Source organism: Cyprinus carpio, chromosome B4 (genome assembly GCF_018340385.1).
Source record: "Cyprinus carpio isolate SPL01 chromosome B4, ASM1834038v1, whole genome shotgun sequence".
NCBI classification, from domain to species: domain Eukaryota; kingdom Metazoa; phylum Chordata; class Actinopteri; order Cypriniformes; family Cyprinidae; genus Cyprinus; species Cyprinus carpio.
In genome coordinates this window covers 21,124,072-21,268,250 of record NC_056600.1, presented here as the reverse complement: position 1 = coordinate 21,268,250, position 144,179 = coordinate 21,124,072, and the positions used below count along the sequence as shown (strand labels likewise).

Below are 144,179 nucleotides of genomic sequence, written 5' to 3'. Positions count from 1 at the left end.
TTTTTTTATAATTTGTTTTGCTGCTAAAAAGTGATATGAGCGTCCAAATACAAATTATAATTCAATAATTTCAAACACATATATCAAAAGCCAAAACTTTTCCTGCATTTATGATCGATTTTAAACCAACCCAGCTTTTTTCCACACCCACAATTCTGATAAATGCTTAGTCTGAGATTTTTCTGTAAGGCTCAAAGTCATCAGTTATAAGGTAGAATCAAAAGCCAAAACATGATTTTGTAAGAATACATGATTTTATTTTAATGGACACGAGTGGAGAATAGGGTTTTTATGTAACAGTGTAGCTACAGAGCTGGTCAACACTAAACATACAAAACCCAACAGAAAAAACACCCACTTTTTAAATCAATAAATATTAATAATCAAGACAAAAAGTCCAGCAGCAATCATTCCCATTTTTTAATGCACTTAATATTGGTTATCAAGACTGAGCATGCAAATGAGAATACACAAGAGCACTAAGTGTTTATCAGAGAGCGTAATATTTTTGAGAAGCTCAACATGAGATCCATAAACATAGCATAAGACATCATTCCATTATAACAATCTAATCAACCAACATTAAATCAACACCTGTAAACTGCAATCATCAATCATACACACCTATAAACATCACTCTCTAATACCAGCACGTTCAGCTTAAATCAAAGCTCTTCATTGTCTCACAGCCTCTGATTAAGTAAAGGCAAGACTATTCTATTGTTGCCTTAGATTTGCAGTCTTTGCATTACCTTTGTCAGCCAGTTTAATGAAGAAAAAAAAAATCATCACCTTTCTTCTGTCTATTATTTTTCTTTACATCTATCTTTTTACTTCACATCATCCTTGAAATCACATGCAGAGGTCGATAAGTGTCTGTTCAAGCAATGTTCTATTGTGGACTTTTAAATAACATGTTACAGTGATCTAATGTTCATCTATGCTGGTAAAACAAATTAGCTTGGCACTTGTAAAATATATTCACTATATTCACAATACAAAATTTTGAGTACACCACCTTAAATGTCTTCTTTATAACAGTTACAATGTTTGTAATCAAAGACACATTTTCATCTAAAAGTTAAGTAAATTATTCAGTAAGTGGAATCTTTCCATAAGTTTCCATAGTTTCTGAATTAAAATAACATTGCTATGCAACAGAAAAAAAAAAAAAGTTGCTTTAGGTGCACCATAGCTGTTACAATATTGTGGACTGCAGAACTGCTATTATTGTGGACTGCAGAACTGCTAGAATGCTAATTGACCTATCATCATTTAGGGCCTAGTTTTAGGTGAATTAAATTAACATTTTTACATAATAATGAAAAATGTAATAATGAAATTTTTTTTTGTTTTTTTACATTTTAGATTTTTAGAAATATGTTTTATAATTATACATTTATATTCTAAGTATATATATTAGAAATTATGAACTTCAAATCTGTATTTAATTAGTATGTATTCAATGTGAAACTGATGTGAATTAAATCATCAGCTATCATGTTCATCAGGCTGATTATTACACACAACAACAAGGCACACACACTTATTATGATATTATTAATTACATTAATTTAAGGTCAACTTTTTTATTATTATTATTATACATATTCAGTAGTCCATGTGCAGCATCTCATGGTTAACATTTCTGCAATATCACAAATACTGAAACATTTGGTCTCAGAAACTCAAAGTACTGTCATCTTGCAAGAGTTCATGACAAATTGCTTTAGATGGTCATCTGTGTTTTTATCTGTGCACACAGAGGCTTTCTGCCAACTGCAGAGCTACTGGTTAGTGGCTTTTGATGGCACGGGAAATGAAGACGCTTCTGGCTTTTAATTATGTGTGGAGGGGCTGATGGGAGAGTGAAAAACATCATGAAAGCCCATATAACCATGAACAAAGACAATGACACACATACACATAATTTTCATGTTGAAAATAAAAAGGAGAGAAACAGAAAATATACAAATAAAGAATACTCTCAAACCAACACAATAAGCCTTTCTTTTTAAACATATACTGCCTGTGGTTTATTAAGTGAGTTTTTTTTTTTTTTTTTTTTTTTTTGCATTTAAGATCTGTGTTGAGCACTTTTTCCCTGCTAAATAAATCAGCTGAATCCAGCCCATGGTAGTTAGCTGATTTCCCATCCTGGCTAGACTTATAAGCTGGACTCTTTTGTGGTTTTAGAAGTTTAAGAACATGTTAGACAGGTTGGGAGAGCAGAAATTAAAAAATCAGCTATTTAGAAAAATAAGAAATGATTAGTCTGAACCTAAAATTAAATTCTACCATGAAATCTACTCATGAAAAAGAGTCTAAATTTGTGTAAAACACCAAAAAAAAAAAACGTATCTGCACTGTACATAAATTTCACTGCAGTTTTCAGCAGAAATGAACACTTATGGTAGTAAAACACCAACAACTTTCACAAAACCAGTTCCATATATATGGCTTTTCTGTTGAAGTAAACTTGATCAGTAGCTCACCTGGTATAGTACTGTACTAGCAATACATTTGGGTCTTAGTTCTACCAGAAAGACTCAGGAGGTGAAGATAAAACTCAAAAAGTATTTATTTACAAAACCAATACAAAGAACAGAATTATTTTGGCGTAGGCCCCATCCATAGCTTGAATCTGAAGTTGTAGATTTCAGCTATTCCTGCTGAAGATGAAGACAGGGCGAACCCTACCCCCTCATGGCCAAGCTGGTGGTGGTGGTGGGGAGGATGGAGGGAAATGACAGCGGCAGTATCTGAAGGGTGAGTAGAGGGCTTTTATATTCGGCGGCACGACTGGTCTTCAATGAGCCCAAAAGAGCCCATGTTACACCTTTCTTTATCTCCTTGCACTGGCTACCAGTTGCAGCTCACATCAAGTTCAAGACATTGATGACATAACTGAATTCAATGATGAACTGCCTTTAACTGTCATTTTGCATTATTGACACACTGATTTCCTAATTAATGTTGTTTACTTGCTTTGACACAATCTGTTTTGTTTGAAGTGCTATATATATAAAGGTGACTTGACTTGACATTAATGCTTGAATATAGAACAGTCACAGGCTCAGCACCCGCCTACTTCCACTCACTATTACGAATCTACATCTCCTCCAGAAGTCTGAAATCCGGTAGTGAGCGACACCTCATGGTACCATCACAGAGAGGCTCAAAATCACTTTCCAGAACATTCTCCTTCACCATTCCTGGATGGTGGAATAATCCTCCCACTTCTGTCTGGAATGCTGAATCCCTGACAATTTTCAAGCGACAGCGAAGCTACTTTACTTCATGGTAAAAAAAATAAAATAAATAAATACCTATCTGCACTGTACATTTACATGATTGTTGTTTCATGTAGGCCTACCAAGATTGAGGTCAGTCTGATATTTTAAGGTATTACATGTGTTTTTGTTTCATGAATGTTGTCAATAGTGAAGGACAATGAACACTTTAAGCTCCATGACACCTAATAAAAAGGCATGAATTTTAGAGTTCATAAGGTATTTGTTATGCCAGAATTCAACTTTGATTTTCTAAGTTCAGACAAATCAATTCAATAAAGAGTTCGAAGTCATTTAAATAAAATGAAAGTATTTCAGCCAATTATAGCCATAGAGTTATAAAATAAAGAGAAATAAGTTAATGACTGCTTTCAGAAATATTTATTGTGCTACCATAGCAAAGGGTATTAAAAGTAGTAGAAAAAAAACAACAATAAAGAGAGAAACCTAATATTTGAAAGGGGGCAAAACAAACTATTTTTTCTCAGGATCTTTGCTTCTTCACACATCACTTTTTAGAGAAACCTGCCATCATGAACAATACATTACTGCATTGATAATCATTTTCAGATTTTTCTAAAAGTTTCCAGTGTTGAAGATGCATGCTCCCAATGAAGAATGAAACAAAATGACTTGTTTTAGATGTTCAGAGCATAAAGATATTTTTGAAAACTTTATACTGTATGTTCAACATGTTGATCAAAGAACAATGCAGTCTTCTACAGTATTATTAACAAACTTGGACATCTTCAATTCAGCACTTTCATGCTTATCTGCGATGTTACAAGTAACATTGGCTCAAAACAAAACATCTTATTTCTACAAGCTGTCAGAGAAGACTACATGTTATTGCGCAATTTCATATGAGTTCACATTATTAATGTTCAGTGTTTAATCTACTTTGAGAAAGTACATTTGTAAGCAGTCATAAATCCAATACAAGTATGATGTGATATAGTATAGCTTCACTCTAGGGATACATCAGTGTTCAGGGAAGTGACCAAAAATTCCCCTGAGATCCCACTAAAACAGCTCTCCACAGCACACTCGGGAGTTTGTGCATGAACAGTAGCACCACTGTGGTAACCAGTCATCAGGAAAAGTTAATATAAGTGGGTGTAACCTGTCAAACATGAGGCTTCATCTATCAGTAACTGTGCTGCACCTATATCATGTCTGCTGTAAAATGTGTTCTGAAGCTTAAATGGTAGAGCATGGTGCTAACAATGCTAGGATCATGGGTTTCTTTTACAGGGATAAAATGTCTGCCCAATGTAATGTGACTGAAACTCAGCTTCATCCAGCATGTTTGCACATAAGTGGTGAAGCACAACGTATATCTAATTCTTCAAATATTCAATTAATGCATTGTGTCATGTACAGTCATGGCCAAAAGTTTTGGCAGTGACATAAATTTTGTGTTTTGCAAAGTTTGCTGCTTCAGTATTAGTAGATTATTTTTCCACTTTTCTATGGTATACTGAAAAACAATGATAAGCATATCATAAGTTTTAAAGGCTTTTATTGGCAAAAAAAATATAATGAGTGCAATTCGCTTCTGGGCCAAATCCTGACTGATGGCGATCCATTCTTGCCTTATTAGTTCTCGGAGTTGATCACAATTTGTGGGCTTTCGCTTGTCCACTCGCCTTTTGAGGACTGACCACAGGTTCTCTATGGGATTGAGATCCAGGGAGTTTTAATATAAATCACAAATAAGAAACAATATAATGATCTTCAAGCCACTTCTTCATCACTCTTGCTTTGTGACATGGTGCTCCATCATGCTGGAAAATGCACGGACCACAAACTTTATGTCTATGTATTCCAAATCAGGAAGAAGAAGGAGAAGAAGAAGAAGAAAGAAAGAAAGAAAGAAAGAAAGAAAGAAAGAAAGAAAGAAAGAAAGAAAGAAAATTCCCTCCACCTTGAAGGAGAAACAATCTTTGAGTGTTAAATTTAGCATCTGCACCTTGTGCCCTGGATCTTTTCAAGTTGCTCTGCTCTTAGCAGTGAAAAGCACAAAAAGACTTGAGCTTAAAAGCATCTGTCACAATAAAGGTCATTTCATACAGGTGCTAACAAGATTAAAAATGTACAGCCAGCCACTGTGGCTCTTTTCATCCTCTAAAGAAGCACCGTTTCAGATTTGCCTTTGATTCTTACCGCCCCCTGACCTCGCAATATCATTCAATCCACATTCTACTCTACCTGCAGGGCTAGGAGTTTCAGCATGGGTACTAACAGCATCTTTTTGTAAATTGAACTCATCCTCAGCGTAATCATTTTTCGGTCTATCGTTGTAGAGGGATAACTGACACAAGGTAAGTAAAACCAGCATAATCAGCTTACCCTGAGTGCTGAGAACAGTTCATTATACACAATGATGACTTCATTCACAAAGAACGCGGCTAATGCTTGCCGTACAAATGTGTGTGTATTTTCCCTGTGTCTGAGAAAAGTAGAATTTAACTCTGAAATCCCTTTTATACCACAGAAGGGGAAGGCAGTGTATCACAAATGTTCAAAAAATTATTTTGTATTGCTATAAAATAACATATTATAACAAAGTTTGACAAATAGTGTTTACATTAAATAACCTTGTGCTAATAATGCATATTATTATATAATCCAGTGAATGAAATATGTGGCAATTAAAACAATCTATGAATATTAGCTAATTTTATTTGGAAATGATGTAAACTAAAACTAAAATATCTAATTAATCTTAATTTAACAAATGGCCTTGCATCATTGTAGGAAAAAAAAAAAAAAAACTTTATATGATGCAATACTTGAGTTTAAAACAAAATACTAGAAACAGCTGAATTCTGATTGAATGAGGCTGATTTAAAGCCTCATATATGCAAATATGTGATGGCACATCAACCCTGGCAACTGTAAACAAGACACAACTCAAAGCAGAGTTTAACAACTGTCTTCAATAATAAGTTCTTTATTTTCTTCAGTTTATTGAAACATGTCACATTCTGAATTGTATATTCATTACTCTATGTTTCTTCGACCCTCTGACAGGTAAATAACAATCGTGTAAGACAATCATGTCCACTGACAAGCTCGTGAATAGCAAAACATATTGCAAATTTTCTCAAGCACCATATATATGTACTGTCATGTTACCCCAACTTATTTGTGGCATCACTGGATTTTTGCTTCTGAATGGTTGACACTGATTAATACACTGTAACTGCATGGCTATCAACTGCAATTCTGTGCAGTATCACATTGTTACTTTTCAGAATTTTTACAAATATTCAAAATAAGTAAATTATGCTGTACAAATGAGAATGACATGATGATAAAAACTGATGAGTTGATTCTCAATGAAATGTTCTGAAAATGTACTGTGTATACATACACATGTATACATGCTTTTTTATGCATTGACTATTTCCAGTAAACTTTTGCTGACTGTTCTGAATCCAATGGTATCTAAAAAAGCCCAGTGTTATACACAATAGCATTCAAGACAATAGCAAGATGATACACAATAGCATTAACTTTTCAGGTTGGTGGAACTGGCCATTTCACTGACCCAATAATTAGGTTTTGAAGCATGACTTAATTGTTTTAGCTGTTTTTCTACAATTTTTGCATTGTAATGTCCCATAAAACACGACAACTGTGCTTAGTCAAGTCAAGTCGTTTGGGGGGTATGGTGCTTACAGTTAAGACCAATGTGAGTTGATAAAAACTGTAATGAACTCAAGTCATTATTTATTTATTTTTTTTTAAGTCGGACTTGACGTATGTAACCATGGTTCCCTGAGAAGGTAACAAGACACCGCGTCCTCTAGGGGTCACATTGGGGAATGCCTTCAGGGGCAATTTTTCATCCGCCTCCCATGCCGGAGACCCGGGTTCAAGACCCACTCAGAACAAGAATGAGGTATGACGGTGAGGACCCGGGAGAGAGGGGTAACATTGGTGCTGTGACCTGGATGGGAGTGAGGTTTGGGGGTGAGTGTAACGGAGGTCAGCGGGTATGTGCTGTGCAGGTAAACCTCACTCCTCTGATCTCACTAATGGCTGCAGTCATTTAGCCTCCTTGTTAGTGCATCTGCCGGAGACCCGGGTTTGAGACCCACTCGGAACAAGAACGAGGTGTGGCAGTGAGGACCCGGGAGAGAGAAGGGTAACATTGGTATAACTAGTATGCTGGAATCTGAGAATGGATTTTTCCAAGCCTTCTCAATCTCCACATGGAGATCGGGAAGGAATGGAAGGCTCACCTGAGCTGGAGGGCTATGGCTAGAAAGAAATCGCTCATCGAGGCGTCCTAGAGGTGTCAGTCAAGTCAAGCCTCGCCATGGCATCCATATCCTCAAGCAGCTCATCATATGTGGGGCAGGAGGATTGGGAGGACTCAGTCTTAACTTCTTTGTCCTCATCTAACATCTCCTGCTCATCCTGGCTTTGAGCCAGCAGAGCACTAGCTGCTGGATCAGACAATGTGAGAGAGATAGCATTGTCATCCAGCAGCTCAATTTTGTCCAAGACTGATGAGTGCGAAAGGGAAAGACCATTTTCAAACTCATCAGCCAGGTCCATCTTGCGATCCCCACGAGCTAATTTTCCTCTGTACCTCAGCAGCAGAGTGTGCTGAACCACGGGGAGCCGATGGCTGTCCCTCTTTCCTCGAAAAGAGAGACAAACGAGAGTGTAGCTTTTTCATAGAAAAAACCTCACAGTGCACACAAGCTGCCCCCTCGAAGACATTGCACGCATGCTCTTCCCCAGACATAAGAATTGTCCCAGACAAAGATTGTGTGTGTTATCAGGTGTCAAATAACGAGGACACTGATCCAAACACTTCTTAAATGCCTTACTAGTGCTTGACATGGTAAAGAAGAATAATCGTTCTTACCGGGAATGCATGCTTAAAAAAAAAACAGTCCTTGAAGACGAAGAAGAGGATGATGTGTTCTCCCGGCACCCTTTTATACTATGGCAGTGCCGGGTGATGATGCCAAAGGCTGTCACTGGCCAATGTTATTGTCGTGTTAAGATGTATACACCGGTCACACTGAAGGCATTCCCCAATGCGACCCCTAGAGGATGCAGTTTGAAGTCCCTCGGAAGGGAACTGTCCAGAGTGTTCTAAAACTTTTATCTCAGTGAAAATGTTCTCATTAAATACTTAATTCTTTAAAAGTATGGAAACCAGGTGATGTCCTTCAGTTGAAATATCAAGTAAAATTCATTTAAAATTGTGTCATTTCTATGGAGCCATAATTTTGGCAAATTGTGCAAAGCAGTGTACTAAAGGTGCCTCTATGTGAATAAATTAAGAAACAATTGCAGGTGACCGTTTTTAATTCCCCTGCTATTGACAGATAATTAGTTAGACAGAAAGTTAATTTTCAACTGTGGTATAAATGCAATAATTGACACCAAACCACTGAGTTATTGAAATCTTTCATGGAGAAAAATGGCATGATCAGTGTGTGTTAATTTTAGATAATTAAGCTGTCTGTCATCAGTTATACCTTAATTGTCTTTCTCTGTATTATTATCAGAAGTAATCCCAACATGGGTCTTTTTCTATTAATTTGGCACAATTTTCTTTCAGAAGTCTCGGCCAAACACTAAAATATCACTTGGTTTCTTAAAAACTGTTTTGTTTTACATGGGGAACTAAGTGTGTGCCATCTGGTGACCTAACTGTTACCAGATCTCTCCCGTTGAGGCAGTGTGCATGAATGCTTCACCAGGCATTTGTGGAGAAATCACCAGCCAAAGAATAATTGAATATAGTACAGTCAATTTCTCTTCTTCTTCTTGCCACACATTCAATGTATTCCAGCTCCAGTTGTGCAAATATTGCAAACATATTATGGCCTTACGCTGTCTTGACAGTTCACCTCCTCCCCAAGCGCTCACTGCAGGGCATTTTATTATCTTAATGGATACAGACAGCATTGGGCCGGAACCAATGCTGTAAACCAATTGCGATAGGAATCCGCAGGGATACGAATTCAAGTCCTCTCGGCTGTGACGGTGTGTGTGTAGTGCATTTTTGGCTTTCGTTTGTTAAAATGAATGATCTAAATACTGTCGTCTTGGGTGAAGACTGTATCAAGGCATCAAGAAATCAAAACAGTGAAACAACGGGTGTATCTAACAGAAAATAATATATAATGACTGTATATATAAGACATAACTGTATATATCGTTTTCATCAGAATATATATATCTGTGGATGTGTTTTAGTTTACAGTTAGTGAAACTGTAATGAGGTGGACTTCTAACTGATATGAACTCATCAAAATTACGTCAGTGTTTTTTTTTTTTTTTTTTTTTTTCTTTTTTTACAAAATGCATTGGAAAGTGTATGAGAAATAGTGATGGTTTTTGGTATTTCCCCTCATACATACAGTGGTGGCCAAAATTATTAAAACACTAGTATTTTCACCAACTAAAAAATGGCATTAAGTTATTTCTATATTTTGCTGTAGTGTGTCAGTAGAAAATATCAGTTTACATTTCCAAACATTCATTTTGCCATTAATTGTAATAATCCAGTGATATTTTTATTTAAACAAGGAGTCTGACAGCAGCCAGTGCTCTACACAGAGATCTGATCTCATCATCATCCAGTTTGTCTGGAATGACATGAAGAAACAGAACAAATTGAGACAGACTAAATCCAGAAAAACTGTGGAAATGGCTCCAAGATGCTTCAAGAAACCAACCTGAAAAACTATGTGCAAGTGCCCATAGAGCAAAAGCTGTTGTAAAAGAAAGGATGGGCACACCAAATGTTCATTTACTTTAGTTAATAGAAGTTAATTGATAAAGACAATATTTGACACTCTTTTTGACAGCATCCTCATTTTTCAGAATTTTTACACAAGTGCCAAAAACTTTTAATGGTACTGTAATTTTGTAGGTAGGTTTCTTGAAGCATTTTAGAGACATTGCCACAGTTCTTCTGGATTTAGTCTTTCTCAGTTTGTTCTGTTTCTTCATATCATTCCAGACAGACTGGATGATGATGAGATCAGATCTCTGTGTGGAGCAATGTTGTCAGACAAAAATCTTACTGGAATATTATAATTAATGGCAAAATGAATGTTGGGAAATGTAAACTGATATTTCCTACTGACACACTACAGCAAAAGAAAGAAATATCTGACTTAAAACCTTTTTTACCTGGTGAAAATTCTAGTGTTCTAATAATTTTGGCAACCACTGTAAGTAAAGAACATTTGTGCAATTTAATACTAAATGCATTAAAAATAAAATTGACCAAATTATTAAAAAATAACCAAACACTTAACAACATGTCAGTGAGCCGGAAGAACCACATATACTATATGAACACTTAATGCATCAACAAAAAAATTCAAATGAGCGCAACAAACCCGGTAAAATGTAAACATCAACTCTCAAGAAGTGGGTCTTCTAAAGACAGGAAGTCTCATAGGGGCGCTGCATCCCTGGTGAGATGTCAGCATCATCTCTCCCACTGCTAGAGTTTGAAGAATAAAAGCTTGTGTGGTAAAGCATTTGTCAGATGGTCTACAATCTTGTGATTTCCTGGTGGAGTTGTGGGGTGGCTCCATACGCTTGATAGACTGACTGAAATATAGATGCGCATAAAGCTTGTTAAATATAAGACTGAGTTAAAAACAAAATAAAACAAAATAGGAAATGCAGCAATACTGGATGCTAACATTACTAAACTTGACAAACCACACACTAATTGTAAAGTTGCAAAAATTTATCTTTTTTACACTTGATCTAAATGTAGTTACCTTTGTTGGTGTAACATTTTTTTCAGGTTAATGTTTGTCTGGTTGATTTACTTAGAATATATATATATTTTAATTTCGGTTAAACTTTATGTTTATTGTCCACTTTAGACATTCAACGAACTATAAGTAACTTTGCAACTACATGTACTCTAATGACTGCTAGTTGACATGTCGTTGCAAAGTTGCTTACTGATAGTAGAATGTCTAAAGCGGACTATCAAAATAAAGTGTTACCTAATTTTCTATTTGGAAAAAAATAAAATAAAATAAAATAAAACAAATTAAAATAAAATAAAAGCACACATGCTAACAACATTATCGTAATGTAATAGAGAAAACAAATGCACACGTGGTAACATTATTGTAACATAACCATCATTGCATGCAACTTTTGTATGTTTTGAAGTTTAAAAAAAAAATAACAGTCTGCTAACAAACAATATAACTCTTTAAGTGTTAGACTATTATTTGAAAAAGAAGAAGAAGAAAAAACATCACACTCTCGTTGCAGTTCATGACTATTTACAGTTTTGGTGAATTGGTAGATTTGTATGAATACATAAAACTTTTAATTATTTTTTTTTTTTATGTACTGTACAATTTTTTTTATTTATTATTATTTATTTAACTGTACAATTTCCATACAAATCACATTGTACAAATTCATACAAAATCACAAAATCACATTGTACAAATTCATACAAAATCACAAACTCATAAAATATGTGTTTTCTCATGCAAGACAGACATTTACAAGCTGTAGCATTGTAATACTGTGCCTGTTCTTTTTATTTACTTATTTATTTATTTAGAAAAAGCTTCAAGGTCTGTCCCTAGTGGTAGTCAAAAGATAAAAGTGTGAGTAGGCATGGCTACTTTGGCTACTAACATAGCCTCTTTAAGGAAAACAAACCATATAACACCTGAAGGTTATTGATGCCATAATTAATACGCATTTTATTAAAAAACCATCCAGATAACAAAACACGACACTATTCGACATAATGAATTCGTATGGGATTTAACACTCTTCTGGGGAATATCACACTGACTTACATTACATAAAGCTCAGACTGTCAGCGCTGAACTAGAGCTCTATTAACGCTGTGTAAGCTGTGTGTGTAAGAAGGATATTGTGTAGAATCATATCTGACACGGTGCAGTTGTATGAGAAGTCTAAAAGAGGAGCAGCTTCACATTTTCAGATCGAGGCACTTTACAGTCATACTGAATTTCCAGCCATTTCTCCAGTTAAATTGTGGCTGTGGGCTACGCTCAGCCAAGAATCTTCATTCTGTTCGCTAGATGAAAGGCTAATTTCTCAGCGGGTTTCCTTATTGCCTCATCCTCGTTTATTAAAGTTACTCTAATTTCATTTATTAGACAGAACGCAATCACACACTTCCAACTTCGCTTTCTATTTTCTTCCTTTTCTCTCGCCCCACCAACCACTCAACTAGGAGAAAGTGAAGCAGTTTCAGGACTTTTTTCTTTACCAAAACTGACCATTTTACATAGACTAGTGCTAAATTTTAAAATTTTCTGCTTTAGTCATAAGTTGAATATGACATTAATGAAACACAAGCAAAAATAATTTCTGTGTGAATGAGTAGTAAAACCACTGTATAATGTGTCATAATCCAAGAGTTTACTTAAACAGTTTAGTTAAAAAAAAAGGTTACTGTGAATTTACAAATATTTATTCAGACCCTCTTCATAAGTAGAAGAGGCTTCATCTGATTATATTTATATGTATTTGCTTGGAAGTCACTAGAAGCATTTACAATGCCGTCAAAGTGTACATTTTATCAGTACAATGTGTGATTCAAGCCCTTCACCTTGCTAGAGCAAGGCTGTAAACCTGGGCTAGTAGAGAAAAAGAATAATATATTGGGAACATGATTGCCTCCAAATGAATGCATGAAATAACAAATACATAAATATCCCAGATGCCCTTGCCCCTGCACCATTAAATGCAACATTTGGCCAGAAGAATATGGACAAAGCCCTAGAGACATTGTGAGCAACTGCATAAAGAGGAAAACATTATGGATATAGATAGCCTGTAGGTTCTTGGCAGCATTTCTTAGGATTTACAGAAGTGTGCATTTGTCAAAAGAGATCAAGTCTATATATGTCTGACCTTCCTCTAACCTCCTGAATCATTGTGGTATAATATGGTGATCTAAAGAGAGATCAGAATCATGTAACTGCCATTTTGCTTGTATGTATACAGATGCACACATTCACAGTGAGATACAGACATCCAGGCAGACCATGCACTTAAGATCTGGTATTACAGCTCACTGCAGAGAGGACAATAATGGCCCCATCCATCAAACACAGTCACCAGGCATGGCGCACCCTTCCTTAAAGCAGAGAGAGAGAGACAGGCCATCATAGCTCTGTTCCAAAACCCAGTGAGCTGTCTACTGCCTGCATGGGCAGCTGCCTTCTAAGCAGCTTCCTAACTCAAACAAAAAAAGTTGTTACGATATTTCACAATGTTACTGAGATATTAAAAAAAAAAAAAATTCTCACTATGTTTCAAAAAATTAAAAAAAAAGTTTTTTTAAGGTATACGATATATTTAAAAAAAGCTACTTTTGGGAAGTTTTCCAATTTCCAAAAAACAAGAGATATTAAAAAAAAAAAAAATTCTCACTATGTTTCCATTCTTCTTAGTCAGATTTTCAGAAATGCTTTTGGGAAGTTTTCCAATGTCCACAAAACAAAATGTGGTTTGTGGCTTTATGTGCAGTTTTGGGCAAGTTACTCTGAAAATGTAAACAAATTACTGATTACTGATTACTCCTTTTAAAAGTAATCACGTTACTGTTCTAATTACTTTATTTTAAAATTAATAAGTAATTAGTTACATTACTAGTTTTGTTACTTTTTTCTCCATGTAATTTATGAAATCCCAGCATACACGCTCCCAATAAATATTTGTTATTAAACCATCAACATTCACTGAAAGGTTTTTTTTTATTTTATTTTTTTAACTAAACCAAGCGGCTGCTGCGTGCACAGAATGCCAGCAAAGAGCGCTGCATTTACAATCTCTAAAAGACATCTCAGTTCATCGCAATCTCACAAATCTCTTTCACAACACAATGAATTTCTGCATAATGAATCTTTCATAATGTCTACAATTCATGTGTTATAATGAGAGGATTCGTGAGCATGCAAATTTCAGCACTGCATTGCTCAACGCTGCAAACACGTGTTATAGCCTAAATAGAAACTCTGCATATGCTTGCACCGTTTATATAGTTTATATTTCGTCCATGTTGCTTCTGTGCAATAGATGAATGACAATTTATTTGTTTTAGATATTCTATGTTTAGATTTTTCTATTTTGCGGGAGTCCCGTGAATCATTTTATTCTCCCGCATCCCCCACACACACGAGTGTCTACCCACCCGCAGCAGCATCTTGTCCCATGCTGCACTCTGTTGCGTTGGGTCTCGCGGGAGCAGGTCTCTCAGTGCGTGAGCTACATCCTTTTTACAATCTATAGATTAAAGAACTCTGCATTCTGTCAACAATGTAACGCGGCAGTAAAGTATAGATACCTCGGCTTGTAACTATACTCTAATTACTATTTTGAAAATTATAACGCGTTAAATTACTCCGTTACTAAAAAAGTAATCAAATAACAGTAACACGTTACTAAGAAATGCGTTACTGCCCAACACTGTTTATGTGTATGTCAGATTGTGACTTCCAGTTTGTGGCAGGATAATCTACAATGTGGACCAGACTTTATGCCAAAAATCAAAAGACACTGAGCTACAGATATGGAAGTAATAAAAAAAAATTCAACCTTTCTCAATATTCCTGATGACCGACCTTTCAGTCTCTCTCCTTCTGTCTTTTTCCCCTTATTTTTCCCCACCAGCAGAGATATCACATGCTAGATGACATACAAATAAATTGTGAGATTAGCAGGCCTTTGGCGGATGGGAGCAGATGTCTTTCGCAGATGTCATTGGCGGGTGTTTGGCAGTGCTACTTTTTCCTACACTCCTGACTTGATGTGGCACAGACGCAGACTGAGCACCTGATTGGCAGCTAAAAATGCTCTGAAGAAACAGAGGAACGCCCGGAATCACTCTGGAGACCCACTGAGAGTCTGTGATGGGACAGGCTCACATCATCTCTGCCAGAACCACTAAACACGTTGACCTGTTTTCCTGAACAAAGAGACACCGTTTCTGGCCCATTGCCTTGTTCTCCTTTGCTTAAATGACTACAGTTTGTGTTGACAAATTCCCTTCTGAATAAATGTAGACAGAGACCAAAAGAAATACTGCAACTTTATTTAAGTAAACAAGAACTTTAGTAGTGCTTGACTGTGTAAAACCTGTCACCACAAAGCTAGAGGACTATGGGTAATTGGCAGGGGATTGCCATCACTTAAGTGTTTTCCTATGCGGTTATATAAAAAGACAAATAATAACCCTAACAACAAAAAATATAAACATTTAAATACACCATATAAAACAACAAAAAAATGATACTCTCTCTATAAAAAACAACACAAAAAAATAAAACAACAAAACAATAAAATAAAAAACATCATTTAAAAATATATTCCACAAACCAACTGGACTTTGTTCTAAAAAGTTCCTCATATGCCAATATTTGAGTTGTTAGAATAACATATTATGTGTACATAAAACTATAGTTCAAAATAATTTATTTCAGGGATTAATTAATTAAGTCAGCAACATGGAAAGAAAAAAAAAATAAAATAAACACACAAAAAACTTCTTATAAAAAAAAAAAGGATGCCCTTAACTGTCAAGCAAATCAATTATTATTATATTATTGTTATATTATTGTCATAAATAATACATGATTTAATGAAGAGCTATGTATTCTGATAAATACAACTTAATGTAATGTTGTTGTTAATGTTTTGATTATCAATACATATCAAAGAACTCAACTCTGGATGCAAAATCCCATTAATGTATAGAGCTGACAAATATTTACAAACTGCACAGAGTATAACGTCCTATCCAGAATAAATATATGTCTGTCTGTCTTTCTTTCTGTGGGTGTTAGAACAGCTGCACACTCCACTCTCTCTCTCTGATTGACAGTGATGGAAGGGAGAGACAGAAGAAATAGCAAGTGAAGAAGAGTTCTGGAGTTGCACAGAGATGATAGATTTTACTTTGTAGTGCTGACAAGACTCAAAACTTTAATGGCTGGATCACTAACAGGCAGGGCAGTGTAGAGCCAGAAACATTTTAGATAGCAGCAAAAAAGTTACAACAATAAAAGGCAAAGTTTGTAATGATTTTGTATCAAACTGTATAAAACCTAAAAAAAAAAAGGCTGTCAAATTAAATGTTTTTTTTTTTCTTGTTTTTTTTTTTTTTTTCTGTTCTTCACGCTGTTGATGCTAATATCTAATTTGACATGAAAACGGATTCAGTCTGCTCTGTGTGAATTTCATAAACTGACTGGAACATTCAGAGCTGATTGAAACTGATCAGGATCAGCTTTCCTGAAGCAAGTAGAACATTAGTCAGATGTGAGTAGTACTTAATCTCTATGGCACGTTTCTCAAAATCATTGCTATTTGAATAGCTTGTAAAAGCATTTGTAAATTAATGAGAGCCTCTGAGCATTCCTAAGACCATTACATGCAACTTAAATAGATCTTTTCTTGAATCTTCCATAGTTTATTACAGGCAAATAAACACTTCATGAATAATATTAATGCATTTTGAGCATTGTTAAGCCATTGTGCATTATTTCAGGGAATTAAAAATAAATAAATAAATAAAACACCTTAAAACAAAACCAACACAAAACCTAAAACCATCACCTAATTTATTTATTTTTTTATTTTTTTTTTATATATTTTTTTAATCATTCAGGTCCAGGTCCTAGTTTAAATAAGGAAAGTTAAAAAAAAAATATTAATAACCTGAAATACCTGCAATATCTTTCACTGAAACATTGTTTTAGATAACTGGAAATTCTGCCATGGTATGCTTACTCTCATGTTATTGAATTTCTTTCTTCTGTTGGAACAGAGCAGTCAAATTGTAAAAGTAGTACATATTATTCATTCACTACTGAGTCTTTTGAAGTGTATGAGAACAGACCACAATTCCCCTCTGCTGTAGCTTTTAATTTAAATATGATGCAAACTTAGATCAGCGCTTTCAAACGGACATGGTATTTTTCTACTCAACACAAACTTTGTAGTCCATTTCAAAGTTTTGGGAGAGGGTTTTCAGTGAATAATGACACATTTCTTAAAGCTTTATCATTAAAAGGATCATTCTTAGGATCAAAAGGATCACAATTAGGTTCAGGCAAAGAGAGTCAGCTTGAGGATCTCTGTCAACAGTGTTTATTCAATGAAAAACAAAGCAAAACACTCTGCAACTCAGGAATACAGGAAACACAATCAAACCAGGGAAACATAAATGCATTGGCCGAGGGAGAAAACAAGGCATAGGCGCAACTAATCAGCAAATGAATGAGTAACTACATCGAATCCATCTGAAATCGAATCATCGAATACATCTGAACTATACAGTATGTGAAAAACAGTATGCCAAATGAGTAGTATGCCCGAATTCATTGTATTCTAAAAAGGATGGACTTATTTTACATTACATTTTGCTTGTTTTGTTATTAATTCCCCTTCACAAATTCTTCTTTTGTGTTCCACAGAAGCAATAAAGTCATAGGTTTGGAACATAATTACACTGATTTACGAATAGAATAATTCATGAAGATGTGTAAATGATTACAGAAAAATCTTTTTTGAGTAAATTATTCTTTTAAGCTGTACTGGCACCATCTCTGTGATGTTGCTGATTACTTCAGAAAACAATATTGTCTTGCACCTGAGTTTTTGAAAACAAACTGCAATTATGTTAACAGTAATGCACTTATAATGAAGATTTGTGGGGCAAGGCACTGAAGAGAATTTAAAAACAGAAATGTACAGGCTAACTTCTAAAATATTATAACATTTATACAAGTAAACCATTTGTTTCAAGTACAATCAATACCGTTGTAAAGACACATGTGCAAAGAAAGCTAACATTTATGTCAGAAGAGCTTCTTTTTATCAAATGTATAGTAAATATTCAGTCACATCCACGGAGCAGTTTGTAAGACATTAGGTGTAAATAAACTCTGCACATGTGCACAAGGTATTTTTGAATGTAAATTGAGAAAAAGTCTGATTTGAGCATTTACCTGATATTTTGGAACTTTATGCACTAGCTTCCCACAATCAATTCAAGAAGTGACCATGAACAACATTCTAATAACAGTTGGGAGGAAGTACAGTCCCCAGCTGTCATCAGACAACCACTTCATAGTCATAGATCACTGGTGAAATTGAGGTCATCTGGAAGATTTCCACTTTGATGGACTGGGGTCTCACGCAGGAGTCATGACATTGGACTTTTGTGGCAGTCCTGGAACACAGCCTTTCTGACCAGTTAATATCTGAACAGAATATGACAGCCAGCTAATGTAATGTATCACATTCTATTCTGTCACCTCTAAATAAAAAACAACATCAACTCAGCAGTGGTGGTTGGTGGTAGTCAATAGAATCAATACATTTGAAGGAACCAGAAAAACAGGAAGTGCTTTGTTGGGTTAAAAACTTCACAGGTTTTTATTTATTTATTTATTTATTTTTATTTAAGCAACCTGAAAGTGTTGGAGCAACCTAAAAATGAAGAATAATATATAATCATAATTAAAAACTACATGTGATATATAAACTATATGACATGACACAGTATGCTAGACTGTTGACTGTTTGAATGATGTAGAATTGTCAAGTCAAGTCAAGTCATCTTTATTTATATAGCACTTTAAACAAAAAAGACTGCATCAAAGCAACTGAACAACAATAATTAGGAAAACAGTGTCAATATTGCAAAATGACAGTTAAAGGCAGTTCATCATTGAATTCAGTGAAGTCATCATGCAGCTCAGTTCAGTTTAAATAGTATCTGTGCAATAATTTGCAATCAAGTCAACGATATCGCTGTAAATGAAGTGTCCCCAACTAAGCAAGCCAGAGGCGACAGCGGCAAGGAACCAAAACTCCATAAGTGACAGAATGGAGAAAAAACCTTAAGAGAAAACCAGGCTCAGTTGGGGGGCCAGTTCTCCTCTGACCAGACGAAACCAGCAGTTCAATCCCAGGCTGCAGCAAAGTCAAATTGTGCAGAAGAATCATCTGTTTCCTGTGGTCTTGTCCCGGTGGTCGTCTGAGACAAGGTCTTTACAGGGGATCTGTCTCTGGGGCTCTAGTCCTGGTCTCCGCTGTCTTTCAGGGCTGTAGAGGTCCTTTCTAGGTGCTGATCCACCATCAACGCTGACCTCGGAATAAGGATCCGGGTGACTGCAGTGACCCTCTGACTTGGATACAGACTGGATCTGGTGGCTACGGTGACCTCGGAATAAGAGAGAAACAGACTAATATTAGCATAGATGCCATTCTTCTAGCAATGTAGCAAGTACATCGGGTGTTATGGGAAGTGTTCCCGGTTCTGGTTTACCTAATTAATGCAGCCTAAAAATCCTTTAACGGATTTGGATATTAGAAGTGTATTAGTATGTTATGTGTAAACCAGGTTAAAGAGATGGGTCTTTAATCTAGATTTAAACTGCAAGAGTGTGTCTGCCTCCCGGACAATGTTAGGTAGGTTATTCCAGAGTTTGGGCGCTAAATAGGAGAAGGATCTGCCGCCCGCAGTTGACTTTGATATTCTAGGTATTATCAAATTGCCAGAGTTTTGAGAACGGAGCGGACGTGGAGGACTATAATGTAACAAGAGCTTGTTCAAATACTGAGGTGCTAAACCATTCAGGGCTTTATAAATGATAAGCAAGATTTTAAAATCTAGACGATGTTTGACAGGGAGCCAGTGCAGTGTTGACAGGACCGGGCTAATATGATCATACTTCCTGGTTCCAGTAAGAACTCTAGCTGCTGCATTTTGGACTAGTTGGAGTTTGTTTACTAAGCATGCAGAACAACCACCCAATAGAGCATTACAATAGTCTAACCTTGAGGTCATAAACGCATGGATTAACATTTCTGCATTTGACATTGAGAGCATAGACCGTAATTTAGATATATTTTTGAGATGGAAAAATGCAGTTTTAAAAATGCTAGAAACTTGGCTTTCTAAGGAAAGGTTGCTATCAAATAGAACACCTAGGTTCCTAACTGATGACGAAGAATTGACAGAGCAGCCATCAAGTCTTAGAAAGCGTTCTAGGTTATTACATGCAGAGCTTTTAGGTCCTATAATTAACACCTCTGTTTTTTTCAGAATTTATCAGTAAGAAATTACTCGTCATCCAGTTTTTTATATCGACTATGCATTCCGTTAGTTTTTCAAATTGGTATGTTTCGCCGGGCCGCGAAGAAATATAGAGCTGAGTATCATTAGCATAACAGTGAAAGCTAACACTGTGTTTCCTGATGATATTTCCCAAGGGTAACATGTAGAGAGAGAGAGAGAAAGAGAGAGAGAGAGACTTGCGAAGATATTCATACCCCTTCATTTTTTACATTTTATGTTGCTGCCTTATCTTTTTTTTTCACATCAATCTACACACCATACACCATGACAAAGCAAAAAAAAAAAAAAAAAGCACATTAAAAAAAGAAAACCTCAAATAAACACTTTGCATAAATATCCATACCCTTAAATCAGCACTTACTGTAGTTAAGGCACCTTCACAGCTTAAAGATTTTTTTTGGAGTATGATGCAATTTACACATCTTATTTCTTCTCCTCACCTCTACACCTCATAACTTCTGTCAGATTGGATAGGGGCTGACAGACATTTTCAGGATTCTCCAGAAATATTTTACTGGGTTAAATCCTAGGATCTAGCTGGGCCACTCAAGGACATTCACAGAGTTGTCTATAAGCCACTCTTGCTGTGTGATTAGGGTCATTGTCTTGTTGGAAGGTAAACTTTCTGCCCAGTCTGAGGTTCTGGATGCCCTTGACTAGGTTTTCATTAATGCTGTCTCTACTGTATATTTTGCTGCACTGAGCGTTCCTTCTACTCTGACAAGGCCCCCAGTTCCTGCTGGTGAAAAACAGCCCAACAGCATGAGGCTGCTACCAGCACACTTTACTTTTGGGATGATACTCTGCAGGTGATGAGCAGTGTCTGCTTTCCTCCATACATGATGCTAAGACCTAAGGTTCATCAGACCAGAAAATCCTTTAGGGTTTCTTTTTGAAATTCAAGTGGGTTTTCATGTATCTTTACTGAGGAGTGGATTAAGTCTTGCCACACCGCCATAAAGCCCGGATCAGTGGAGTGTTGCAGTGATGTTTGTCCTTCTGTAAGTTACCCTCATCTCTATATATGATCATGGAGCTCAACTAGAGTGACCATCAGCTTCTTGGTCACAATTCTAACCAAGACTGTTCCCCATCATTTGCTCAGTTTGGCCAGGCGGCCAGCTCTAGGAAAACTCCTGGTTGTTCCAAACTTTTTCAGTTAAGGATAATGGAGGCTAAATGCTTCTGTGAACCAATTCAACAGAAGTCTTTCTTTTTCTTTCTCTTTCTTTCTTTCTTTCTTTCTTTCTTTCTTTCTTCCCCAGATCTCTGTCTTGACACTTGTCTCAGATGGCCACCGGGACAAGACCACAGGAACCAGTTGAGTCCTCTGCACAATGTGACTTTGCTGCAGCCTGGAACTGACCTGCTGGTTTCATCTGGCCAGATGAGAACTGGCCCCCCAACTGAGCCTGGATTCTCCCAAGGTTTTTTCTCCATTCTGTCACCGATGGAGTATTGGTTGCCTGCTGCTGTCGCCTCTGGCTTGCTTAGTTGGGGACACTTCATTTCCAGTGATATCATCGACTTGATTGCACAGATACTATTTAAACTGAACTGAGCTGGATGATGACATCACTGTAGAATGATGAACTGCCTTTAACTGAAAAAATAGTGTTTCCTATTGTCATTTTGCATTATTGACACACTATTTTCCTAATTAATGCTGTACAGTTGCTTTGACACAATTTGGATTGTAAAAAATGCTATAAACTGTAAATAAAGGTGACTTGACTTGAACTGACACAATCCTGTCTCTGAGCTCTTTATGCAGTTGTTTGGACCTCAGGGCTTGGTTTTTGCTTTGATATGCATTTTTAGCTGTTAGACCTTTTATTGAGAGGTGTGCTCTTTTCCAAATATTTATATATTTATGATATAATTAATCTTTTTTTTTTCTTACTTTAGATTTCTACAGATATCAATAAATCATTACATTTCAGCATCTATCCATACATGTACTGCACGTTTCGTAAGTGTTACATATTGTACAGATACCGATGTAGAGAATAACAGTGAGATCAGGCTGGTTTGTTATAGTTCTTGAAGCACTTGTGTTGTACTTGTAGGGCAATACAATTAACGTTTTACACACATATCCACTTATACATGAAGGAGGTTGTAATCACTGCAAACCCATGAACGTCCTGCTCATAATTTCCCAGCCAGAGCAGAAACACATCCAGGGACTATTTCAGATCCCAATGAAATATATTCATTACCATGCAAATTGGTTTGGGAATCAGTTGACTAAAAGCATTCGACATACTTCATTTGAAAGTACGTAAATGCAATTAATGGGACCATATTCAGAAGAAAGCGAATTTGCCTGCAGATAATTGTTATTGTCTGGATCCCATTAAAAGTTTTTTTTTTTCTTCTTAATTCCAAAAGAAAAACATTCTTGCGAGGGAAGCCTCTTAGTCACGTCATTGTTGACAGACTTCATTATGCGATAATAATCCACTTTTCATGTGGAGTGAATAATGCGATATTAACAATAGTGTTCATAGAAATGATTTCTATCGCAATTTCCTGTTCATTTACTGGCCACAGTACAATCAATGCAAACATCTGAAACAAATGATTCTAAGGCCATTTGCACGCATGTATACCTACCAGCTTGTGAAATGAAGCACTACAAAATGATTTTTAACTGGTATCAGAAAGTGATGCTTGGTTGCACATTTGCAAATATTGGCTTGCTTGCAACATCCAAACCCTCACTGGCTATGGCAAATCTCATTTTGTTTTGCTTTTGGCAGGATGTTTCTAGCAATAATTTAGGCTTTCAGAATGGAGCTGTTGCTGAAATTACTGTCTGAATTCCACCCAAGTAAACAAGTCAATAATCATTGCATTTCCAAGTCATGTAAAGGCTGCAGGCAAGATTCAATAATAAATGGATGTTATAGTATAATAGTGAATCCACAAAACTAATGATCAGCAGTCCAACTTGCTTGTTAGTCCAGTGTGAGAATGTTTCAATTGTAGTATCATTTAGAGATATTTATTTCCCGCCCCTTTCAGCCTGCCACTTGTAACAAGTGAAGAAGAGCTAATATGCTATGAACTACGTACCCTAAATCATGTTTGCTAGATTGCAAGACAGCCTATTAATCTTGGATTATAAAGAGTCATTTCAACCCAAATCTCAGAGAACATGCTCCCATGTTGATAACGTGCTTCCATTAAATCTGGAAATAACAATGCTATTTCATACCACAGGCAGAGGTTCCCTATTTCCACAACTCACACTATGGCCTTTGGAACAAGCCGCATTGTTTCTGAGAAGAAATTACTACAGAGGGAAATTACCATCACCACTATCAAAAAAAAAAAAAAAAAAAAAAAAAAGTAGAGAAAAGGCCAGTCTGGATATTTTCTGATAATGTGAATGAGAACAAACAAATCTTGGTTTGACTGTTGATTACTCTTGGACCTGACATGATCAGACTAGGGTAACTTGTGGTCATTCTCCAGGGTCAAAACAGCTAGGTTAGGATTACCTCTTCATGTAAACGGATTTCACATTTTTACACAAAGCATCTATCTATCTGTCTCTATAGTTCAAATTATTAAAGTTTCCAACCCATGCTATTTTTAAGGGAAACAGGATTTCCAACAGGAAAAAAAGCATTAAAAAAAAAAAAAAAACATAAATTAAGAATAAAGACACTGTAAAATATGGTAATCTGCAATCTTTACCTTAAAGAGCTGATTCTACCTGATTTGACCCATAAAATATATTTTTGTTATCTTGTTATCAAAAAAGAAAATTATTAAAAGTATCACAATATTTTCTTGCTTTTTATGAAAAATGCCAGTGTGAAAATTCTTTTAAACATCTCATGTTGCAGGTAACAATGAAAAGTATACAAGTTTGGAAATAACATGGTGATTAAATCATGACAGAGTTCCCATTTTTATAGTAAACTGTAACTTTAATTGCCCACTGATAAAAAGATCTCCAAAAGGCCTTACTGCAGCCTCAGCTTTGCTAACAGTATGGCTTTGTGTCTTTGTGATTTGGAAAATTAGAGTAAATAAAAGAGAAAAGACAGGGAAGGAAAGACTCAATGCTGAAAATCAAAGAAAAATCAAAATAATAATTAAGTAAAAGTTCAAGTGGAAAAACAAAAAAAAAAAAAAAGTCGTTCCTCAATGCTCAGTCGATCACAAGTGACTACATAAAGAGGCGTTCCTGCTAAGTAGTGCACTGCACAACCACAGAGAGACAGAGCAGTGCAGACTCCTGAAAGGGATATAAGGGAATGGAAACTCACTGTTTGAAGAGACAGGGGAAGGGTGAAACACCTCAAAGCACCTGCAAAGTCATGTGGCATTTCTAAATCCAGTTCATGTCTCCACTAATAAATTATACTTATACAGTACATCTCTTTGAGAGATTTTCAGTGGGTACTCTTACAATTATGTATAAGCTAAATACAAAGCAAAATAAATAGTTTCATTTAAACTTCAGGTTTTGTTAATATTGACTTCAAGTCATATTTAGGGTCCCAGAGACCCCAATGTTGTGTGTAAAATTTGTAATTCTAATATTGAAACAGACATCTTATTTCCTCATTCAAGTTCTTTAAAATCTAAAGTTTGTCATTAAATATCAGCACTAATCAGGGGTGCGTTTCCCAAAACCATAGTTGCTAGCCTGTTAGCAACTTAGTTGGTTGGCAATGGGAAATTGCATTGCAACCAACAAAGTTGCTAACTTAGTTAGCAACTATGGTTTTGGGAAATGCACCCCAGAATAGTTAGGAAAGGATATGTGAGTTGGAATAACAGAAAAATATGATGACACACACAACACACACACACACAAATGCTTATCCACCTTTTTCTGTAATGCGGAAGTAAGCCTATGGGAGAGATTTCTGGTTCATTAGCTGCTATAGTTAAATAACAACGTGTTATTAAAGAAGAATAACAATGTATAGTAAATGGTAAAACTATTTGCACTATAAACCAGTGTGTTCATAATTACAGGGGTCATATGATGTTGCTAAAAAGAACATTATGTTGTGTATTTGGTCTAATGAAATTTGTTAATGCGTTTTAAGGATCAAAAAACACATTATTTTCCACATAATGTACATTATTGTTTCTCCTCTATGCCCCGGCTTTCTGAAACGCGTCGATTTTTACAAAGCTCATCGGTCTGAAAAGCGATGTGTGCTGTGATTGGCCAGGTATCCAATGTGTTGTGATTGGCCAAATGCCTCAAGCATGTGTTGGAAATGTTATGCCCCTCGCCATACATGAACTGTTCTGGAACAGTGTTGTAAATAAAACTTAACCATTGATTTCTAATTGTGTCCTCTTTTGGAAGGCCAAACTAAGTAGTTTAGCCTTCACAACGAAACACTGTGTCACACATGGCGGGCTAGAGTGAGCAGCGGCAACCACATGTGACCAGCACGGATTAGCTCTAGGCATGACAAAGCGGATATGGTCCTTTTCAGGAAGGTCAAACAAAGTAGTTTCGCTTTCACAATGAAACACACAGCATCTCCACAACATGGCAGCCCGGCAACAACAATACTACAGCGAGAATAAAAGTTACGCCTTCTTTCTTTGCGTGAACATTTGGGTGGCATTATGCAAATCTTCCCACAACATGACGTAGACATCTGCGTGTTAGAATAAGCCGATTTAGGTATGCATGGTTGATTCTTAACTTTTATAAAGAATATCTCTTTGGATTTGAGACTTTAGTCTTTGCAACTTTACAGATCTTTTTTATGCACCAAGAGCTTGTACCACTCCAAAGACAAACGAAAAATTTAAATCGCATCATATGACCCCTTTAAGATAATACATTAAAATAACATGGTAAGACACACCAATTTTCAATATCAAGCAGCAAAACAAACTGTTTTGTACAGCTAAAAATAGCTGGATGCTGATGAGACCGGAAGCTAGATCTATAGAATTTATAAATGGTTAGAGAGTTTGACTCCTAACCCTAAGGTTGTGGGTTCGAGTCTTGGGCCGGCAATACCACAACTGAGGTGCCCTTAAGAAAGGCACCAAACCCCCAACTGCTCCCCAGGCGCTGCAGCATAAACTGCTCCGGGTGTGTGTTCACAGTGTGTGTGTGTGTTCACTGCTGTGTTTGTGCAGTTTGGATGGGTTAAATGCAGAGCACGAATTCTGAGTATGGGTCACCATACTTGGCTGTATGTCAACTCACATTATCAGAAACTGTATGCAGAGAACAGGTTTCAGCACCACACAATGTGAACAGCTCCCACTATTGTAATTCTACACTCATTAGAAATTGGCTATATTAAGAATATATTTGTCTTATCTGACACCTGTTGAATATTTTAATTGGTTTGACACCAAGGTTTTCTTAGTTTCCCACCAAGAATTAATGAAGTATTGTCATATCAAAGAAAAGAAATTGGGTTATCACTTTTATGGTGTACATCTATCTATCTATCTATCTATCTATCTATCTATCTATCTATCTATCTATCTATCTATCTATCTATCTATCTATCTATCTATCTATCTGTAATTTAAAATACTGTCAAACTTGCTATTACTCGAAGTCTGAATAAACACTGTAAAATATTTTGTGTGGTACCATCAATGACAGAATTAACCTCTGATATAGATTTTTTTTTTTTTTTTTTTTTTTTTTTTTTTAATCCCTAGAGGGGAATTGAGAAAACAAAGTACTTAATTTGTGTTATACCAATTACAACTATCTTTATTTATTATTATTAACTAGTTTTAAATGTCAGATCTCTCTCTCTTTCTCTCTCTCTCTCTCCTCTATATCTCTATATCTCTATATCTCTATATCTCTATAATATATCCTATATATATATATATATATATATATATATATATATATCCAGTCATTGCAAGTGACTAAGATTCCTAACATAGCCACTTTGTAAAGACTTTAAATAGTGTGGGTGGGAGCTGTCCAGATCCTTTGGTGCTGAAAAGTTCCACAAATACATCCTCTGCTCTGAGTTTTTGCAGACATGTTTTTTTTTTTTTTTTAAGTTTTATTTAAACACACGCGGGCACGCATGCACACGCACCCGAGTGTAGAACCTATTAACCATACGTCACGAATAATTGCAGCATACGAGACTGATGGATTAAATAAAAGATAAAGGAAAAAAAAAACAACATTCTTAATAAAAAAAAACCTATGCACCAAAATAAAAAACGGCGTCTACATGTCTGCTCTCCAGCTTGACGCATCAAAAGGAGAACCTTCCAGTTGTAATCAAGGAAGACGTATGCAATGAAGAGATTAAACAGGTTCCTTAATTATAACGGGAGTGTGTTGGATTTTTTTCGCGTCGTCGCTCGAATGCAGTGTAAGTAAAAGTTGAGGCTGCACGAAGTTTCATTTCATGTATCGGTCTGCGCTACTTCAGAGCTCTCTAGATTTTTCCATTTCATCTGCTCACAGGTCTTAATGTTCTTCATCGTCTCTTGATCGGGACTTCGATCCCTTCTTAGCGAATATTTGCCAAATCCAGACGCTTTGCGATGGGATCCTTTCTCTGGGAGTCTGAGAGAAATCAAACACGTCCTCACAGACCAACTGAGCAGCTCTTTAACTAGTTCTCACGGCTTTGCGACATAAATAATTTAATCTTTACCGAGTATATTTTCCCTTCTCTATACAGAGGTTTGACGTGGCGGAAACTGTGCAGTCGTCAGTTTAATATTTATGACAAAATCTGAATTCACGCGCCTTTTTTGGATTATACGTTTCCCAGGATACTGAACACTCAATCGATCAAACGTCAACTAGATACTTTATTTCGATTTACTGGACTTTAAACTACTGAGGGGCTTTGGAAATGAGCGGTCCGTTTTCAAAATGTCTTTTTTAAGAATCACTCGTGGAGAGAGACGTTTCCTCAGAGGACGGGAGGGTTTGTAACGCTGAATTTATCTCCGATTTCACGACACACGTTTCCATGGCTCCGGCGGTCAGATCGATTAAGCGTAAGGATGCGATTAACTGGCCGAGGATGTCGACAACTTTCTGGGCTGTGCTGCTGTTGACGGCGCTTCTCATCGTATACTGCGGTGAGTTTGCGGTGTGTGCGATGCGCCTTCTACGTGTGTAAAGGATGTGTAACACTTCACTGATGTGACCTTAAGGATAATGTATAGTGTCTGTCGTGTCACTCACACACACACACACACACACCTACAAACAAAATCATGAATCCTCCAGGAGAGATGAGCTCATGAAAACGGAATTGCCAAAGCATATCCTAGACCACACATATATCTTTAACTTGCTACTCAAGGGCAGGGAACGTGTATTTATTATCTAGAAATATACCTGCTGGGTCGTATTATACTATGGTGCAGTATTGAACTTAACAGAAATTACTAAAATAAAAAAAAAATAAAAATAAAAAAATAAAGGATTGCTTCACCTGATTGCAAGGTTAAGATTTAATAAATAAATAAATCCACAAGCAGTCATAAATGCATTATTCAAACACAGAGACATGCAAAGGCAAACTCACACAACCCCTCTCATTAACACACAAACACGATTGATATCTTGAAACCTCCCAGAGAAATCAGGTCTGTCCATGGTGCTTATACATAGAGAATATTTTAAACTGAACACACAAGGGCAAGGAAAGTTGTGTATACACTTCACTATTACAATCTATAACAAGATATTTATAATTGTATAATTGTTTTATAAATTTAACAGACCTTATATTATAAAGTAAAAAAATACCTTTCCTCTGAAACCACTTTACTACTACACCTAGTTGCAAAATAGTATGTAGGCCTATCCAGAGCATTTTGACATTAGTATTAAAAAATATGTAATCTGAAACCACTTTGGTTTATCTACATATACATTCTGAGCCCATTAAAAGCTCAGTTGATTTATTACTTTAGCTGAGATGGTGACTGATAGTCTTTTTACTGTGTGAATAAAACTTTGACTCTCTTAAAACAGATATATATATATATATATATATAGTATATATATATATATATATATATATATATATATATATATATATATATATATATTCAATAATTTGATAGAAGACCACATGGCTGCACCAGAAGACACACACACATACAGGTTAAAAAATAGAAATAAAATAATAATAATTAAATGCACAAGCAGACAGTCACCCATCTGAATCACACATCTGAATTGTATGTCTAGAAATGTAGCATTGTTTTTCTATCCCAGGCCTGGCTGGGTGAACTATATCTGAGAGGATGTTTAACCTGTGCCACTGTACCTGCAGTTCTCATCTGAGCTAATATGAATTCAAACATGTGCATAGATATTTTTGCATTCACTCAGTTGATCTCCTGCGATAGCATGATTTATTCTCTGCTTAGCTACAGTCAATGTTTTGGATGTTTGTTGTGGTTAGCAGTCTATTCTTTTTTTATTTGGGTGTTTGTTTCTCTGTGTCTATCTGAGCAAATCAGCTTCTGCAGCTCTGCCCCGACCTGCTTGTTGTCTGTGATATTAATCTTCATCTAGATGGGCTGCCCACCACATGACATCTATGTCTGAATTACTGTCAAGACCCCAGACTGGCACCTCACAGCTCGAGCTGGTATTACTTGCAGAGGAGATTGAAAACCTAAACGCAGGGACACAAACCAAGTTCTGATAGTTGATTTGTTTATTTATATTGAGCCTTGTGTGATGAATGCACAAACACAACCAAAATTAGGTCTGCATTCCCACTAGTGAGTCACGCAGTCGCTGCCTCTCTATATTAGCATCTCACAGCAAAATACCGTCAAAGTATCAGCTACAAATGTCATCCTTGTACAGAAGATTGTGTTTGTTTCAGAGAGCAACAGAGAGGGGAAATATATGTATAACAAAGGTAATCGATATCAAAATCATACTCACAAATTACTGCAGCTATACAAATTAATATCAAGCACTATATGATGACAAAGACTGTTTTTTAATGACTGTTTAATGAATGATATGGGGAGGGCTTTGTTCTGTCCGCTGGCTCCCTCCTCTGGATGCTACTTGACATACGTTTGTTCTTTGTTAGAGCCACAGATGCATTGTTTAAACTTGTGTTTCAAAAGGTGTAGAGAGTAAAAAAAAAAAAGAAAAATGAATAATTTAATTATTTTAGAAGACTCTTACTTAATACCTAGTTTAACATGTATTAAAAATGAATTAATATAAAATGTATTATTTATAATTCAATAGAATTTCTAATACAAATATCACTATTAATATGTCAAACTAAAATTGAGAGTTTACCCAAGTATTAACCTTTTTTTCATACCATTTGTTTTAAGGGGAAGAATAAAACATAGTAATGCTAGTTGTTAATGAGAGGTGTACTTTTCTAAGCAGTTAGATTATAATTTTAGAATGTTATAATTTTCACCTGGCAAATGATACCCCATGTGAAAAAATAAAACAAAATAAAATGAAATGAAATAAATAAATAAAAAATCACAAAGAGTTACACATAAGTAGGGCCCTGAGCAATAACTAGAGACCAAGATATTATTGCGACCCGCGCTTTTGACCTGGTCTAGTAAGCACCCGCCTTGCAAAACCCTAATAACTTCCCAGAATACTCTAGCAACCACATAGCCACACACCAAAGGCCACCCAGATTACGTTTTCATTATTACAGTGAATTCTGCACAGGGAAACATCATTATTTTTTCTGCAAATATAAAACATATATAATTAGTTATTCTTACTTATGAAACTATATTTTTGATATTTTGCATACTACTACTACTAATAATAACAATCGCCATATTCTAAGTACAGTATGTAACTACAGTATATAATATTTATATTGGGTGCTATTTATACTGCTATTTGTATAATATTACATCACGTGCACTCTATATTTGTTTTCTAACTGCTTGTTTATCTTAAAAAATAGCTTTAACTAACACTAGCTTTCTATATTCTTTTTTTCTGTTCTATCTGCTTGTGTGTTTGTATGTGTGTGTGTGTGTGTGTGTGTGTGTGTGTATATATATATATATATATATATAATCCAAAAATAATCAGTTTTTATAATAAATATTTGAAAATCAAAATCTTGATTTGAGTTTTCAATGTTACAATCTATTTCCACTTTCTTGATTATGAAAACACATTTTTACTCAAATTAATCAAAATGGATTTATATATATATCTTTGCTACATGTACTGCGTTGGGCTAACCGATACTTGTCATAGCACTTGCATATCATTGCTCTTTTGTTGGTTTTATTGCTTTTATTGTCCTCATTTGTAAGTCGCTTTGGATAAAATTGTCTGCTAAATGACTAAATGTACATGTAATATTTATACAATATTTGATATACACATTATGTGTATATCAAATATTGTATTCATATTAGTTATATAGTTAATGTATTATTGAGAGTAATAATCATAACTATAACCCTTTTCATGACATCCAGTATATTTTTATATATAGTGATAATTATGTTGGTAAGATGTCGTGTTTTTTATAATTGTGTATTTCTGCAAAACCTTAGACAGCCTGACCATCATAACAGATGGTGCCAAAAGCATATGGTGCTTTGTGTTTATGAGTGTGTGAGTGTGTGTGCTAATATTCACTGGCTACTCTATGTTCCTGTGAACAAATAAAAATAATTAAAAAAAAAGAAGACAAAGAAGAAGAAATACTAAATATTCCCTGACACAGGGAAACAGAAAACAAAAATGGAAAAGAAGAGCAGAAAAAAGGAGATGAGCCCACCATAGTCTCCTCCTCCATCACACCTCCCACAAGGTCAATTATGTGCCCTGATGAATCATACCTGCTACAGGCCCGACCCGCATTACCATAGCCCCACCCACTGAAAGCATCCCACAATGCACTGCAGCACATTCACACATCCCCCATGAAAACAGCTCATGTAGTCTGACACATTGCTCTAACATTCACAAATGCACAAATTCCTACACACTCTCAGTCTGTGGTCATTATCAAAACCATTTAAGGGTGTAAACAGAAGCCATTTTTGGTAATTAAAGATTTGTTTGATCATAAATACTGCTGGAGGTTTTGGTTAGCAAAAAAAAAAAAAAAAAATGGAAAGAAAGAAAGAGCAAGAAATTGTGTATTATATGGTACAATAAGCATTTAGTCATTATAATATTCTTGGCTAATATAAAGATTCCTGATGGCCCTTTCCACTGCATAAGCAATTTAACCACTGTCCGCATCAAAGGGTAAAGACGTGGGCTTGTGGAATTGTCAAGTTTTCTTTCTGGCCTAGCAAGCACATCACGAAGCTCTTACAGAAACGAAGGCATCTTTATGGATGAATATTTTATCAGCTCCAAGGACTTAGAGGGTTTTTTGTCCATAGTCGTTACTTTTGTGCAGGGATCTTTGCAAAGTTAAAATGCATGTAACACATTATGAAACTTTAAAATTTTGATAAACATTGTTGAACGACGGGAACTATATCATACTGAAGCTGTATCATACTCCTGAGTATGGTTTCATGAAATTAATCTATTTGTTTTTACATGTAGTGTGTGGGATACTATACAGTAGTTAGTTCCAGACTGCTTATTTGAATGGATAACAGAGAATGTTTCATTGTCTGTGTTCACTTCAAAATAACATAACATAACATTCCATACAAAACAAATTAAATTAATAATTAAATTAAAATCAAAATAACAAAATTACTTTAATCTAATCTTCTTAACAAAATGAACAAAATAAAAAGTGGAAAAACAAAGATTTGATGGCTAGCAGAAAACTTTCCAGATGTGATGGTAAATTGAGCCTGTGTTAAGAAAAGAGCAGATTAGCATCTAGTTTGGCTAACAACTGTCCTTTTTGCTCAGTACTGGTTCATGAGAATGAATGAATGAATGAATGAATGAATGAATGAATGAATGAATGCGTAGTGTTTATTAATGACTTGCCCCGGTTGCCTGACATCTCCTCCAGGCTCTCATAAATTTGATCACTAATTGCTGTTTAAATCTGCGTCTTACACCATAAATTAATTTAAATTTGGTATTATTTTTAATAGGCACAGTAGCATGCATAAAACATCACTTTTGACATTTCAGACAATTCTCCACTTAATTTAACATGACATCCGCTAACAAAACAACTCCATCTCCATTTTTTCTTATCGTAACGATGAGGGTGTGAATTTTAATGATCAGTTGTAACCTCAAACACACACACACTGCTTTAGGTGCGTAGAAAGACAGGAAAGAGTATTAACATACTAGCGGCGGGCTGATAAAATGACTCCACTTCTTTATTATTGAGGAAACCAATTGCTTGAAAGAAAATGCCACCCTGGCGTTTTGAATTCCTGGAGGGCTCCGTCAACGCGTGGTCGCTCACGGGCTGTGACAGAAAATGTCTGGGGTGGAAACACTGTTGAGAAGTGGATGAAAGATAAAAAAGAAGGAAGAGAGAGAAGCAAAAATTAACACCCAACTATTAGAAAAAATTGTAATAACATGCAAAGATCAAACATGGGAATAACATGTTACACTAATTGAACTTTCCACAAATAGGGTACACTCTAGTGTCCCTAGTGTAATTTTTTAAAATCTGTAGAGGCAACCTATTGACCTTCTTTAACATATCCAAAAAATAAATAATACAACATTATAATTTTAATGTCATTTAAGGTAAAAAAACAAAACAAAAAAACAATTAGTCATTGCCACAACCCTGTTTAAGTAAGACAAGCCCTACCACATGATTTCAGGAAATAATAAAAATAATATTAATATTAATATTAATAATAATAATAATAATAATAATAATAATAATAATTAGTGTTCGTAAGTTTATCTACTCAAGTCTTTTACCAAAATTATTTTAGATTTTTATGTGAAAAAATATATATATATGGGGGGGGGGCGGGGAATTTGAAAAAAAGTTTACTTTTTACCATTTGCAAATCAGAGTTAAAATTAAAATTAAATTAATGCATTTAGCAGACGCTTTTATCCAAAGCAACTTACAGTGCATTCAGGCTATCAGTTTTTACCTATCACTTGTTCCCGGGGATCGAACCCCCAACATTGCGCTTCGAGCTAAAGGAGCACTATTGTTTACATGCAAACAAAAAAATTTTATATCCTAAATCAAACAACATAATAATAACACTGACATCCTGAGGCAAACAACATCCTGATGACACTGACCATATATGTTGGACAAAAAAAAAAAAAAAAAAAAAGAAAAAAAACCTTCCTATTACAGTCAGAAAAGACTTGACAAAATGGAGAAAAAAACGCAAATGTTATAAAAAGGCAGGTGCATTTATCTTGAAGTCATATAGTTACTTACGTGTCTGAAGGAAAGAGAGGGTTACTCAACACATACATGTTTGTAAAGAGGTAATTGTGTGGAAGTCAACTGCATTCAATCAAATTTGTCTTTTGCCTAAACCTTAATAGGCTGCCAGACTGTGATGCATGGTTGAGCCTGACAAAAAAAATTATAAACATCAATAAAAAGCTATCCAGTAACAACACATCAAAAATGCTACTGTATATGAATGGGATGTAGTAAGATCACAGGAACAGTATCTTGACATATCTGACATTCAATTTAAGAAAATCTTTGAAAATAAGATGCAAGCACATGCACTTAACAACACTGGGAAATACAGTAAGAATGACAGATGGCAATATTGCATTGATGTCTAATAATATACAGACACTTGTGATCTCATTGCAATTTTGTATTGTTGTTCAAGGCTGCAGCATTCTTGGCAGTTGTAAACAACCTACAGTTAAGCTTGGCTTTATTGCTTTGCAGAAGGATTGTGCATGATGATGATGATACTATACAATGATAAAATACACATTTAATATTATTAATATAGTACTGATCAGATCAAGTAAATTTGTACAGTAGCTAAATAAAAAAAAAATAATAATATCTTAATTTTCCCTGATTTTTCTTTTTTAAAATCTGATAAAATTCTAAAATTCTAAATTTGATTGCAAGCAGCAGTTGTGCATGGATTTCCATATTCTAGATCAGCGTGCAGCACGTCTCAGTGGAAAATTGTGTTCATTGATCATTACTTGATGTATTCAGTGATTACTAATTAGCAACATTTACATACTACAAACAACATGATTACACATTCAAAGCCCATCTTCATCGGAGTTACAGGGTTTGTTACTTTCATGCTACTTTTTATAAAACCCTATCACAACAAACAACAGCCTACTGTACAGTATGTTGACTAAGAATCAACTGCATCTGTTCAACAGTCCATCTAGCAGGTGTTGACTCAAATAATCCTGCCACTATGTCCATTTTCATACTCTGAAGACTTTGTTTCTTTATGCACACACACACACACACACACACACACATATATATATATATATATATATATTTGGCAAAGGATGGTTGCGGCAGGATTCACGCAAAGCGCAGTTTTCATGAACGGAGCTGATGATTGACGTCTCCATTCACAGTCAGTAAATACTGCATGTGCTGTGAGTTTCACCTGCTTATTTTATGACTCCTCCGTATTCTGTTTAAGTTGCATACATTTTGTTCTTGCATTTGTGTTACGTTTGTAGCAATATACTAATATAACTAAAATAACTATTTAACTATACAGTATTTTATTATTGTGTGTATCAAAATCAAATGATTGCGACACTTTTTGTCATTTAAATGGCTTGTAAAAGTTTCCCAATCAACCTGAATTCACCCTACTTTTTGAAATCATAATTGCATTACAGTATGTTGTTTTAAACCCCAAATACTTTACTTATAACTTCATTATATTTTACTTATAACGTCATTATAATTCTTTATCAATAATTATTTAGTTGTTCATAATGTTCATTGAAAAAATAAAAGAATAATAATAAAAAAATGAAAGTAGTTTCAGAGTAGCTTCCCCAACACTGTAGATAGATAGATAGATAGATAGATAGATAGATTAAACATTTGCTGTAAGTACTGTAATTTTAATTAACTACATGAACTTACAATATGCTTAGGGTTAGGATTAGGGTTTGGCTTAGGGTTACTTGCATGTAACTATGCATAATTTATTAGAATTGGAATAGAAAGTACATGTAACATGCGTAATAAGGACACCTTAAAATAAAATGTTACCTATAGGATAATATTTGGGTTTGTTTAAAAAAAAATACTGATTGACTTTACATCTTCCCACTTATTAAACCACTACCAATTAATAACAAAATATTTACATAATTTAACATAATTAAATATTATAATATGGCCTAGCAACAAAAGGACTGTTATATTAATCAACAACACTGTAAAATAAATAAATAAAAATAAATAAATAAATAAAAATCACCTGTTTCAAACTAAAAACCTAAGTTCAGTTGCTGCTTTCAAAATCCAAGTTAAAACAAGTTCAACACACTTTATTGTAGTAACTTTACTTAACTTAAAATTTTACCTCATTTCAACTCACTTTATTGTTGTCACTTTATTTAACTTAACATTTTAAGAAAGCAGTTTTTAAGTTGAAACAGGTGATTTGTTTATTTATTTATTTATTTATTACAGTGAATATGTAGGCTACTAACTACACTGTTAAGATATTGTTTAGGGTAGCTGCTTGTAATTATGTATAATTTACTGTTATTATTTCATTAAGTACATGTAACAAGGCCACTGTGAAATAAATGTGTAGGTAACACTTTATAGTAAAGTTAAATTTGGCATAAGGTGAGCTAACACAATTTTACAATATTTAATAATGAAGTCATTGTTAATTTATAAATATAAAGATAATTTATTTAATACTACATTTTTTATATTACTATATTTTTCTCACCATAATACTGCAGTCTTCATGAGGTATTTATGCTACAGTGACATTATGGTACCATCTGTTCTAACTTGTGTTGGTAAAAATGCCTCGAACAAGGCCCAATCCCAAATGGCACACTTGATATGAATTCATGGTCTGGTGGTCCACAAGATCCTAAGGTGTCCAATTTGTCATTTTAGGCTTCAGTGGCATACTCAAGAGTGCCTCTATTGTAGCTGCCATGCACCCTTGATGAACCCTTTTCCCAAAGCTTTCACTGAAGACTTCACAGCAGACTAATAACCAATCTAGCAGTCGATGTGGCGAAGTGTAAACTCAGAGGAGGACCAGGATGACTGAGGTTGCGTAAGTGACAGGGACTGACACTTAGACACATAGTTGTTATCAATAGAATTTGACAGTAACATGTTTCTAATGACATAGCACATGCGATTATTGGGCATTTTCATTTAGAATTAAATGATGGCTTAAAACACTGCCTAAGTACAGTATAAACCCCACTAGGGTTTGAAAAACAACTATAATAAAAAGAAATAAAAAATCAAATAATCAACATCAAAAGAGCTAGAATATCCAGTAAGGATCAGGCACACGATCAATGTCAAAAGCAGGGTGATGGAAGTGTGTGTGTGATGCTGATGCAAGACACTCAAACTGGACTGTGATGGATGCCATCAGCCAGACCAAATCAAACTACAGTCACCAACATAGACACAAGATAGACCCGATCAGACCATGGGCAGAGAAAACATGTCAGGAAGTGTATTGGCGACAGAGTGAAGATGGGAGAGAGTGTACTAATACTATGTGAAGAACTTAACGTTATAGCTGCAGCAAGGGTTTTTGGCTCAGTGGCATATTCTATCTGTTATAGAAATAAAGAAATGTTAATGTGATCTAACACACTCGTATTCAGTTACACTAAATGACACTACAGAATTGTGACTATACATAAATATTTAAAGATGGACACACTATAGTTCAGCTTTAAAGTTATTTGTGTGTTAGTCTTTTTAATTAAAATACCAAACAATGAAGCGTGAAAATGGACATCAGCAAATTGTACAAGAAACTGACTCAAAGTGGACTGAATAAAGGCATGTTTAGACCAACATGAATGTTTGGCAAGTGTTTTGTATGTTCAGACCAATGAAGAAAAAAAATTAATAAAAAAAAAAAAAAAGCAGACAAGCAGAATGTAGTCTCAGCCTCAGACACCACGCACACTCCGAATGTGGCAAAAGCCAAAATTCTAAATCTGGTTGGCTTACCTCTACAGGTTTTTTCCCCCCGTGAGCCTAGTGTGTGGTAATCTCTCCAGAGCGGTCCTTGGCCAAATTCAGCGGCAAATATCTGTCTTGGAGTAAACAGGCCTGAATAGTGGCTGCCTTGCCTTCATCTTCCTTAATCCTGCTGTCAAAAGTCACCATTTAAATAGCCAATGTTAGGTGTCTAGATTTCAGAGCCATTGTACAACATTTGCTTTTCGTACTAATTGGTCATTTTTACAGTTCATGAATCTAATTCAAAAGCAATTAAATAAAGTGGCATCCACAGTATGTAAAACGCAAAAACAGGGACAAGCAGACCACAGTTCTGTTTTCTTAAATATGGGACTCTCTATTATACGAGGGCTGGCAATCCCTAGCAACAGCGGAAATGAACCCCAGAGATATTTGTTCAACTGAAGCTGTGTAATTCCAGCATACATTCACGCTCACGAGACATGACTTTGTTAAGCCTCATTTCTAGCTTCCCGAGGCTAAGACTGTCTCTTTCCACCCTCCTCTGAACACTGCTGTGTAAAAGATTCTATTGTATTACTGTCATGCATGTGAATTATACGAGGGGCACTTGGGGGTTGCAGTAGTCATTACATTATAACAACCGATCTTGTTAAAACATGTTATATGAGCTGGTAGGAAAATTAATGCGCTCTTTAATATATTCTGTTTCAAGCCTTTCTATTGTGCTGCAACTTTTAAAATCACAAAACTTTAAATAGCTGTTAAAAGCATTGTTAGTGTTTTCATATCCATCTGCCAAGGTAAAATCATCAGTCCAGCTACTTAGAGAAGTTGCATACTTCTTCTCAACACAAAATTTGAGCTATTATTCAAGTCTGTAGGACAAACTGAATTTACTCTGCTCTAAACGACCTCATATTGATTTATCTCATACACTTTTTATAACTCTTCGGTAGGTTGTGCTATATGAAACTAATCTTCTTTCCACTGTAAACAATGTGTGTATTTTTCTTTATAGAAGTGTTTCCAACAGCTTGACAGCCAATGTGCATTGAAATCTTCTGTTATCTTAATTTAAATATGCATATGGTGTGACCATGATTTGTCAGTTCAGAAGCAATCTAATATCTCAACTAGCCTGCTCCAGAGTTTGTTCATTCATTGACAGCATTCAAAGGCACAAAGATTGCATAAATGTAATTACTTAATTAGTCAGTTGTCAGACACTGGTTGGATTTCATAGAGCTCTAGCACAAAAATGGAGGCCATGCTTTCCATGTGATTTCTTATTTAAATTTTCTTCAACCTTATAATATTTCAGTGCTTAGTAATGTAACATTGTAGCACTATTTGGGAATAGTCCCCCTTATTGAGATTATACTGTTTTTGAGAACTAAAATGCAATTCTGGTCATAGGTTTACATACCCCTTGCAGAATAAGCTAAATGTTTATAATATTAACAAGAGAGGTCATATTTTTATTTTTTAGGACTGTTCCGAATAAGGTATTTCACATAACAGATGTTCACATATACCCCAAAAGACAAAATAACTGAATTTATAAAAATAACATACTTTATTTTTGTTTATGTTTTATGATAGTTGTTCATGAATCCCTTTATTGTACTGAACAGTTCAATTGCCCACTGTTCTTCAGACAAATCCTTCAATTTCCAGCATGGGGCAGGGGGGCTGGGGGTTGTAATGCACCCTATATCATGCACCCTATATTATAGTTTTGCATCCATATGCTAGCCCTCCTATAGTTTTAAGATATATAGTTTACAAATACAGGGATAAAGGAAAATATATATGTTGACAAAATAATATCCATTATTCATCAAGATCATCTAAAAAAAAAAAAAAAAAAAAATCCAACAAAGAATACAAAAATATCTTTAAGAATGCTTGTATTTGTCACAATTTGCAACTGATAGTTGACATACTGTAAAATAAAGTTGACCTGCTCTGACCTGTAACATTCTACAATTAAATCATTTAAGCATATGTATAATGTATGTACATTTATTAAGCATGCAGTTTTTATGAGCTCACAGTAATTGAGACAAGAAATACAGTATTTTTACTTTTAACTAATACTTGTGACATTGCAAGACTAGAAAAGTCATGAATTAGAAAAGTCAAAAATGACAATGAAATATATGTAAGATTTATGTTTATATTTTCATATAAATTTTAACAATGTGGATTGACATGTACAACATGTACATGTTAAAGCATAAACTACTCAACTATACTGTTAAGTTTGAGCTGGTGTTCATTAATATTAACCCTCTGGAGTCGATTAACGCGTATACGCGTTTTGGGGTATTTTCTCCTGATAACCCCGAAAAGAACTTAAATTACACTTTCAGTTTTGATCGTACAGATAAGTGCAATACATCAATCGAATCTGTAAAGGGTCTACTTTTTTTTGTATACAGACATAATAACAACAAAACTTTGTGCACTTATAAAATAAAGATAACAAACAAGGAGTGCTGTCTGCAGCCTTTGTCTGCGCTGATCTTCAGATACAAATGCGTCATTAAAATGAACTGTAACTCAGTGAATACTCAACGAAGAGACATGAGAGAGATATCTATAGAAAGCATGACATGTCTACTTTTAAACTAAACAAGTGCTGCTGAAAACAAATATTCTGTGATAAAGTAATCCATATGAAAACAACGCGATGTCCGTTTTTCACGTCTCCCTTCATTATCTTGTAATGCGACCACGCCCCCCCGCGCCGAGCGCGCTTTTGAGATTCAAATGTTTCACTGAAGCGCGCGGCTTTTGAATACGCCCACACAACAGAAGACAACGCAGCGAGACTGTTCTTCAAGTTTTTATTATTTTACTGTTTGCTTCGCGATGAGAGGAATAAGACATAATTCACCCCAAAAAGATGTGATGTGGTTGAGATTTGAGATTTGGATTTCCTCAGAAAAAAGAATGAAGCACTTTATTCAGCAGAGATCATAAACATGAGTAAGTCTCTTTTTATTGATTTATATACTTGTACTAGTTTTCACATAACGTGTAAACATTTTACTAGTTAGACTTTTTCCAAAGAGTTTTTCCAAACTATAATTCCTGACTAAATGTATAATCAAGTGAAATATTATGAAGTTTCAATAACAATATACACTACTATACCATTCAAAAAGCTTGATGTAAATAATATAAATGTACCAATAAATGTAACTGTAACAAATGTAACAATCATTGCTGTTCTTTCAATTTATCCCCCCTAAAAAAACCTAAAAAAAAAATTCTCAGCTCTTTTCAACATTAATAATAATAATAATAATAATAATAATAATAATGATGATGATGATAATAATAACAATAAATGTTTTTTTGTAGAAAATCAGATTGTTAAAAGGATTTCTGAAGGATTGTGTCACTGGAGTAATGATGCAAAAAAATTCAGTTTGAAAGTCGCTTTGATTTTTCCTAATAAACTGTTTAACTGCACTCACAAGTGAATATTAAATTATGTTGTGGGAATAATTAAATATATTCTAAATAAACTACAAACATAAAATTATATAGATTTATTTTGTCCTCACATTCTTTCTTGTAACTCATCCCTCTCAGTGACACAGCTGACTGAATGGCTCATTATGCAGCTCATTATGCAGGTCTTTGTCTTCTCAGGTGTGAATTCATGATAGTTGACGCCTACTCGCATATGACTTTTACCACAAAAAGTGTCTTAGAAAATTTAAATCAATATATTGTTTTCTGTAAGTGAGTAAACAAGATGATTTTCACATCATTTAGAAAAAAAAAAAATTCTAGGCTACAAGCTCCAGTTCTCAAAATATCTGGGAACCAATTTTCTGTATGTGTTTTATTGCCTTATTCAAGTGATTTAACATTTTTAGTTTTTCACTAACCACGCATAACATTTTTTTTCTCAAAAACACAATCATGTACATACATGCTGCTCACATATTATTATAGCCTAGTTTGTGCTGATTACAGTGAGATTAGACTTTAGCCATTTAGATATTTATAAGAAACTGAAAAAAAGGACAAACATCATCCAAAAACTGATATGATTCTTTAGGGTCTTAAATAAAAGTAAATAACATAGATATCATAATATGGCTGTTATTTGTCATAATCTGTGTAAATCAGGGGGAGATCAGAATATGGCTGTTATTCCTTGTTAATCCTTACAACACAGAAGACAGATGTCGAAGTGGTACTTAACAAATCCATCGGCACTGTTTTAGAAATTTATGAGCAGGACGGTGAAGCATTTTGCGACCGTGGCCCAGCGTGATATGTTAAGTAACTGTTGCAAAATAATGAGTGTTGAAAGAAAATGTGAAATGGAATTTCAGGGGTTAATAACTGCCACAGAATGACTTCAGTCTCCCGTTTGTAATTACCATAATGCGATGAAGCATGCCTACCATACATTTGCTAACAAAGCCCTTTGCAGGAGCACAAATGCCAAAAAAAAGTGCAGTTATGCTTGAAGGAAGCAGAGATAAGAGCGTTGTCCACTCTTGACCTACAAGACAATGTCATTTGTCATGCATTGTCATGCACCATTAAAAAACCTTATTCAGACTTAAACTAGAAAGCAGTGCAAACCCTCACTTGTGCAGTGCCAGGGTGCATTCCACATGCAGATATTCATGTGTGCTGTGCATCGAATGCATTACCTTATGCAGAAGAAATGAAATAAACAATTGGTCAGGAGCTCAGCGGGGGCATAAAGATGGTGTCCACTGGGAGAGGTGGACCTTATAATTGTAAAGCATTTCCTCTCACACACAGCGCTGGGCCGGTAATCTAATGCACACATTATTCAGCCTGCATCTATTAAAAGACAGCTGCACGAGATTTATCGCCCAGGTTTAACTGTATTGTAAAATAGCGCATTAGGCAGATGATATCACAGTGTATGAAATGATTATGCATGCTTGCAGAAAAGAGGAAGAGGCCAGCTTAATTAAATGCAAGGTCTTGGTTATACATCACTGGCTCTCTGCTCAGCCCTTTTAACCAAAATGGCTGTTATTTTTAAAAGCAAAAAGCTCAGAGGAAGCTTTTCCACTTTGCCTGTTCTACATACCCTTCTGTTTTGTAAAATGTGTAAAGGGTGTAAAGAGGACAGGGGGTGTGGTGGGCCAAAATTTTGCTTCCATTTTTCTGATCTACTGCACACACGCATGCCAAGCAAGGCAATTATATTTCAGTCAGTATAAGTCTAAGTTTTGCAGATCTGTCGATCTGTCTAAATGGACAAATGGGAATTGTAATTGCATCACCTTGGGAAAATACCCTACGCGTTTTACTCAAAAAATGGAACAAAGTAAGTGGTTTGACAGTTGAAAAGCTAGTTTATTTTCCTCGGTCTAAAGAAATTGTTCATCCAACTAATGGAATATTTGTCATCATTTACTCATTCTTCCAAACTTTGAAAATTTAGGAATGGAGCAGCCTCATATACTGAGTAAAATGTCATTTGTCCATCTGTGCCTGTAAATATTGCATTCTTATTTGTTTATTTATAAAAAATTTTGAATAAACTCAAGTTTGTGTTGACAGAAGAAGCAAAGGCCTGTGTAGATTCGATCTGCTGTGGATTTATACTGAGTATCTCTGCTAGTGCTAGCCACTTCATTTCAGCCTGCAGTCATAGAAGCACGCAGTGCAGCTAGTCTATTGTGTCCCACTCTCTCTTAGCCTGGCATAATTGAGTTAAATTTTGAGGCATGCCAAAGTGGAGTCTTGCATCCTCTGAATAATGTAACGAAACTGCTCCTTTGGCATGTAGAAGAAATCTGGCAGTGTTTGAACAAATACAAAGACTGCAGACCCCCAATCCTCCCTCACTCCTTATGTAATCTCAAACAAGTAAAGATGGTGAGTTTGCATACTATTCTAATCCCATTAAACTCACAGTAAACTTGGGAGCATGGGAGTCCTGACCCTTTTGAAAACTTCTTTCATTTATTTAAGGATGCAGTAGATAGGTTTTTCCAAGCAATTTGCATTCTGGGATTACCTGCCTGCCTGAGCTTCGCTAGCAGCTTCAAACCCAATTTAGGCAGAACAAAGACTGCAAACGTCAGGCTATGTGAATGCACTTTGCTAACATGGGGCTTGTATTTAAACTAATATTCTTCTTTTAATGCAGATATGTCAGGGTTTTATTCTAGAATGTATAATGCAGGGTCATCTCTTGGCTCCCAACAGAAAGGGAGCAGGCTTGAATTCTAAGAAAATGTATGCAATTTCAAACTAATGTGCAGAGACAACTACAGTATAAGTGAGCCCAATGGAAGATCAATGAAAGATAGGGGGCGGGATGGAAGGAGTGTTATGTGAGTGTTAGAAAAAACCTTGGAAAGCCATTATTCATAGAAATGGGTCATGGTAGATCAGGGCTGGGTGGTAAGATGGTATACTGTATAGGCTACATGTGGTGGTGTTAATGTGTCATAATTTGTTAATATTCTAATGTGTTAATCCACTGTGCATTCATTTATAATTTTGCCAATATTTAGTTTACTGTTTGGGTAAAGGTTTAATTTACCCTCAATTTTAAGCACCATCCTCTTGGGGGAAAAAAAGTGAATCACTAAAGCCAAGACACTGATTACAGCTATTGCTTTAATTTTAACAGTGTGAGAAACCAGAGCAAAAATCACTGCTCAGCATGGCCTAATTCTACTGCAGATGCCTTTAGTCAAAGGTATTAACAAAGGGATTCTATTAAGAAAGTGGCAGTGCCAGCTGGGCAACCTACTCCTCTTGGCACCACATGCAATCCACTCCTCGACATTTCAATCTCTTCATAATGATTTATCAGCCACCACAAACAGTTCACATTTCAATGTAGCAAACAAGCCTGGGTCTAAAAATCTTAGTTCAGTAGCTTAAATGGTCACGATAATTGCAATCACAGAAATCACCTGCTGTAGAAAGACAGGAATACTGAGTGCAGTAGAAAGGAAAATGGCCGCCAAGGCCCAATTATTATCTTCCCTTTCATTTACAGACCCAGCGGCAGACTTCTGTCTCCACTGAGATGGTTTCCTACTCTGGCGGTGTCACTTGTGCCTCTATTTTATGGCTTGCCTTGAGAACAGACTCATGTGCTTTGCATATTGATGAAAACGAGACAGGTTTGGTTGAGTCAGAGAAGAGAATGTGCACATTTGATCCTTCAGGCGATAAAGTCCTTTTTTGTGCAGTTCTTCCAACTTCATGTGGCACTTTACACTGTTGATTGTTCCAGAAACTGTTGCTGTTCTGTGTTTTCTTTTATTGAGTTGCATTTTCCTCACAGTTGAAGCGAGTGAGCCTCAAAACATATCAATAAAAAATCAAATAAAAATTACAAACCAAAATCAAAATTATTTGAATTATTATAATTTAAAAAAACAAATAAATAAAATTAAAATTAAACACATTAACCACAATAAAGTTATGTAATTGTATATTGTGTGTGAAGAATTGAATTATCCACAATACAAATTTACCCCAAATGTACTTATTTATTCTCATTGATGATTGTCATTAAATTACCATTATTGCAACTGTTTTTACTGTATTACAGTAAAAATACAAGTGATCCTAGTGTTTTTATTTTTGTATTATTATTATTATTATTATAAATGAAACACAGTGCAAATACAACATTATGTATTGCAAATACTATACAGTTTAAATAAAATACAATGTTTAAACTAGTTAAAAGTGTATAAATGCTTCTTTTACCAAAATCTTGATCTTGATGTTACCTGGACTAATTTTTGTCTTTGATAATTTTATCAGTACAGTTTCAGTATAGGTTATAGCTCTAGGTTCCTGCTAGCAAAAGAGCACTAATGAATACTTTTTTACCACTGACAACAATATCATTATAGTCATGCTACATTTTCAGTATATGACTGTGCTTTAACCACAAGCCATGCTGGAATAGATTTGGGCCATTAGAGTTTTTCTCTTGACAAGATTTCATATTTCCAGCCCAGTACCTCTGGCTACACAAACCTTTGAAGTGGCAGACTGCAGCGTCCCTACAGACGCCTCTGCCTAGGTCCCTTCACTGGGGCACCTCTGATCCTTCAGCTTTGGTTGCCACCTACCTGGCTGTGATAAAGGCTTGGCTTGAATCTCCCAGGATGCACCTGGCCTTGTGTTGATAATGGCCCAAGCAGGATTTCCCAGCATGCAACATGATCACAGCCAGAAAAGGGGAGCGGGCAGAGCTGAGTAAACACATCTGGTCTGTCTGGCCAGGACACAGCCTTGATGTGTCCCATCAACTCTGACCCCTTCTTTAAAGGATGGGTCTCTGCTAACCCCCCACGTGTGGCTCCAAAATTAGATCAGGATGATTGATTACACGCTCTTTTGAGTCCAACCAGGAAGAGAGAGGCAAGACTTATCAAATCCTTCAAGCCCATCCTTCGGACTGTCATGGATGTTTCATCAAAGTCATTCGCTGGACCCCTTGATCTGTTTCATCAACTTAGCACTCCAATGCTGCTGCAGAAACAATATTGCAGGAGTTACCTCTCATCGATTCCCTTTCAAAGTCCCCAACCAGTCTTTATTCTCCAATAGTGCTGTGACTTTAATGACCTCATGTAGATCTGGTTAGTGAGAATGCTCCATAGATTTTAAATGGGCCACCACTATCCAGCGTTCACTGAGTTTATCATGTTTACTGTGTTAAAAAAGAGAAATTATCTTAAATGTGAAACTATTAATGAGTAGATGGTACACTGTGCTTTTCAAGAGTGGTGAAGCATGGGTGTCACACATCAACAACAAAATATAGTCACTAAATGTTGCATCTAAAAGCTGCCTCTTAAATTGCCATTACACTGTGAAATTACAAAAATAATTAGCAAAATGCATTTCTACACTGTTTATAAATGTCAATACCCAACAAACAAGATTTTTTTTTTTTTTATGTTAAACTAAATGCTTTTAAATAGGCCACATTAATTGTATGCATCTCCAAGCACTCTGTGTGTTGTTTTGAAATTACAAACATGGTTAGTCATGTATCATTGTTTCAATTATTAGCTGTTTGTTACAAAGTCCCACTTGAAGTTTGCGTAGATGTCATATGAAGTTATATAAAGGCCTGGATTTCTTGAAAATACGACTAACAGTTCTAACAACAAAAAAACTCTTGTGGATTTGTGCCTGCGCTGCTTCAAAAGTTTATCGGAAACTGGCCCAAATTGGTTCAATGAAAACTTGTATGTTACCCTGAATTGATTCTCAGTTGGTTTTACTAAGCTCATGACTCATCTACTCTTTCACCCTGGGAGGATGTAGCCTATTTTATACCGTGCTGGCATCCCATTGCACTTTGTGGCATTAGGAGAGTGTAGTTAGAGTGTGGATAGAGAACACACTTTAACTTCCACTGTTTCCCCAAACAAAATGAACACCCATGATGTCCTTGACCCACTGAGAAATCAGAAAAAGCATTACAGGCATTGAGGGGTAAATATGACATGTTTAGATGTTAAATACCGCTGCAATTAAATGACCATTTTGGATAATTTCCTGTTCTTGAATGTGTAAGCTATGTCCAGTAAACCTGAGTAAATCCAATGGTAATCTACTTTGCTGGTGAGGTGCTCGGAGTGCTTCAGATTCTCCATGGCACAAATAAGAACTGGTATTTTGTCTCCTGCACACCTCAAAGAAAAAAATACAGCAAATGTCCTGATGCTTTTGGCCATGAGTAATGGCAGTTTGGTCTCATTATTCAAATTATAATTCAAAAACAATCTCAAAACAACCTCAAAAGCAATCCACCCATATGCAAAATTCCCTCTTGGAATGTGTTTGTGTGTGTATGAATGAATTTTGTTCACCAGGGCCCATAGGGCCTCATGTCTGGGAGAGGATGTCTTATCAGAGGCACTCCAGCGAGGGCCTGACAACTTAAACTGAGGGCCACATGTTTATTGAGTAATTGAAACTGAGCAATGCGGGTATGAATTCAGCGTGCCTGTCAATCAATCGGCTCAGGGGATGGAGTCGCTGACAGCCTGTGGCCTGACTAATGTCATACCAAAATTACAAAATCAACAGCATGTTATCCACTGCATATAAACAACATGGCGTGCACTTCTTTGCAATAAAGCAGCCAGCATTCTTTTCTTGTTTCTCTTTGACTCCATTATCATCCTACTCACATTCTGTAAAGGTTCAAGGGCAGTTTTACCTCATTTTTCAGTCTTTTTGTAGCTTGAAATTTTTATGCACTTTAATACACATTTATAGGTAAATTCAGTCCAATGTGGAATCTGTTTCTGTAGAACTTCACCGAAACCTCTGTAGATTTCCACAAAATTGGAATGCCAGTCATTCACAATTTTACACATCCTTGTCCCTCACATGTTTATTTATTAACATAGTCCAAAATAAACTTGCAGCCTAAGTCTGATACAGCATTTTATTTATGTTCAGGGAAATCAAAGTACAAATGGCTTACCTACAGTATCTCTGCTGGGAAAGAAAACATGCATAGTTTCTAAAACTATGGTAAAAGTGTTTACAGGTCATAACATAGAAATGTTATATAAACCAAGCCTATAAATTGAGAAGAAATAAGAGGTTGGGGTTTGTTACAACCACTAGTTGTAATTTCAGCTGGATACTGCAGTGAATATGTATAGATATGTTTTTATAGTGTTGCAAAAATGTAGATACAAACAATTTTTACTTAAACCGAAGTCGGAACTGCAACTAATAATAATAAAATAATATCAACACCATCAATCTAAATGACATTTTAAAGTCACTCTGCAGTCAGTAATTCATTAATACTTGTATTTTACAATCAAAATGACAAATCTAAAAATGTTTATCTGTGAAAATAACTTATTGATACCTTAAAATGGCTTGAATATATCTTTGCATCCTTACCTCATTTAGTATACAAACATGCAAATTAGTCCCCGCCTCCACTCAATCATACATGCTCAGACTACCTGCTCCACTTTCACTTGATTAACTGAAGTAGTTAATGTTATAAAAGGACAAAGTGGCAATATTAGAATAAATCGGCAGAAAATTATTCTGAAGAAGAGGAAGAGCGAATTATGAAAGGTTGTCTACATGTCAGTGTATCAGAATGGTAATGCATTTTATGTATTGCTTTCTACAATGTTGCACACATAACCTTTGGCTTGACTATGTTATCAGACAGCTAATAATGTGTTGCTAATGTTACATAAATCATGTACCCATTCACCATTTCAGACCATACCTTTGAATGAACATCCTAATAAAAATTGCTAATAAAATAAAAAGCCCCACCCTGCAAATTCATGGGATTGGTTACATGTTTGGTAGCACTTTAATTTAGTGACTGATTCTCACTATTAACTAACTATTAGCTATGACTTTTGCCTAAATAAGCATATAATTTGCTGCTCATTAATAGTAAGTGAGGTAATTGTTATTGTAAATTTAGGTATGGGGTCTGATTAAGGAATCTAAAACAGTCATGCAGAAGAAGGCATTGATATGTGCTGTATATGTACTAACAAACAGTCAATATGCTAGTCATATGTGTGCTAATAAGCAACTAGTTTTTAGTGAGAATTGGTCCCTTAACTAGTGTGTTACCACGTTTTTGATGGTAGAAAATGGACAGGGTGCATTTTTGATACGGTCTTTGACACACTGCAGTTTTGAGGAGAAAATGCTTATTAAGGGTAGTGTTAGCTGATGTATTTGCAAATAGTTTGTCTTTAAACGTGTGTATGTATATATATATATATATATATATCCTTAATATATATGTGTATTTATATATAAATATCAAGCAGCATATAAATGCAAACTGCAAATGTAAATATATTTAATTGTAATATAGCAGTTGTTTTACCAGTACACAAATTGTATTTGACCCCCTCTAGAGTGATTATTCACAAGACATTTAGACATCGTTCTCTACCCCTCTAGAGTGATTATTCACAAGACATTTATAGCCTAGATGATCATCTCAGAAAAACCCTGTAGGTGGAACTGAATCACATTCTGGCATGTCCTATGCCAGTCAAGCCACTGACAATTAAAGATCAGTTGGAATGGCAACATATTTATTTCCTAGTATTATCAGCTTTGGATTAATCTTATACCGCCATTAATCAAACATGAATTTTGATGTATTTGTGCTCATATTTATCCTCTTGCTGTATGTTGCTGTATTCGTGCCTTTCTTGAGGTTAACAATATTTTCACTCATGCAGAGACAAAAGCATCATCTGTAGAGGAGATAAGAGCATCTTATAATGCCAATCAAGGCATTTTCTTGTTTTTCTGCATTCAGAAACTCTGATTTAGTCTGCATGGTGATATTGTATCTCCCTTTACTCAATAAATTCTCAACAATATAAATTTACCATTAATCTCTTCATATTTAACAACATAAAATTATTATAGATTTCCTCTTATTTGCCTGCCTCAGTGTTTTTGTCCAGGGTTGTTGACATGCACTGGATTTCAGTCCTGGATTGGCCTTGATAACACAAGCATGATAACACAACCTTTGCTTTTGGGACATTGTACAGTACATGTATTACAAACACCAACTACTCAAATAATATAACTTATAAGCATGCCAAAAATAATATTATTAAATCAAAATAAATAAAAGGATACTATTCTAGTCCAAACTTTGTATTTAATATAATTTTTTAAAAACATGAAATAAAAAAAAGAAGAAGAATGAACATGAACATCACTGTCTGCAGCTTTTTATTTATTTATTAATACATTTTTACTATTATTTATTTATTTATATTTTTATTTTTCGTCTTGAATAGTGTACTGTAAAGGAGTGGAGTGAAATGACAGAGATTTCCCTTCCTCACTCTCAGCATTCTGTAACTCAATTTCAACTTTACTCCAAAAAACCACTACATGTATGAAAGAAAACATATACGATCTGACTTCAAAAAAATTTTGCAAGGCAAAATCACATAGCTCCATTCCACATTGTATAGAGCACTGTAAACACAGAAAAGTGGGGTGTTACAAAGAGTGAACTTTCCAAGGAATGTTATAATGAATAATCACTTTTGAACCAGGAGCTGAACTAATTTGTTGTAATATTAATTGCACATATATTAGTTAGATTTCCGAGTGTGTATCTAAAATGTATATTTTTAGTGGGTAATTAAATTATGAAAAGGGAAATTTGTAAACATATGACAAATTCACCGGCGTGCCATTAGCAATTAATTGTAATTTGAATCCATCTACTTTGGGTTAAAATTTTAAAACCAATAAATATTCTGGGACTCTGCTAGTGAGAGAAGAGAGCAAGCAGAACCGGGTGTTTTTTTTTTTTTTTTTCCTTTAATTAGACACACAGAGCTCACTGCATTGCTAATGAATGCTGCTTTAGTATAGGTGAAATAGGGACATTCCGTATCTGAAGTTAAGTTATGAACTAATTCCCAGACTGTAAAAATGCAAATCTAAGAGTATTTGCACTTACATTGTGCAATTCATTGAATTAAATGCTTTAAAACTGAAAAATGGCACAACAATAAGGCCACAAAAAAAAAAAAAAAAAAAAAAAGTGTAATGTGTGTCATAGGTAACCTTAATGTGTTATAATGAATTTGTTAGTTCTGATGTAGTCTATTATAATTGCGTTAACATGTTTTCTACAGTTTTCTCTCACCACAAAATATCTTGTTTTGTTTTTTTTCTCTCAGATGACTATGGTAGAAAAATCATACATGGCTTTCTGTCATTTTTGTGTTTGCTTTGCTTTTTTCTCTAATTTAGAAGAAATGATAAACAGCTCTTCTCTAACTAATTTCTTATTGCTCAAAGCACAAACCAATTTGAAATAATCTGAGTATACACACACACACACACACACACACACACAAACACACACAAAAACAATGTTTATTAAATAATAGCAGAACTGAATTTCTGTTCATTTTAAGGACTCAAATTTATTTGGGGTTGTTTTGATAATGATGATATTGTCAAAAGTTGTCTGGCACTGTCCCAGGTGCAACTTCCGCATGAATGTTCCTTATTAAAAAATGAAATATGATTCTTAAATGCAAGGGCACAGTTTTGGTTTGAACATTGGGGATAGATGTATTTATTTGTTTGTTTGCTTATATATTTATTTTTTTGTGAAATGGTCTTTTATGCTATTATCTATGCAAAGTTGGTGCAATAATACTTTATATATATATATATATATATATATATATATATATATATATATATATATATATATATATATATATATATATATATATATATTGCACCAACTTCGCATAGATAATAGCATAAAAGACCATATATGGGGGTTGTACTTGCTAGTTTTGGTTATTGGGGGGGTTAGGCCTATATCCCCCCATCACAACCTCCCCCCACACACACAAACTACACACCTGCTTGAATGGACTGTGATGTTAAGTGTTTGATGCAGATTTGAAGAGTTTGTCTTTCATCAGAGCTGATTGAACGACGTCAGTCTTTGTCTATTTTTGAGCCAAGCAATTCGGTCTTTATACAGAAGTTATTTGAGCAGTTAATGAGCTGTCGACAGACTGAGCGTTTAAGAGGCTAATGAATATTCATCAGGCAGTGTGCAGAAGCGTGGAACACAAACACTGATTCACTCATGTATGACACCATAAAAACTGGTGACAAATGGGATGAGAACAGGTGAGATCTTTGTCTCTCCGGTGAAATGGAAATGATGGATGCGACCAGAGAGGTGTGCCGTAAAAATACTTGGGGGGTTTGTTCTATTGGGAGTTATGTGCCACACAAGACTCTTAACCTGCTAAATGGTTTAGCAGACTGCAAGATTTTCAGTGAGATTTAATAAGAAATAATTATTTATTTTTTTCGTTGTTGCTTTTCCTTTCTTCTCCTAATTAGGAAACTAATTACATTCGCAGTATTGAGTCCTTAGGTGTTGTTAGGTATAAAATATAACTTATTAATTATTCATAAAAAAAAAAAAATGTATACATAATTCAAATTATAAAAAACAACATAATACGTATTGTGCATTTGTATATAAAAGCAACTATATGCTTAATTTGTATTATCATGGGGTGAAAACCACTGGAATGGCACCTGCAAACCACTTAAGAACTTCTTTAAAAAATATTCAAAACTGAGTTGGATAATTGAACTGTATAAACATATGGGAATAAATCTGCAGAAAGTGTACATATACAAAAAAAGCTTACAAAGCAGCTAGCTGTTTTCATTCAAGTCAGAGCTATTCCCTTATTTTCATAGCTAAGCTTAGATTGGGAACTGAGTGGTTTTATAGAGTATTCTGTTGTCTTGGTGGTGTGCTGGCGGACCCAGTGATTACCTTCCCTTGTAGTATGTCACAGGCACACACTGTTGAAAAATATTGCTGAAGTTGTTAGGGTGCTCTCATTGATCAGAACTGAGTGATAATCATCTTCTAGACTCCATGATTTTTCAGCTTAACCGATCACATAAGCCTATTTTAGGACTTCAGCATCACTCTCATGTCATCACTGCTGTGATAATTTTAAAAGTGTCAAGGCACAATGAAAAACGTTAAAAAAAAAAAAAAAAAACAGCATGGTGGAACATCAGACAAACAACAAACCTGATACAGCTGTGAGATAGAGAAATGCATACCAAGAAAAAAAAAGTTCCTTGTGGAAGGTTTTTTTTTTTTTTTTTTTTTTTTTTAACCACACAACATAAAGAATTTATTTTTGCAGTTGTCAAATTTTCAGTATGGTTAGAGTATGAGTCAATACACTCTTAAAAATGAAGGTGCTTCACGATGGCATAGAAAAAAACTTTTTTGTCTAAATTGTTCCATAAAGAACCCTTAACATCTGAAGAAGGTTCTTTGTGGTGAAAGAAGGTTCTTCAGATTATAAAAAGTTGAGAAAGAGATGGTTCTTAAAAGAACCTTTGACTGAATGGTTCTTTGTGGAACCAAAAATGGTTCTTCTCTGGCATCGCAAGACTTTTCTCCGAAAAACAAATCTTAATGCTACACTAAACCATGGCATTCTATTAAACTTTCTTGCTTTTATGGAACATTTCATTTTAAAATACAGCAAAAGCCATTAGACCCTCCCTTTGCTGTTAAAACAGCATTTGGGAAGGCCTTCCACTAGACGAAGCAACATGGATGAAGGGATTTGCTCCCATTCAGACACAGTCACTTCAAGGTTATGCACTAGAAACTGCTAGACACCAGAATCCAACAGAACTGGCAACACCCTTATTTTTTTCTATATACGTATTAAGTAAAAACTAAATATGTGTGCATTTATAAATAACAATGCAAAATAATAATAAACATAAAAACATGATAAACACTTTATCCATATCCAGTTCCACTGCCATACAATGTTGCTCCTAGGCAACAAACACATTTATGCAGTTGCTTATAACATACACTAGATATAAATTATATTTACTCGTATAGACTCTAAATGTTTTAAAATTTATGTTGCAGAAGTTTACTCACTAACAAACGTGAATCATATTTGTGATGGATGAAAAATCAATAAAACATGCTTTTCTGAGGGCAGTTCTCCAAAGCAAAAATGTGCGTCCAGCCCACAGTGCCCCATGCCAGAAAAGGATTTTTTAAAAGTGCCAGCTTTGTGAATAAACAACATCTTAAATTCAGCTCTGATCTTTGTGGTCATCTCAGACCCTCACACCAAACTAAATCAAAAACCAAAACCACTCCTGAAACAAAACAACCATATCAAGTCAAAATAACTCACAGATTAACTTTGAGTAACGTGACCAAGGACTGTTCATTGGCAATGTGTATGTCATCATCATATTTAAGGTGACGCACCTGCTCTGCTTGCCTCATGCAGTCACTCCTGGACAACTCTCATTTAATTGCCATCCAACTGATTGATGGATCACAATAAGAGTGTGTTACAGGCACTGCAGAGAAATTAAAAATGGACGCCCCCATTGTAAACACTGGCGGATGCTGATAACTGGCTCTGAATTAGCTGCGTAGACAGCAGCATTGACAACACTGCGATTTTGATGCATCAGTCTTGTTAAAAAAATGACCCATAATGCAACACTACCAACTCACTAAAGTTTTTCTTCCTTTTCACTGTATATTTCGCAAATGTCCTAGGCTGGGTTTTTCACTGATGTGGCAAATCACACCCTAAAGATCATAACAAAAGGATATTCTGCATTCCAATTATATTGTGCCCTAAAAGTACGCACTCTTTTTTGTGAAGAAAACTTGTATACTTTTGAGTGTGTAGCAGAAGTGTAGGCATGTTTTGGGACATACTGCCACATCATAATTGTTTTTAACAGACCACACTAACTCAATATAACTCATCACAGTTACAATAATATCCTTAAATACATACCACACTCCACATTTCAGTTAATTTAATTTGCACTACAATACTTGATAGCATACTGGAGAGAACAGAAGTAGCATGTTGAACCCTCCTCGTGCTTTTTTTTTCCAGATGCAATAAATGTTTTGGGACACACTAATTCTAATTTTGAATACTATTAAGGGTGGATACTATTCAAATTTAGACGCAGTAATAGCCTGTTATTTTCATCATTCACATTCACATAACCTGCATGTCTTTCGGAAGAAAGTAAATGTAACTGTATATACCTTTATTCTTTTCATTAGGAATCAGTGTAAAAAATATTATATATTTGAATTAGCTACATAAAACATCTGTGTAGTTTAAAATACTTAATACAATATTGAATGATAATAATGCAAAATGTGAATAAATACGGTATCCTGCTAAATATATCAGCAAGCCTTGATGGCACACAGCGCACGAACGGCGCTTTTCCAATAACCACTAACATACGGATGCCCTTAAATGAGCCTAAAGCCACGAAACTTCAAGTTAGATTTCATGGTATCTTTAGATCCTGCGGTGCACAACATTTCTGAAAGGTTCAGCACACAAATGGCACAAAGAAAGAACTCAAGACTTAAACTCTGACGTCAGACTAAGGGAACATGCGCTGTGACGCATACACCGGCGAGCGCTTCTCAAACGCGACTATTCAGGCAAGTGGAGGCAATGAATGCGTCAGAGCGGAGAGAAAGTGCGCTCGTTAAGAGAATCAAACCCCTCTAACTGCAAAGACGGAGGAGGAGATACAGACTCAACATTTCACCAACACCACATGCGTCGCGTTTGGGACAGTTTTTTACACGATCATTCGAATTAATGCGGGAATTACGGCTGTTTGTAAGCTGACTTGTTTCTTGTGGTACACAACAAGGACCAATCGAAAATACAGAGAAGAGTGACAGTTCTAGCAATCAGCGCAGTTCTCTAAGTGCGTAAACCAGAGATTTTGGAGATGATGATTGCTCAGCACTCGCCTTAGATCCACGCAACAGCCACAGACTAACTGGAAATTTCTACATTTTTGCAATGGGCGGTGAAATCTCTAAAACATAAAACATATTGTTACCCTAAAGTTGGCATCTCTTGAAAAAGAACGGATTCCTTACTTCCGAATCTGTGAAAGAAAAGCGGAGCAAATGTGTTGGTTGTTGTATGGCAATAGAATGGAGATGTGGTGTGGATGCTGAAGGCAGTCAGGATGCTGATGCTGAGAGTTGCGTGGGCTCTAGCGGGAGCGGCGATCTGCTGTTTTCTCATCATTCTCATCCACTCTCGCTTCCTACGAGAAGGTAAATGTGTGTGTTAATTAATAACATGGCGCATGTTTTATTTGCCTATACTTGGAAATCGCACTTGTAGATCACTTTAGTCTTTTGCTTGATGATTTGATGGAGGAATATTGCAGATTTATCATTATTATTATTATTATTTTACAGTGCGCAATCATGTCAGTATTTCCCTTTAATATAGAGAATGCGGGTTAGAGGAGAAATATGATCATAATCAGCAAAAACACCCCTCTGTTCTGTTTTGTACCCGTACAGAATAAGATTTACCAGATAATATTCGTGCACAATTGACATCTTGAATTTTATTTGATTGATGGGTTTATATGAAATCATCTTCAGAAGAGGTAGGATGTGATACATATCGCATAATATGGAGCTGTTTTGTGAGTTAGTGATTTATAGTTATGTTTTTTTCAATAGATGGCACTACAGTCTATCTAAAGGGTAAAACTGAGGTCAAAAAGTGTTTATTGTCTCCCATAAGTTAATCTAAAATTAACTTTCAGCTAGTATATAAAGTGCATAAAGTATTCATAATTCCACAGTGTAATACATAATATGATGTCATAACTGTAACCAAAGTTGCATTATAATGCAGTGTATATTCATAATTACATCTCTAAAAAGAAGAGTACATTTAAACATTAAATATAGTGTTTACCATATATGTGGTAATGCATTATATACAGTTTAAAAGGTAACTACACTGTAAAATGTTTTGTCAGGGAATCTAAAATTGTACTCCATGTGGTAATAATTCAGTTCACATAATATATATATATATATATATATATATATATATATATATATATATATATATATATATATATAATTGTAACATTATTTAATTCACCTTGCAAAAGCTTAAACCAACAAACTTAACAATAATGATAACAAGCTTCTTAAAGTAATAACTGCATAGTTTCCCTTTTCATAGTGTATGCCTAAGAATATACAGCTAAGAATATATTATATATATATATATGTATGTATATAAATGCATTATATTATACAGTATTATAGAATTACTCACAAGAACAGTCTATGATATGTTAAATGCAGCATTATGAAAGCATCATAATGCTTTAAGAGTATATTTATACAGGTTTAAAGTGTTGTCTATGATATGGTTATGAAAGTAAGAGTATATGTATACAGGTATAAAGTGTGAATATTCTCTTATCATTAATCTACTGATATTCAAACCTTTTAAAACAAAAAAGTATTTATCTTGTGTTATTGCATTTTTTTATATCAATAAAGCGATACAAAGCCAATGTTAAAATAAATGCAGTAATGTACTGATTTGCAAACCACTTGAAGTGGAAACGTGTCAACATGAATGCTGAAAGGTGAGAAATGGGAGTCACACAGACAAGTCAGCTAGATACTGCTGCTTCACCTTTCCACACTGACACAATAGATATAGGATGTCCTTTTCAAGAGACATCTATCCTGGCTTCTGCATGTTCCTTAAGGGAAGACAAGAGCAGTTTGTTTATAGATGAGACAGAAGGTCAGCTGGTTTCTCTGCTTACTGTAGCTGTGGGGATTGGAGCATGTTTTCAACCCGCCCCTGTGCTCCCAATGTAAATATAAAGATCAGTCTAAAAGAAAAACAAAAAACCTTCAAGGTGAAGCAGAAGTTAACAGACATTGTGGGGGGGGGGGGGGTAATCGAGAAATGGCTTCAAAAAGAAGGGTAGAAATACACTGAATGTGTAAACTATGAATAATTAATTAATTCTAAAAAGTTTACATGAGATTTGAAATCGATTTTGATATCGTTTTGACTGTTTTGTGTATGTGCACACTGCCGTAATCCCAGTAAAGCTGTTTATATGTTAGGAGAAATCAGGGTAATAATGTGAAGACTGTTTTGTGTATGTTATGACCTTGCAGTGTGTGTGTGAGTGTGAGCGTGCGTGCATGCGTGTGTCTCTCTCTGAGTGTGTGTGTGTGTTATGACCTTGCAAACTGTAAGGTTATTGAGCATAATTAGTATAAGACTGTGTGTCAACACACATTTATTGACCTGATTCCATTACTTATGACAACAAACTGCTCTTTCAAAGAATTGCTGGTCTTTTGTGAAAAGAAAGGACATGATAATCGTGTATTCTTTAAGGAATAGTTCTGTCGCATTCCAGCAAGAACCAATGTTATTTTGGTGAAAATTACATCAAACCTGGCTTGGTGCAATTTAAGATTTCAGAGCTTTGATGGAGAGTGAGATTATCAGTATATAATGATTTAAATTCAGGTGTATTCTTCACCCGAAGTTTAGAAGGCTTAGAATATAGCATTTGAGTATATGATGTTAACAGGAGTGGTTATTAAGAAGCTGCATAAAAGTTGCCACTCAAGACAAGCATTGAGACCTTCTGGTTTTGAGATGCCTGGTTCATTTCTCTTCAATCAACAGAAAATTTAATAGATAAAAAAGTCACGACCCATGACTGGGCTCTGTACATCTTTATCTCATTTTGGGTCTACAATATGCCAGAATGTGTCTGATTAACATTTTGTATTTGAACATTCTTATTCATTCATTGCAGGAGCTTATTTAAAATAATAATAATAATAATAATAATAATAATAATAATAATAATAATAATAATAATAATAAGCGATGTGCTTATTGAAACCTCTGCTGAAGTAAATGAGGCACAGAGGTGAGAGCGAATTTGCTTTGGCTGAAGGTCGTTACTTAGACTAGGAGACAAGATAATTTATACAGGCACCGAATAAACTCCACTGACCACAGGAATAATGCAGAAGAGCTCAGGAAATCATTTATTGTAAAGACCTTTGATATAAAGTTGAAGTGTACATCCTTTTTTAATTTGTGGAGAAAATCTTTGAAATGAGAGTCAGCAGCATTCGTTTCAGTGCTCTACTGTGTGTCACAGTGGGCCATGTTAATTGTTGGTATGTCTTATATACCATGATAATTCTGGACGTACAATTTACAACTCTTCTCAGTTTGGTAACGCACTCTGACATTTAGTTAATCAACTTTACTTTTTCTATACAATATGATAATTGCAGCTGTGCTGAAAAATAACAGCATAAAGTTAATTACCTTTGTGCTGTTATTAAGTGTAATTGTTAGTGTTTGCTTAATTATTACACAGCTATTTGGAATACTTTATTCTAATAGGTCAATCACAGCATTCAGAAGATAATTCATATGATTGCAACATTGTATGAGGCCACCTGTTGGGTAACTAAAACCAGCACTACCATTTTTATGTCTATGTTATCACACTTTAGACTTGTGTCTCTTGCGTTTATTATCTTCTTTAGTTAAAATGACCTCAAAAGGACTTAAATATTACTCTTACTGTAATAAGATTTCAGCCTTTTGCTTTGCAGATTGTTTTGTAGGTTGTAAAAGACTATGTTTTTGTTGTTGCTGTTGTTTTTAGTGAAGAATTAAGATGATATACTGGTACAGTTATGAAATAATTTCTACTTAAATCAATATTTCATGTCCACATATTTATGTATTCGGTAAGTAGTCGGGTAATAAGCAGAATAATGCACAGTCGGCCAATAATTATCGCACAATAAAATCCAACAGGATAATCTGAATGTTACAGATTTAAGTCCCACAAGGAACCATAAGCTATCACCACTGCCCTTGAATAAGCACTTAGCGCTAGTGTGACTGTTCTTTTTACAAGTTATTCATAGTGATGTGTTTTAAATAAAAATGTCTGGTAAATTATTTTTGCTTGCAATCATTATATTTAACTACAACTTTCATTTACAAAGATGCCAGTGACTTTCAGCTCTTTTGAACAGCATATAATTTAAAATATATTTCATAGAATATACTTCATTTTATTCATGATATATTGTAAAAGCTTAGGAAAAATAGTTAAAAATGGCAAAGCCAGAACTCTGTAAAACATTTCCGGTTTTCAAACCAACCCTGGCAGCACGATCTTTAAAAGCAACAGTTTGGAGGATTTGGTGATCTGAAATCCCCAGTCCTATTTCTTTCCTGAGAATATCAACTTAATTCATAAATTTACCTAACATACTGGTGAACAGTACTGCAATTAGCAAGTGTTGGTTGTCTGGCTGGCAGATGGCAGACTTATTCATCTATAGCGGCCTTTTCCGAAGGTGCTTAAACTGATAGTGTGGAAAGATTTGGCAATTGTTCCCTGGAGTGGCACGTCGGTCTGAAGTGGCTCTTCAGTACTAATCTACACTTAACACACTGGTAATACACTGCAGTGAGAACTTCTGAATAGTGCAGTCGTCATTAGGGCTTGAAATTCACCTTTTTTTGTCAAACTCCAAACAAGCTGAAAGGCAGGATCTCTTTCTCAAGAACTGCCAGAACATAGCTCAGAAGTAGTGCCATAGAAATGTGTCAAACAAGAGAGATTAACAAATTAACAAAGGGGACAACCCGGTTGATTCAGTGTCCAATGCCTGGCTAGAATTAATTAAAATATACCCTGTAAAAAATCAATCAACACTCTCTCACACATTTTTCTTTTTAAGCCCATTGCTATACACCTTAATTCCATAATTTGCATTAGTAGGCTTGTCAACAAGCACTCTATTCTAGTCATGTCAAAATTATTAAGAAATTGGTACTCTTAAATGCCACCACAATGGCCTAATTACAGTATTAATTGTGCAGCTTAGTTTGTACATTTTGTGTACTGTTAATAAAAACCATACTGTTAAGAATAAACCATAAAATATTACTCATTCAGCCAGTTTATTATGTCATAAGCATGCATCAAAACTAGATTTCCCATCATGTTCTGAGCCAGAATGAAAAATAAGAAATAAACATGTCCATCAGTTGACAAAAATCACTTGAACACACATCACATCGTAATTACAATTCCTGAACTCACACATAGGATTTTCCCAGGAGGACTGGTAGGCAGCAGAGCCCCAGCTTCGTTCTACTGACTGGTGCGGTCCCTTCACGGCTGGTTCTGTAGGGGTGCTTGAGTGTGCTAAGCACCCTCACACAAAGTAAGAGCGCCCTCAGTTGAAACTGTAATAGCTGTTATTGACAGAGCAGATTTTTCTGACTGTATCCCAGCCAACAGACATGCACAAAATCCCTCATCAACACTAGTAATTGAGCATGATCTTGCAAATCAGTCTATTAATTTACATGAATTATGAGTATTCTACTTTCATGCATGCAACATAAGCATGATAGCATTTGATTTATGACCTCAGCTCATTCATGGAGAATGTGTGGCGGAATTATCAGTCTATACCTGATTGTGGCACTGGGATAAATCAGGCTGTAAATGCTGGTCTAGGATCAGTTTACTTTAGCTAAACCTTAGTAGTCAAATGGGTAACACTATAGACAACGCATATTCACTATTAAGAGTTTTGCCTAAATAAACTCTTAATTTGCTGCTCATTGATAGTAAGGTAGCTGGAAGTTGTCGTAGTTATGTTCAGGTGTAGTGTAGGGTTAAGGGATCTTGAATTTGACAAATCCACAATAAGTACTTTTCAACTAAATAAAAAAACCCTAATCTAAAGTAATATGCATAAACGATAGTGAATATGGCTCTACTAATCAAATACAATACTATGGAATGCTAAGAAGCTGTGTACAACTTTTTTAATACAATGCTTGTTTTGCATGAACAGACAAAACATTAATTTATGAATAGATTGTATGTTTTTCTAACATCCTACATTTTTATTAAGTTACATCTAACAGAGGTTACAAGAGTTCTTTCTGAGTGGAAATTGTATGCCATTTATTTGTTGGTGTGGGTTTTCCCTACAACCTAAAGACATGTAACGTAGGTGAATTGAAGGCATTAAATAATGTGGATAATGCAAATTCTGATAAATCTCTCTCAGCATTTTTCCTGCTTGTAAAATAGGGGCCAGTCTTCCTGTTTAAACAAAATACATTCTTGAAAAGGTTTGTTCATGCTTTACTACCCAGTTTGCTTGTTGAAGCCATTGCTTCCCTTGAGGTTAAAAAAAATCTATAAGTTCATGCCCCAAGTGCTGGGTTAACATATTTGTTACACATAAAGTTGTTTGTGTAAGCGGTATCTGATAAGACACTTCCTATTGATTCATTGATTGATGGATGGATGCATTTCAGATTGATATTGTTTTAAGTGTCACACACTGAAAATACCTTATTCTCATCAATGTTAATTTTATGTTAGATGTTATGTTAGTTTATATAACATATACAGTCATTTTCACTATGGGAATGCATTAAATACATTACCTGTAATGCTTAAATGCTTTAAAGAAGAAGAAGAATAAAATATGCTCTATTCACAAAAATCACTTTTAAACAAAAATTGTCATTTTGATGCTTACTTGAGATTTGCCATACACTGTGAGTGCCATAAAGCTTTTTCTTCTTCCTCCTCCTCTTCTTCTTCTTCTTCTTCTTCTTCTCAGTATAATAATAGAGACATTATTCATTGTAACTTTGACTGTCTTAGTCATTGTCATTGTGGGCATTTTGTATCGAAAGCAATCATGAAGTGATTACTATCACCTTACTCATAGCAAAACAACACCCACTTTGTCTTCCATCGCACCATGATTGGTATTCTTATTTCCAATTGAAAATGGAATTAAAGGCATTGCCATTTAATGAAACCCTTATAATGCAGGATGTCACATTCCTTTAGCCTTGCATCCTCGAATAAATTGCATGCAACTAACAATTTTCTCTTGAAGCAGCAGAATTTATTCCCCCTTTTTATGAGCCATGAATAAAAAGGAGGGAAAGCAATAAGACTTTCTCTGAAGAAAGTTTTCATTTACCCTCTTATTTCAATGCAATTAATGATGGTCTTGGATGCTGTTGTCCTACAAATGTTAGTCATACAGGACGGCAGTAAACCATCATTGCATACTCAAACACTTGTATTAGACTGTAATCAGTATCCTTTGAACATAAAAGCAAACTCAAATGAGATTCTGCCGGTGTTTCACTGTGCAATAATATATGCATTATTATTATTATTATTATTATTATTATTATTATTATTATTATTATTATTATTATAAAAAAGGTGTCAATGCACAGGTGGGATATCACACTTTTTTTTATTGCAAATTCATCCTTCAAATATATGTCAAGCTTATTAACGGATGATAAACATAAAACTATCCCTTAACTAAATGTCATTCAGAAAGTAAATAGGTGATCCCTCCATAAAACTATCTTGCTGCTGGCAAGTGTTCAGTGACTTGACAGCAGCTACATCCTCACTGGAATTACCTGAACTAAAATAAGAACAGAACATAATATCACACAACACAAATCAAACTAATCTTTTTCTCAAACAGTTTTCATTTATAGGAACAATTCATAATTCCCTTTATAATCAGTATACATATAATTTTATGATACTGTTTAATACTATAAATGGCAGACAAATCCATGAAATCTTTATATAAATAATCTAGAATTTACGAAAAATCTGAGAATATTTATTAAATGTTAGGGGGCACTATTTAAATACACACACACAGAGCACACCTATTATATAGTAGTGCTATTACAATGTTAGCTTATTTTTAGATTTTATGGTTTTGGAATGAATTTATGTATACTTTTTTAATATATAGAAGTAAATGAAACAAGTCATTGTAACAATATGTATTTCAATATGTATTTCTGGCTTTATTTCGTCTAACCAAATAACGGTTTGTGTAGAAAATACTACTATTTATAAACAGAAGACAAAATGTTTGCATTCTTTGCACAATACACACACACACACACACACACACACACACACAGTAATGCATAAACATATACACGATGCAGAAACAGAATTGTAGTATGGTTATATGTATGTTCTGAATATACTGAGCTATATAAAATATTCTGAACTATATAAAACTGGCAGCTGGTTTCCTTGTTTTACACTTAGAACAAGATGAACAATGTAGATGGCAAGAAGTTTGGCTTTCTAAGGCCCACCTGCTTTTTTTGTGAAATATTGAGTGTTCATTTATTTTGCATGGGCCTACATTAAAAAGTTCTTAAAATAACATTATATTTAATTTTATTCAGTCCCCTAGTCGACTTATTCGCAGTACATAGATTTTTAATGATAATTAAATGATTTTTCACACACTATCACAACTGGGATATGAATCATAGAAATATGTTATAGCACAGGCAAAAAGAGAAAGAGGGAAAATTTTAATAATGATATTTATTCAGCAAATGAAATTGCCAGGCTTGCAAAATTTGCCTGCTGAACAGACAATAAATTATACCTTTGGTGGCTCCATAAGCCCAAGGATAATATCACAACCAATGAGATATGAGGAAATGCTAGAGTTGGCTCATGTTCACATCAGAATGGGCACTGGGGAGGAGAGACACATGGAGGTCCTGTCAGAGAACTTTGATTTAAACATACATTACACCACACACACTCACAGCAAACACCTGTATCTCAGCATTCCTTTGTATAAGCTTTAGTTTCCACATCTTACATTCATAGATGGATAGATACTGCAGTGACCACAAGAAAAAAACCACAAAAACCCCTGTTCTATACTCCAAAAAATTCATTCACTCAAACAAAAAAAAATTTGTTATAACAAACCAACAACACAGGGGTCTGTCAAGCAATGTGAGATATTATATCACCCCATATTTAAAGATTACATAATTAAAGGCATTACTGACAGTATTTTGATATTTATAATATAAAAGGTTTAATATTGCTATGCATAATATAAGAGGTGGAGCAAGTAAGAAAATTATTATTACTATAGATCATCATATCTCCCTTATGAACGAATGATGTAACAAGGGGGTGATTACATTTGTTGACTTGTGAAAAAAAAAACAAAAAAAACATCTGTGATACTCTCTCAACAACTAACTCTCTCTCTCTCTCTCTCTCTCTCAAATCTCTCTCTCTCTCTCTCTCTCTCTCTCTCTCTCTCTCTCTCTCTCTCTCTCTCTCTCTCTCTCTTTGCATTATAGATGAAAATATAATGGAGATGCTTAATTGTCATGAAAATAATGTAAATGCAATGCAATGCAATGAAATGAAATGCAATAAATAAATAAATAAATAAATAAATAACTATAATAAGACTTGATTTGGGGTTGACATTTGACTCAGGCATCTCCTTTTTGAGATGGAGAAACCACAAGCTTGTATCAGGCACATTAACTGTGTTGACTAATTGATGAAACAAAAACCCATCACTGTTTGCTGCAGCGTGCAAAACTGCGAGGGCTGTGGCTGGTGACGAGCTGTGCAGACAGTAATGAAATAATTGGCAACACTGGTCACACGCGGCTTGAATATATTGAGAAGCTTCACTTGCTCATCAGTACTGTAACTGCTAGCTGAACAGACTGATGTAAAACTGATGTAAAAAGGAACATGAGACTAAGTATGTGCGTAGTGGAGTTCTGGTGCAAGTAAGGTAACAAGAAGATTTGGATATATCTTCAACTGTGGCACCTTGTAGAAAATGCACTCCCTTCCATCAGTGTACAGTATATACATGAATCACTGGAGAATTGTTTTTTTTTATCCATTTTTTTTTTTGTAATCAACAAATGTCATTTCCACCACATCAAAATATGTATATTCATGCTTGATATCATCCTATGATGAAAATCACAGTAGTGAAAATAAAAGACCTGCTTTTGACTTTGTCTGAGGCAAATGCAAAAGCTAATATTTTTGGTAACACTTTAGTAAAGGGACCAATTCTCACTATTAATAGTTGCTTATTAGCATACCTATTATTAACATATTTGCTGTTTATTAGCACTTATGAAGCACATATTCTCCATGACCATATTCTACGTCCCTAATCTAAAATTAACAACCACCCTATTAACTATTAATAAGCAGCAAATTAGGAGCTCATTGAGGCAAAAGTCATAGTTAATGGTTTGTTGATAGTGAAAACTGAACCATAAAATAAAGTGTGACCATGTTTTTTAATGTGAAAAACACAATTAAATAATATTAAACTATAAATTTCTTTTCAGAATTTACTGTCACGGTTAAAAATCATTCTTTAAATATCTATATAAATCACTTAATAATTATTAAAATGGTTAATGTATATTTCATTTCTGTATTTATGATTAGTTTTAATTAACCCCTTGACGTATAAGTGCCTGTTTTTGAAGTAATCCTCTTTTGCAGATTTTTTTCTAATTATTTTTTTATAATTTTTTATTTATTTATTTTTCCTCCCTTTTGCTTTTTAAAAGATGGATATTGCTGCTGTTTCTTTTTGGGAAGTTGCCATGGAGACAGTAACCCATGAAAAGGTAATTGAAGGAGAGCATGGGTTGTGCTCTACTCTGTGTGAAAAGGGCAACAGAAAGAGAGAGAGATACAGTAACAGAGAGAGAGAGAGGGAGGGAAAGATTTAAGACTAGACAAAGGAAAATGAAAAAGAGAAAGTGAGATTTTCTCACAGGTTTCTTCGTCGCTCTCAGAGGGAATGTTGGTTACTTTCATGTGAAAACAGTCTTTAATTACTGACCACACAGTGTCATTACAAACAGCGGGGGACCAGTAGCCAGTTATTTGTGAATGTGAGTTTCGAAATAATTAACTGTCTTCCTGTTTACTAAGCGGCATTGCTAGTCAAACAGACAAGCTTCTGGGAGTGTGCCACAATGGAGAGACTGTTAATTATGAAGCAGACATGATCTGGGTGTTGCAGACCAGTGTGAGTTTGAATACTGCAAAAACCTGACAAGACATCCTTAGTGGGATGTACCTGTAAAGCAAAGGTTAATGAAGGGCCAACATAATGAAAAAAAGAAGGGACTGATAATTATTAGTGTTCCTTGCTAAGGTCTTTGGTCATAGATGTGTAATGATTTGAACAAAACCCATAACCATTTATTTACCTTCTGCATGTACTGTAGCTTGTGTTACTGACATGAATGATACATCAAAATGAACTCTGCAGCTCACAGCTTTTTTTTCCTCAGGATTTGAGTATATATATATGTATATTAAGGCAAGTAGATTAGAATGTTGTGATGAGTCAGTTGAAACATGGAGAGGAATGAGATGAGAAGGATTGATGTACTTAGTTTCTTTATTGATTACTTTATAAATACAGACAAATGTTTCCGTTGTTTGACTCACAATAGCATCTGCATTATATGGCACCATACTGATCTAGCTGAGTCATTTAAACTTCCTGTCTTGAACAAATATATATATATATACATTATTATTATTATTTTACTATCATTATTATTACATTATTATTATTATTTTATTATTATTATTATTATTATTATTATTATTATTATTATAGCATATAAAATATTATTATATTATATAATCTAGAACCTAGATTAATAAATTCTGAAGAAAAAATGTTAGGGTCTCTTAACTAGTTGCTTATTAGCATGCATATTACTAGAATATTAGCCATTTTTAGTACATATTAAGCACATATTAATGCCTTATTCTACATCCCTAATTCTACCCAATACCTTAATTTAACAACTACCATACTAACTATTAATAAGCATCAAATTATTAATTTATTGAAGGAAAATTCGTAGTTAATAGTTCATGATACTAACTAATGTTAACTCATTATTGCAATAAGGAAAGGAAGGAAGGTGAGCTGAAGGAAGCTGAACCTTATAATAAAGTGTTAACAGTTAGTTTATTTACCAAAGGGACAGCAGTGTCAGGGAAGAGCATTCTTGAGATCAAGGCTGAATCTGAAATCTACGACAGCTGCCTTACCGCATCTCTGCCAAGTCAGTCAGTGACATAGCGTTTTTGCATGCAGGTACCTCCTAAGGACTTACAAGGCTACATAACATCATGTCTGATCACCTAGAACAGTTTCAAGATTTAGTTTATAACCAAGCAATATTTACATTTACATCTAGTCATTTAGCAGACGCTTTTATCCAAAGTGACTTACAAATGAGGACAATGGAAGCAATCAAAAACAACAAAAGAGCAATGATATATAGGTGCTATAACAAGTCTCAGTTAGCCTAAACACAGTATACGTTGCAAGGGCTTTTAAATAATATAATAAATAAAAAGAAAACAGATAGAATAGAAAAAGAATAGAGCAAGCTAGTGTTAGAGGTCTTTTTTATAATTGTATAATAAATGAAAAGAAAATAGATAGAATACAAAAAGATTAGAAAGTTAGTAATTTTTTTTTATTTATTTTTTTTAATAGAATTAGAATAGTGAGTGAAAAAGTTAGAGGGTCAAATAAAGATGGAAGAGATGTGTTTTAAGCCGATTCTTGAAGATGGCTAAGGACTGCTCGGATTGAGTTGGGCAGGTCATTCCACCAGGAGGGAACATTTAATTTAAAAGTCCGTAAAAGTGACTTTGTGCTTCTAATTAAATTCATTCAAATATTTAATGACTGCAATGCTTAATTGCTAGATAAATTATATATAAATGAACAAACAACCATTTGTCTGTTAATTTACACTTTTCAATCATGGCATATGTATTTATTTATTTTTTTTTTCTTTCCGATAAAACCAAACTGCATACGCAGAATTGTGGAATCATAGGCAGCGAAGGATGTATATATTGCCTTCACATTTCAGAATCAAGGAATTCCAATAGACAGGATGTAGGATAACCTACATTTCCACATGCCCCGGGCCCAAAAGTGCCCATAGTTAAAAACCCAGCTATGACAAAGAGAAGTTTTGAAAACTAACCTAATTCACAATATCTATTTTTATATCTTCTTTTCTCACCTGCACTATCAACACAGAGGAGTACACAACAATCAGTGTCTAAATGTTAGTTTCAGTCATCCTTGTCTCACACATACTGAAGAAAACAGGTGATAAAGGGCTGAAGCAGGGTTTCAAATGTCTATTTGCCACATTTTAGTGAGAGAATAGATGGGGGAAAAACAACTCTCAAGCTGTCAAACTCCACAAAGAGTGAGGGAGAAAAAAGTAAAGGGGAGAAAGTTAAAGTGCTAGTGTTGTAATCGACTGAAGGAGAAAAACAATGTCAGGCACTATGTGTATTTGAGGTAGTGTGACAGGCCTCGACCAACCTTGGAGTACAAAGGAGTTGCATTGAAATCACAAGCATGTGCTTGAAGCTTGATAGGTTTAAAAAATATTGATCTTATGTTTTTATTTTTCTATTTTATCATGTTTACTGCTCAGAAAGACATTTTAATCATAATGACCAGCTAGTAAAAGCCAACTTCTTTAATTCCATGTTGTGAATATAAGATCACTATCCAAGTGTACTGAGCTTTGCATCATAATGCCTGGTTATTATACTTTAAAACATGATGATGATAATAATAATAATAATAATAATAATAATAATAATAATAATAATAATAATAATAATAAAATAAGTTTTATACTTTGCTTATTTCACAAATGTTGTTTTTAGATTTTCTCAAGAAAATGTAAGTGCTACTTGCCTATGCAGAAGTCACTGTGGGTGGTTGCCAGTGGACTGAGGCGCTCTGAGTGCTTTTTAGAGCATTGCTATGTGGATGCTATGGGGTTTGTTAAGTGGTTCTTTGCTGCCACAAGTCAAAAGAGACCATCCCTAAGTATCCCGCAAGTAAAAGTACACCTTTCCTCAACAAGCCGCATGATTGATGCATCATGTCTGCAGCCCTAACAGTGTGGGACAAGCTACTTACCAAAGTTTAATATCTAGAAGGTAATTCAATAAACATATATTGAAATATATATATGATGTTTGAGTGCACTTTCTAGTGATCATTGCAGCAGTAATTGTAGCCAGGCAACAACATCTCCAGTTACCATATTTGAGAGAAAGAATTTTTCAAATAATAATTTAATTAGTTCAGTTGAAAGAGACATACATTATTTACATTTCCTTACTAAAGTACACTGTAAAAAGTGGTAACCTGCGATTGTTATCTTAAAGGAGATATTTCTTCCTGATTTAACCCATAAACAAATAGTTTTGTTGATATAAAATAAGATATATGAGTTGGATCAGTGATGTTAAATACTCTTTTTACTCAAATAAAACCAGTTAATTTATATGTTAATGTATATGCCACCCCCACCCCTCCAGTTTAGGCAAAAAACATTATGTGAAAAGGATAGTATGTCTGAATGAAAGGTATTCATTAAAAAGTAGTTAAAGAGACAACCAAGATAACTTCTACCTTTTACCTTGATAATGCAATGGTATTTTTGTAGTACAAAGTCAATGCACTGTATGTGGTATTAGCATTAGTCCATGTCACATGTTAAGATGCTGTTGTTTTCTTTCATAGGGACATTATGCATTATAAGTCTATGTTCAGTTACTCAGTTTAGAGATAAATAAATTAACTGACACAATTAATCACCATAACCCATCATTTGCTAGCATGCCTTTTAGGAACTTGTTTCAAAGTAGACAACACACTCCACCTGAAATCTGAAACACTGTGTGTAGCTTGTTTTCATAGTTCTGGCAGCTTGTATTCCACCTTTTAATTATGTCCCATGCACAACTATAAATCTGCATCAACAGAGCCACTTCACTATCAATGCATATTCATGATAAGGACTAAATATTCATGAGCAAATGGCTGTCTGAACTTGTGCATAACCATAATTATGAAATACAATCACATGCCAAATTAATATAGATATATGGCGCTGAATGAATTATATGACTCCACCCCACTGCTGACTCACCATATGCATAAATGCATTCACTGTAGAATGAGCTGTCCTCCAGTACTGTGGCTGTATGCATTTACATTTATTTATTTAGCATATAGTGTTTATTTTCAAAGTGACTTACATATATATAATAGCTTCTATTTGGTGTGCATATCCATGTAGTATTGACTTATTATCTGAGATCCTTAATATTATTCTTATATTAATAGTATTAATAATATAATTATATTGATATTAATTAATTCTTATATTCTTATATATTATCATAAATGTTTGAGATGAACATGTAGTATTATTATTGATATTTAACAATGCAAGTTAACTGAAAATCCACCATTAAACAACCCTAATTAATCTGTGGAGTCTTGATGAATTTAGACGAGATTGCCAATGGATTGTCAATGGTCTGATATCATGACCAGACAAGTTTGTGTCATTTGTAGCAATGGATCCATCATGTCTACTGGGAACTTTCTGGCCAGTACTGTTACAGTTATTTTGAGAATTGTTGAAATTTATGACTAGTTCTAACTCCGTCTTTATGGACTACCAACACCATAGTTCACTTAAGGTGGTGTTGAATCAGGCCTGTGAACCCCCACCTCCTTGGAGAAACCTGAAACACAGTCCTTTTGACTTTCGAAGGACTATGTAGATTAAACTTCAACTAAAAATTAGTTATAAATTGGAAAAATCGGCTAGTGGGATGGCAACCTCAGGAAGCAGCAAACTACTCAGCAGAACAATGATGACTGAGAGACACTGGTATTCATCATAGTTCATAACTCAGATGTTGTAATTTGCCTATGTAGCAGGCAGTAAAACAGTCAGTTCAAACTAAAGTTCCACCACTGATATACAAAAGCAATATTGTAAATGCCGCAGCAAGCTTCTGGCATATCATACAGTATACTCCATGACACACAGTGCATTCATGCTTATTATTCCCATGAATTAGCTTGACAAGCACTGTTTTCCTTAATGTGATGATGGCATATTCATTCATTTTAGTTGAAAGTGTTTCATCAGTTTTTATCTAAATACATAGAAATCACACTGTACAGGTGTAGGTGTTATTAATAAATGATGGTGTATTTATTTATATTTAATTGTACACCAATTTGTACACCATGTCACTGAGTCCAGCACTAACATCCATAAAGCCGAAATGTTAGCCTTTAGTTTATCCATGTGTAAAAAGTCTCTGACAGTCAAAACACGCCACTGGAGAAATTAAAATCATATTGAGATAATTATTGTTCCCCTTCAGGAACTCGAGCTGCGTCAGAAAACGCTATGAGAACACCATCAGCGTGACCGGCTATGAATAACATGTGTAATCAGTCCAATGAAAGGGCGAGACGTCATAGGCGGGTGACGTAGCGACCAGGAAGCTTTAAAAGCATGTGAGGTGGAATGAGCATCAGCTTTTCTGTCATTCAGTGAAGCTCTGTGTGTGTGTCAGTCATACCATTCGTGTCTGTGAGTCTTATTTACTGTTGTCTGTCAGTTACACAATCACAGCATGTCAAAGAAGGCTGAGAAAAAGACAAAACACATGGGCGAAAGCAGATCATGTTACAGATTGTGTGTTCTTTGGCCAGCGTTCCTCATGGTGTTGGCCCCGCTTCCGCCGAGGTAGAGTGGCAGCTGCACTCGTTGGGGTTCGCAGTTGGATCTGGTAGAGGGAATGGAGACAGGCGAGTCCCTATCTTCTTCCTCATCTGCCAGATCCAGCATCTGCTCTCTGGGATCAGAAGCGTGCTCCGGCGCTACTTCCCCCAGGAAGCGGGCGCGAAACTCCACCTATCTGCCTCCGAGGAGGTGGATGTGGACAGCGTAGATGATTCGCCCCTTCAGTCACACCAGTATGTGGAGTTGTTGGAGGTGGTAACTCATGCGGTAGCCAAGTTTAACATCGATTGGCCCGCTGAGAAACAAGCCGAACTGCAGAAGAGTAAACTAGATGAGTGGTTTTTATGATCTTGGCCACCACCTCAATGCGAGAGCCTGCCTGTTTTCCCCGATCTCCACACCGAGGTGTCGAGATCGTGGCCGAAACCATTCTTGGCCCGCTTATTCATCCCCGCCTCTGATTATTACGATAATGCTGTGGGGCTGGGTGAACGCGATTACAGATCAATGCCCCAGGTAGAACAGACGCCCGCGAGCTATCTGTCTCCCGACGTGGCATGATCTTTAAAGGCTCCGATCTTGCCCTCCAAGCCACTGTGAACCACTTCAGCACTGGTGAGCAAGAGGTATGTGGCAGCAGGTCAGGCTGGTGCATGTTTGCATACGATGGCTTTGTTGCAGGCATACCAAGCTGACTTGCTCAAAGAGCTGGATAAACGCGAGGAAATTAAAGAAGACAGTGTGTCAGAATTAAGGAAAACCGCTAATTTAGCTCTCCGTGCCACCAAGGAGACCAACCGTGCAATTGGGCGGTCCATGGCAGCTTTGGTGGCAGCGGAGAGACATTTATGGTTGACCCTGTCAGATTTAAAAGAGAAAGACAGGGTCTTCCTCATGGATGCCCCACTTGTGCCTTCTGGTCTGTTCTGCGATGCTGTCAATTCCGTCTTCGACAGATACCAGGAGGCTTGTAAACAGGCGGCTGTGTTCCAGCAGTTTCTTCCTCACCGTTCTCTAGCTCTAGGGGCTGCTGGGCGGGAGTGTACCACCTCCTCATATAGGGAAGTTCAAAAGCTGAGCGTATATAAAACATGGCCTTGTCTCAGATCAGTTCCGAGGACTGGTTTGTCACGATAGATCTAAAAGATGCTTACTTTCATGTCTCCATCCTTCCCACTCACAGGAAGTTCCTAAGGTTTGCTTTCAGGGGTGAAGCTTACCAGTATCGAGCTCTTCCTTTTGTCCTAGCACTCTCACCCCGAACTTTCACGAAGTGTGTGGATACTGCTCTGGCTCCACTACGACTCGTATATCGACGATTGGTTGATTCTTGCTCAATTAGCGCAGATGGTGGTTCGACATCGAGATGTCATTCTCGCCTATATGAGAAAGTTGGGGTTAAGATTAAATGCCAAGAAAAGTGTGCTTTCTCCATTACAGAGGACCACTTATCTGGGCGTGGTGTGGGATTCGACCACGATGCAGGCACGATTGTCCCCTGCTTGGATCGAGTTGATCCTCACTACAAAGGCCGGTCACTCACTGTCAAGCAGTGACCTATTCAGAAACTATTGGGGTTAATGGCAGCTGCGTCCAGCGTGATACCTCTTGGCCTGCTGTACATGAGACCCCTACAGTGGTGGTTCAAGACCAAGGGGTTCTCCCCGAGGGGAAACCCACTTCGCATGATCAAGGTCACGCGACGATGCCTACGTGCCTTGGACATGTGGAGGAAGCCTTGGTTCTTGTCTCAGGGCCCGGTCCTGGGAGCTCCATAACGCTAGCAACGGACGCGTCCCTCACCGGTTGGGGTGCGGTCATGAGTGGCCACCCTGCCCGCGGTCTGTGGAGTGGTCGCCATCTCACGTGGCCCTTTAACTGCCTGGAGATGCTAGCCATATTTTGAGCATTGAATCATTTTCTCCCAGACCTAAAAGAGCGTCATGTGTTGGTGTGCACCGACAACACACCGGTGGTCTCTTATATCAACCACCAAGGGGATCTGCACTCACTCCGTTTGTACAAACTAGCATACCAGATCCTTGTGTGGTCCCAGGGCAAACTTCTTTTGCTGAGAGCAATACATATTCCTGGGCATGTGAATATGGGAGCAGACATCCTGTCTGGGCAGGGGCTGAGGCCCGGGGAATGGAGGCTTCACCTCAAGGTGGTGAAGCAGATATGGAGAATATTTGGTCAGGCTCAGGTGGATCTGTTTGCGACTCAGATGACATCACACTGTCCCCTTTGGTTCTCTCTGACTCATCTTGCTCCACTGGGGCTGGATGCCATGGTGCAGACTTTGCCGAGGCTTCGTATGTACGCTTTTCCCCCGATCGCTCTGCTCCCGGTTCTGGCGAAAGTACACCAGGATGAGGTCTGTCTTCTATTAGTAGCCCTGTGCTGGCCGGGCCGAGTATGCTACAGGCCTTCAGTCCTCCTCCCTTCAGGGAGCCAGACCAGCAAAAGCTTAACTATATGTGTCCAGTGCGAGCATGCTTACGCATACTTACACAGAGCTGCCCTGTGGAGAAAGGCGGACCAACTGCTTGTGTGCTATGGTCCCCCTAAGAGAGGTCTTCCAGCTACAAAACAGACCCTCAGTAGGTGTATAGTGGATGCGATTACTATTGCTTATGAGTCCTCTGATCTCCCCTCACCATTGGTGGTCAAGGCTCACTCGACCCGAAGTATGGTGGCCTCAAGGCCTTCTTGGCAGGTGTGTCTATGCAGGACATCTGCAACGCAGCAGGATGGTCCACGACCCTCACGTTTGTCAGATTTTATGTTCTAGATCTGTGAGCCACTCCGGGCTCTTCTGTTCTCTTGCCTTAGCGGCATGGGCATTCTCGTTCCCATAGAGTTTTCTGATGCACTAATTCACTTTACACCCTCATTATTGCTTAATGATTTTGGAGGTTTATGAATTATAAAATCAAATGGGATGGGCATTTGAGTGACAGATGTGGTCACACTAAACATACTTTAAGGGTTAAGGGAGTAGGGGTTTAACATCAGTTATGCAAACATCTGATGTTGCATTTCAGCAACCTACATTAGTTGTGCAAACAGTTATGAGATATCTGCTTTTCAAAATCCATGGCTGCTGAACTATGAGAATTAGGTCTTCAGTGGCTGGCTCACATGGTAATTAAGCCATAAAAGAGAATTTTAAAATAGCTTCCTTCTCACTGTTTTGAAAAAGTACTGGAAGGCCATTTTTTGTTTGTCTGAGCTCTGAATAAGCAGATTGGGGGGAACAAAAATGGGACAGCACAGATGGGAAGAGTTTGCAGATATTTCTGAAGTGGTAAGGAACAATCAAGCAGTATGAGATGACTTGTGTCTTCAGCTCATTGTGCAGCTCATTGTTATTTCAGTCAGTATTGTTGATGAGGGCTGCTTTGAAAAACTGATTGTAGTAGCAAAGAAGGACTGAGGTCAGTTAAGGAAATATAAAGTGACTGTTATAAAGTAGAAAACTTACTTTTTATTAAAGTAATAGTTCACAGCCAAAATGAAAATTCTGTCATCATTTACTCACCCTCATGTCATCCCAAACCTATTATCTATTTCCGTGAAACACATACTGTTACACTTAAAGATGTTAAGATGCAGAATATCCAGGCTTTTATACAATGAAAAGCATATAGTGACCGGGGACTAAATTTCCAAGATACAGTACATGACTAGTGTGATATATTTTAAGTTGTATGATAGCTAAAGGAACATATCAAAATTTTAGTTTTCATTCACTCTAAATATTGTCCTATACTGTAGTTCTCAAATCTCATTCTCAATCGGTTATAATACATACAAAAACAACAATGCAAATGCAGAGGGTCTCTTTCCCACATTTGAACATTCATAATTTAACTATTTCCTTTTGTATTTAATTCTATTTTAATCATAAGAATCCCCTTATGGAAAGTTAATGTGTGGAAGGATCAGCTTTGTTAGCATCTGTTACAGTATATCTTTGTTGGCCAAATGCATGAATGTTAATGTAAATCTGATACCTTTGGTCATTTTTATTTTCTGGAAAAATTACTCAAGCTGCATCAAGTTGGATGGGAACCATTTGTGGATCCCCATTTTAAGTCATTCTGCAGATGTTCAATTGGATTAAGGTCTGGCTGTAAATCGACCACTTTAGGAAATGTACTTTGTTGGTTTTAAGCCACCGTATTGAGGGTTTTGCTGTATATTTCAGGTCACTGTTGAAGATAAATCTCATTCAACTGACTTCCAAGTCCCAGTGCTCTTGTGAATTCCAGCATACCATCAAAAACTCCTCCATTATTTTTACATCCTTACATTTGTTCCTTTTATACTTTTTCAAAATTAACAAAAATTCACAGCTTACTCTTCTTCTTCCATCTCTCTTTTTTTCTTTCACACAGTACAGTTTTTCCTACATAAATATTGCCTATGCATATTGCTGATCTAAACCTGCAATTATTAAGGTACAAGTCTCTTCTTAGCATGAGGGTTAAATGAACAGTTTTTTTTGTTCACATTCAGTGGAGTCAGTCAGTTGTTGTAATCAATACATTTCTGAAAGTTAAGTGCCCTTCAAACTACAAGAAGCACTTTTTTCACTTGAAATTTTATCACTTTGTGTAAGAACTCATCACTGTACTGTTAATTTACCTCCTGGTCGACAGGTGGCACCTCTCTCCAGGTTCCTGCTGAACACTACCATTCATTAAGCATGATGTACAGATGACCTGATGTGATCTATGATACACTGTTTTGCGCCAGTTAGGGCTTAGAAATAATAGTGAAAAAAAAAAAATCCACATAGACTAATCTATTTATATGAATATAATGTGTATTTCATAATGATTGTATAACATATAATAACATAACTGTGTAATAAATGTATTGGCTTGAAATGAACGAGGCTATCAAATGTGTGTAAATCAAGTCTTTGCTCATAATAGACAGGAGTGGCAATATTATTAGTCTAAAACTGGAAAGCGACTGAGTTTAACATGGCAGAGGACTGTGAATTTACAAGATTTGAACCGCTTCCTGAACTAGTCAAGCCAAGCAAGGTTTCAGATGTCATCAATGACGTCATAGCTCTAAAGCGATTCAAGCCTCGATATGCGCTTCACTAAAAGCTGCTAGGATTTCTCGACACACGCTCTGAAGCCTCAGCACAGAACGTAACATCACTAGTGAATGGCCACTGAACAAAAAGAAGTAGAAGAAGCTTTATTGTTCAGACTTGAGCCTATGTTACCAGTTGCCTGCTGAAAGTTAAGTCTTTATTAGTTGATATTCTTGGACTCTAGCTTCTGCTTTGCTTTTCACTTTTTTTTTTTTTTTTTTTTTTGAAGCTCTGCTTCCTTTGTTTTGTTGCACTTTTCTTCTGTAAAGATTGCCTTTTGCTGGAGATCAGTGACTCTGACTTTGTTTTTTATTATCTGTACTCTTGGATTCTTTAACTGGGGACTTGGCTCAATCAGTAAACTCAGTGACTTTCAATGTCAGAGACCTGGTTTTGATCCCCACCTAGAATGAACCTGTTTCACTTTGGGTGTAAATAGCAAAACATTATCTTTTTTAAATCTTAATTTTCTTGGTTGTACTGGTTTGTAATTTGCACTGCAAGTCACATTTTCTTTTTTTATTATTATTACCATAATATTCTGTCATGTGAGCTTTTGATTCTGTAAGCTGTTCCTGAGCTACATGCCTAATCAGATATTTCCAAGGTGAGATCTGTACAGTTGGACAAAGCATTCAAGATATCGCTGTCCCTACTGCTGATCTGGTTAAGGTCACATAGGGTAATATGATAACAGACTCTAAGTAAGGATTAAGGCTCAGTTACATGATGTAACGAATTAGGAGCACACAAACTAGTGATGCATTTATAGCGGTTTCTATGACCCTTGCATTCCAGGAGTGTGAGGGGTGTTGCCCTTCAGTTGAAATCATGTTCCTTTGGGTGGTTCCCCCTTGGTTAAAACCATGTTACAGGCCTGCTGAAGAGGCATAAATCTGATCCCATAAAAAGAACCTTTGTAGATCCATTCACTGTATTTTGTTTTGCTAGGTCTCAAAAAATCTACAGTATTATACAAGCCTATAGCAGAATGTTTCTTACCCCAAACCCAACAAATTCTCACACACTCCTTAGTCGAAAATACCAATCACATTAAGATCATGAGGGATTTAAACACACCAAGAGTTAGTGCGATGAGAATGAAGAGGTAGTGAGATAGAAGGAAGTCTAGAGAGGACCTGGAGGAAGTAGCGGATGAGAGGATGTGTTGTGTCTTTATCCTGCATCAGACCCCACCAGCTGAGATTAAAGACAGACCATCTCAAGGCGGCATTCACGCTCTGAAGGCGAAATGTCCTCTTCACTGAATGCTGATGAAGCACAATGAATGGCCTCATGGACCCCGAATCTGCTCACAGATTACAGGCCTTGTGATCCCACACAAACTCATGCAAACCCCTCAAATGGCCCCAAGGGTTAAGACCAGGTTCCACATTATGAATGGTTGTGTGATTGTTCTTTAAATGTAAACGCACCACAAAAATCACCATAATTCACCATAATTTATATACCTTCAACAGTTTATGGCATTTTATTGTTTATTCAGTTTATGTCTGCATACTTCAGTGATAATTATGAATGTGCACATTCAAACAGGAGAAATGTAAGATGTGTTTCGAAGTTTTTGATCACTGATTTGATTTGAATTCATTATATGAATCATTTATAAAGCCTTTTTGTGATTAGAGAGATGAGATCATTTGTGATTCAAGAGCATGAACTATCCAAGTAAATTAAATATTACAGATGATAATATATGAAAAAAGGGGTTAAAATTTTCTGAGAAAGACAGGGCAATTTTCTTTATGGGAATATGATTAGATTGGCTTTTTAAAAAGCTTAAATGAAATGTAAATGGTACACTTGTTCACAGTGTATGCAAATAGAAACTTGTCTAGTATCATAACTGAGTAATGAACTTCCAGAACAAATCTCTCTCTCTCTCTCTCTCTCTCTCTCTCTCTCTCTCTCTCTGTCTCTCTCTCTCTCTCTCTCTCTCTCTCTCTCTCTCTCTCTCTCCCCCTCTCATCCATTCTCTATCTCTCTCTTCTTCGTACTGTTAAATTCAATTCAATTCAATTCAATTCAATTCAATTCAAACTGAAACTGACTCAGACTGACCAAATCCAGAAGAACTGTGGCAACGATGCCACAGTTGATGCTTCAAGAGACCTACCTGCAAAGCTACAGTACTGTTAAAAGTTTTAGGCATTTGTGTAAAAAATGCTGTAAAATGAGAATTATGTTCAAAATAATGTCATAAATACATTTTCTTTATCAATTAACTTCTATTAACTAAATTAAATCAACATTTGGTGTGACCATCCTTTGTGTTTAAAGCAGCTTTTGCCCTAGGTGTATTTTAGGTAGCCCTAGGAGTTTTTCAGGTAGCTTTGCAGGGAGGTTTCTTGAAGCATCTTGGAGCCATTTCCACAGTTCTTTTGGATTTAGTCTGTCTCAGTTTGTTCTGTTTCTTCATGTCATTCCAGACAAACTGGATGATGATGAGATCAGATATCTGTATGGAGCACTGGCTGTTGTAAGACTCCTTGTGCAAACAAAAATCTCACTGGATTATTACAATTAATGGCAAAATGAATGTTTGGAAATGTAAACTGGTAATAGTAATCACCTCCTACTAAGATTTCACACGTCTTTAGCAAAAATATGAAAAATAAACAATCACTGATCATTAATACAAACAGTACTATTTAACATACTTTTTTTTTTTTTAAACAGAATATTTAGTGGCATTTGTTATTGAAATACTGTATGCTTTCTGCAGCAGATGCAACGGTTCCTACAGCAAACTCCCCAACAGTGAAACTGAAGCAGGCAAGAGGGTTGGCAGCATAGTATAACAATTACATGTTAAATAGTAGAGAGGTGAATGGGAGTTGCTTCACTGCTATGCAGAACACATTCGGGATTGATTCTGCTTCAGATGCGATGTTGCCACATCCATTTTGACAACCTCTGTACTGTATATGTCTTTTCAACAAATGTGCATCAAGTGTAGCTCTTTAATATTGGCTGGGACTCACGAATATAATGTCAGCAAACCTGCTGTGTGAACAGAATCGTAACTGGACAACTAGTTTTCTGTAACACCATACAATGTAAGAAAGCCACTATGTGTTGCCCATTCTTGCATGTATTGCAGGTTTTCATGTGAGATTCCTGTAACTTACAGAGATGCAAATATGAGCTGTGAGTAGTCAAAAATACACTCTTAAGAAAAAAAGAAAGAAGAAGAAAAAAAATATGGTTCTAACCTGAACTAAATTAGTATTCATCAGCTTTTAACAATAGTGGAACCATATTTATAAAACTTTATATAATATAGTTTTGCTTTATCAATGGCCTGGAGTGCTGTGTTGAAATGCTGTGGGAACGCCTCTGCATGAAAGCACGTGTGAAATTAGTCCAATGGAATGTAGATACATTTTAAGAAAGAAATCATTTACCTGTTGATAGTGTTGACAGTTACAGATATGAAAAACAAAAAGGTGGGAATAAAGAAACCTAAACTCTAACACAAACAAAACACTTAACAAAAATGGGTTTTGATTGAGTGGGCAAAACAGACACTGAGCATATCCAACCACTGCCCATGCCTAGATCCAGCTAGTATACTAATTTAAATACATACTTGCCAGCCATGAGATTTTAAAATGTAACATCCTTGCCTTTCTTTCATTTCTCTCTGCTCCCTTTTTATAGTAAATGGATAAATAAAAGGGTGGGTTTTTTTGTTTGTTTGTTTGTTTGTTTTTTAACGTCTGAGCAATTATAGAAGCATCCACATAATTCAACATTTCCTTTTTTAAAACACTAAAGCACTCAAGATATAAATAGAGCTCAGGTTCAGCCAATGTCTGCCATTAACACAATTTTTTTTAAATGTTTCAGTATCACAAAGACTGAAGGAACTATGTAAATACATTGACACTGACACCAGTACACACACTAATCTACAAGAGCCTCAGGCTTTGCAAAAACACCAAATCAATTACAGTTTTACTTCAGCTGTTTATACTGCTGTTGAACATTTATCTAATGACCTTAATGCATGAGAAAGTGATCTAATAAGTTTGGAGAAAGAGATGGAGCTTAAAGAAATGCGAGATGTCATGTTTATGGAACGGTATTATGTTTTTTTGTTTGTTTGTTTGTTTTTTATGCATTGTTCAAAACTGAAGTCATATTGTCAAAATCCTTTTGATAGTCGGTGAAATGCATTCAATGACTACTTCTTCCAGAATTCCAATGAAATCTTTTGTCATTCATACGCAAAACCTTTAAAACATTATGTGTCAATATTTACAATAAATAATAAATGCCCCCAAAGAGATTTAAAATAATTTTGTTTGGAAACATGGTTCAAGGAAGATGAAGAAGGGAAAAGAAGAACAATACAATATACTAAAAAAGTAATCATAAAACGTTACCCTCACATTACTGTACATACAGTACAAGTCATTATACTAAACATGTTTTTAATGTTGTTGCTTTAATACAACAAATTATTTTTAACAAATAAATTAATATTAGCATTTATGATTAATTCTTGTTACATATCGCCTGCTTTTAGTAAAGTCAATAAAGTAAAAAGATTGCATTCATATTTTATAATGACATACACATTTATGTGAATCATTAATGTCCAAAAAGTCCATTCTAATGATATATATATATATATATATATATATATATATCTATATATATATGTTTGTTTTCAGCAGGATTTCATGTGATGTCTATAAGTCTAACCCTGAAACAAATACTAATTTCAAACCAGAGAATTTGCCTGCAGAGAAAGAAAGAAAGAAAGAAAGAAAGAAAGAAAGAAAGAAAGAAAGAAAGAAAGAAAGAAAGAAAAAAAAACAATCCATGGAGAAATATCAAACAGAACTATTTGTCTTATTTGTATGTGCATTGCTGTAAAGACAGCAAAAAATACATGTACATCATCATTATTAAATGACATGTTCACTGCATGGAGAAATATCAAACAAATTACAGAAAGCTGAGGAGAAGGGAATATGGTTGTGTGTGTAATATTAACCATCCCTGTGTTCAAGGACACACAGCAATAAAAGTCACAGTTTAAGGAACACAGTTAAAGGAAATGTATACAAAGTATTGGTTTATAAATTATATATATATATATATATATATATATATATATATATATATATATATATATATATATATATATATATATATATATATTTTTTTTTTTTTTTTTTGTAAATACTAATTTACATTTTCCCTGAATATATAAATATATTTTATGTATGTACATTATGTATGTATATAAAATCATTAGGTCTTAAAAACTTATATCTAAATCTGTAGATCTGTAAATGTATATGGTGAGATTTGTTGCAGGAACATGAATAAGGATACCTTATAAACCTGATGTTTGCTCCAATAAAAGGTCTCTTGCATTAATAATGGCATTATGAAGTTCTGCAGGTTTTGCAGAACTTTTTTTTTTCATAGTACATCATGTTCTTTGCGCAAAAGATCAAGGACATTTTGAAAATTTTAAAGATGCATGGAATAGCGCCTCTATTATAATATTACACTAATATTATATTTTAATACCAGTGCAGAACAGGATAACAAAATGTAGCCTACACTGGGACACAAAGCAGAAGAATGTTATTCAATGCATGAATGCTGATAAAGGAATTGCTGACAAAAAGAAGATTTCAAAGTGCTTCATCTCATCTCTTAGTGTCTTACTATGCTTATAGCAATGTAAGGGGGATTTTTTTTTTTGCAGTTTCTTTGGGGGATTTTCAGATCAGGCAGACAAATGCAATCTCTGCAGAAATGAGTGTTAAAGAGAAAGATGGATTTCCCGCTGCTAAGCACATATGACATATCATTATCCAACATCATCCAGAAGCATGGAGGAGGGGTGGAATATAAATGAAAAGAAAGTTGATGAAATCTAGAAGGAGATGAAGAACATTTGCCTGGTCTTTCTAACATGGGTCACATTTACTCTAGAGTTCCATGCTTTTTTAATGGTTTGAGAGAAACAAAAAAAATAAAAAAAAAACAACTAACACAACCAAAATTTCACACAAAAGACTTATAAATATCCACATGAAATAAATAAATAACATTGACGTTTGTTCAAAGTTCACATTTCAGACTTTTAATTGGCTCTGTTTATTTTAATTACTGTACCATGTGTACTGACAAATTACTAAACCCATCTTGATTTGTAAAGCATACTGAGAGGGGGGAAAAGGGTTTTACATAATCACAATCAGAATATAAGGGGGTTTACACAGCAGTGCAAATTCTTCAGGCTAAACCTGTAGAGCTACACGTTCATTAAGGTTGTATAAATTTCGTCAAAACACAAAAATATACACAACAAAACCCAAAATACACCAATACACACACACACACAAAAACAGTGTGGCAGTGTACCTCTGTATTTTACACACACACACACACAAGCTCGGTGTGGTAGTATGGCTGTGTATCTTAAGATTCTCCATTAGCCTGAATGTGACCTGTGTGTTAGTTAATTAACCCTGGTCTACCTCTGCCCTGACTCTAGGTCAGTTTAAAGCACCGTTTTGACTCGCAGCCAATCAGAATTGTAAGAACCAAATCACCTGTAAACCAAATTCACACAAACACAACATACAGAAAGGTTAATCTGATAACCTTACATAGAAAAAGAATAAATTTGATTTCTAAATAATTTATGGAGTGTTTACAATTTTTATGTGTTCAGGTTTGTTTGAAATTGCTTAAATATTAAAAAGTGAAAGTGAAAGTTTGACATTTGAAATATGCTTAAATACTCGAAAATGCTTGCTCTGCATTTAACTCTGTAGTGCCACACACACATATAGTGAGGTGTGAACACACACCCGGAGCAGTGGGCAGCTATATCCAGGTTTTGAAGTCAACTGGGGGTCAGTATGCCTTTTCAAGAGCACTTCATTGGGTAATGAGGGTGGAAGAGAGCAATGTTCATTCATCAACACCCACCTACAATGCATGCAAGCACATGTAAATTGCACCTAAGGCCGTGGCCAGGGGTGGATGTGGCCACTATTCACCTAAGTCACCCCTTTTTGCCATCCTGCTCACAATAACTTTAAAATCACTTAATCAGACACATATCTTTCACCCTTCTCACAAACACTAGAAAACAAATGAACTTCACTAAATTATTTAGCCACACTTCCAAACACAACACAAATAACATTCACAAGACACACAATCCAACAAATCCTAAATGCCACAAACAAGACACAGAATTACATTCAATGCAATGCATTTTTTCCATATTTGCCTCACCACCAGGCACAAATATATGCAAGCATGTACATAGTTAATAAAACATGATTAAATAGGAGGAATTGAAAGCACCATCAAAATTTTGCATGCATGTCACAGTTAAAAAATAAAAGATAAAAAAAATTGATTAAAATGTAAGGAGTAAATTAAAGCACAATCAAAACAAAGCATACATACTAAAATATACTGCCATGTGAAATCACAATATAAGACACAAATTATGTATGTGTTTATGTAAGTAGATATACGAGATCAACTTATAAACAGTGAAATACAAAATTCAAAGAGTCATTGAAATGCCAAAGTCAAAGAGGCTTCAAAAAGACAAACAGTGAATTAATAAAAATAAACATACAATAACATTAGAAAACAGGAATTGTTGTTTAGTAGGTACGAAGTCAAAGTTAACACAACACTTAATACAACATGCATATTAGTAACTATATTTTTACATTCTTTAAGTGCATCTATTTAGGTTGACTTATCTTTGAACTATGCAGTTATCCATTTTTATTGATTTAATATTATATTTTTATTTTTAATGATTACATTTACTAATCTTATAACTAATCATTAAACTATGCAGTTATCCCCATGTCTAAACATAAAAATTCCCCAAATCCAATTCAAATATAAATATAAAACACAAATCCACCAAAACTCCCTTCGCCAAGTGCATTCCAAATGGAACTATGACACACAAGTGCCCTACTCCATCCAAAGTCCCCAATTCAAGGGCTCTGCCCCTCGGAGAGAGTAGGGCAAAGGGATCCTCACAAACGAATGAATGCTCCTAACAAAATCAAAACTTTAATAACATTAATGCAATTACAGTACACCAATCCAAAAAACAAAACATTATTTAACATAGTATTTATAACAGAACATAAACTGGGTCATTCCTGGTATTTGGACATCAGACAAAAAAATATATATATCAAACAGATTTTAACTTAGTTTTTTTTTTTTTTTTTTTTTTTAATTCAAACAGTGTAATCATGATAAAAAGATGCATCTGAAACATCTGAAAAAAATATTTTTGTCGAGCTGAAGCATTTATGAAACAAAACTATGAAACTGAAGACCAAAAATGTCCACCCTTTTAGGGAGAAATGCACTTTAATGTATGAGCACTGTGTATATTATCTTAAAAAACTCATGTTTCTTTGTCAGTTTAAAAGGTAATTAGTTAATAATTTATTGAAAATATATTATGTTATATTATGATCTGCGCTGACATTCAGTGTTGATTTTCTGATGCAAATGACATAAAGATGTTCCCTGGGAATTGAATAGACAACCTTTTGCGTCTTTAACTATACCCAATTATCTCTACCACTGATCTGGATACAGTCTGGATCAAATTAATATGGTGGCTACCTCTGAATAAGAAAGAAACAGAGTAATATTAGCATAGACTATAATTCAGTCTAATGATGTAACAAGTACATCATGTGATATGGGAATGAAGATGGGTGAAGAAGTGTAGTTAAACAGTTTGATTACAGTAGATGGGTGACAATACATTATATTACAGAATACATTTAACCATCAACATAACTATTACAGTATGTTGTAGAATTCTTAGAACCTTCTGGGTTGTAACCCAACCACTGGGTCAAAACAATTAAATAGCTGGGCTTGTCCATATTTTACCCAGCGCTGGGTTGTATTTAGCCCAGCATAGTTGCTTTACACTAATCAAATTCTGACTTCCAACACACTATCATAAAAAAGGAGAGTTCATGTAAATTAATCATAAAAAAGGAGAGTTCATGTAAATTAACAGTTGTGTTTCCTATACAATGAAATTGTTGCTTGATATTTGATTGTTGCTTTTGTTTAAATCTCCCCTCCTCTCCTTTCACATGTATCTATTGAGAAGAAACCTTGATAATTTGGCATGTGTCTCCTCTAGAGTTTGTAAAGAAATCTCAACAAATTCATATATATACATCCCACAAAATACCAACATTACATTACTACTAATTTTTTTTTTTTATAGATCTGCTGCCCAGTGCCCACATTATATTACTCCTATTGCATTAGGAATTTTAAGACAATCATCATATATCAAATTACAAAACAAAGCATAACCCCATTGTGTCCTGAACTGTGAAAAAATAACGTCAGTAAGCTTAAAAAAAAAAAATCAGTAAGCTAAAAAAAAAAAAAAAAATACTGATGTAGCCACTATTCACAGTGATCCCCTCTGAACTCTTCTTCTGTCTTTGGTTGTGTCCTGCAGGTCAACTGGCAGCAGGCACCTGTGAGATTGTCACTCTAGACAGAGACAGCAGTCAGCCACGCAGGACAATTGCCAGACAGACGGCCCGCTGCGCATGTAAGAAAGGACAGATTGCTGGGACAACGAGAGCCAGGCCAGCCTGCGTGGACGGTAAGAGCAAATTTGGGGAAACTGTCAATCAAAAGTACTATCTAACCCCACCCCTACCCCAAACCTACCCACTTTTAAACAATATAAAAAAAGCAGCAGGAAAATAAAACTATAGTCACAGGTATTTATTTCAAAAACAGACCATTAAAAAGTAGTATAAACGCATTACAAACAAGTCATGTTGCATTCCAAGTCTTCTGAAGCCATACAATATCTTTATGTGAAGAAGAGTGTAAAACATAAGGTTGTAATTGCTGAAAATGATCCCGCTCCATTAAAATGCTCACGTCATTCAAAAATATACTCCTGTACTTTAGCATGATGCAACTGGTCACAAGACACACAAGAGCCAATGACATTCGACCACCAAGGTTGACGTGAGGCTTCTACTGGCAACATTTTTTCAATTTGCGCACAGACACTGTACACAGGATCTGTGCATTATGACCGATAGAGGCAGTGATTGTGATAAATTATGACTGTAGCTGTTTCTGAGGTTGCGTCTGATGCCATTTCTTCTGATGTCTTTATATCGGATGTTGTTCTCCCTATATGAGACCTGACACCTGACATTTTTCCTGGGGTCTGGAGGTCTGAGGATGTCCTCATATGAACACCGTACATGTGGCTTGTAAAGACGACATGCAATCACTTTTCCAAGTAATCATAAATATGTTTTTTGATAAAACATAAAAATGTGCATTTATTTTGTTAATTTATCAAATTTGGCCAGTTGGTAACCACCTAGAAGAGCTAAGTCAAGTCATGCCAGTTTTAATTCTATAGTGCTTTTCAATATATCTATATTGTTTTGAAATATCTTTACAGAGTATAGTGCATTACATGTTCAATATTGTTCCAGAAAAGTGCACAAAAGCAGGACACAGTCCACCAGAGGGTATAAGAAAGGAAAGAAAAAAGTGAGAGCTAGAAAAGAGGCAAACTGAATTTCAATCAGTTTAATCGACTGGATTCCTTAAGGTCTCAGCACAGTTGTCATATGTGATGTGGCATGCTGTGTCCTTCAGTCTGTGGAGGTCAGTCCATCCACAGGATAATCCACAGACCGGGTTAGAAATTGAAGACCATTTCTTAAGGTTTATTCATACAGAATGTGAGTGGCATGGATTTTCAAAAGGAGACCATTCCTATTCACATTGGGTGAAATCATTCACATACTGAAAACCCAACAAATTTTCTGTTGAAGGGGTGTTTGTAGAAGAGCAACATCTATAGTATAAAGTAAATTCAGTCTCCAAAAATATTTGCGTTGATCGCAAAACTAGAACCATTTCCATCCCTAGTTTTGATATGTTAATTTTCAGCTTAAAAGATAAATCAATTGGTCCTAAGAAGAAGTAATAATAATAATAAATAAATAAATAAATAAATAAAAAAAAGTCACATTTCAAATGACATATCAACTTTTGTAATTAACTCTTTGGTTATCCACTTCATCTTCATGTGTAACAATATGTCAGTCTAAAAATATTCACAAATAACAATAAAAACAATAAAAAATAATACTCTGAAATCACAATAACACCAATGAAAGCTAATGCTACATTATACTTGATTCCCATGTAGTCATTTTCACCACACTGAGCACATCACTAACACTGAAAGCACTACATACATCCAGAAAGCAGAACAGAATTATTTAGAGACATCAGACAAATGGAGGTGAACAGAAATGCATTCTGGGATTGATGTCGAAAATGTCCCATGCTGCAAGTAACACAAAGCTTACTGAATTATGAAACCAACAGTGCAATGCATGAAACACAACCAATTTGCCTTGGTTAGTAAATCTGGTCCTTAATTTCTTAAATGGATGGAATTAAACAGTTATAATAAGGTTAAATTTTGTTTGTTTTAGTTAATGCATTTGCTAACGCGATATAGTAATATAGTACATCTGATAACATGATTTGATAATAGGATCTGTTTGTTCATAATACAAACAAAGTAATGTAAAGTAATGTTAAATTATACAAATTAAAAATTAATGAATGTATAATGAAACAAGCATTAATTTAGATTAATTTACGCAAAAGTATTGTTGTCACAAACAGCAAGATACTGATTCAGACTCAAGAGGGGCTTTATTGAAACACAACAGGTGAAAACAGAACGGTGAGTACTAAAGAATGGTGAGATGGCAACACAGCTGTGATACTCAAGTGAACTTGACGAGACAATGGGAACACAGAGACGAGGATGACTGGAGAACTATAAGACTGGATGACTAAAAGACTGACCCGCCTCCCCAAACACGGCCCCAGAAGGCCAGAGCCTCCGACAAATCAAATATGGGTGCAATACAGTAATGTGCTAGGACAGGGATCTCCAACCCTCCTCCTGGAGAGCTACCGTCCTGCAGACTTCAGTTCCAACCCTGCTCCAACACACCTGTCTGTTATTATCAAGTAGCCTGTATCTGTAAGACGGTAGATCTCCAAGAGCAGAGTTGGAGACCACTGTGCTAGGAGGTGTAAATAGTAGATGACTGAGTTTATTTGTCTCTGGATTTATGTAGTGGGGACTCTTGCAATACAGTTGAAGATGAATGACCCTGGTACAGAGGTAGACCTTCTTTCCTGGATGGTAAGTAGAGGTTGTGAGAAGAAAGAACTCCAGACTCTGGAGATGAACTAGGAACTGCAGTCTGAGACAACGTTTTCCAGGACACCATCGTTGTGGAAGATGTGATGGCCTAGGGCTTCTGGGGTCTTCAGTTCAGTGATGAAATCCACTCCTAGGTATAACCAGAAAGGCTGTGGCACTGAGAGTGGAAGCTGCTTGCCAAATGGGAGAAGATGTAGAGTCTTTGACAAGGTGCAGTTAGTGCTATGCCATCCTTTATGAAGTATTCCACATATATATTAAATATAGATTAATCCTTAAAGCCATAACAGTTTTTTTTTTCCTATTTTTCCCCCTTTGATTAATAGACATCACAGCAGCTGGTTATTAGGTTGTTTTGGCTGCTATTTCTTTAAGGGCTGCCACTGCTGAACGTGACGCAGATCTGACATGCATTATATTTTCTCTTAAATCATTTTACCTTTTCTGACCCACCTCAGGTCTTAAAGTCTCTATTAATGAGCTGACAAGATACATCGGGTGTATTAAATGAGTGAGACAGTGCTGGGCTGCTCAAGGACAGTTTTGAAAACCATTTCAGAGACATGTTCTTAAATGTGACTCATAAAATATATTGCATGCATGCACAGTTTTAAGGTAGCTTTAATTGGCTTTTTGGTAACTTCATGACTTAACGGACCCACAACATTGCATGCACATAGTTTATTTCACGCTTTGATATGAAAGGACATAGGCTACAGCGTGTGCCGGCGCCTTTGTGCATGCAATTGAAGAGCACATGCTGTGAGAACAGTACCGTTTCCGCACTCAGATGACTCATGCCTGGCGCTGAAGTGAAGTGGAGCGTGCATCTGAAACGTCTCCAGTTCTCAGTTGTTCCGCAACTGAATAAATGCACTTCTTGTCAAGAGAAAAAGTGAGTGGGGTTGGATTAAACTCATAATTTCATATAGAATATGCTTTGTTATTTACACAATATAACGTTAATATTAGGACTTAAAAGCTATATGCAAAAAGGGCCCGAATGCACATGAACGTGTCTGCACAGCTCTGAATGAACTAATTTTGTGGATGCGTTCTTCACGCAACAACATGCAGAAACACGGCAGCTTAACTCTAAAAATTTGCAGCGTTTTATTATAATGGTGTTCTCATTATAATGGTATGTGTATGACAGTCCCAGTCACAGTTATTAATATTCTGCATTGCTTTTTGTCCTGCTCGCACTGCGCGATGAAGAGATAATCACCATACTACTAAAATGAAGCACTTGTCTCAACCAAATGCATCTTATATCAGGTAAATAATATATCCACGATATATATAAACCGTCTGAAATGTTTTGAAATCACTTGTACCCTACCTAAACGAAACAGTCTCTGTCTTATTAAAGTCTTATTAAAGTCTTGTTAAAGTCTTGTTAAAGTTTTAAATCCCTGCGGCCAAGATGCTCCTGTGTGAAACATAAATATATAGGGGTGGTTGAATTTATTCACGCACAAAAAATATTTATTTGAAGCTTCTTTCTTTTCAGATTCTTATTTACAGCTTTATCATAATAGGCTGTATATTAACTTATCGGGAGAAAACCGGTAGTTCTATGTGAAATCAGACATTTGAGCTCCCCCATATAGTCAAAATGGCATAATCAAAGCATCCCCTGATTATTCGACTGTGAGTTTGATAGTCAAATCAGGCTCCTCGAATCTAAGCATCGAATCGTCGACTATTCGGGGTCACCCCTAATATATATACACACAAAGAACACACACATATAGTATGTAAACATAAATTTTATTTTGAATGCAATTAATCGCGTTTAATCGTTTTGCAGCCCTATTTGAAACCCATTTTGAAAGGTTAGCATTTTCAGGCCTACAAAACTCCATTTACATGTAAATGAATGCCCAAAAATAGGGTGACCAAACATGTCATTTTCCCAGGACACGTCCTGGCCAGGATTTCTATATTGCTTAAAATGTCCAAGTTTTGGCTTTGTTTGCACTGTGCAGACCAATTGTTTTATGACAAAGTACCGTGAGAGCTCTAGAGAGCAGACTGCTTCTTGTGCTTTTGAATTGCTCTCACGGTACTTTGATGTCATACACCGATCAGTATGATCACTGCTTCAACAAGAAAAACAATAATATGTACATTTATTTGCATCACTTTGACCGTTCTCTGTAGATCGCACCTGCTCACGCACCACGATTGTTCGATTACGTACAATGTCTGCATGTTATTGGTCAAACGATCATTACCTTCATTAAGTATAAAAACAGGAAACCAAAGCCAAAACCTGGATATTTTAGGCAATATAGAAATCCTGGCCAGGATGTGTCCTGGGAAAATGGCACGTTTGGTCACCCTACCCAAAAAGCATAACAAGTTTAAGATTTTAGTTGAGATTGGTGTCATGTGTCAAACACCCCCTTGGAGTCCATGTTAAATAGCATCCTTGACTGACAGGTGATTGGTCACAGGTGTTGCTAATCAGTACACTGGTGAATGTGCAGGAAGTGTGGACTCTGACTGAGGGGGAGATCCTGGTGAAGCTATGACAGTTGTTTCACGTTAGTTCATGTTAGCTCCTTCATAAACAAATAGAAAAATTACAAATACAAAAATACATATACAAATACAATTCATAAATTCCTAAATACTGTTAATCTCTAAAGTAGTCTACTAAAAGGGTTTACTTTTCAGAAATTCTCCACACATTAATATTTTGAATATTCATTAATGTGCCTATTCAAATAAAGTAGAACTACAAATGCTGACAGGCACTAATAAGATAACTTCAAATTGTATTCCCAGTTTATTTATAGCTAGATATCGCTCTTTATCAGGAAATAGCAGACATTTTTTTTTCTGATATTGAAAATCATTCAACACTTTGTCATGTTAACTCTCCTGGTAGCCAGAAGAGGAGATGAAGAGGTGAAGTGAGCTTTATAACCAAGCAGATTTATTGAATAAGATTAGATGCATCTTTGCAAAAGCTCAGCCTGGTTGCATCTGAAAAGAAAATGGAAATTCACTGATTATTACAGGTGTTTTTTTTTTTTTTTTAATTGGTTTGGTACTATTTTCACAAGTAAGATGTACATTTTCAAAACTCTTAGTATAAAACTTTAAACTGATCACACTTGTAACACCACTAGTCATTATTTCAAAACCTGATCTCATGATTTCACTGTAGTTAAGAATATTTTCATTCAACATAATAATTTTTTCAAAACACAATACATATTGTGATATGTATTGAGAACATTTGAATTAATCACCAAAATACAACTGTATGATCTTCTTTCAATTTAGCATTTTTAACAATTAGTTAATTCAAGAGAAAACAATGCAAGATTCATGTTTCAAATAACATTTGTTGCTGAAATAATTACAGTAATACATGCAGTAATTGTAATTTTAGAAAAATACACTTACATTACCTAACTTGCATATCTCACGTAAAATAAATAGTGTTTTGTAAAAGTATTTATCCAGTGTGATATCATAAGGTGTGATGAAGGTATGACATAGCCATAAGGTTTTGTGCTAGAACAGACAGAGTTTACTGTCAATGCAGAAAATGTCCTCACTGTGCCATATGACTGAATCTATATTCTAGCTGAATTTTTCAGATGAAGGGTGAGTTACTGTATAGTAATGTGCAGTCTTTACCATTGTAATGCTTCAATATACAGTATCACATGGCATAATGTAATGTATATGCTGTATTTGATGCCATCTGTTCTTATACATCTCTGATCAATCTCTGATCAGTTCCTCTCACTTGTGTCCTGCTGTATGTTCACAAATAGCAAAACACACAGTTTTACAAATGAGGACGTCCTCAAAGGGAGGTTTTAGGTGATTTTGTCAAATTTTGCTTATTTCTAGGTACCAGTTTGTCCCCAAAATATGGTTACTGGAACAGTATCATTATGGTGACATTCCATAGGAGTAATGGGTTTTATACTGTCTCCCCCTTCACTAACCTTACTCAAGAAAGGACACTGATTTCAGATATTGCCATTTTTGCACTCACACACACTCACAAAAAAATATATCATACCAGAAAAACAAACACACACACACACTTACAAAACTGGTTATCATCTTAGATAAATCACTTTTACTGTAAAAATAATTCAGTGCATTTGGTTATCCCTAAATTGCAATCACGTTCTATAGAAACTAAATATCTGTTGAATCTATATCTATAGATGCACCAAATGATTCATTGATTAACCATTAAAATGAGTTAGATTAAATAATAGACAAGTGTATTAAACTGAATGAGAAAAGTTTGATAGTAATAGGTTTATGAAAGGCAGTTACTGTGAATGAAACATTTATATAGATGAAACACTTATTTTGTGTAGTGAAAAGGATATTTTGTGATTGTGTGTATTGAACTAACACAACTGAAAATATGCTGAAATGGTTGAAAAAGTGCACTTTTGATAATCTGTGATGATAGTACTAAGAGTTTTGAAAATGTACCAATTCCTTGTGAAAACTGTGTCAAAGCCATACAAACTAACAGTAATCTTAAAGAACTTGGAATGAAGACAAATCATTATCTCCAACTTGTAAAGACAATGCTTCACATGACTGCACTTTTATAGAATAGTATAAAATGAAAATGAAATAATATGAAAGAAGCAAAATAAATGAATTTCAACCGATGCATGTTTGTGTTTATATTTCATAAGGCTTTGTTTTTATTTTATATTATAGTACAAGGAAATTGTTGCTTGGTGAGTTGTGATGCCTGTAGGTAAGGGGGGCAATTGGAAAGCAGAATGTAACATATTTCTGGGTCACAGTCACTCCAGAGAACGAAAAGGATGACTTCTCATTCAACAGCCCTTTTCCTGGGTAAAAATCAGTATGTACGTAAGCAAGGACAGAAATAGAGTTTAGTGGGAAGGAGATGGCATCAGTGCTTCCTCTGAACATGTTTCAAACAAAGTTGCATTAAGATTCTAAATTAATTTCTATGCTCACTTGTATGTATACTGCATTATGTCATAATCTATAGAAAAACAGAACTTTGACAAAGCCCCTAAAAATTATAAAGCATAGAAACCTGGAACATTTATGAAATACCAGCAGTTCCTCGCACTGTCTATAATAGCAAAAAAGGAGGGGAAATAAATAAATAAACAGGAAATTAACTGTCAAACATTGCTAGTCACTTGGCATACAAACTCTTCAAGCTCTTCTGCAGAGTGAATATGTTAAATGTATGGCTGTTGATATTAATTGTATTGTTATTTTATTTATTTATTAACATAAAAAGAAAATAAAAAAATCATTAACCAAACATAAACACAAAATAAACATTATCAAAAAAACCAAAATCAATACTTACACTCAAATTCCTCCTAATCAAACAGAAAATGAAAAAAAGTATTTGCCGCAGTTCTCCAAACAGACATTAGCATAGAAATTATGAGATTTGCATGGATGCATTATTTTTAAAGGACTTCTGTGACCTACTACCATTTATGTATCCTACTGTTGAAAAGGATTTTTATTAGCGTAAATACATGCTAATTCAGCAGTCAGAATTTGTAGAGTGATGGATGCAAATAGATGCGTTTTTGTGTGAAAATAATGTAAATATTTAGCATTGTAAAGACTCTGTGATGAATACTCAAAAAAAAAAAAAAAAAAAGATAAATATTGAGTATCATAAATATTGAGTAAGTTGGAGGGAAAGGTGGGATATATATAGACTTTGTTCTGAACCCTATGAAATAAAGATAGAGAACATTGCCACAAATTGCTCACCTTTTTTGTAAAATTGGATAAAACTCGGTTACATTTGATTTTACAGTATGTGTACTTACATTGTTCTTACCCAAGAAAGTACTGGGCAGTATAAGGTATAGCTATTTTGGTTAAGGTTAGATTTAGGGTTATGCTTTGGGTTAGTACCTAGTTATTACCCTGTTATTGTAATTGCTATAATAAGTACATAGTCTGTATGTGGAACAGATCAGTAAAATAAAGTGCAGTTACACTTTATTTTAAGTTGTTGTTGCTACAGCATAATTATTAATTTAAGTACTGAGTAATATTAATTAACTACACGTACTTACTATGTGGTTAGGTTTAGGACTAGGGTTTGGCTTAAGGTTACTTGCATGCAATTATACATAATTAATTGTTATTATAATAGTAAGTACATGTAATGTGTAACAAGCACACCTTAAAATAAAGTGTTTCCTAAACTACTACAATGATGTCAGTACAGGACTATTTTTTTTATTATACTGTATGTATATTATTAAATCTTTATACCAGGCTAGAGGACATGACCATGTCACATCGGGCATTATATTTAATGTTAAAATTGTATTGCTGATTTTTTTTTTTTTTTTGTATTTTAATATATGCAGATATACAAAAGCACATTAAAAACTGTCTTTATATTTAGTGGATTTGTACAAATAAATCTGTGTGCAGTTTCTAGGAAATTAGTGTGATAAAGGAAGGTAGTGCAGAAGCATGGCAGCACTGTCCAAAATATTTCATCTTTAATAAATGCCGTTACCTCCACAGTAGGTACATTCAAACCCCTTGTCTTTATGCTACAGCAAACCAGGCCATTTTCATGATAAAGTGTTAGCAGGTGTACAGAGGGTACCAAGCTGTTGATTACATCAATTGTTATTGATGCCCCATTAAGTACCATTTCATTTGTTTCTATCTCGTAATTAATCATCAACTACTCTTTATCCACTCGTTGTAATATTAACGTACCACCATAGACTTTTAAAAGTTCTTTGCACTTTGATGACTGAAGCAAAAACAGAACCTAAAGCACAGTGAAAGAATTCCACAAAAAAAAGCGTGTAATGTGGTAAAAAGAGCTGAAGGGCAGAGATTTTTTGTTGTGAAACTGCACTTTTTTTTTTTTTTTTTTTTTTGTGGGAACCAGCAATGCTTTGCATGCTGTTTATGCTGTTCTTTCTATACAGGTAATTTGTATATTCTCAGTGTCTTTCAAGTCTCAAGAAAAGCAGGAATATAAATATTTTATAGCTGAAGCTAATCTCTAGCCTACATCCAAACAAATATAATTTAATGTGGTACTATAGAATGTTAGAGTGTAATTAGTTTACAACCTAAGGAATTTTCTTTTGAATACCTGGCATGGATATGTCATTAAACCAAAATATTTCAGTTAATTTGGGATTTTGATCCACTCCTCTACTGACTGTCGTTTGACAACTCAACGTTCAGCTCCCACCACAGATTTTCTATAGGATTGAGGTCTGGAGACTGGCTAGACCACTACATGACCTTAATGTGGTTCTTCTTGAGCTACTCCTTTGTTGGTGGTATGTTTCGGGTCATTTTCATGCTGGAAGACCCATCCATGACCCATCTTCAGTGTTCTGGCTGAGGTTCTCGTCCAAGATTTTACAGTACATGGCCCCACCCATTTGCCCCTCAATGCGGTGAAGTCGTCCTGTACCCTTAGCAGAAAAACAGCCCCAAAGCATAATGTTTCCTCCTCAGTGCTTGACTGTAGGGATGGTCTTCTTGGGGTCATGGTCAGCATTTCTCTCCCTCCAATCACGGCGAGTCGAGTTAATGCCAAAGAGCTCAATTTTAGTCTCATCTGTCCACAGCATTTTCTCCAAAGCCATCTCTGAATCATTTTGATGTTCTTTGGCAAATTTTATACGGGCCTGTACATGTGCCTTCTTGAGCAGGGGGACCTTGCAGTAGCTGCAGGATTGCTGCGTAGTGTGTTAAAAATGGTTTGCTTGGTGACTGTGGTCCCAACTGCCTTAAGATCATTAACAAGCTCCTCCCGTGTAGTTCAGAGCTGATCCCTCCCCTTTCTCATGATCATCCTTACCCATGAGGCAAGATCTTGCACGGAGCTCCACACCAAGGCTGATTGATGGTTGTTTGGTATTTCTTCCATTTCCAAAACAATCGCACCAACAGTTGTCTCCTTCTCACCAAGCTTCTTGCTGATGGTCTTGTAGCCCATTCCAGCAGTGTGCAGATCTACAATCTTGTCTCTGACATCCTTTGACAGCTCTTTGGTCTTGCCCATGGTGGTGGGAGAGGTTGGAATGGAAGATACAGATTGTGTGGACAGGTGTCTTTTACACCTAACGAGCTGATATTAGGAGTAACTTCTTAAAGTGACAGGACTATATATAGGAAAGGATATATATATATATATATATATATATATATATATATATATATATATATATATATATATATATATATATATATCAGTGTGAGTTCAAAGCATAGAGGAGAGGAAAATAATCTTCTTTGAGAAGAAGGGTTTAACTCAGTCATCTGGATATAAACAAGTATCATTAATATTGAATTTTGTCAGACATGGACTGTTGAATGATGAAGTTGAAAAATGGGCTGTTTTCAAAATGGGAACATGTGTCATAAATCTAAGAGAGAAAGAGAAGAGTATCAGAGTTGGAAGTTCTTTTCTCTGAAAAAATAAAAAAATATATATATATAAGAAAGAAAATATATATAAAAGAAAATTATATATATATATAAGAAAGAAAAAAATGTATAAGAAAATAAATACAAAATACCCACTGTTATGTCTATATTCATATAAAGACATGACACAATATAGTGTTATTTCAGGATTTATGTGTTTAATAGTATGTCTTTTTTGTTCTAATTAATTACCTAATGTCAAGTCCAAGGACTGTGCTGTGTGTTTTGTTTTGTCTAGTTTTCCCTCATGTGTTCCTATGCCCATATTTGGTCTTCCTGTTCCTGTTCCCTGATTCTATTGGATTCCAGGTGCAACCCTCTACGGACACCTTGGCAATTGATTATATATATATATATATATATATATATATATATATATATATATATATATATATTATATATATATATATATATATATATGGATAATTAAATACTATTAAAATAACACAACAATACAATACATGTTGTTAAAATGGCACAGCTTTTTAAATACCTGAAAGTACATACTTAACATCAGTCAGTCAAGCATTATAATATGATATCCGGATAATCAAGTACTATTTAATGATAGAACTTTACTAATTATAATTAAAACTTGGTAACCATGTATGAATGCATAGACATTTTAACTGAATTTAGGACTGGTGGTGGGGCTTTGTTGATCATTCAGTGTTTCTGTAAAAAAAAAAAAAAAAAAAACAATAATACAGATAAGAAGATAGTAATAATAATCCGAATTCTACTAATAACAACAGTAAAACATGCACAAGAAAAAGAATGAACAAGCTGCTGGATTCATGAATATTAATCAGTTTGTGTCCATTCGTGGGAACTAATTTGCTGAAATCAAAACAGGGACGATAATAAGTGAGCACCAGCCAATGAGATTGCCGTTTGCGCATTAGTTCCGCCCACTACCAGAAAACCCGGAAGTTCTTAAAAGCTGAAAAAAATCCAAAGGACCTCCGTTATTTTGACAGGAAAATACAACAAAGAATATTGTTTACATGTAACACGTCAAATCTGCATGATCTGTAAAACTCGCTCGCTCTCTCTCACTTCGCGCATGTGAGAGAAAGCAACACGAGTTGTGTGCCTTCACAATAGAGTCTAAGGTACGCCAAATACACAAACACAGGTAGGCTGTGCATCCATTGAGATGAACTGAAAAATATCACAGATCGCTTAACGAAGAGAGAAACTCTGAAGCGCTCAATCAGAGTGTTCGGCAAGTGAAAATATATCTGTGTTAAACTTATACTTAGCATCAAGCTCACACACTGGTGAGTAAAATCTGAGAATTTATTAGCCATTGGCTAATATTAGACATCATTTCTTGAAGATTTAGTCGCATATGCAAGTGATTTACTATCAATGTAGAGAGTTGAGGTGTCTCGTTTTTCCTTGTTTGAGTTGTGTATTTAAGGATCATTTTGTTCAGAGTTTGTTCAATGTCATTCCTTGTCTGTTCTCCTGTGCTCCTGAAGTTATTTTTGGATTATTATTACAGATTGTTGAAGTTTATTCTACGTCTCCTCGTTCCTTCGCTCCAGTGAATTGTGACACCTACCTTCATATCGTTTTAAAATGCCTGACTCACTTTCTAACATGGAACACAATGAAAGTTGAATGAAAAATCTCCTCTTTCACATTTGAAACAAATAGCATAATGACCAGCAGCTGACAGACTTCCAAAAACATTCCATAAATTTAGTCCATATGACTAAAGGGTTTTGAAATCTTGGAATAATTTTTGGCCAAATAAATCAATTGAGATAATGGCAATTGCAAATGAAACTGCATCTTTTTCAAATTTGACCCACAGGAATACTTCTTCTCTGAGCCACCATCAGTTCCACTTAGACATCCACTTCATCTTTTTTATCCCATTCTTTTCTTTTTTTTACCTGTCCAATGTTTGCTTCAAAATCATTTGTAAATTTTGTTCATTACCTCTGTCAGTTCTACTCTTAAGAGACTTCCATTTAGTGTGTACTTCTTTAAAGCTGTCTGTTGTTGAATTCTTTCTCAGTACTGACTTAAAAAGTTCTTCTTCTCATGGAGTTCTACAGTACTTCCACTGCCCTTTCCTCCTTTCTGACATGTACTTAAATTATGATGGATCCCAAGGGCTGTGTTCTACCTCAAGTCTATACATAAACACTTGGCTCGTGGTCCCGCTGACGTTCCTGTGTTGCTATTTCTTCATGTGAAGAGTGAGATTCTAATTGGACTGAAGTGTTCCTGTCTCTGGCAGACCTTTACAGTAAAGAGCCGTGGTTTTTTTTTTTTAAATTACTCTTCTACGGTCCTAAAGAGAGCAGGAGGCAGTGGAGCTATGGCAAAAGTGGACATCTCAGTGCACTTGGTGCTCTGAAAGCATCAGCAGTGTTTTTCCTCTGGCTGACAGCCTCTGATTGTCCTTTACCTATGCACTTCCCTTTTATGTAATCTGCAATTTTCTGTACCTTCAGCATCGCATGTATTATTTACTACTGTGCATGGATTTGAAAGCAATACTTGTGCAAGATGCAATCATCTGAAGCGCATTCAGCCGAAAGAGACTCTTATATCACGTATAACGTATAGAATATACTGATGTATTCCTGTTCACATCTCAGCATTTCACCTGCCATTAAAAGGGAATGCATATCCATTTGATCCCTTAAGATCCTTTGTGAAAGGGTACTGTACACTATAGTATACTTTTAAGTACTCTTTTTTTTAAGCACCAGAAAACTACACTATACACTATATTTTAAGGTGTCCTTGTTACACAAATTACATATACTTACTATTATAATAACAATTAATTATGCATAATTGCATAGAAGTAACCCTAATCCAAACCCTAATCCTAACCCTAACCATATAGTAAGTACATGTAATTTAATATTACTCAGTACTTTACATTGCAACAAGGACACCTTAAAATATAGTGTAACCTATATATATATATATATATATATATATATATATATATCTATTTAACAACTGTCTTACTAACTTCAGCAAATTATAGGTTTACTGAGGCAAAAGTTGTAGTTAATAGTGAGAATTTGTCCCCAAACTAAATTGCAACCAAATTATATTATATTTACATTTAATTCTTAAGTAGTTCCAGTGAAGTAAGAGTACATATTGAAATGTAGTTTCCTAATTACTTCTGTTACTAAATTAAATATGGTTAAAGTGTAAACCAAGTGTACTTACAATTATACTTTGATGTCTTCTTTCATATGAAATTTTAGTGTCATATATTTGCAGTTATACATTTGTAATGAAGTTGCAATTTAATGCATTTAAAATATATTCACTTTATAACATTTAATAACACACTACAAATACATGTTTTATTATGTTGATCAACACAATATACAAATAGATAATTAAAATGTAATAGTTAAAATGTACTTCAAAGTAAAACTTTTACTATGACACTAGAAACAGTAACTAAAGTGCGCTCTCTTTAAATACACTTAAGTGGCTATTTATTTAATTATTATAATTAATAATAATAATAATAAGTTATATTCTATATTCTGCTGTGTGTGTGTGTGTGTGTGTGTGTGTGTGTGTGTGTGTGTGTCTGTGTGTGTGTGTGTGTGTGTGTGTGCACATAGGAGTGTGTATAAATTTATTTTAAAGTATCTTTTCAGATACTACAAGTGCACATTCAGTGTGTGTTAGGTGGATGTTAGCTGTTTGCAGTTGCGTTTTGACTATATGAATAACTACAAAGTCATGCTTTATTGGTGACAGTTGGTACAGTAGCACAGGATGTTTGCCAGATGGGTGGTGGATGGAGTGGCCGTGCTCCTGAGAATGCTACCGTCTAATGCACTGACAAGGTGGTATTGAACATTTCATATCTCATATGTCACTAGCGCTGCGCAGGCTTAACTGGCAGGGATATGCAAAGGAAAAATGATAAGGTTATGGACAGATATGCTCTGTACTGTAATGCCCTGACTATTATGCCTTGAAAAGTGTGCTTGAATGTGATAAGAAAAAAGTTGCAGAAACCTGCTACTAAATGCATTTTACATAGAGTAAAAAAAAAAGAAGAAGAAAGAGGAAGAAGAAAAAAAAGTTCTTTGCTGTGAAAATTGTAGCAACTGAAATAATTTGTTTTCAGTAAATAAAAGCAAAACATAGCATGTCACAAGAGTTCCAGAAATGGAACATTTCTAGCAATATTTAGTTGTTACAGTTAGACCACTGGAGTCAAGAAGTAATATGCTTCTTAAGCTATTTATAATCATACTTGTAATAGTGGATTACTGTCTTTAAGAATGTATTATCTGTTTAAAAAACATCATGAAAACAATTGCACAATTATTTAAAAAATTACAATTGCTGAAAACAGAAATTAGTTTCTGGATAGAAATTATAGATAACACTTTATTTTAGGGTCTCTTAACTAGTTGCTTATTAGCATGCCTATTACTATAATATTAGCCATTTATTAGTACTGATTAAGCACATATTAATGCCTTATTCTGCATTACCTTATTCTACATCCCTAATCCTACCCAATACCTAAACTTAACAACTACCTTACTAACTATTAATAATGAGAAAATTAGGAATTTATTGAGGGAAAAGTTGTAGTTAATAGTGAATTAATGTTCCCTATTCTAAATTGTTACCAAGTTATCTATTTCTGGAGAGAAATAGAATTTCTCTTCATTAAAAGGCACTAAAATACATGAAAAATAAATGAAAACAAAATGGAAGATACTGAATTGGAACTGGAATTACACCGTTTTTGTCATGAGAATCAAAAACACTATTTGAATTAACTTGACAGTTCTTTGAAACCAAGTTCTGCCGTGGAGCATTGCTGGGCAATATCAACAACAAGGTGACAAGCAAATGAGAGGAGCAAAAGAAACAAATCTATGCCCCAAAAAGAGGCACAAATGAATACAAATGACATATCTTGCTGCATGCTGCAGGAGGCATAAATCAGGTTTGGATTAATATTGAAGGTAGACTCCCATTTTTTTTTACATTAAGTTAGATGCTGAAAGTGGTGACCATTATAATAACAAACTCAGTGCTTAGTGTGCTAACTTAATAGTGTGCTCTGTCAGTGTCAGGTACGAGGTGAACTTGAGGAAGAGGACAGGGTTGAGGAAGAAACGATGAACGCCCTTGCAATCCACCTCTAAAGTCCTCCCCTATATGGAGCACTTAGCCTGAATACATCCACTCAAGAAGTTTCTCTCTAAATAAATGAAGCACAGCATAGCTAAGGTTTATTTGACTGCATAACGTTCCAGAATGTGGTACTGTAGATGTATAGCCAAAGCTTTGTAGGTTTTTGGTCTGAGCTAATCTTTGTGAATAAGAAAGTGACCTCTTTTTCTGTGGCTCAGTGATTCAGACTCACACACTGTCACACCACAATGTCACAGCTCGGTAAACTGCACACTGACCGAGCATCAAGTAATTAGCTCTATTTTAATACCTCTATGCCTCTACCCAGCCAAGGTATTCCCTCTGCCTAAAAATAAATGCAGAGATGTGCCTTAGTCGGAGATCAAGAACCCTGGTGCCATGGTGTGACATGTTGCCGAAGGCTCCAGCTGTCAGGAGCCAGTGTACATCCCCAGTCGTCTGTAACAATTACAACTATCATTAATATTAATGAGCATGATTTCATGGTCGCAGGATAATAATGTGCAATGTGATCACAGCCATTTTAAACACTTTTACACACCTTTTTTATTTATTAATTTCATTTTTTTTTTTAAGAAGGTCCATTTTACTTGTCATTTTCTCTAGATGTTTAATGCACCATGGGGAAAAGACTATGTGCACAATGGTTTAAGAATTTACAAAGCATTTAAAGCTGAAATTAAGACAATTTTGCAAATAAAAATTATAATGATACATTTTATGATATACAGTACTGTGGCCTCAGCTGGTGTGTTGAAAGCCAAATATGAATGAAAAAAAGGCCTGTTCTGATGAATTCAATGCAAAATGCAAATAATAAAGTGCAACTAACCATGATAATGCACAACACAGTTGTTGTTGACTGCTTCAAATTTTTGGCACAAATGCATCTGTGACTACGTACAGTGTACTATGTTGCATTGCATATCCTAAACATGCACAAAGCTATAACAAGTATTAGACAAAAATGACCATGACACACAGATCGTCGCTATATATGTTGGATTGGGTCTTAATGTAAAATAAGCAAAAAAAAAAAAAAAAAAAATTATTACACAAATAGGTGTTCATTTAATTGAGTCTATGAAAATTTGATTGATTGATTGATTGTTTGTTTGTTTGATTGATTGATCAAATACATTAGCAATGCATAGCTTCTTAATTGCAAACTAACTTGCTAAGCAAACTAAAACTATGTAACATTACACAGAATAATATAAAAATGGCAGAGTGAATTTGATAGAGGTGTAAAGGCAGGACCTGAAGGAGCTAACCTCAATTGATACATTGTGAACACAGTGTCTGTGGCCCAGTGGAGGTTGCTTTCTAATCCTCTGTAATGTATGGGAAGCCTGAAACACCACTATTGTAGTGACTGTTGCATGTGTTTGGTTTGCAGTCCTTTGAGTGGAAGAGCTCATGTCAGCTCTGCGGAAAGTACAGTTCTGTTGCCGAGGCAACCCTGAGCTAGGTCTGGTGATTGGTCTTTAGAGAGCGCTGCCAGTTGTCACTGCAGCTTTAGTGAAGACATTTCCTAGTCATTTCCACACTAATGATGTTTTCACTTCAAGTAACAATAATAAGGTCAGGAATAAACTGTATAAACCACTTATTTGTGCACAGCAGATGCCATACACTAATGCCATGCAATATTTGTGTCAGTTTCAGTGTTGGAAGGTAACTAACTTAACCCACAATTGCTGAGATATTTTGATCCATCCAATCTCATGAGACTATGTAACGATTTCATGTGAATTCATATGATGAAAACATGAATTGTTTTTGCTCCCCTAAGAGAGAAAAAGCAGCAACAACAACAGATCATCTGGCACAAAACGTTTGAGGATCTCAAGTTGGTTGCAGTTTCTAATTTGAAATTGTATTATAATAAATACAACCAATGAAACAGTAATGAATAATATGCTTATAACTGCATTGACAGCATCCATATGACTATAAGCTGATTTGCTGAAACAAAACAAATGTGATTTCAGTTATAAATTTGTTTTCTTCTATGTTTGTTTATTGCCTTAACTCACTTGGTACACCTGTGAGCATAATACAATGAGAGAATGAGACTTCATGTAATGGCATTTCATCAATCTACACTGCTACATATTAGGGAAAGAAAATGGCCATTATTGTAAAAGCTATAATATGAATAGAATGTTATATTAGTGGCATCACTAATTTTGTGTGTGTGTGTGTGTGTGTGTGTGTGTGTGTGTGTGTGTGTGTGTGTGTGTGTGTGTGTGTGTGTGTGTGTGTGTGTGTGTGTGTGTGTGTGTGCAACTTAGCACTTAATATATCTAAGTGCTTTTACACTGTTGTGTCACTGTAGTGTAGACATGCAGTTCAGTGGATTATGGTGCCCCCATTGGTGCTTGTGTGTTTTGCAAATGTAATCCATAATATCACAAGGGGAAATTTACTTGTGAATGTTGCAGCAGTTGATTACTAACTACTATAAATTATGAGTAAACTTTCAAGACAAAAACACTAAAAACCTAACCCATCATATTTCAGCAAGATGCACATACAATTATTTTAGTTTGTCTTTCCAGAAAAGAGCACTATGACCTTGACTTGTCAGATTGAAAGCTTGAGAGATTTGAAAAGCGGCATCAGTCCTGAATCTCTGAATATTGCTTTAGTGCATGTGAGTGAGATGGTTGGGAATGGACAACATAGAGAAAAAAAAAAAAAGATAAAAAAGATAAACATGTAGGTAGTTGACCTAGGGAGCTGCCATTGTGCAAATGCCTGAGTTGCCTTTAAATTTGTCCAGAGACATTGTAGCGAGAGGTATAATACACCTGCCATTCCCAGTAAGGGTTGGGCCTCTGACAGGAACATTCTGTTCTCCATTTAAACACAAAGTGCCATCAGAGTGGAACAGAGTCGGAAAATGCTTCCATTCTCCTCTGAGTATTTCAGAAGACCTCTCTCTGGAGAGAGAAAGAGAGAGAGAGAGAGAGAGAGAGAGAGAGATAACTCTAGCATATGTAGAGAGCATTACAAAAGCTCAGAGAGAGAGAGAGCGAAAGAATGCAAGACAAAAAGGACACAAAAAAAGAAAAACACATCTAACTTCCATCACTCAGAGATGGGTCTCAATGGAAGGCAAATTGATTGCCTCATCTGGTTGGAAAAAGTAGATCTTTGAAAAACTTTTCCCTAAGACTCCATTGACAAATGAACTATTGATTAAATGTTGACAATTTAGAGAGCAGTGTCAAGATGGTACACAGCAAACCTAATGATGGTTCACCCAACAACAGATAACCACACCCCAAAGTCACTCCTTTGGTTGAGCCAGTGTTGCTGTTTTGCTATGGTTAAGATGCTCATCAAAAAAATAGCTAAGTTTGGATAGCGTTAGAGAGCCAGAAGCAGGTGTGCCAGAGAATATTTTTGAGAATGGAAAATTTGTCATCGAAAAATGAATAATTAAATAAATACAAAAGGCCTAAATAACCTTGAAACTACAGGTTTTTCCCTTAAATTTCAGACAATGTTCTGTCAAGCCTGTATTATATTATTATTATTATTATTATTATTATTATTATTATTATTATTATTATTATTATTATTATTATTATTATTTTAAAAAATAGTTAATAATTAATTCCCATCCAAGAATCAATGCTCAAAGAAACATCTAAGCAGTTACCTTTTTTTATCTATCAGAACAAGAGGAGACTGGAATGCCTCAACAAACATTACAGCATAACTAGTAACCTTTACAACTCAAACTGATTTCCCTAAATGTTGAGGTAAAATCCCCAGCCGTTTCATTATCGCCTGACATTAGCTAGCTTGCTTAACACTAAGTGCCCAGATTCATTGGCACTACAGATAATTATGAAATGTCATTATGTGTATGGGGCATATCCAATTATGGTGATTAACTTTTGATTGTGGGCTATGATCCTGACAAGTCAAGTGATGTATTAATCGACCGGTTCTATAGTGTTTAAGGTTGCTGCAAGCTACTATTTTCATCCATTGGTTGTAAATTGTATGATTTTTTTTTGTATATGTTTGTATATGTTAAAAAATATACAATGTTGCTTCTCAGGTTAATTTATTTTGTTTTTGTGGGAGGCAAAGTACACCAAAATAAAAACCAGCTCAACAAGACCTTAGGCTGTTTGGCAGTGTTGGTCATCTTACTTTAAAAAAGTAATTAGTTACAGTTACAAATTACGTCTCTCAAAAATTTATTGAGTTAGTAACTCAGTTACCACATTGTAAAAGTAATTAGTTACTCAGCAAAGTAACTGTGACGTTATTTTTTTTTATGTTCTATAACGCTATTACGTTCTATAACATCTTTAATATCAAAGATGTTTATATTAACTGATTGAAGAATAAAAACACTATATACAGCATTTTAGAACATTTGGTATTTATTTGAACTCAATAGATTGCAGCCTGCCATATGATATGCATAGAAATAAAAACATATAAAAAAAAATATTGAAAATAAAATTCAAGTGCAAAATTAAGGCAGACGTGGATAAAGTCTTTTTTCCTGGGCATAGCATGCATGTTACAGAAACATTCTTGCCTTTAATCTCAGTCGCTTTGGTGCATTTCTCGAATCATTCTTAATATTTGAAAAGAAGTAGGCTATGTGCATTTCTCAAAACAATTCGTACAAACAGCACCACAAAATAGATTACCTGCAAAAGCCTGTTACTTACTCAAAATCTTTAGTTCATCTCTCAAAAGCAAGTATTTATGCCAATGAACATATCAGTGCCATCAGAATGAAAAGTGCTTGTGTCATTGTTCACAAACAAGATAGTCAAAATGCTTAGTCATGTTGTCAATATAACTGATGTAAACTATCATTTGACATTTGAGTATGCCATATTCTTTTGTATGCCATATATCCATTTCAAAAGTACAAATTTACACATTACTGTATGTGGGATATTGATTGAAAGAGACTGGATAGAATTCCCAGTTACACTTTTACTAGTGGTCTGACCAAAAGAAAAAAAAATTACAGTGCCATTGTGGTATAGAAAAGGAAAAAGAAATATGGGCACAAAGATGAAAAAAAAAGCCCATTGTCAGAATTTGTAACTCTTGTGCTGTCCTCTGTCTATACAGTATATGCTTTCCAACTGAAGATTTATGAGATGAACCTTTGAGCTATTTCAGAAAAATGCTTTATCACTGGTTGATATACATTCTCTTCATCAGTCAAGATTCACTTGCACAATTCATGCCAAATTTACAAAAAGTCTAATAATAATGTGGAAAAAAAATAAATAAAAAATGTGCTTGGCAGTTTATGACAACTAGATTAACCATTTTGCATTTAATGACTTATACGATGAACTAAAGACTAGATGTTTTGAGGGGTAAGACTATTGCACAGAAAACTATATAATACATTTTGAGCAACATGACATTAGCAACTGATAATGTAGGAAATTGCAGATAAATGTGCATAATCAAATGCATGAATGTACAAAAGCAATCGTAACTTGTTTAAAAGAATGATAAACTGGTTTTATGACGTGTATAAATGACTAGATGATGTGGAGGTTGTACAAGTAGTTTTTAGAATTTCATTTCTGATTTGAGAAATGCACCAAAGCGATCGAGAAGTAGTGCCGGTACTTCTAGTTCGAAAAGCTACCTTTGAATTTACCATAGACAGTAAAAGAAATGGACACAGCGACCCCATTGGAACTCAATTGAGACAAGTGAAGCCCATTTTTAGCGATTTTTAGCACTTCCGTTTCTGACGCGCAGACTCAAACTAAGCTTGATGACGTCAGCAACCTGTCTGACAGATGTAAATCTTCTAGTAGCTGTGCGTGCAAACTGCCATCGTTAATCTTGCAGAGACGGCAAGCTTGAGCGGGGAGTTCTTTGGCGTGAGTGAGCAGGAGTAAGTATTCTGATTAATTATTTTGTATAGTATTTTAAAATGTAACGCCAGTACGCCATTGTCTTGACGTCTCCCCGATTGCCTGCGAGCTACTCCTCCTGTCTGTACGGTAATTTCTCTACTGTGCGACAGAGAGTCGAGTGGTTATGACGCAATCGTTAGCCTATTTTTACAAAAACTGTTTCTACGGGGCCATAATGTAACATAGAAGGTAATGGAGCCCTTTATACATTGTTGTGCATCTTTAGAAATAAATAATGGACAAATGGAGTCTTTAAACGCCTCAGATGTAAAGTTATTCGCTGTCAAAGTGACGCCAAAATGAATGGGAGTCAATGGGATGCTAACGCGGCCGACTTCAACTTCCGGTCGACTTCCTTCCCGCCTGGAATTTCCCCGGCTCGTCGCCATTGTCGCTGACGCTGTCTTGTCAGAGCGTGCAGTGAGACAGCGTGAGCAGGGCACCGCCCACCCAGCCAATCATCATCGCATTTGCAACGGTGTCATCATCCCCACCACTGCTCGCTCCAGGCAGCTGATGTGTAGCCAAAGCATGACACCTCGCGCTTTATTCAACCAAATTGTAGTAACGCGACACTTTACATTCTCAGTAAAGATAACGGCGTTGCAACGATGGGAAAATTAATTAATTAGATTACTCCGTTACTGAAAAATTAACTCCGTTAGTAACGCCGTTATACTTAAATGCCGTTACTCCCAACACTGCTGTTTGGGTTGATCTTTTCAGCTTGGAAAGGTCCTTTAAACCTAACAGTGAAATAAAAAAAAAATAAAAAAATAAAAAAAGCCAGGGGGATAGGGTCAGAGTTAAGGGGCAGATTCTGATCTGGAAGCTCAGCACATTTTCAAGAAGAGGGATTGTGGCCTGATGCAGTAATGCAGCCGTATCAGAGAACATAGATCCGACAGAGAGGCTTAGCAAAGCATTACTCTAAATACATAAATAATGCTCTCTCTTCCCCTGCAGCTGCAAGCCACACTCATTTATTGTCTCAATAAAGCCTGTCTGTGAGTCTGAGCCCAGGTCATCAGTCACAGAACATCTTAACTGGGTCAAGACCAGACCGGTTCGGTCCATTCTCCATCTTCAGAACTTGAAGTCCTAAGCACAACACAACAATATAATCAAACCTAATAAAGATCATAAAAAACACCATGAATCCCACAACATATTTATGCAATTTAGTATATTGGCATTAAACTGAGCCGCACCACCAGAAAGATTATAAGACACCTAAAGCATTATTCTTACAAATTATTAAAATAAATGATATGTTTAATTGATTAGCTACATTGATGGATAAACTATAAAGGTGAATAAAATAGTCTATAAATATTGATATAAATGCATTCAAAATGAAAAACATTTATTAAAGATAACATTTCATATATGAATACTAAAACATGAATACTAATGCTAAAACAGTTATGGTGTGAATAATCAAATAAACATAGGCAAATAATATGTAAGTACTTATCTAAATATTTGTGCAAATGTAATTTTAAATCATACATCTAATCTCTTAGGGCTTTCATGCCAAACATATCAGGAAGTAATAAATCACAGGAAATGTGTACTTTAGATGAGCGTATAGCCAGTAGTGTTCTGCAATACAGGAGATGTGTGAATGTGTGCTGTTTACACCTCAGTAATGTGTGAATTGAGCTGTGAAATGTGCATGGACATGGGGTCACAGGGTGGATTTAAAAATTCTCTGCCCATGGCATAAAAAAGAGGGCATAGGATAGATTCAAAATATAGACTTATACTCTTATGCCATTAAAATGTTTATTTCTTGTTGCATTATTTGTGAAATTGTATAATTTAAAGTTTCCAGTAATAACATTTATTTTGTGTAGAAATTAATTTGAATGGGACAAACATTTCTATAAAGAACATGGTGTGCAACAGTAAGATTCTACAAACCCTTTTCTGCTCTTTTTTTTTTTTGGACTGCGTTTTTTTACATTTTTAATGACTGTAAAAAAAGAAAAGAAAAGAAAAGAAAAGAAAAGAAAAGAAAAGAAAAGAAAAGAAAAGAAAAGAAAAGAAAAGAAAAGAGGATCAGGTTAAGTAAAGAAGTAAAAATAGGTTCAACATCACCACGAAATGCACGTGCATTAATCTTTCCAGTCCAAATATGTGAATTAATGGGTGCACATATCTGTTTGTTCACTTTAATAACACAAAAACCACAGTGTGCCACAGGGCACTTTTATGAACTAGACATTATTACTTTTCTTTAATAATAACAGACTCCTTTAAAACAATTTCAGTGCAACCAAGCCTATAACAGGTATCATATAGCTGCACTAACATTACCGCAGGGTGCTGCTATTGAATTACTACAAGTAAATTGATCCAGGAGATGGCTGTAAAATAGTCAGCATCTTAGGGCAGATAATCATTAGACTGCACTAGAGAGAGAGAGAGAGAAAAAAAATCATAATCACAAAATCATTTAATAATAATTTTCATAATAATCTAAACAAGATATTAACACTTGGCTTTAGAAATATAATAGTAAAGATATTAACACTTGGCTTTAGAAATATAATAGTATTTCTTTATCTCTTGTTTAAAATATACATTTCACAACATGCATATAGTGTGTGTGTGTGTGTGTGTGTGTGTGTGTGTGTGTATAAACAATTGTTAATATTTTACACAGTATCTCTTTATAAGGACACTTTTAGTTTAGTTAAGAAATAACTTTTTGCAGTGAGGCTTTATACACTGGATTCTGAAGTCACTTTCCTCATAGATATTATGCTTCATACTGTCAGACTTTTAAATGATTTCTTTCCGCGTCGCCCATGTAGGGGTTGACATTTCCACCGTTGGCTCGCAGCTACTCCTGCTGTAGGGGGGAAATGTCAGCACGCATCTGTGAGTCCATGATATCACTCAGTGAGGTTTGCAGTTGCAGGGCTGCAAGCAACGGTCCACTCGGCCCCACAGCGTAACCAAACAGACAGACAGTCTCGGCAAATAGTGCTGTGCCAAATGCGCCTGCCAATTAGGGTTCAGCCTGGCATTTACCAAACAGCAGTGTGGATAAATACACTGTCCCCTCCGTACAGAATGAGGGTCTGTAAACAATAACTCATTTTATCCCACAAAAAAATGAATGTGAATGTGCATGGAAAGGTTGATTAAACAACAGATGTTGCATCTCCATTTGAGGCTTTTTTTATTTTTATTTTTTTTTTAGAATATTATTCAGCATTGGATAGGAAGGATGGGATAGTTATGACAACAAAACAATCTGACTACCAGCATTCTTCAAAATGTATTAAATTAAAAAATATATATTAAATCCAGTAGGAATCTGAGGCAGTACAATTTTAAGACAACCCCCCCCCCCCCCCTCCAAAAAAAAAAAAAAATATTGTACCTCTGTTAGATCTCATTTATTAATTAAAGTGCTACAACCTTGTGAGGCAATGGCAGAAGCAGAAACACAAAACTCACACTTACACTCACACTCTCACAGACTCTCTCTCTCTCTCACACACACACACATATAAACACACTAACATACTAATAGCAGGTCCAGACAATAGAAGGACAGAGTGAAGGTATACAGGACTTAAAATTTCCACACTTTTATTAGCCCCAGGTCCAGTGGACTGGAACATCCTATATGTAATATAAATGTACAGTATGTGGTCATTGAAATTTTGTTCTGATATCTGTTCTTCACAGAAAATGAACCAAGGCCGATGAATTTGAGTTTGAAAAAATAATTAATGGTATCATTTTTCTTTTGACAAAAAGTGAAAACGGATCACATACCCGGACACCATACAAGGGTTAAGAGAAAAGGAGAGAAAACAAAGCAGTGACCCACAAGGAGAGGATAGTGAACTGACAATGGCATGCCGTGTTGGAAACGCCTGTGCAAAAATGAAGACACAATGAATTTGCTTAAAAGGGTCTTTGAGCTGTCATTACTGCGCAGCAGTGCTGCTGAGAATTTATTGTGTGAGAGCAGAGAGGATGGGCACCCGGCCAGGGACATGAAGAACATGCACATGCCTGTCACCAGAGCAAGACTAAGGGACCCAAGACTGGACCAGACCACTGGAGCATGGAGGCACTGTGTCTTTGAATAAAACTATAAACCTAATTCAGGGTCAAATAAGCTGTTAATAATAACTTTATTAACCAGAAATTATGTTGTGAATTAAGTGCTCAAAAGTGCCATATTACAGCATATACATTTTGTGATTTCATTTAGCATAAATGTAATTTAATAGGAACTGTAGACTGTATCAATACATTTGGTCAATACATTATGTGACAATATTCCTAAATATTCTAGCAAAGTTCCCACAAAGAAAAAAAAAGAATAAAAAAAATATATAAATAAATAAAAGAGAGAGAGAAAGTTGGATCAAAACAGAGCCAGATGTATTTTATTCTCATTGTTGTCAGTGTTCAATTAAAACAACAGAACTGTAGAGATTCCATGTGTGATTGTTCTTTGTGTTAAAGCATCATACCATGAATCAAATTCATAATTATCAGTCCTTTCAGATGATACAACTGATACTTTATTATTATTTATTTTATTTTATTTTATTTTATTTTATTTTATTTTTTTACTACTGTTACATCAGAAGACAATACTTAGATTCTACACATTTTAAAATGCATAGCTACTATCAGATCTGGCTAAGCTCTTGCCCTCTTGTATATCTGCTCTCTCCTGCCAAACCTTGCTTCTCTACAGCATTAGGTAAGATTTATTACCCAGGGTTCCTGGCTGTTGACGTGAGTGTGATAAAGCATTTCAACAAGATGAGTGTCCCAGTGTGGGTGTTATGATGTTATGCCTTCTCTTATCACCGCCAGATGAACTGTGCATCTAGCCCCATCCCAGAGGCAGATTACATCCAGGTTGTTTTTTTTTTAACATCGAGTTGCCCTTGAATCCTTATACTGGAGAGTGACTATGCGTGGCGGAAAGTGTTTGCATGTTTGAACAGCCCCTTGCGGAAGTTATGACCCTGGAAAATTTTATTAAAATGTTGCAGTAGCTCAAATTAACTGGCAAGACTAGCTTGTCAGTGATGTATAACATCAGATTATGGGCACTGTGATTACATGCACCCTGTTTCTTAAAATTATTTCAGTCTGGGTGGGTTTTAGCTGGTGTCCTTTCCTTTTATGTACAACTGGATTAATAATCAGTGATAAAACTGAATCAAACTGGCTAGGAGGGCATATTACCCTATTAAAATGATCACACTATGCTCCATTATAAATTCTGCACGAGTTTCCCAGCCAGGTAATGCTGTAATTAAGGCACTGACATCCAAGAACAGAGATTTTGTTCAGTCACTGCGTAGGGCATAAAATATACTTATATATACTTAATATTTGATTGTTATTAAAAAAAAAAATGCAGCAATTAAGCATTCAGGTGGTAGTATGTAACATTGCTGTCATGTGGTTTGTAGTTTTCATCTCAGAAAAATAAAACATTTATTTTGTATTTAATAAAATTATATGCAAATTAAGGTTCTATGTTCGAGATGAAATACTACTTACTTAATAATGTGCAGAATGCACAAAATATTGCCTGTCTTTTAAAATTATGGTGAGTGAAACTTAATTGAAATAAATTTTCAATAAGTAGTATACTTGTTATCATTGATCTATTCATTGTACTGTGTGGTTGTTATAGTAGTTGTAATGTATGCTAATGCAGATGTGTAAAATAATAACTACCCTATGCATAGCAAGATTTGAGTGTCACCAAAGCAAACATCTTAATGACACTCAGCTATGTAGATTACAGATTCACTGTATTCCTCCATTACAATTAGGCCTGATTGCGCCCCCTTTTGTCTCCTTGTGGCATCTGAAATTCACAAAATTTATTAAAATATATATATATATATATATTTTTTTTTTTCTAAATGATAATAATAATAATAAATAAAAATAACAAAGCAAATCAGCAGGTAATTATCCTGATATCCTGATACTCAAATTCTCGTTATGCGTCTAAATATTGCTCTCAGAGATGCATTACATCAGCAGCCATTTAAGAATAAATATAGGAAAACAATGTAGAAAAAATAGACAATGTTATATACTTCCTTGACATATATGATTTCTTCTGTCAAGAAATAGAGCTGGAATGTTGTGTCGTAATGTATGAAGATAACGTATGCTGGTATCTGTAGTGTGGGCAATTCCATTTTGTTTGTACATGATATAAGTCATAATATACTGGTAATCAAAAGGTATACAGGACAACAACTTAACGGAATCATTTCTAACTTTGACACTGCATGCATTCAAACAAACATAACTATTTTGAGAGGACAAGATTTCCACCTTCACTAATATTTTACTTATACTAAAAGAAATAAAATATCTCTTTATTTGCATCATATATAATTATTATATAACTCATGTATTTTATATATATATATATATATATATATATATATATATATATATATTCATTATTGCAGGTGGTAAAATATCAGACATGACTATTCATCAAATCAAATCAAAGTTTATTTATAGAGAACTTAAAAAATAAATAAATAAATAAAAAATATAAAAAACAACTATTGTTTTCCAAAGTGCTGTAATAACAAATAACAAATTTTACACATAACAAAAATAACAAACAATAACACTAACCAAATACCTAAACAGCTCTCATACTGAGTTAAATGCCAGAGACTAAAAAATAAGTCTTAAGACTGGATTGGAAAATAGCAAGTGCTTGGGCCTGTCTAACATTTAGAGGCAAGTTATTCCAAAGCTTTGGGGCTGCAACAGCAAAAGCTTGGTCACCCCTGCTTTTCAGTATTGTTCGATGTACAACCAAGAGTTAATGGTCAGCAGACCAAAGTGCTCTCGATTGCTCGTTTGGCTGTATTAAAAGGTATCAGAAAGGTAACTTGGTGCCAGTCTATTGACATGACTATTCATATTCAACTATAATTATATTGGTATTGCATAACATACTCTTTTTTTTTTTTTTTTTATAACTGTAACCTGAAAGGTTTTTGCTTATTGTGGGATTTAAAATATATAAGACGGTCATTGTAACAGTTATGTAATATCACAATGTAAATAATGTAAAGCTGTTGCACATGCTTTAATATATTGCACTTACATAACAGAGTTTAATGGGCATGTAAAGTTTGAAATATAAGTTTCCAAAACAATGGCTATTGTATTGTCATTTAGTATATATAGAAACTGTCACTGTTTCTCCCAAGGGACTAATGCTAATGCAGGTATGTTAAAGTGGCCTACTTTTATATAAAAGTGGTCATCCAACATGAACATACTTATGTGTGAGAAGTCTGTGACAAACCTTTAATCTCTTTCTTTTATTTTTTTTCTTTAATTTTTAATCTAATTTGAATGCTTTCGAATGCTAAACTATTTTAACTATTTTATTTCTCATGCTTATGTAAAAATGCTTCCATAGGGTGATGTCTTTTTCCAAAGAGTACAGGAGACTTCAGGTTATGTCATACACAACACTATTTTAATGTGCTACAGTAACCTCTTTTATACTTGACAGGTGGAGACAGCTCTGATGGGGTGAGAAGTTAAATCTTTTGGCACATGCTTGTTGCTAACTCACTTTAAATGGTATCAATAGAAAGTAGTGCATTCAGTCTAAAAAAATTCAACTAAACCCCCAATTTAACTTGATTAGTACAACTAACAAAATGTGATTTTTAGTTGATGTGTGATGTCAGTTAGCAGTTAGTTCATCACATTAATTATGGACATGTGTGTTTATCAAGCAGAAAGTGTCACTATACTTCTCATCTTAAATTTGAACAGTATATATTGCTGATTATCATTTACAAACTAACAAACTTTACTTTGTGAATCTATGTTACAATGTATAATATTTCGGTCCATTTTATTTCACTTTCCAAATTCGCTTCCACAAATTTGGTGGTTAAAAATTGGCAGAAAATTTGCCATTGCACATCCAGGAACTACAGGAATAGTAGTAGAGCACCGATGCATGATCTCCAGCTGCTGTCAGCCGCACATCAGCAGGTGGCGCTAGCAGCTGTTGATGAAGTCATTTAAAAAAAACTGATCTGCAGAAATGAAGCAAGTGCTAAGTAGTAGTTTTGATTATCGGAGCCAGTATAAACATGTGGAAAAGCTGACTGTGTGTGTTTAATTCAACATCTTCACTGTTTCCCGTAGCCTAAATGTAAGCAGCGTTCTCTACCACAAAGGAGATTATAATGCTATTTTACCCAACGCTTAAGTACAGAACTAACAATACATCTGAGGAAGACATATACAGCATAATCATCAGTAAAGAGTATTCTGAGATCTGAGGTCTTATATCACTGTATTAGCTCACTGAGGCGCATTAAGCGTCATTGGGGAATCCTGAAGTGTGATGTCAGGGGATCCACAGTATTACAGCACAGCGCCACACAAGCCATGATACAAAATTACGGAAACTAAGCAACCGAAAGCATTATATGTGTTCCTCCTCAGATGTAATTTAGTTCTGTACTTAAATGGTAAAACAGCATTATAATCTCCTTTGTGGTAGAGAACGCTGCTTACATGTAGGCTACGGTAAACAGCGAAGATGTTGAATTAAACACACACACAATCAGCTTTTCCACATGTTTATACTGGCCCCGATAATCAAAACTACTGTTTAGTGCTTGCTCCATTTCTGCAGATCAGTTGTAAATGAATGACTTAATCCACCTGTTGCTTTGGTCTTTATCAACAGCCGCTTGCGCCACCTGCTGGTGAGCGACTGACAGCAGCTGGAGATCATGTATCGGCGCTCTACTGCTATTCCTGCAGATCCCGGATGTTCAATGCGAAATTTTCTGCCAAATTTGAACCACTGAATTTGTGGAAGCAAATTTTGAAAGTGAAATAAAATGGACCAAAATTTGCCCGTCGAATCGTATTTTTAAACAGATTGAATATTTTGGAAGTGAATTCTGGAAGGTGAATATTAATCATTGAATTTTTAATTATGAATTGAAATATTCACAGCTTAAATTAACATATATTATATATCACACCCCAAAAAAACAACAACCCCAAAAAAAAAAAAACACAAAAACAAGAACCACCAATAAAAAAAATAATAATTATTTTTTTCAGTTAGTGCTATATGGCATTATTTTACTTCCATATTGAGAAGAGTGCCTGTGCTCTCTTTATTTAAAATAAATTCCAATTGGTTTGACATTTTGTCATCTATTGCAAACACATTCATGCATTCTTAAGTGTACAATGGTTTTTGTTTTTTTTTTTGTTTTGTTTTTTTTTTGTGGGGGGGGGGGTTGCATTATGCTTCCTGATCATATCATCTTAAAGTGTGTGTGTGTGTGTGTGTTTTCTTCGTATCTACAAAACCAACAAAATTATATAAATGGTGCCTTTCTCTGGTCTTGATCCACAGCTCGTATCGTGAAGACCAAGCAGTGGTGTGACATGGTGCCCTGTCTAGAGGATGAAGGCTGTGACCTGTTAGTAAATAAATCAGGCTGGACTTGTACACAGCCCAGCGGCAGAGTGAAAACTACAACGGTAAGACTTACTTATTCTCATAATCACTGTAATCCGTTAGTCGATCAGGAGAGGCTTGGTCGACCAAAATTTTATTAGTCGCTTATTTGCAGAAAAAAAAAATCCACTGGCAAAGTCTAGCAGTCCATGAACAGCAGAAAGGCTGGTCTATAGTTATACCAGTGGTGTAGTTGAGGGTATACACAGGTGTGCGGCATATACCCACTTCTTTATCAGTCAGCTTGGTGTATACCCACTTCTAAATTCCCTCTGATGCACATCATTTATTAGTGTCCTGCATTAAGCAAAATCATGACAGTCCACCACATGAATATCTAATCCAATCGCATGTAAAAAAATAAAAAATAAAATACAACAAACAAATATTATCTAAAAACACGGACAGCGGTCAGGACCGTGGTGCCGGCTTCCTTTGAAATATGTTCAATGATTGTGCCCACTCCATCCCCGACCCCAGTCAGAGATCTTTACTCCGTGAAGTCAAGCAGCAGAAGTTAAGTGACAATATGCAAATACTACTGGCCCATTTTGGGGTGAACTAAATATACAAGACTAGTTTTACATGTCACTGTTTATAGCACATGGTGTTCATCCTTTGCTGGGTTGCTTTAAAAAAAAATTGGGGCATAAATTAAGAGTATACCCACTTCTCAAGGCACCACTGGGTGATACTGTACATACAAATGCTTGCCTATCATTCATCAACCTCAAACATGGCTTATTATCTGAAATATGTAAGTATTAGCAACTTTACATGGCCACTCAATCTAATGTTAACCTAGAGAAATGTGTGGAAGCTAAACAGTAGTGCTCACTGCAAGACAGATGGAGGCGCCGGTGCACTCACTTACTCTTAAAATACTCCCTCATGTTTGCTCATACAAACACGAGTAATACACCTTTCGAATCTGAAAAGACTATGTTTATTTGTGTGCACTCACAATAACAACAAATCATGGTGCGTTTGTAAAATAATAAAAGCAAAAAGGAAGCGCTTTCCATCTCGTTCACTGTGAACTTGAGTGTGAAACTGCAAAATTTTGTTTATAAAAAAAAAAAATCTATTAAGAGCGAAATGTCTACTTTCAAATTAAACAATTCAAATGGAAAACAAATTCTTAGATAATGTAATCCGTATGAAACATGCATACAGCGCATCACTACTGCGGAGATGACGAGTCAGTGTCATCTCTTAATCTAAAACCAAAGAAAGCACTAGTGTATTAATACATTTTTTTAAATGTTAATGCAGCCTCCTTACTGTTCTTCCCTGACACATTCATAATCATTACTTCTGCCGGTGCACTGTGGCAAGATTTATGCGTGTGCTTGAGCACTAATTAGGCTATGTAGGCAATTAAAGGCTTATTATAATGATTTAAATGGTTTATTGAAAATATGCGATTAGACAACTAATGCTTCAAATGAACGACTACTAGTCGACCAGAAAAATCTTTAGTCGAGGACAGCCCTTCTGTTTAAAGCTCTTTTCAATTCTGTATTGTCTTACAATATTTTAGAGTGAAACGGGGTATTCAATAAAAAAAAAAAAAAATAAAATAAAATTGGGAATTGATTAAATTGTGAAAATTGAGCTCATCATTTCACAGTAGAAGTCATACTAGGTAAAGGAAAATCTCTTGAGAAGTGGTGCATATTATATTTTGATGAAAGTTTATAAACTCACTATATATATATATTCTTATATAAGTACACTAAGTACACCATAAGTGCATGTATTGTAAATAAAATGCAACCATCTCTTACTAGCATTGGTTAGCATCCTTTCAAAGGCTACTTTACTAAAGTCACACTGAAATATAAGTAGCGACAGTTTTTTAGTATTGTGATGTGCATTTTACTAAATCACTTAAAGGGGTCATGAATTGCATTCTTCATTATTTTTTACTGTTCTCTGAGGTCCACTTAATGTAATTTTTACATCCAAAATAATAATAATAATAATAATAATAATAATAATAATAATAATAATAATAATAATAATAATATATTAGGTTATTTTCTGTCCTGTTTTTAACCCCACTCATCAAAAATCTCAGTTTAAATTGGCATGGCGAATTGTTCACTCAGAAGTAAACGCCCACTGCTATGATTGGCTAACAGCTGTATATGTTTGACAGCCTTCAGAGATGGATGCTGCTTTGATTTACATTAAAAACATATCAATACTCAGTGCATATCAAACAATCTGTAATAACAGATAAAGCAACAGTCATAGCGCAATAAAACAGTTACTCACACTTGTGTGGTGTGACATTACCACAAAATTCAGTATAGTCGGAACAGGATGGTATTTTATTTTCAAACTTTCTGAAAATCACACATTTAATTTGCCTGGTTTGTAACGGAATCCGTGGTAAAAATTAAGGACCAAATTCTTACTGACGCAGTCTAAAAAGAATAAAGCTCATCCACTCTTTCCTAATGTTAGGATCAGAAGGAGAGCAATGCAAAGACTGTTTTTCTACAACTTGGCACTGTACAGCGTTTTGTTGTCTTTGGAGCCATCTTTATCATTTGTAAACCTGGACTACAAAACAGTCATAAGGGTCAATTTTTCGAAATTGAGATTTACACATCATCTAAAAGCTGAATAAACAAGCTTTCCATTGGTATATGGTAGGGCTGTAGTACTTGAGTCCGGTCTCTAGATTTTTCTATCGTCTCAAACTCTTTGGTGTTTTGCACTAGGACTTGTCTCGGACTTGGTCATTGGACTCGCCAAATGTTCTCGTTGGTCTTGACTGAGTCCAGCAATATGCTTTTTTCTCCTTCAAAACAAAAGCACATTTGCATGTCGCACCTGAAAACGTGTGGAAAACGCTAGGCACGCCTAGGCACGTTGATTCTTGTCACATGACCAGCGGTGCACTTGCTGCGTTCTGAAAAGTTTAGATGTTTCTAATTAAATTTTCTACCTGTTAGATTGTGTTTTATTAACGTCTACACCTACATAGCCTTAAACTTACCCTTTACAATAATGAAATACTAATTAATGTTGTACAGTGTGACAAATTAGGCTGTATTTATGTGTGCATGCCCAGTAGCGCCAAACATATCTCTTCTAGCTTTAACCACGCGTATGCGTCATATCCCAAGCTTTGCATGTGTGCACTGTGCCAAGGCATCAGTCATTTTAATTTTTGACCACAGACATGATGTCAGCAAACAGCAATTTAATATAAATAAAGTACATAAAAAATAATACAAAAAAACATAACCAAACCCTACACCACAAAACCATTTCCCAGAAGCACATTAAAAAACAGAGATTTAGCTCCGAACCCTAATTAAACACACTTGAACCAGCTAATCAAGCTCTTACTAGACACACTAGAAACTTCCAGATAGGTGTGGGGCATTGCAGGGCATTGGCCCTCCAGGATCTAGTTTGGAGACCCCGTCCTACAGAGTTGTTACTTTGCACATGCTTTTTGATCATTACAAATAATAATGTAAAATTATTTTCTTAGAATAGGATAAACTTACGAGGGGAAGTCGTGGCCTAACGGTCAGAGTGTTGGACTTGCAACCCAAGGGTTGCGAGTTCGAGTCTCAGGCCGGCAGGAATTGTAGGTGGGGGGAGTGAATGTAAAGCGCTCTCTCCACCTTCAATACCATGACTGAGGTGCCCTTGAGCAAGGCACCGAACCCCCATCTGCTCCCCGGGTGCCGCAGCATAAATGGCTGCCCACTGCTCCGGGTGTGTGTTCACGGTGTGTGTTCACTGCTGTGTATGTGCACTTTGGATGGGTTAAAAGCAGAGCACGAATTCCGAGTATGGGTCACCATACTTGGCTGTATGTCACGTCACTTTTTCACTTTCACACTTTCACACTTTTCACTTTATATGCTGTCTCTTGCATCATAAACATTATCAATAGTTAAATAACTTTTGGACTTGGACTTGACTTGGACTAGAACCTCTTTGGACTTGGTCTCGACTAGTCCTGGTCTTGGACTTGTCTTGGACTAGACAAAGCTGGACTTGACTACAGCTCTAGTATATGGTTTGTTAGGATAGGGCAATATTTGACCGAGATACAACTATTTGAAAATCTGGAATCTGAGGGTGCAAAAAAAATCACAATTTTGAGAAAATCGCCTTTGAAGTTGTCCAAATTAAGTTCTTAGCAGGGCATATTACTAATCAAAAATTAAGTTTAGATATATTTAAAGTAGGAAATTTACAAAATATCTTCATGAAACTTCATTACTTGATGTCCTAATGATTTTTGGTATAAAATAAGACTCAATAATTTTGACCCATGTAATGCATTTTTGGCTACTGCTACAAATATATCCCAGTGACTTAAGACTGGTTTTGTGGTCCAGGGTCACATTTTCTGTGTAGACCTGCATTCACCTCTCTCGTTATTTACAATACACGTGCGAATCAGTGGGTGGGGCTAAACAGGCAGCGATGTAGAATCAGGCATCTTGATCTAATGGTTTAGCCACACCATTACATCATAGAGTGGCACTTTCCTTAACATTTTGTTTTGGCAGATTGTCTTCAATATAGCTGTCTTTATATTTTCAATATAGTTTCCCATTAGATCAAGGGGAGTTTGGTTTCTCAGTTCATGACCCCTTTAATAGATTAAGAGAATGGAAAAATTAAGTGAATGGTTTCAAAAGATTTACTGGGATGTATCACAACTCCAACACCAGTTACATTACAAAAGTAAGATGGGCAGTAAATGTTGGCTTATTTGACATTAACTGTATCATAACAGGAGTTCACTTGTTCAAATCACTAAAGAGCTCTTCAGACTCTATCATAGGACACACAGAGCAGTTCTTACCTGACTTCTTTCAATGAGAGGATGTGTTTATCAGTGGTAATTAGATCACGCTTATGGCTAATTATATGAACAGATGGGTGATCACGGCATGTATGTAGACAAGACATAGGAGAAATAGGAAGAAATCAAAAGGTGGGCACACTACACTTTAGCTCCTGTCTGCTGTCATCAGCTATTAAAGTCTTTCATTTGTGTGTATTTTTTATACACATACAATTTATTTATTTATTTTGGTTCCTATGATTGTTATCTTTGGCTAAATGTATTTTGTTTTACTCCATTATTATTACTATATTCTGAGTAATAAAACGAGTGTATATGCTTTTAAGATCTAAACTTTTTTGTTTGTTGGTTTGTTTTTTTGTTGTTGTTTTACATCTAATATTAAATTAAGCTCTTAAAATAAATTAAAAAAACAAATTTATCCAAAAAAATTTTCAAAAAAAACATAAAAAAAAACAAAAAATAAAAATACATAAATTAAAAAATAATGTAAAAAGATAGTCTATTATTCTAATATTACACCACCAATCCTCACTAAATTGACTAACTTAATATTAACCAACAATAATCACTAACGATCAATAATTCTGCACTTTATTTTATTATAATAATCAATTAAACAATATTATCTTTTTTTTTTTTTTTACACTCCATAGTATGTTGGAGATGTACCCTGGTACACACGCTTAAATTGTAGTGTGGCAGTCATGTTGTGCCGCTTTTTGTTTGTTTGTTTTGTTTTGATTGACCAATTAATTGACCAGCCATTGTCAAGGGACAAAAGAACTAATAATACAACATTTAAAAAAAAAAAAAATCCAGTAGGCTGGGCTAAAATGAGTTTCAGCTATTCAGTAAAAGAATGATCACTAATCAACCCAAGAGTCCCTGTAGGCCCATACTGTTTGAATAAGCACTCATTACTGCTATCATGTTTGTGATTTGCTCATTCTTTTCTACTGATTCATACGATTGTGACCATTCTTTCATCAGCAAATTAAACAAGCAATAGTCGTCTCTCTTGTAGATTGTCGGTCATCTCCGGTGGGTGGCTCAACGTCATTAGACATTGTAGTGTTTGGACGCAGTTTCAAGTTGTTGCAACGCTTATCTTGTTTGTCGTCGATGAAATGTGCACACAGTTGAGTTGTTAGAACAATTGTTAATTGACCGCCCTTGTCAAAAGGGAGGAGAAAGAACTAACCGAAGTATACAACGAATTTAAAAAAAAACACAGTGAGACACTGACCTTCAGTCTTCGTGCTAAAATGTGTTTGCAGCTTAATTTTATGTAAAAGAGTAATTGCACTAATAAACCCAAGAGTCCGTGGGTTTTTTTGTTGTCATGACTGTTCCTGATTCATTCACTCATTTTCATTCCTGCTATGTCATGTTACGGAAATCCATACAACAGAAAGTAAAGCTGCAATTAAGTAATTTTGTTTATCTGATTCATGTCAGTCTGGCAGCCTTCTTGGATAGCGGGCATTCTTTTACATAGATCAAACGTAATACATAACATGAATCAATTAAAAATCAGCGTCTATGGCATTGGTCAGAAACTTTTCTTAAGGGGGAAAAAATCTGCTTGTGCTTACATTAGTAGTAGAGCACATTTCTGTGTACATCAGGTGTACATAGAGTATTTTGAAATGAAATTACATTACAATAATAACATATCACATTACATTGAACAGTAAATATATACATATAGAAATTAAAAAATAAATTATTTAAACTATTATTTTGTATTTATTTACAACATAAAGTCTGATTCTCAGAAATGCAGATTGTCTTATGGATTCTGTTATCGACTTATGTTTGCTCAATCCCCTTCATTTATATAGCGCTTTTAACAAAAAATATAGATTCAATCAAAATAAAACAAAAATCCCCCACATTATATATAGCTCTTTAAAAAAATATATATTGTCAAAGTTATAACAACTACATAGATTGTGACCAAAGGACCTTACGAACAAATAGGAAAAAAACTGGACAATGCACAAGAAGGGACAATAGTAAAACAACTTAATCTTGAGTTCATCATTGAAATCAGTGCGATCCAGTCCGCTCAGTTCAATTTTTAAATGTAGTCGGTGCAAATAAAGTTGTTGGATTTTCACTGGAAATAAGTGTCACATTCATAGGAAAAGCAGAGGCGACAGTTCCCAAGGAACCAAAACTCATTTATGGTGACCAGAAGGAGGGAAAAACCTTGGGCAGAAACAATGCTTAGTCGGAGATGCCAGTTCTCCTCAGCCAAGATGAAGACCAGCAGTTGATCCATGCTCGCAGCAGGTTAGAGGTTGTGGCAGAGGGCTCATCGGTTCTCGTGATCTTGTCCAGTATGGCTTCACTGTGATCTGACATCGGGGGCTCATCTGATTAAATGGTAATAAATGGACTGAATTCAGGATGGTAGAGGTCTATCTCATGGGGGACACCAATATGGGGCAAAATTTTTTTTAGCTGGAAATACTGTGTGAACTCGTAATACATGTCTTTGCAAAAAAACTTGTGATTTTTTTAACTATTATTTTGTATTAATCTAAAACACACTTACATTAGTAGTAGAGCACATTTCTGTGTACATCAGGTGTACATAGAGTATTTTGAAATGAAATGATTGATTTTTTTAACTATTATTTTGTATTTATTTACAACATAAAGTCTGATTCTCAGAAATGCAGATTGTCTTATGGATTCTGTTAATTTATTATGTTTGCTCTTTTGGAAGTTTACACCACACTATTCCTTAATTCTCTGATTTTACCATCAGAGTGAGAGGGCTCTTAAGTCAAGTTAATTCAAATCCCCTTCATTTATATAGCGCTTTTAACAATATAGATTGTGTCAAAGCAGCTTTACAGAATCAAATAGGAAAATACTGTGACAATGCAAAAGGACAATGAAGTAACAACTTTCGGAAATTGCCGGTCAGCCATTGGGGGATCACGAATTAATCAGTGCTATCATCGTCCAGCTCAGTTCAATTTAAATAGTATCTGTGCAATAAAGTTGACGATATCACTGGAAATTAAGTGTCCCCAAATAAGAAAGCCAGAGGTGACAGTGGCAAGGAACCAAAACTCCATCGGTGACAGAATGGAGGAAAAAACCTTGTCAGAAGGCCAGTTCTCCTCCAGCCAGATGAACCAGCATGTTGATCCATGCTGCAGCAAGGTTAGATTGTGCAGAGGGCTCATCTGGTTCTCGTGGTCTTGTCCAGATGGTTTTCACTGTGGATCTGGATCTGTCTAGGAGGGCTTATCTAGGGTCTGGTCACTGTTGATCTGTCTCTGGGGCTCATCTAGTTGTCCATGGTCTCCGGTAGAGGTCATCTCTTGGGGCTGATCCACCATCTGGGCTGGATCTGGTGGCTACGGTGACCTCGGAATAAGAAAAAAAACAAACCAACATAAGATTTAATAAAAACAGCATTCTTCTAATTCCGGCTGTCCTAATTAATGCAGCCTCACAATCCTTTATGTTAATTTGAAGTTGTTTTCCGCTGTCCTAATTAATGCAGCCTCACAATCCTTTAACGGATTTGTTTTGGCTATTTGAGTATAGAATGTGAAAGTGTGTTATGTGTAAGCCAGGTTAAAGAGATGGGTCTTTAACCTAGATTTATACTGTCAGAGTGTTTTTGCCTCCCAAACAGAGTTAGGTAGATTATTCCAGAGTTTGGGCACTAAATAGGAAAAGGATCTGCCACCCGCAGTTGATTTTGATATTCTAGGAATTATCAAATTGCAAGAGTTTTGAGAGTGCAGCGGATGTGGAGGATTATATTACGATAACAGCTTGCTCAAGTCCTGAGGTACTAAACCATTCAGGGCTTTATAAGTAATTAGTGGGATTTTAAAATCTATACAATGTTTAATAGGGAGGCAGTGCAGTGTTGTTTGACACAAACGGGCTATATGGACTCATACTTCCTCATCCTGGTTCTAGTAAGAACTCTAGCTGCTGCATTTTGAACCAGCTGGAGTTTGTTTATTAAGTGTGCAGAACAAGCACCCAATAAAGCATTACAATAATCTAACCTTTAGGGTATGAATGCATGAATTAACGTTTCTGCATTTGACATTGAGAGCATTGAGGTCGTAATTGAGATATATTTTTGAGATGGAAAAATGCAGTGTTACAAATGCTAGAAACGTGGCTTGCAAAGGAAATACTGATGTCAAATAGCACACCTAGGTTCCTAACTGATGATGAAAAATTGACAGCGCAGCCATCGAGTCTTTTAGGTCCAATAAATAACACCTGATCATTTTTTTTTTCAGAATTTAGCAGTAACAAAAATGACTCCTCATCCAATTTTTTATATCGACTATGCATTCCGTTAGTTTTTCAAATTGGTATGTTTTGCCGGACTGCGAATATAGAGCTGAGCGTCATCAGCAAAACAGTGAAAGCTAACACCGTGTTTCCTGATGATATCTCACTGCTACGAATTGATGGCGGTCAGATAAGTATGATTTGTACCATGCTAATGCACTTCCAAATAATGCCAACAAAGTTTTCTAGTCTATTCAAAAGAATGTTGTGGTCAATAGTGTCGAACGCAGTGTTAAGATCCAGTAGCACTAACAGAGAGATACATCCACGATCAGATGATAAGAGCAGGTAATTTCTAAGGAGACTCTAAGGAGAGCAGTCTCAGTACTATGATACGGTCTAAATCCTGATTGGAGGAATATATTTGTGAGAATACTAACTGTTCTAGTATCTTTGATAGAAAAGGGAGATTCGAGATCGGTCTGTAATTAACTAGATCTTTGGGGTCAGTTTTTTTTTTTTTTTTTTTTTTTTTTTATGAGAGGCTTAATAACAGCCAGTTTGAAGGTTTTGGGGACATATCCTTATGACAATGTCAAATTAATAATAGTCAGAACAGGAGCTATGACTTCTGGAAGCACCTCTTTTAGGAGCTAAAATGGAATAGGGTGTGCTTTTTCCTCTCCTTTGTTTAGATGATTTAACAAGTTTATAAAATTTTTCCTCTCCTATAGTAGAGAATGGGTGGAATTGTTCCTTAGGGGACCTATAGTGCACTATCTTATGTTATTCTGTAGCTGAAGGCTGCATGGTTACAATTTTATGTCTAATAGTATTGATCTTGGAATTAAAGTAGTTCATAAAGTCATTACTGCTGTGCTCTTGGGAAATGTCAACGCCTGTTGGTGCTTTATTTTTCGTTAATTTAGCCACTGTATTGAATAAATACCTGGGGTTATGTTTGTTTTATTCTAAAAGAGTTGAAAAGTAATCACATCTAGTAGTTTTTAATGCTTTTCTGTAGGATAGGGAACCATGCAAGACTGTGGTCTGTTGCCCTTGTGGCCTGTATACAGTAGCCAGTAGAAACGTCACAGGGGATTTATCATTAACATTTGTTTCTTTGGATAATGTCATGAAGCACCATTACTTCAAACAGGATAATCAACGGCTTAATCAACTATTCTATTGGCTATTAGGTTGATTGGGTGGTATTTAACCATAGAAAAGGGTCCTTGAATCTGTAGTATCAGTGGAGATCAAGAAAAGAGAGAACTACTGATTGCAGTAATCAGCAATCTTTCACATGCAAACAGAGAAAGTGTTTGCTCATCAGTGATGCCTTGGGTAAACGGGGCTTTGAAAAAGTAGGGGCGTCCCTAGGTTTTAAGTGCTGCCTCCAGAGATTGGTGTGATTCGTTGGTTAACAGAGAGTTAAAGGAATAATTCATACCAAAAAGTGAAATTCTGTCATTTACTCAGCTTTATGTCTTTCAAATTTGTGACATGCAACAACATAAGACACCCTTTGTGTTTTTGATGTCCAACCTTCGAAATAGGCAGCACAACTGATTACTTGCATTATTCTTTTAGTGTTGTTTCATTTCCCTTTTGGAGCTACACAGACGTGGTTACCATGAACTTTTGTTGTCAAGAGATATGTTAATTTATACAGATATGTTAATTTAGAATGATAACTTATATAATTTCTGCTTTTGTGTTCCATGAAAAGACAGCATACGTGTAAGGAACAACATAACAGCTTTTCAATCACTTAATTATTTGAGGTTAACATTTCCATTAACAGTGCTGAAGTGTGTTTGAATATGTCTGTCTTTTCTAACTTTTCTGACGAAGTGAAAAAGAAAGTGAATAGACTGAGGGTGCTAAAAACACGTGGAGGTCGTGGATGACACATGCCAAGGCATTGCCGCTGTGGGTGTTGGGGTCTGTGTAATTGATCCCAATGCGCCAGCGTAGGACCATAGGACACATCCTTGCCTGGGCTTGGACAACATCACCATGGAGACGACAGCTGCTCCTCCATGCAAGCCTCTGTAAACCATTAGCGCCCACTGCCAGCTCCTGTCTAAAGGATCCAAGTCAGCACTGGTCACCAAGAACTTCCATTTTGAATCCGAGAATATTCACCATTTACTTGTGACTGGGTCATGTTTAAACACTATGCAGTATTTATAAGAACTAACAGAAATCTGAAAATAATTTATTTGTTTAGTCAAATGACGGTTTTATCAAACCAAATGGATGGTTTCTAAAGTGCTGGTGCCATTCTTCTGTATCTCTCAGTGCTCAAGCTGGCTATTTTACCCAGACAATCTGGGCAGCCATTACAAGGTTTATTTGTTACAGTGCCTTGCCATCCTCCTATTTCAGGCTGCAAAAAGAGTCTTTTACCAGTATTAGTCCGAACAATTTGTTAAAAGAGACATACTGCTGTTGAGTAGCTCTTATTTTGAGCCTTCATTGCTACTGTCACCACACAAAATGTCATTTTTATACAGTAGAATTAAGCCAATTTTAAGCCTTAGTTTTGAGCCAAAACGTGTTTAATTTTGAACTTGCATCAGATGAGGAATCCATTCATTCATTCATTCATTCATTTTTTTCCCCCAATGTGATTTTTCAACAATTTCCACAAGTTTGCATTTATGTACGTATGTATTTATTTATTTACTTAATCTTTTTTGTTACTGCTGTTTGCAGAATTGGCTGGAAGTTCATTGGTGTTACATGAGCCGACATCATCTTAAAACAGACTGAGAAATGCAAGTTAAAAATTGGCATGTACAATGCTATGGCACCTCAAAAGAGAACCAGCCTGTTCTGTATATAATTATTAATGAAACAACTACTACGAATTACACAAACCCTAAGCTATTTTATGTTATTAATTTCTTCATATGGAGCTGTAATACTGCAATTCCCTAGATGCCTATTGGGAAATGCAACATGAAAAGCATGATTAAGATAAATCCAGTCATAGCTTTGAATGGCTGCATGAATTTCCCTCAAGGGGGCAAAGCTGCATATTCTGCCAGGAGTTAAACACACTCAAACCCTCCACACTACATTGAGATTATTACTTCTGATAGATACTGCTGGGTTCAGCAAATATTTATCACTTTTCAATCATCTCAGGTTTCTGTCTGAATGATATTTAGCAGTTTTGTGTTTTCTGACTTTAGCCTCTCCAAAACATGAACGGGATAAAAAGTTCTGCAAATTCAGAGACAGTACAGTAAATATAAAAGGTCAGATTCAGCTGAAAGGTCCAGATGCAGCTAAGAGCTTGTTTATCACATCACCCAAGTGGAATCCTCAGCAGATGATCTAAATAAATGTGGCACTGCCCCTGAATAGTGCTGCGTAAGAATACTGAATATTCAAGTAATGTTCATTTGACTGATTCAGAAAAGTTTGTTGAAATCACATATTTGGAAATATTGTAAATCAGGTTCTATTGCAATTTGTTTCTTTTAGTTTTTTTTTTTTTTTTTTTTTTTCTGTTCTTGCATTCAAGATTTAAATATTAATTATATAATATATATAATATATATTAATTTTTTCTTATTTTCCTATTTAATATGGTAAAGTGCTTTGACACATTCTGTATTGTTAAAAGTGCTTTATAAATGAAGGTGACTTGACTACCTTTTTTTTCAGTTTTCAGTTGTTTCATTTTATTTTATTTATTAGTCATTTGTTTTGTGCATAATAATAGTAATAATAGTTTATCATCCTTTGTTTGATGTCACCTGATGTGTGTGTGTTTTTTTTTTTTATGCTTTCCCTGGAAACGTTGTTTACCTTGTCCAGAATAAGATCAAACTTGAAGTCCAGCCAAATATGAGACTAGAACTTTTCATCATGATGCATTAGTTTAAATTACTTTAATACAAATTTAACAACATAATTTTAAGACAGTAAAGTCTCCTTGATGTATAAATACAGTGTGTGATTTTTCTTTAATGTATGATTTTTAATTTTTATTTTATTTTAATTTTTAGTTGCAAGCCTTAAATTTCCACTGCTTACCTTGTACACTTTCTACGTTTGAGCTAAAAACCTGCCTTTGTGGAAGTAAAAAAATAGCATGCATATCTAAATTCAGAAATTGCTAGTAAATTTCACAAATTTAATTCAAATTAAAAATTTAATTAAATGTGAAATTTGGAGCTAGAGAGACTGAAATAGTATTTTCTTGTCAACTTACTACAGTAATTTTTTGTTTTTATTTAAATTGTAGAAATAAATAAATGAAATGTATTTTAAATAAATAAAAATAATAAATAAATAAATAAATGAAATGTATTTTGGCCAGCCTCTGCCAGTAGGTTAGTAGATGAGAGTGAAGTCATGTGAGGAGGAAAATATTCCTTTAAGCCAAAAATCATTCCTCTTTACAATCTAAGTCAAAGTAAACTGCGTACTGTATGGACAAACTAAATCTTGCTTGAAATTGTCCCTGCTCTAGCATTATACTCTAGAGCTTTTAGTTTATCTTTGTTAAAGTTTGCGGTAATTCATATGTAATCCAATTGCTAAAATTTTGCTAGAGAGTAATAAGATTCTGAAGCAGGAGCTAGCAGCTACATTGCTCCGGTGTATTAGCAATAGCACACTTTTGTCCTCAACATCTACACTCTTGGGCCATTTTATCACTTTCCTGAGTTCATTTTCATCCTGATTATCTCTGTTGTTCCATATTCAGACTTAGTAATGTTTTCAGCACCTGCTCAAGCCATGAATATCTGCTCCCCATGCAAGTGTCAAGAGTTCATTATTATAAATTAAGCAGCAGCCCATGTTGGCAGCATTTTGTGCCTTTTTTCAGCCTGGCAGCAGACCATTTAGCAGATGGCACTGAGCGTTTTCCATGGCAGGTGCTCAGAAATGCAACAGTTTTCAAGTATTATCTCGGTTACAACAGGATTGTAATATCTTTGAACATCATAATCCATTTGAGCATCATACATTCAAATGGATTATTCTTGCACCAGGACTATTGACCAGAGCCACTTGTCTCGTCTAGAAAAATGTTTTAAGTTCACACCCCATACTTACAAAAATACTTACATTTTACAGGAGTTTTCTACCTAAAAATTTAAATTATCTCATTTAGTCACCCTGTTGTCATCTCAGATGTATAGTCCTGAAAACAGAAATATCTGATCAGATCATAGTTGCTTTGCTCTTCTCATACCATTTTGTATTACCAAAGCATGGCATTACATTCCAATGAGCTCTGTTATCAGCCCCAGAGTAAAAAAAAGAATCTGTATCTAGACTGACTGAGCCAGATTGCCATGGAATGGAACAATTAAAAGAGAAGCGTTTGACCCAACATCCACATTTGCGTTTTGCATGGTTTTTGTAGCGTCAGGTTTGAGCATTATACTGTATATGCTTTATATGGACTCACAGAGATGGGTTATTTTTCAAAAAATCTTAGTTTGTGCTCCACAGAGGGAAAGAAACTAATACATCTGTGATGGCATGAGGGTGAGCACATGATGTTTTCATTTTTAGGTTAAAAAAATCATAAATCAGCAATTTTAAAAACAATCAGAGACTTCAGGCAACTGGTAGGATAGACAGTGTTCTAAATGTAAATATATTGCAATCACCTTTTTTTATAGTTCCCAAAACTATTGTTTCTGACTGGGATAGATATAGATAGATAGATAGATAGATAGATAGATAGATAGATAGATAGAATTAGATAAAATGACATTTTATTAAATAAATGTATAGTTCAGTCATGAAACTCTAGATGGTGCAGGCTGATGGGTATTAACGTAACTGATGATATTCATAGTGTTAAACAACTTGGCACAAGCTAATTGGTTCATGTTGCATACACAGCCAATGAGCTTGCTACCTTACATTTAAATGGCTGGTTAGCATTCACTTGACCATTTGCAGCGTGCTTTCAGAGATCCTCTGAAACCCACCACCTTCACCCAGCTCCACCTAAATAGATCTGCTACAATTTATTTTATATGCTATTTGTTCAGCAGCAGTATGTCTTAAATACTCACAGCACTGTATCGCGGTATGCATTGGCAGTAGCAAGTTTACTTGCTTGCAGCAGCAGCAATAATCTACAACAATAGCAATAACCAGCAGCAGCAGCAGCAGCAGCTGCGTAGCAGATCTGTTCCAGCTAGACAAAGTACATTAACGTTGTCATAATCATTATCATGCTAAAATCTTCAGAGAGCTGTCATGATTAAAATAAATAAACATTCAAACAAACCCAATATTAGTCCACTTTTCACATTATCGCTACACCCCTGGAACTGCACCACTGATTTTGATTTCCTGTGTGTTTCTGGTTGATCTAGGTGTCCTAACAGTGGGAGGGGTTCCTGGAGCGCTACAAGACGGGGCCTCTTGCAGCTTCGCCCACCTGCTGTAGATACTTGCAATGTCTCATCGGCTTAACACCTGCCTCTGCCTACCTGTCTGTGTCTCGGCTTTGTAAATGGGCAGCCCCCCCTTGTGCCACGGAGAACATACTGTACGTTCACAAAGCGCCTCATGGATGGTGGTACAGTAGGAGCCTTGAGGACTATAAGGGCACAGCACAGGACAATGAGGCACCTACCCTGTTTGAGACTGAACAACACACAGGCTTAATGGGGCTCAACCAGTGGTTCTGACCTGATCCGAGACTGTGAACCTAACTGCTCTGTGAAACGGCTTTCTGCTGGAAGATGTTTTTGGCGCTCATTTTTTACAGACCAAAGAGGAAAAATAATACGCATATTAAAAAAATTTAAATAAATGCATTGATTATATGAGCGTGGACTAAAGGACAGATTTGAAAGGGAAAATTTAGGCAAAGAATTATATATATATATATATATATATATATATATATATATATATATATATATATATATATATATATATATATATATATATATATATATCCAAATGCAGAAAGAGAGATAGATATAGATATAGAAGGACTATGTTATACAGCAGTGGTCTACAAATGGAAACGCTGACATGGAAAATTAAAACGACTGGGTCAACCATTCCCATTTATCACAATCAGAGGAGAACCTTTAATACTTTACAGGCATTTCCTTGAACTGAATCAACCACTGTATTCCAAGGATAAAGATACTGTACACATAAAAATGTAAACAAATTTAATTAGCATTTTTCAGTAGCAACATTTTGGATGGTTTGCATTAAGCATGAAAGGTTAAATGGAAGAGTACCCCATTGCTTATCGTCAGAAAATATTAAAAAAGGAACATAAAAAATGTCATTTCTGATTACCAGGAGTGAAATATGTCATTATATGTATTTTGAAAGGCCTACAAGTTATATATTTAACAGTTTTATATGTTGTACCTTTGTAGAGAACCTTATTTAACATGAATAACGTTGTGGAAATGACAGATATAGAATGTGGGTAATGCTCTACTCTATAATGCAGGCCTGTCTTACTGTTTATGTTCAAACTCAAGTAGCAACTTTCCTTTTACATGTTCAAAAACATGACCACAGGTTCTTAAAAAGGAAGAAAATGGACAAATCACAGACACAAAGCAATGATTTATTGCAGAAAAGCGAACATTCAGTTCCACGTATTACAGTCATAGAAACTGCTTTTAGCTTTTGTATTGTAAAGGTTCAGAGAAAACCCCTTCTGTTTGGGTTTTCTGGGATTGATTTTTGTGCTTGTGTTTGTTTGCACAGTGCTCACCTCCAAGTCTAGACACCTCCAGAGACAGTTCAGAAAGTCTTAGATTCATTTACATTATTTTTTTTTAAATTATTATTATGAAATATTTTAAGAATAAATTAAACAAGTGAAAATAAGTTGCTAAAACAAAATTGTAATATCATGATGTTTTTGGCTGTTTCTTTCCCTTTTTTAAATGAACGATGCCTGGTTTGACAGAGATATGTAACGATCTATGATGAATTCATTCAGATTTGAAAGGAAGTGAGGAGACTGAGCGGTGAATTCATTTTCTGTCTTTCTTTCTTTCTTTCTTTCTTTCTTTCTTTCTTTCTTTTGTTTTTCACTAATCTTTTCTCCTTTCTTTCTTATTCTTTCTTTCTTTCTTTCTTTCTTTCTTTCTTTTGTTTTTCACTAAGCACCTGCATTCCAGTTTAACCAAAAGTGGTAACGCTTTAGAATACTGTTCCATCATTAATGAATAACTACACAAGAAGATATGTATAACACAAAATTAGCACTCTAGTAACTAGTAGTAACTAATAAGAAGTTCTGATTAATGAATTAGTAAATAATAGTGCTTAATCTAATGTGGCAGTTCACTATTAGTTAATCCTAAACTACTATTTTTTCCATTACTCCCCAAGAACAACTAAGAACCACTCTAAACAGGTTCATAATTAATATGAATAATGCATAATGTGTAATTTATTCTAAAGTAAATGTCATGGTAAAGTGACTCATTTATTACCAATTTCTTCAGAAGGAATTACTAATTACTTGGATCAGTATTATAAAGTGAATAACACAATAACTAGCTAGTAATTACTTAAATCATTGTAAGCTTTTGAGGTTTTTTTAAGGTTAAGTATAGTAATTCCTTTTACTAGGTTTGGTTACACTTGAGTCATTACCAGTGGGTTACCAACATATTCACTTTAGAATACCGATCCAAAAAATTAGTAATTCCTTAAGAAGGATGTAGTAACACTTGTGTCATTACTATCAAAGACCTTGCATATATCTCAAAAGCTTACAGTGACATCAGCCAATATTAGGGAGTTACCATGCGTTTCACTTTAGAAATCTGATCCAAATAATTAGTAGTTCCTTTAGAAGGATTTGGTAATACTTGAGTCATTACTAGTGGGTTACCATGATCTTCACTTTAGAATTAATTATATATTATGCATAATTCTAATTTATTATGAACCTATACAGTAGCTCTTAGTAGTTTTCCAGGATATATATACAGAATATATATATATATATATATATATACAGTATTCCCACAGCCTACAAAATTTGTGGCGGCACACCCCACCCCCATATATATACAGTATATGCAAAATTCATTTTCTGCCAGCAGAGGGCGCTTTTAGCGCGGGGGAGATAAAGGTTTCTCCGGTAACGGCTGTATACAAAGAAGCGCTAATCTCATAAACGCTGATTTATCAAGCATTACAGGCAGGATTAAATTAAATTTACATCGAAAATTTTCTGAAACAGTAAATACAGTGATATAAAAACACCCGTGCCGGTTTTTGATTTTTAAACGTGCAGTGCTCATGTTTATTCAACAAAGTCAAAGCATTTTTGAAGATCTATTTGTGGCGGTCAGTTTAGATATTGTGGCGGCCCGCCACAAGTAAATCAATGTATGGGAAACCCTGATTCTGTATATATATATATATATATATATATATATATATATATAATATATATATATATATATATATATATATATATATATATATATATAATATATATATATATATTTATTAATATAAACTAATACATGTTTACAAATGAAGTTTTATAAATTATCAGTAGTTAAACAATAATTAACAAGATTGACTGACCATCCATTCAGGATGTCCCCTGTCTGTGGGCTGAGACTCAATAGCAACAACAACACTAATAGCGAACTACTTTCAACTGAGCACTATAACTTAGTAATTTATTAATCAGTTTTTTGTTAGTTAATAGTAGTCACTAAAATGTTATTAGTGCATTAGTTATTTGTTCATGTGTAGTTATTCATTAACTACAGAACAATATATCTTAAAGTGTTACCCCAAAAGTTAAATGTGTGTTATGAGTTAATAATAAAAATAGTAAGAGGAAGAAGAAGAAGAAGAAGAAGAAGAAGAAGAAGAAGAAGAAGAAGAAGAAGAAGCAGCTTAAATTGTATTTATTTAGCTTTTTTTTTTCTTTTTTTTTGTCTGTGTAATTTTTTTTTATTGATCATGACAGTAGTAGTTCATTAGGTTATGAAGATGAATGTTATAACAAAGCATGTATCAAGACATGCTGTGATGATGAGCACACTTTGAGTTAGGTGCTTATATTACAATGGTGAAGTGATTCTGTACAGTCCCAGAATTGTATGCTAGATTTTGGTCTTTCACAACCTAGAACTGAATTGCCATGTTAACTGAATTCAGTACAGATTTTTATTTTTTTACATTAACATAGTAACACTTGAATTTGATTTGTTGTTTTTGTTGCTATTGAGTCTCAGCCCACAGACAGGGGACATCCTGAATGGATGGTCAGTCCATCTTGTTAATTGTTGTTTAACTACTGATAATTTATAAAACTTCATTTGTAAACATGTATTAGTTTATATTAATAATATATGAATACTAAATTAATAATAGTATATTATTACTAAATTTTCAAAATACTGTAGTATCAAAATACCCTAGTATTATCATCTGAAACCATGACTTGGTATCAAACAGTAGTTTCTGTAGGGGAGATTTCAGAATGAATGCAGAAGCCAAACACCCATACACCCAAGCAGGTGCCATGCAACAGGATTTAGTTAGTTAGTTAGTTTGTTAGTTAGTTTGTTTGTTTGTTTGTTTTAGAGTTTCAGGGTTTTAGGCGTGTTGAAGGTTAAAGATATATTTCAGGTGATTCTTCATTTCTTATTTTTCCCAACTGCAATTGTTTTTAAGGATATATAGTCCTTTATTTGTAATTATTATACAAGTGTTTCACTTTCTCAGTTTCACTTTCCATCTTTTGCAAATACTGTATCCCTCTAATTAACAAAACAGGTCCCTAATTACATCATCCTTCAGGTGAAGATAACATCACTAATAAATAAAACTAATAAAAAAAAAAAAAAAAAAAAAAAAATAAATAGATAAATAAATAAATAATCAGTCTAGAAGGCTGGAATGTATAATAATCAGATGGTTGAATTATGATAATTTGATCTGTTTCTTCGACTATATAAGACTTCAAACTGGAATTATTTTTATTAGAAAAAAAAAAAAAAAAAAAACTTTCCTAAGAGTGTGTGTGTTCTGATGGTGTAGTTTAGTATATTTTGTGAGATCAAACAGATTACACAACATTGTTTTAATTGATTTGGCCAATACAAAAAGAACCAGCCATCTATTCAAAATACATCTATTCATTCTGAGGCTTTTTCTTTTCTTTTCTTTTCTTTTCTTTTCTTTTCTTTTCTTTTCTTTTCTTTTCTTTTCTTTTCTTTTCTTTTACCATTATAGAGTGAACACTTTTCATTTCAAAGGCAAACATTGTATTCATTTTCTCTATAAAATAAATAAATAAATAACTTACAATAATGATAACTAATCACTACACTATGCACATTAACCATGCACTACCCCTAATGTATATATTTTATAATGTTATTTGTGTGTTCAGCAGAAGAGAGAAATTCATACAGGTTCAGAACAACTTGAGGGAGAGTAAATGTTTTTTTTGGTGAACTATCCCTTCGTCAATTGGGTCCAACTTTTTTTTTCTTTTCTTTTTTTTTACTTTTAAGTTGAAAAAAAAAGTTTTTTAAGTTGGAATTTTCAGTTTGAACAAACTATGCACACTATTTATACTATAAAATGGCATAGAATAGCGCATAGCCTATGTACACAAAATTAAAACACATACAATATATTTAATCATTAACAACACTCTCCATCTCTAATTCACTCTCTCTCTCTCGCTTTATTTTTTATTTTCTTTTTTGCATCAAATCAAAGTTAATATTGTGATTCTTTGTAGCTGGTTATTACAATGCCATTTTTTTATCCTTGTGGAGAAAATGTATGGGGAAAACCTTGATCCAGGGCAGCAGGAAAAAAAAAAGAAAAAAAAGAAAGAAGAAGAAAAAAGACTTTTACTGCCCCTTTGTTTTTGTTTTTGGTGGTGGTGGCGCTGCATCATTACTAAATTTGCATTGCCACAACAAAAGGAATTTAATTTCAGTTGTGAGTCTGCAATTCAAATTAATGGTGATTAGAAAGACTAGGTGCCAGAAAACAATCCAGACGATAAATAGGCAACATTTCACATGTTTATTGATTCATATAGCACTTTATACGATACATTAGGTTTTAAAGTAGTTTCTTAGTAATGCACAGGACAATAACTGTGTTAATGTTTCAAAAATCATCAGTTATAGAAATTCAATTTCAATTTTAAAGCCTTTACAGAAAACAATAGTGTTATTATTCAGCTTGGTTTAGTTAACTGTTCAGCCAATGTTGTTAAGATCATCTGTTATGAAACAAACTCAATTAAACTATAAAGCAGCTCTACAGGAGACTAAATACTGTATTTATTTGTATTTAGCTTTATTCATATTAATCTCAAGTCAGTTCAGTGTTGATTCAAGTCAATAACAGTGTGTTGCAAAGTTCATCAGCTGTGAAACACATTCAAATCAATTATAAAGCCCTACAGTAAGGAAACACATCATTATATTACATGTTGTCCTTTAAAACTAAATGCAGCAACAAAGATACGGTGGGATCAGTGCAGTCTGATTCACACAGACTAACTACTTGTGAGATTATTCCTTTTAAAAAGAAATGGTCCAACTAGTTACTGGGTAACCTTTCTATGGCATGCTTTCAAGTAAATAATGAAATCCTGTAGGAAACTGCGCTGAGAAATAGACATCTCTAGTTCTCTGTTAACAGTGCAAGTAAATCTCTCCTGTCCCAAACCAACCACTCCCACAACCAAATATTATTTACTTTGATTGATAACATTATCTGCTGAGTAGAATTATGTATTGTGAGTCTCTGTTTACAATATAAATCTAATTAAGTGCTCCCACTGTGCTGCACAAGAGAGATCAATACATAATATGATTGTTGCAGCTGCTTCCTATAATGCATGCCTTCCATCACTAATATTTTCAACCAGTAAAACTGTCTCGCTACTTTTCTCCCTACAATAATCATCCCATGTTAAATGAAAACAAATAATGCACCTGATTGCAATATATATATATATATATATATATATATATATATATATATATATATATATATATATTTTTTTTTTTTTTTTTTTTATTACTTCACACTTTAAATGTGTAATACAGTGTTAAGTCATTCTAATGATAAATTTTCAGAACACTAGTTAAGAGTTATTATTACACTGCTCATTGCTCATATTTAGGGCAACTCATCCCATCAGTTCATGTTAAAGACATGATACCTCAAACTGTGTGATGCAAAGGGATTTAAGCCAGAAAAAAAGAGACAAGATCTAGAAACAAAATAAATCAGATTCTGAATGATAAAGCCACATTATTTCTATTCTTATTATTTCCTTGTTTGTTTGTTTTTTTTATTACTAAAAAGAAATAACCGTATCTAAAAGAATGATTAATATTAGTTAATATTCATACGATATTCCACTTCCACTCAAAAACTTGTATCAGTAAGGCCTTGTTACAGTGTGATTATGCAATTAATAATAGGGTAATAATAATGTGCACTTACTACACAGTTAGGTTTGGGGCTTGGTTTAAGGTTAGTTGCATGTAATTATTCATAATTTACTGTTATTACTATATAATAAGTACAATAAGTAAATTTAAGATGTTACAAAGAAACTGTAAAACAAACTATTACACAATAATTATGCAAACTTCCAGATTACACAGATTTTGAACAAAAAAAAACAGTAATTAATTGCTCATTGTTACTTAATGGACAACATTAACTAGTGGGATCGTATTATAAAGTATTACAAATATATCTGTTAACATTAGTTAATGCACATCTAAAAATATACCAATGGCAGTCCTTCCTTTTCATATCCATCTTAATTTGTTGCCATTACAGTTACCTTTATTATATTGACATAACTGCATAACCAGCATTAAATTACTGCAAGATTTTAGAAAATAAGAATTGCCTACCAGATTAGTATAAAACAATGGTTAAATACCTAAATTGGCTCATGGTTGACTTCACCAAAATGGAAAGTTGTCTCAGATGAAAGTTATTACATTTCGGTAAAATTTTGATGGTCACATTTAAGTCTAAGGACCAATTCTCACTATTAACTTATTATTAACTATGATTTTTGCCTCAATAAACTCCTAATTTGTTGCTTATTAATAGTTAGTAAGGTAGTTATTACGTTTAGGTCTGGGGTAGGAATAAGGAATCTAAAATATGGTCATGCGGAATAATGCATTAATGTGTGCTTTATAAGTACTTATAAACAGCCAGTATGCTATAATATGCATGATAATTAACTAGTTAATAGTGTGAATTGGTTCCTAAACTTTTAAATCTTGAAATTTCACATTTGCAAAAGAACCAGGAACATATATTACATCAGTGAATTGGGTAAATGTTGATTTTATGATGACATGAAAATACAATAGTCTATCAAAACAGCAGAAAGTTTATTGTATCTGTATTAAATGACCCACTAAATACTAGGACATTTTGGAAATGGCTTCCAGGCCTCCAGGAGACCTTATCTAGGGCTCTGCATAAATGAATTCTCCTCTGAATGTGGTTTCACATCTGCTCATGGCTGTGTTCGGCCCTGGCGAGTAGGGACGGGCTGCCTGCATATAGCCAGGACAGCAGGGACAAAGTGGTGTAGATGGCTTTGGCATGTATCTGCCTGGAGCTTTTATTCACTGCAGAACATATTGGCAACAAAAAATGTTTAAAAAAAAAACAATCATACAATAATGGCTCCAGTGTTGGTAGCTGAGCTAAAAATGGTACATTACATGATTCACAAAACAGAAGCGTTCTA

General features: G+C 35.1%; 1 protein-coding gene across 2 annotated transcripts; it reads left to right on the top strand.

The window, feature by feature from the left end:
* Window positions 1-27,759: 27,759 nt before the first annotated feature.
* tafa5a (TAFA chemokine like family member 5a) lies at window positions 27,760-137,278 on the top strand. Of its 2 annotated transcripts, none has more exons than XM_042722373.1 (4): window positions 27,760-28,542; window positions 88,297-88,446; window positions 120,145-120,272; window positions 135,763-137,278. In XM_042722373.1, the coding sequence occupies exons 1-4, from the start codon at window positions 28,431-28,433 to the stop codon at window positions 135,769-135,771; spliced, it is 399 nt and encodes a 132-aa protein (XP_042578307.1). In that variant the 5' UTR covers window positions 27,760-28,430; the 3' UTR covers window positions 135,772-137,278. The 2 variants fall into 2 exon arrangements, with proteins under 2 accessions (XP_042578307.1, XP_042578308.1); XM_042722374.1 differs by lacking the exon at window positions 27,760-28,542 and adding an exon at window positions 56,596-57,297.
* The last annotated feature ends 6,901 nt before the right edge of the window (window positions 137,279-144,179 follow it).

Bases quoted from the DNA above. Each gene is read 5' to 3' on its own strand.
- tafa5a (XM_042722373.1), top strand. From the start codon at position 28,431: ATGGCTCCGGCGGTCAGATCGATTAAGCGTAAGGATGCGATTAACTGG. The intron at 28,543-88,296 runs GTGAGTTTGCGG...TGTGTCCTGCAG, and splicing joins GCTTCTCATCGTATACTGCG to GTCAACTGGCAGCAGGCACC. The intron at 88,447-120,144 runs GTAAGAGCAAAT...CTTGATCCACAG, and splicing joins CAGGCCAGCCTGCGTGGACG to CTCGTATCGTGAAGACCAAG.